General features: G+C 56.1%; 6 protein-coding genes, 1 long non-coding RNA gene, 1 other non-coding gene and 1 pseudogene across 11 annotated transcripts in view; 1 reads left to right on the forward strand and 8 right to left on the reverse strand.

The window, feature by feature from the left end:
- Positions 1 to 8303: 8303 nt before the first annotated feature.
- On the reverse strand, positions 8304 to 61571 carry TRIOBP (TRIO and F-actin binding protein). The gene is made up of 22 exons (XM_055329024.1): positions 61455 to 61571; positions 57411 to 57550; positions 55681 to 55876; positions 54516 to 54684; positions 47721 to 50367; positions 42208 to 42322; positions 40375 to 41520; positions 37587 to 37664; positions 35065 to 35202; positions 26043 to 26099; positions 23545 to 23613; positions 23343 to 23432; positions 22885 to 22994; positions 20885 to 21410; positions 20128 to 20238; positions 14536 to 14683; positions 12716 to 12818; positions 12007 to 12166; positions 11816 to 11929; positions 10718 to 10804; positions 9779 to 9942; positions 8304 to 9040 (listed from the first exon to the last, which is right to left on the reverse strand). The coding sequence occupies exons 1-21, from the start codon at positions 61566 to 61568 to the stop codon at positions 9781 to 9783; spliced, it is 6480 nt and encodes a 2159-aa protein (XP_055184999.1). The 5' UTR covers positions 61569 to 61571; the 3' UTR covers positions 8304 to 9040; positions 9779 to 9780.
- On the forward strand, positions 31500 to 32530 carry LOC129511901 (uncharacterized). The gene is made up of 2 exons (XR_008664931.1): positions 31500 to 31777; positions 32325 to 32530. It is a non-coding gene; the product is annotated as an uncharacterized LOC129511901 (long non-coding RNA).
- A 5882-nt stretch (positions 61572 to 67453) lies between the features above and the next one.
- On the reverse strand, positions 67454 to 67553 carry LOC129512256 (U5 spliceosomal RNA; annotated as a pseudogene).
- Positions 67554 to 73534: 5981 nt separating this feature from the next.
- NOL12 (nucleolar protein 12) lies at positions 73535 to 77722 on the reverse strand. Its single transcript, XM_055329025.1, has 6 exons — positions 77574 to 77722; positions 76519 to 76624; positions 76158 to 76206; positions 75485 to 75627; positions 74128 to 74225; positions 73535 to 73710 (listed from the first exon to the last, which is right to left on the reverse strand). Exons 1-6 carry the CDS (start codon positions 77654 to 77656, stop codon positions 73545 to 73547), a joined length of 645 nt encoding a protein of 214 aa, XP_055185000.1. The 5' UTR covers positions 77657 to 77722; the 3' UTR covers positions 73535 to 73544.
- Positions 74865 to 74999, reverse strand: LOC129512236 (small nucleolar RNA SNORA21). The gene has a single exon (XR_008664979.1). It is a non-coding gene; the product is annotated as a small nucleolar RNA SNORA21 (small nucleolar RNA).
- A 5667-nt stretch (positions 77723 to 83389) lies between the features above and the next one.
- LGALS1 (galectin 1) lies at positions 83390 to 86747 on the reverse strand. Its single transcript, XM_055328511.1, has 4 exons — positions 86638 to 86747; positions 85326 to 85405; positions 83835 to 84006; positions 83390 to 83586 (listed from the first exon to the last, which is right to left on the reverse strand). Exons 1-4 carry the CDS (start codon positions 86644 to 86646, stop codon positions 83440 to 83442), a joined length of 408 nt encoding a protein of 135 aa, XP_055184486.1. The 5' UTR covers positions 86647 to 86747; the 3' UTR covers positions 83390 to 83439.
- A 9749-nt stretch (positions 86748 to 96496) lies between these two features.
- PDXP (pyridoxal phosphatase) lies at positions 96497 to 102773 on the reverse strand. The gene is made up of 2 exons (XM_055327780.1): positions 102177 to 102773; positions 96497 to 97899 (listed from the first exon to the last, which is right to left on the reverse strand). The coding sequence occupies exons 1-2, from the start codon at positions 102754 to 102756 to the stop codon at positions 97583 to 97585; spliced, it is 897 nt and encodes a 298-aa protein (XP_055183755.1). The 5' UTR covers positions 102757 to 102773; the 3' UTR covers positions 96497 to 97582.
- A 1677-nt stretch (positions 102774 to 104450) lies between these two features.
- SH3BP1 (SH3 domain binding protein 1) lies at positions 104451 to 116941 on the reverse strand. Of its 4 annotated transcripts, none has more exons than XM_055329157.1 (18): positions 116584 to 116941; positions 115368 to 115410; positions 115029 to 115133; positions 113904 to 113980; positions 113486 to 113597; positions 113302 to 113378; positions 112658 to 112802; positions 112045 to 112113; positions 111794 to 111884; positions 111224 to 111369; positions 110546 to 110657; positions 110095 to 110176; positions 109928 to 110008; positions 109364 to 109480; positions 108546 to 108643; positions 107814 to 107985; positions 106678 to 106772; positions 104451 to 104735 (listed from the first exon to the last, which is right to left on the reverse strand). In XM_055329157.1, the coding sequence occupies exons 1-18, from the start codon at positions 116640 to 116642 to the stop codon at positions 104587 to 104589; spliced, it is 1830 nt and encodes a 609-aa protein (XP_055185132.1). In that variant the 5' UTR covers positions 116643 to 116941; the 3' UTR covers positions 104451 to 104586. The 4 variants fall into 4 exon arrangements, with proteins under 4 accessions (XP_055185132.1, XP_055185133.1, XP_055185130.1 ...); XM_055329158.1 differs by having other exon boundaries at positions 104603 to 104724; positions 116584 to 116940; XM_055329155.1 differs by having other exon boundaries at positions 104603 to 105368; positions 116584 to 116940.
- A 5988-nt stretch (positions 116942 to 122929) lies between these two features.
- GGA1 (golgi associated, gamma adaptin ear containing, ARF binding protein 1) overlaps positions 122930 to 136563 on the reverse strand; it is a 19070-nt gene continuing 5436 nt past the window's right edge. The window contains exons 4-17 of the mRNA XM_055328873.1: positions 135578 to 135676; positions 134143 to 134266; positions 133678 to 133778; positions 132911 to 132991; positions 131837 to 131977; positions 131648 to 131729; positions 130652 to 130759; positions 129759 to 129911; positions 126595 to 126659; positions 125979 to 126145; positions 125422 to 125615; positions 124400 to 124569; positions 124033 to 124143; positions 122930 to 123940 (exon numbers count right to left, since the gene is read on the reverse strand). Coding sequence (XP_055184848.1) covers positions 123830 to 123940; positions 124033 to 124143; positions 124400 to 124569; positions 125422 to 125615; positions 125979 to 126145; positions 126595 to 126659; positions 129759 to 129911; positions 130652 to 130759; positions 131648 to 131729; positions 131837 to 131977; positions 132911 to 132991; positions 133678 to 133778; positions 134143 to 134266; positions 135578 to 135676 — 1707 coding nt within the window. The 3' untranslated portion in view covers positions 122930 to 123829. The remainder of the gene's footprint in view (positions 123941 to 124032; positions 124144 to 124399; positions 124570 to 125421; positions 125616 to 125978; positions 126146 to 126594; positions 126660 to 129758; positions 129912 to 130651; positions 130760 to 131647; positions 131730 to 131836; positions 131978 to 132910; positions 132992 to 133677; positions 133779 to 134142; positions 134267 to 135577; positions 135677 to 136563) is intronic.

Here is a 136563-nt window from a genome sequence, read left to right on the forward strand (position 1 = left end):
CTGGAACCCCTGCAGGCAGGTGCGAGGGCCGAGCGGGTGGGCTGGGCGTGCACTCAGGTGCTCATGATCGATCGCCACCTACTACTCTGTGTGGTGCGGCTACAGTGTGTCCAGCCTGCCCCCCACCCCCGCCTTGAGCCGGGAGCGCCCTCCCTCCCCTCTGTCCCCGGATCCTGCCTGCCTGTCTCCAGAGCCTGGGCGCGGGTGTCACCTCTGCCGGCGGCCCACGCTGGCTTCTCCAGCTGGGTCAGGTGCGTCATCAGCCCTCCCCGGTGTTGTTGTCTTCCAGCAGGGTCAGGGCGTGTCCCTTCATGGCTGTGTCACCTGGGTGCGGGAACAGGCCTGACCGGGACATCCACAGTAACACCAGCCGCTGTGACTCAGTGGGCGCGGTGGCCGTGAGGCGTGTGCGGCAGTGGCGCCCTCCTCACCTCCTCAAAGCCCATTTATGATTTCATCCCAGGTGAGGCAGAAGAGGCCTCAGAGGGTCACTGACTGGAGCAGGGATGCTCAGAACCAGGCTCCGGCTCTGTCTTCCCCATACCATGCTCCCCTTGGGGCTAGTTCTTTTTTTTTTTTTTTGACATTTATTTATTTATTATTTTTAAAAATTTTATTTATTTGTAAGAGACACACACAGAGAGAGAGAGGCAGAGACACAGGCAGAGGGAGAAGCAGGCTCCCCGCGGGGACCCTGATATGGGACTTGATCCCTGCATGGGAATCATGCCCTGGGCCTAGGGCAGATGCTCAACCACTGGGCCACCCAGACATCCCAACCTTTATTTTTAAAAAAAGATTTATTGATTTGAGAGAGAGAGAGAGAGGGCAGCCCCGGTGGCGAAGCAGTTTAGCGCCGCCTGCAGCCCAGGGTGTGATCCTGGGTACCCGGGATCAAGTCCCACATCAGGCTCCTTGCATGGAGCCTGCTTCTCCCTCTGCCTGTGTCTCTGCCTCTCTCTCTCTCTCTCCCTGTCTCTCATGAATAAATAAATAAAATCTTAAAAAAAAAAGAGAGAGAGAGAGAAAACGAGATAGTGAAGGGGGGAGGGGCAAAGGGAGAGAGAGAAACTCAAGCAGACTCCCTGCTGAGCACAGAGCCCCATGTGGATCTTGATCCCATGACCCTGAGATCATGACCTGAGCCGAAATCAAGTCAGATGCTTTTTTTTTTTTTAATATTTTTTATTTATTTATTCATGAGAGACACACACACAGAGGGGGGGTGGGCAGAGACAACAGGCAGAGGGAGAAGCAGGCTCCATGTAGGGAGCCCGATGTGGGACTCGATCCCAGGTCTCCAGGATCACGCCCTGGGCCGAAGGCAGGCACTAAACCACTGAGCCACCCGGGCTGCCCCTCAAGTCAGATGCTTAACCGACTGAGCCACCCAGATGCCCCAACTTTAGCTTATTTTGGAATAGGTCCGTGTGCACCCGAGAAACAGTTCAGGCTCTATGGAAGCCTATAGTCTCGAAATAAGTGTCTCTCTACCTCTGTTCCCTGCCTTCCCGCCCCCTCCCTGAGGCAACCACTGTGCCAGCTTCTGTTATGTCTGGGGCCCCTTCCCACTGGGTTTTCTCACCCTGTGTGTGTGTAGATCCCTCCTCCCCCCGCCCCCGAAAGGTTTTAAACAAATATGAACACACATGTGCATCTGTGCCTCCCTGCTTCCCTCCCTGACCGCAATAATGCCACATCCCGCAGCTGGGCCCTTGGAGTCGGCTCCGGCCGACAGGGCTTCCTCTGCTGTAACCGCGGCCCTGAGGTGGCACTTCCTACTTCCGGGCTGCAGTGCGTGTTCTCGTGTAGACACCGACGGTCACTGAATGAAGGGTCAGTGGATGAATGAGGGAATCAGCCAGCCTGAGTCATGGGGACCCTGGCACGGGGCCGCGCTCCGGAGGCCAAGCCAGGCCTCGGTCCCAGGGACCAGCTCTGGGATGCAGGCCCCTCCCCTCACACTGGCAGAGGAGGGGGAGCCCCAGGGCCGCCCTGGCCTCAAGGAGCTGCAAGGGGCTTGCAGAAGGCAACCGGCTGCGGCCAGGCGGCCAGAGCAGGGCGGGCTGGCAGGGGCGGGAGGAAGCCCGGCGGGGACCTGGCACCCCCCATGACACATGGCGAGTCGGGAGCTACGGGACGGCGTGGGGACGAGGGCCAGCCCATGACATGGCAATGCCGGGACGGACTCCTGCCCCTGCGGGGCCTCCAGCCTTCCCGGCCCCCCAGGGGGACCCCCTCGCTCTAAGGGAGGCAGAAGTGCGGGGCTCATCGGGGTCAGGCCAGCAGAGGTGCCCCCAGACCTGTCCTCACGCCTACACCCGAGGCACCTGCTGTCCAGGCAGCCGCAGTGAGAAGACCTTGGTGGGCTCAGGAAGCTGCCTGCACAGTGGGACCCCCAGACCTGACCAGCTCTGTGCCTGGGGGACTCTGAGCCCCGGGCCCCCCAACTATAAAGTGGGGATAGTTGTGCGCCTCCCTCACTGGGCTGTTCGGGAAATTAAAAGACATGATGAGGGGCGCCTGGGTGGCTCAGGGGTGGAGCGTCTGCCTTCGGCTCAGGGCATGATCCCAGAGTCCTGTATCCGGCTCCCTTTGAGGAGCCTGCTTCTCCCTCTCCCTGTGTCTCTGCCTCTCTGTGTCTCTCATGAATAGAGAGATAAAATCTTTAAAAATAAATAAATAAAAGAGACCGTGAATGCACAATGTTTGTTACGGGGCCTGGCACACAGTGAGTGCTCAACGGAGGGCAGCTATTATTACCGTCAGGGCAGGTGGTGGGAGGGAGGAGGCTTGGGTGCCAGAGACAGATGTGCCAAGATGTCAGTCGTTGAATTATTGACCTGGGTGAGTCATGACCCCTTTCTGAGCCTCAGTTTCCTCTGTAAAATGGGGACAGCAACAGGTACTTCAAAGAGTTATTGTGAGCATCAACAGGGATGCGGTCCAGAATGTTTGCACGGCAGGAGCTGTCAAAGCCGGCCCCTCCCTGCCTGGGCTCCGAGCCTGCAGGGCCCTCATAAAGTCCAGAAGGGACGCTGGGATGACAGGGATGATTCGGGCTTCCACCCTGGCCTTTGAGGTACCAGAAGCTACCATCAGCTCCCAGGCCCCTAGGCTGGCTGCCAGGCTTCCCAGATGGTTTATGAGGAGACCCAGCCCATGGCAACTTGGGGTGCTGGAGGGGGCACTGAGGCTGTGGCTGCGCCCTGGCTAGAGGGCGCCTGGCTGCCTGCGTGGTCACCTGCTTCTGGTCAGTCGGTCAGCCAGTCAGTCAACACACACACACACACATCCAGCTGAGACTCCATGTGCTCTGCGCTGGGCCCTGGCCTCAGGGGTCTCAGTCTGGGAGAGCCGAACGGAAAGAACATGGCGAGCGGAGGAACTGTGGGAGCCAGAGCCGTCGTCCAGCCCCATCGGGGGCATCTGGGAGGGCTTCCCGGGGGTGGCAGATGATGACTGATCTGAGTACTGACTCTCCCAGGGAGGTGAGGGCAGGGGGCAGGTGTGTGTGGAGGAGAGCCGTGAGGACAGCGAGTGTGGCTGGGCACCCCGGGGAGATGTAGGCGGCCTCGCGGGGGCAGCCCGAGCCCAGGGAGCCCAGAGGGGCAGAGAAAGGTGCGGGCCGGCTGGGGGGCTCATGTGCCAACACCTGGGGGATCGGGTAGACCTTCATGAAGAGAAACAATGGCCAGCTCTGTTCTAGAAAGCCCACGCTGGGGGTGTGTGGATTGGATGGGAGGGGAAGAAGCCAGGCTGGGGACGGGGACAGGGAGGAGGCAGGACAAGGGGGGGCTCAGCTGGAGAAGCTGTCGTCCTCCTGACCGACCGGGTGCCGCACCTGCCAGCAGGTGAGATGCGCAGGGAGCTGCCGTGAGCTCCTTAAGTGGACCCTGCTGGAGGTGGATTCTGCCCCAAGGGTCTGGCCTTGAACCTGGCAACACATCCTGACTGAGAGAAAGGAAGTCTCAGGAAATCCTGAAAAGCGACAGGTGGGAACTGGCCAGAAGGGAAGGAAGAGGCCTGGATCCTGATGGGCCTTGGAATTGGGGTTTGGACCAAGTGTAACCAGACCTCCTGGGGAGGGCGGGGCAGGGGCGGGTGGGGGGCAGGGCAGGGGCAAGGGGAGGGGCAGGGGCACCCAGCTGACTCCTGACAAATAACCAGTAATAACAGCTACTGCTTCCCTAAGTGCCGTAGAACATGACATTCACCTGACCTGGAACACGCTCTCTGCCCTTCTAGCCTGGCTAGTTCCTGCTCAGCTCCAGCACCCCCTCCTCCAAGAAGCCTCCCCTGACTTCTCAGGCCAGGTCTGCTGCAGGCTCTGTGCTGACTGTGGCTCTTTGCAACTAACTGAAGAGCAGCAGGTTGGAGGGAAGACCAAGCCTTGACAGTGGCCTTGAGACTGAGGCCGCTCAGGTCTGGGGTTCCTGAGCAAGGTCTGGGCTGGAGACACACAAAAGCCAAACATGAGCAATCAAGGTTGTCACAGAACACATAGAAGGCTGGGCAGGACAGCTGGGGACAGACCCCAGGAAGCTCCAAAATTACAGGGCTGGTGGGAAGAACAGAACTGCACGATGGAGGCTGAGAAGCAGGAGCTGGAGAGAGATGGGAGAAGCAGGAGTGGGGAAGAAAGATGGCGCCCAATGAACCACTTCTAGCATTCAGGCCCTGGTGGTGTCCCCTTCCCTTGAATCAGGACTGACCCTGTGACTTGTTTCTGACTAATGTGATAGAAGTGATTCCACAGCACTTCCAAGCCTCAGTCATAAGAAGTGTGAAGACTGCACCTGGGTCTCTTGGAACTCTCCCTCAGGGAAGTCAATCACCATGGAAGAAGTCGGACTACAGACTCCCTGAGGCCGCCATGCTGCGAGGAAGCCCAAGCTAGCCACATGAAGTGGCCACGTGGAGAAAGGGAGAGAGCTGTCCAGTGCCCCCCACCCCCCGATGTCACAGCCACCCCAGCTGAGGCAACAGACATATGTGTAAAGAAGCCATCTTGGGGCAGCCCTGGTGGCGGAGCAGTTTACTGCTGCCTGTAGCCCGGGGTGTGATCCTGGAGACCCGGGATGGAGTCCCGCGTCAGGCTCCCTGCATGGAGCCTGCTTCTCCCTCTGCCTGTGTCTCTGACTCTCTCTATATATATCATGATTAAATAAATAAAATCTTAAAAAAAAAAAGAAGCCATCTTGGATGTCAACCCAACTGAGCCTTCAGATGACTCCCACCCAGTCACCACTTGACAGTGACTGCAAAAAAGACACCATGAGAACTGCCCAGTTGAGCCCAGTCCATCCACAGGACATGAGTGATAATTTAAAAAACTTGTTCTAGGCCATGAAGTCTGTAGTAATTGGTTATACCACATGGTTGTTGAAGCAGTTGGTAATTTAGAGCCCTCTGGGGTAGACATCGTCCCCATTTCACAGACGGGGAAATAGAGCCCAGAGAGGGATGTGACTCAGTGAGGGTTACGTAGCCAGCTGGAGGCAGCGGTTGGGCTTGGAACGCAGGCAGGTTTGTCTGGTAGCTCAACCCATGCTCTCTCCACAGCATGTGCCCGACTGCCTGACACCAGACCTCACAGCCCCATCACATGGTTTGGGCCAAATTCCCTGTGTGACAGGCCACTGGGCTTTCCCCAGGGCAGCTCACCTGGGCACCTGCTAGAACCCTAGGTTTTTTTTTTTTTTTGCTTTGTTTTCCATTGAGACATGATTCATACACAAATGCACAAATCGTAAAGTGTACAGTATGGGCCATTTTACATGTGTATACACCCCTGTGACCACTACCCAGATCAGATCTACAACATTGCCGGCACGCCAGAAACTCCCCTTGCTGCTCCCTGCTGGCCCATGTCCATCTCCCACCCCAGCCCAGAGGTCCTCCAGTTCCGATGAACTTCACCATAGCGAATGTTGCATCAATGGAATCGTACAGCCTGTGCTTTTGTGCCTGGCTTCTTTTGCACATTATCTGGAAGATTCCCCCATGTTTCTATGTGTGGCACAGGCATCCTGTCCTCTTACCATGTAGGATTCTGACATCTGAATCTACCACCAACTCATTCGTTGGGACGCTCGCATGGTTTCCATATCCCAGCTACATCGGAACATCACTGTGCTAGTCATTTCGTAGACTTCAGCGCTCATTTCTCTGGGGTGTATAAGAAGGAGCAGAAATGCTAGGTCACAGGGAGGATGTCCGCGTCACTCCACGGAGAGACTGCCAGCCTCCCACAGTGGTTGTATGAAGACCACTCCCCACCCTGCTTCTCCATATCCTAGGGGACATTTGGTATGGTCCCTTTAATTGGAGTCGTCCCAGTAGAGGAGAGTGCTAGGTCACTGTCTTTTAAGGTGTGCGGTGGAGCATCTTTGCCCTCATTGGCCTGATTTTTTCGCTTGTCCCAGCAGTTGAGGAGGAGGGGGTGGGTGGCACCCATCGCTGCCCAGGAGCTAGATGGGCGCCCCCTCCAAGGTGGGCTGAGTTAGTCCTGGAGGCAGAAGATGGAATCTAGCACGTCAGGAGGGCTGGTAGGAGGTAACAGAGCAGGTGCAGGTGGGCAGGGCTCTGAGGTCAACTGGGTGCCGGGGGCCAGTGGCAGACATCACTTCAGAGTGGCTCAGGGATGCTCCTGATCTCACTGAGACAAGAAGTCCTCAAACAAGGTGGTGCCAAGCCTGGAAGATTTGAAGTTTCAGGGTTCTGGTTCTTCCTCTTTCTACTTGGCCTTTTTTTTTTTTTTTTTTTAAGATTTATTTATTTACTAGAGAAAGGGAGAGTGTGGGAGAGGGAGAGACTCCTAAGCAGACTCCCCGCTAAGCACGGAGGCTGGCTGGGGGCTCCATCTCACGAACCTGAGATCATGACCTGAGGAGAGATCAAGAGTTGGACGCTCAACTGACCGAGCCCCGCAGGCGCCCCTCTACTTGGCCATTCTAGTATATTGACAAGGCAAAATGATGGCAACATGGGAACTTTACCTGACACTGTCTGAAGCCCAGGAGAGGACTCCCTCTTTTGTACCTCTTTTTTAAGAGCAAACACCTCCCAGATGGCCCCCTCCAGCTCTCCACCCCACTTCAAGACCCCTCGGCATCTCACCGACTGGAACTGCCTCCTAGGTGCATCCCTAAACCCATCACTAGCCAGGGAATGGGTATATTCTCCCCACAGCTGACACGGTTGCTCCCCTTGAGTCTTTCTCTGAACACATCAGGGATGTTTATAGGGCATTTGCTCATGCTGTTCCCTCACTTGAAAGGCCCTTCCTGATTCTTCCATGTAGAAAGATCTATTTCAAAATCACCTCCAAAAACCCTCTTCTACCTGCAGGTTGAGTAGGGGGGTCTTCTCTGGGACCCAACTTGTTTTTGTGGCCTCAGTTGGGGCAGGGCCAGCCCTTGATCACCTCACCCAGTACCCAGCCAGGATTGATTGGCAAAGCTGAGGGGAGGGGAGCACAAGGCCGGCTCACTTGTCACCTCATCTTGGCCATAGCCCTGCTGATTTGACAGCTGGGGCTGGGCTTGCACTAGCTCACATGGGGACTAGGGCTGAGGCCTCCAGCATGGATGTGTGGCCACATCCACCACCCCACCAACCTTGCCCAGGCTGGATGTGACCTCCGGGCACAGCCTCAGTATAGGATTGGGGCTGAAAGGTACCCATTTGACAGAGAAGCAAAATAAAGCTTAGAGGTGGGGCGTGGCTTGGCCGGTCAGCAGGGGCAGAGCCTCAGTTCCCACCCTTTCTGAGGGCTAGCCCTTCTCGGACTTGGAGAAGTCACTGGGGGTCCGAGTCACAGTGTAGATTCTGACTTAGTGGGTCAGAGTGGGACCTGGACTTGGTATTTCTTTTTCTTTTTCTTTTTTTTTAGGTCTTATTTATTTATTTTTTGAGAGAGAGAGAGAGAGAGAATGAGAATGAGGCAGAGACACAGGAGGAGGGAGAAGCAGGCTCCATGCCAGGAGCCTGACGTGGAACTCGATCCCGGGACTCCAGGATCACGCCCTGAGCCGAAGGCAGGCGCTAAACCGCTGAGCCACCCAGGGATCCCCTGGACTTGATATTTCTAACCTGCTCCCTGGTGATACGGCTGCAGCTGCTGGTCTGCAAACCCCACGAGGTGCTGCAAAGCTGTGGCCTGATGCACGAACTGGATTCTCGACTCTGCCCTCAGAACTCACTCACCTCCGTTCAGGAAGGGTGGAGAGCCGGGGGTGTGGGTGGTGAGGTCCCAGCCTTCATGACCCACCCTGCCCCAGCCATCCTGGACACCAGAGCTGTGGGAACATTTTATTAAGTTAAGAAGGCTCATGGGGCAGGAGAGAAACGCCTTCATGGGGCGGCTCCAGCGTTCCATGCCTAGCACCCCCTCGGAGGAGGAAGAGGAGGAGGAGGCAAGGCCTTAGGGACAGCTTCTGGCTCCCTCTGCCCATAGGTCCCTCTGTCCAGAGTCCCAAGGTGTGGGTCCCCTCAGGGCAGGAAGTAGTTAGTGGGAGGTAGGGTAGGAAGAGGGTGGCTGGCTCCCTGCCTCTCCCACCAGAGTCCACCCTGCCATGGCCGCTGCTGGGCCTCTGCTAGACCCCTCAGGTAGGGCCACGGGCCCAGAAGCCCGAGCAGGTGGCTAGAGACAGAGGGAGAGCAAGTGATGGAGGCACAAGGCCACCAGGAATTGCTTTTTTCAAAGTATAAAGTGTTCTGGGGGGAAAAAAAGGAAAAAATCTATATAAAAATCTCTTCACATATAAAATCCTGAAGAAGGTGCAAGGTAAGACCCAGTGCGAGGGGCGCGCTCAGATACGCAGAGTGTGTATGTGTGTGTGCATGTGCATGCGTGTGTGTGTGTGTGTGTGTGTGTGTGTGTGTGTGTGTGGTGGGTATGAGTGCATGTGCGGCCCACAGAGGGTGGGAAGAAAGCTTGGCTGGCTTCTGACTTCCATCCAGCAGGAAGGAGGGCAACGGACTGGTCCCCTCAGGCCAGGGTGGGGGGTCTGCCGCAGGGCCGGGCCACCAGGACCTGGAAGGCAAAAGTCGGGGAGCTGCAGGTGGAGGCCAGGCAAGGTGGCCCCAAAGGCTGGGCCAGACCTGCTGCTCCTCTGGGCTTCTCCCCAAATCGCCTGGCCCCTCCCAAGTGCCTCGGGAAGTCCGCAAGGATGGGTCAGAAAGCAGGAGCTCCAGGCTGGTGCAGCCTTAGGAGATGCCCCCTAGGAGTGCTGATGCGTGGTGAGTCCCCGACGGCCCGAGACTACGGCAGGGCGCCGAGCTCCACCCAGGATGTCAGAGGTGCACAGCTCAGTGGAAGGGATGCTGCTGCGGGTCAGTGATGGGTGCCACGCTGCCAGCTCTAGAGCGGGACCCAGGCTCCCTGGATTTGCTGGCCCAGCCGAGGCAGACCCACCAGGGCACTATTCAGTCCTGACAAGGTGGGTGGGTTCATGAGGCTGTGGTGGGGGGCGCGGGGTACAGCGCTAACAGGTGCCTGTGGTCCTGTGGGGGGATGCGGCAACCATCGGGCCCTGACCTGCACTGCTCCAACTCTGAAGAAACACACTCAGGTTTACAAACAGCCTCTGACTGAGTCTGACTGACCCACTGACACCCCCACGGCCCCATGTTGCAGGGGCCACGAGAAGGAAGCGTCCTGGGTCAGTGGCACAGTGAGTCAGGCGTGGATGAGCCCTGAGCTCACCTCTGTAGGCCCAGTGCCCCACCAGGCCCCCACCCCGCTCGGCCCTGCCCACCCCTTGGCACTCACCTCTATTCGGCCAGGCTGTTGCGCATCGATTCCTTCTCCTGCAGGGCAGCCATGGCAAGGCGTAGGTGTTCCTTCAGCTGCTCGATCTCCCGCTCTGACCGTGTCTTGATGTGGTTCAGTTCCACATACACATCCTGGTACTTCCCTGAAGTGAAGCGCTTGTCCTGGGAGGGCGCGGAAGGGGCCATGAGGGCATGAAGCCCTCTCTCGCTGGCCCTGCCCACCTGGCACATGCCTGCCAAGCTCCCTGCTGGCCACACGAAGCACCCAGGCCCGTCCCCTTGGCAGCCCCCAGGCCTGAGCACACCCTCCTAGCAGGATCCAGTGATGGCTTCCAGCATCATTTTCATCCCTTGAGATGGGAGTTGAGGCTCAGGGAAGTGAAGCTTTTGTCTAAGACCTCTTGGCAGCGAGTGGCCAGGGTGCGAACCAGGTCAGCCTGGCCCAGGGCTTGGGCCCCTTCCCACGAGTCTGACTCATATCCTCATGGAGCCACCAAAACACAGGGGTGTCAGAGACATGGGTACATGGCACCGGGCAGGCCTCAAACTCACAACACTAGGCCCAAATCGTGGCCCTCCCCACTGCCCGCCACACAGCTCATTCCTCACTGGAACGGGTGCTCTGCTGCACAGGGCTGCGGGTCTCTTCTGTCCACAGCTGGCCCCCAGCACCTAGCACAGTGCCCGGCACCTAGTGGGTGCTCAGTGAGTATTTGCTGACAGCACAAATGCAAGTGTGGCCATGGGCAAGTCACTCTCCCTCTCTTGGCCCCCATGTCTTTGTCTGTAAATAGGGACAAGGACATGTACGTGGGAGGTGCATGAGGAGAGTCAGGAATAAGGCAAGGAGTGGCTGGCATGGAGCAGGTGCTCATGGGGCGGGGCAGTCAGGTGGGCCCAGAGGTTCCCTCCCCAGCAGCGTCGAGTCAGACCCTACCTTCTGCAGCATCTGCAGCTCATCCCGGAGACACTGCACCTCCTTCTTCAGGTACTGGAGCTCATTCTCCTTCACTCGCAGCAACACCTAGGGTCACCGGTGCCAGGCTGACCCAGGGCCACAGGCCAGGGCGACCCTGGCCCACAGCACCATGTGGCCTGGCTTCTCTCTGCTTCAGACCCCTAGAATGTAGTTCCCAACCTGCCCCAAGACCACCACACCCCAGGGCCAGGCTCCTCCAGGAAGCCCTCTCTGATTTCTCCTTGCTCTCTCACCTCTCCATACCAGTGAGTGGCTATCTCATGGTCACCTCTCCTATTGTCCTGAACCAGCACCCAGCCCTCAACTTGAGGGCAAAGAAGATGACCATAGTGTTGCCCTCCAGTGAACCATGGAGGGTGGGCCCCCCTGTGAAATATCTCATTAACCCTTCCTCAAACCCTGGGGAGTAGGGGTTGCTCTTCTAACTTGACCAAGTAGGGGATGGGTTTGGCCAGGACTGGGGAGGCTTAAAAGCTGTGATCTGGAGGCAGACAGCCAGGTTCACATCCCAAGTCCTGCACTGACTAGCTGTGAGACCTGGGCAAGGCACCCTATGTCTCAGTGTCCCATCCATAAACAGGTATAGTAACTATATCTACCTTGTAGGACTGTCATGAAGATTCAATGAGTTAACAGACATGAAGGATTTATGGAAGTTCGAGACACAGCATACAGCCATATATATATATATGTTTTTGTAAAACAAAACAAAATAAAATAAAATAAAATAAAATACAGTACAAGGGGATCCTGGATCACACATTTTCTCACTCTAATGTCTCTCAGTAAGGGGGTGCTAGCCTCATTTTACAGATGAGCTATAGGGCTCAGAATAGTGGGGTGACCAACTATGGTCACCCAGCAGCTAGGTGGGACCCAGATGCGAGGGCTGGACTCTGGCTATAGGGCTTTGTCACAGGTGTTCGTCCCAGCTGTGCTGGCTTCTCCTCCCTGGGGGCCAGCCCAGCAGAGCCATGCCATTCTCTGCTGCAGGGCACACCTGGCCTGTCGGTGTGCTGAGAACCAGGCTGCCTGGCACAAGTGGTGGGCACTCACCTCCAGCTCACAGGAGCTCCGCTCGCTGCTGCGTCCACAGCTGTCACCCGTGCCCTGTGAGGCAATGAAGCCACGCAGCCGGTCAATCTCCTCTGAGAGGCGGGTGTGCAGCTCCTGGGAAGCACAGGATGATCAGCGCAGGGTCGATGGACTGCTGTACCCCAGTGCCCCCGACCTCAGGCCAGGCTCACCTGGTTGTGGCGCAGCAGCTCCTGGCCTTCCTGCTGGCAGCGCCGCAGCGTGTGCTCTCGCTCCTCGGCCTGCTGCATCAGGGCTCCGATCTCTAGGCACTTCTGCGAGTACTGCTCCGATAGCACCTGCAGCTCCCGCTTCAGCGCCGCCACGTCTGACCTGTCCCGGGCAGAGGAGGGCAAGGACAGGGTGGTACTTGGGTCAAGAAAAGACTCAGCAGCTCAAGACCCCAGGTACAGCTCTGATTTTGCCTTCAGCCCAATGTGGGGCTGTGAACTGGTGACAGCTTCTTTGGGCTGCAGGGGCCTCCTTTATGAGGGGATGGGTTGGGCCTCAAAGAGCCTACAGCCCTAACATTCCAGAACTGTCCTCTGTGTGGTAGGGAGGGACACCTACTGCCCGAGGGTAGTACTGCAGCCCAGCTCTAGGGGACACGAACCAGAAAAGGAGGTGGAGGCTGGGACCAGCCCCACAAGGAGAGGCCTAAGTACAATCTATGTGGACTGCCAGGGGGCTCTGGCTGAGGCCCTACTGATTCTGTCCCTTGTGCCAGGTGACTGGATTGGGAGTCTCAGCTGCGGGCAAAGTAATGTGTCCTCTGCCAAGGATCCTCAGCACAGGTTCCTGCCTCACCAATACCAGGGTGGGCAGCCCCTAGCTCAGAACAAGGCCCAGCCCAGAGACCCCAGGGTCCAGGTGCCATCTTACTGGTGCTGCTTGCGAAGGCCATCTGGGCCCTGCTGGAGACTCCGTGTCTTGCTCAGTTCCCGGCTCAACTCTTCCTGGTAGGCCTTCTTCATGGCTTCAATGGCTAGAAGCAGGGCAAAGAGGTGGGTGGAGTTTAGGGAGGGGTCAGCAGCAGTAAGCTCCACCTCCTCCAAGGCCCCACATGTATCACACAGACAGAAGTGAAGAGTACTGGGCCAGGCTGTATCAGGAGCTGAATGGCTTTAGGTTAAGTTGCTCGACCTCTCTGAGCCAATTAAGGGAGGATAACAATCCCTCTCTGATGGGATGGAACAGTGCTGGGGAGACACCTCAGTGTCTGACCACTGGTACCTCTTGTTAGTGATGTCTGGGTAAGACCCCAGAGAGCCAACTATCCCTGCAGAGCCTGGAAGATTCTTTCACCAGGCCAAGCTCCGTTGCCCACCCTGCTGATCTTGCCCGGTGCAGGGATTGCAGTTGGTACAAATCTGCACAACTGTATGCAGAGGACTTAACCCCTCTGGGCCTTGGGTCCCTTGTTGGAAAACAGGAATAACAAGAACACCTTTTCTTGTGGGTTATTGGAAGATGTGTGTAGAGCATGTAGAGCAATGCCTGGCCCAGAGAGCTCCCGCTGGCTTTTCAGACTGTGAGCAACCAAGGACCAAGTGTTTCCATACTCACACAGAGCTGCTGGGAGGATTAAACAGGCCCTTGCCCATAATCTTATCCATAATTCTAAAATCCAAAGGTTCTGAACACTGGAAGCTTTTCATCACTCTTTCGGTGGCAATCCCTGACCTGAACAGATGCCAGGCTCTCTGCAGCCATTCCTAGTGCATGTAAGCATAACACTGAGAAATTTCTCTGTGAAGCCTTATAGCACTAACCTTAGATGCCTAGGATGTGCCAGGCCCACATGGGAGGTGCGCAAGGAACACAGGGAAGGAGGGAGTTATCTAAAATCTTGGGTGTTCCTGTTTCTGGCTTGTGAGAGCAGAGGGTAGGGGCAGGGCCTGGCTGTGCAGTCAGGGTGCTCTGAGCAACCCCTGCTCCACCATCTCCAAGTTGTGCCATCTGGGACAAGTCGCTAACCTCTCTGGGCCCCAGTTTCCTCATCTGTGAAATGGGGTCTGTCAGGCATTGCAAAGAGCTAAGGGTGCTTGCGTGGGAAGCAGGGCTTGGAAATAGCTTACAGCTTTGCTCCTGCCCTCCCCAGGGTCTGGCCTCTCCCCCGGAAAGCCGGCAGTACGAGAAGGGTCTGTGGCTGCGCAGTCTCTATCCCAGCAAACAGTGTGCACCTGAGCATGGAGTTGGAGCTTAGGGTGTGCGTGTGGCTTGGGGTGGATCCCCAGGGTCTGCGGGCCCCTGAGAGACAAGAGTCACAACCGAGGAGAGGACATGGCGGGAGGAGGGGAGATGCTTTTATTGTCTCAGTTTCCCCTTCTCAAGTAGGAGCAGAGGCCAGGTCTGGGGGCTCCACCCCCTCCCAGTCCCTGTTCCCAAGTTTGGACTGAGATCCCCACCTCTTATTTAAAATCCTCCCCGGGCAGCCCCAGTGGCGCAGCGGTTTGGCACCGCCTGCAGCCTAGGGTGTGATCCTAGAGACCTGGGATCGAGTCCCACATCGGGCTCCCTGCATGGAGCCTGCTTCTCCCTCTGCCTGTGTCTCTGCCTCTCTCTCTGTGTCTATGAATAAATAAATAAAATCTAAAAATAAATAAAATAAAATAAAATAAAATAAAATAAAATAAAATAAAATCCTCCCCAATTTCATCGAGGAGCTGCAGTGGGGGGCTCATGGGGCCCGGGGTCCTCACCTGAGGCCGTGGCGGCCGTCTCCTCGGCCAGGAGCCACTCCTTCTCCTGCTGCAGCCGCTGCAGCTCACGCTCATGGTGCCGCTGCAGCTCCTCCATCACCTGCTGGTGCGACGACTCCATCTCGGCCAGGCTGCGCTCACACGCCTCCTGTGGGCGGGAGGCCAGCTAGGTCCCGGTGCTGCCCCCACTGCCCAGGGAAGGTGGCCTGTGCCCAGCCCCAGACGGTGAGCCTCAGGGGCAAGACTGCCCCAGTCCGGCTGTCTCCACCTCTCCTCCCTGGAGTCTGGCTCCACGGGCCACACCTGCCCCTGCTCCCCCAATACACAAACCTCACCATGTCACTCTCCTGCTTCCAACCCTTCATAGGCTCCTCTCCCACGGGCTCAGGTCCCTGCTCCTGTGTCTGACCCTTGTGGCCTCACGCCAGGCCCTTTCCCACCAAGGAACTCTAGTTATGAAGAATGACTCATGGCATGTTCACAGCTCTGAGCTTAAGCTAAGGCTAAGCCCCTCTGCCTGGAATGTTCTTCTGCAACTTTCTCTTCCAGGGTAATAGACTTGGCCTGCAGTCCAGCTTAATGTCTTCCCTGCTCTGTTTCTGGACAGCCTCTCACCTGCCTCTGAAGGCTCTGCCTCTACCAGACTGTAAGTTCTCCAAAGACAGGGAAGACTTGGGCAGCCCGGGTGGCTCAGCAGTTTAGCGCCGCCTTCAGCCCAGGGCATGATCCTGGAGACCCAGGATCGAGTCTTGCATCAGGCTTCCTCCATGGAGCCTGCTTCTCCCTCTGCCTGTGTCTCTGCCTCTCTCTCTCTCTCCCTCTCTCTCCCCGTGTCTCTCATGAATAAATAAATAAAATCTTAAAAAAAAAAAAAAAAAGACAGGGAAGACTTGATCCAGCTCGGAGTCCCTGGGGACCCAGACCAGGGCCTGACATGTGGCAGGTGCTAAGCAAGTAAGCTAAAATTGATGACCTCACAAGCCTGTAGACTAGACTGGCAAGTCTTATTAAAATATTGACAACACGCACTGTTTGGGAGGGTCAGCTGGGACAGATGCGTGGAGGGCACCTGGGTGGCATCATCACATTGTTAGTAACCCCCCCTCCCATGACGTAGCAGAAAGTCACATGTGTACGAAGGAATGACCCCACAGAAAGTCACAAACACTCTTGGACAAGGGTATGCCCTACGGTAAGGCTGGTAACAGAGGGAAACAGGAACAACACTGAACAGAAGAGCCCTTAAATAAATGATGGGATCAAGCCTTACAAAGGTTACCTGCCCTCCTCCCCTCCACCACTGGCTGCTGGTAAAGGACAGAGCTGCCCACGTGAACTGCCGTGGAAAAGTGTCCTGAAAGTGAGGTCACCCAAGCTGGTCTCTGACATGTATGGTGCGATCCCACTCATGGAAACAAAACACAGAGCCACGCATCTGAGTACATGCATGTCGAACACAGAAAAGCGTATGGGAGGACACTGTGGGAGGCAGAGTAGTGGTGCCCAGAGATGCCCCGTCCTACTCCCTAGAACCTCTGAATGTCACCTTACACGGCAGTGGGGAATTGAGACCGCTCATCAGCTGACCCTAAAACAGAGACTATCCTGGATTATCCCCTGGGCCCAGTGGTCACGGGGTCCTCGGATGTGGAAGAGAAGGCAGGAGGGTAGAGAGGGAGAAGTGACCACAGAAGGTCAGTGCCCGGGAGTGAAGTGGTCAGGTTCTCCACCACGGGCTTGGAAGATGAATGATGGGGCCAGCTCAGGGATGCAGGTGGCCACAAGCTGCTGGAAAAGGCAAGGAAACGGGTCCCACCCAGAGCCCGAGGAAACAATCTGAGCCCAGCGAGACCCTGGTTAGGCTGCTCCCCTCCAAATCCATGAGATGATACATTCGTGTTATTTAAGGTTGTGGTGATCTGTTCCAATAGCAACAGGAAAGTCTAGAGATATGCTCCGATGGTGACCAAGGGGACCCCTGGGAGTGGGGGGCAGGGGAAGGAGAGCTCATGTGTTTATGTCTAACCTTTTGATTGGTTGAATTATTTTTGAAAATATATTTTTTATGTAATTAAATTTAAGATCACTAAAAAGGAAAGGGGAAGAGCCCTTGAAGAAATCGATATGGATATTCCCCCGATGCCATAGGGTACCTCACGGTGTGTGTGGGACAGACCCCCACCTCTCCAGCAGCCGCACCAGGGGGCTACAAGGACCAGTCTGGAGAAAGGGCCAGGGCTCTCAGGTCCAGGTGCTCTGAGTGGGGGAGGTAACGCCTGTCCCTTTGCATATGTCCTCTGGTCCCTCCAGTCAGAACAACAGGACATAGCTTTGGAGTTCCACACATCAGGTCCTGATCCTCCCTGTACCAGAATGAACAAGCCCCTTCCCCACTCTGAGCCTCAGTGTCCTCTTCTATAAAACAGACCTATAAGGCCAACCCATGAGGGTCCCTACGATAGGCCTACCTATAGAGATAGGAGTAACATGGGGTGGGGACTGCTGTCCTTACAGGGCCAGATGAGGCAGGCACACCCTGCAGCTAATAGGGGGTCCAGAGGCAGGACCCCTGGCCCATGAGAAAGGAGGAGCTCCTAGAAAGCCAAGTGCTGCTCTGTGACTGATCTTCCTGAGGGCCCAAGGTGTCCAGCAGTCACCTCAGTCACGGATCCAAGTAACTAATGAAATGCCTGTTACTCCCAATAACCTGCGGGGAGGCCAGATGAGCAATGGAAGCCCCAACGGGTAAAGCCCAAGGCCCCCCAGCTGCTGTCCTATGTGGCAAGGCCCACAAGCTGAAAGAGAGACGCCCACTGGATGCAGACACCAGGTTGGGGAATCCCTCTCCAGCTGTCACCTCTCCAGCGTCCACTGAATCCCCAGCCACCTCCTCCTGGGCCAAAGGGAGACCCGGATGGCTCAGCTCCTCTTTCTGGCGCCCTCCACACCTGAGGCCCCTCCTCCACCCCATCTGTTTCCTTATCATTCCCTTCTCACCCCCGGCCTCCCCAATTCTGTCTCCACCCCTGCCCACCTCAGCCTAACAGGGTGAAATGCTGACAGCCCTTTGTGAGCCCAGTGGCCCCATGGGGACCAAGAAGCCTGGACTGCAGACACATGGCTGCCTCCAGCTGGGAGGTCTCACCTCCTCTCTGGGGCTCAGTTTCCCCACCCATAAGCTGAGCAATCAGAGCAGTGCTTTTCAAACTTCATTTTAGTGACAAATCTTTTCCCAAAGGGAATCTAATGCAGGTTCTAACAGTAAAATAGGTAAGTGAGGCTGCTGAGATACTGGATACTGATGGCTGTGAACGGAGCCGTCCAGGGGCTCAGAGAACATTGTACAGGCTTCTGGACAGGGGGGTTTCTGAGGGGTGTCCCAGCTGCCTCTGGCCCTGGTGCTGGGCCTCACCCAGCCTGAAGATGTCCCACCCACTCCTTCTTCTGGCCTCAGGGAGCCTTTGACACAACCCTGCTCCCTCCCCGCTGTTCCTGCTCCGCTCCCCTCCCCTCCCCATGTCTGGTGACCCCAAAGCTAGACCCCCTCCTCCCACCCAGGTCCCAAGTCCCCTTGGCCCTGGTGTCCCTTCAGCTGAATGGCCCAGCCACCACTCAGCCACAGAGGGTTCCCTGGCCTTGCACAGTGGCCAGCCTCAGGGCCCTTGTGGCTGCCCCCGTCTTCCTCGGGCCCAGTAGCCCAGTCCTAACCTCTCCTCTCTGCACCGCCCCCCTGCAGCCCTTCCCTCTCCAACCACTGTCTGAGCTCTTGACCCCACCCCTGCCCCTCCCAAGCCCCCTCTGCCCCAACACCACCTTCCTGATGTCACCATCAGACCCCAAGTCTCCTCCGGGCTGTGGAATGAGATCCCGATTCCTTGGCTTGCTGGAGGTCTCCACCTACAGGCTTGCCACCTCCTGCCCCACCCTGTGCCCCCACCCCAAAACCAGTGCCTTCCTGGGCATGCCCCGCACAGCCACCTCCAGCCCTGGAACTTCTAGAAGGAAGCCCCTGCCCAGAGCCTAGGATCCCAGCATTCTTTTCTACTTCAGGCTATATGACGTGCTGACTGGAGGCAACCAACTGTCATATTTTTTTGCAATTTTGTGACATGATTATTAAGTGCAGCCATTTTAGAAGTTAAATTATATAAACTTACAATTAACTACAGCGAAAACAAAGGTTGATACTCAAAATTCATCACTTCTTAATTATTTCACTGCATTTTATTATTGTCTATGCTTTTGAGCTTTTGTTGTTGTTGTTTTTTTAATAGATTTTATTTTATTTTTAGGTAAACTCTACACCCAATGTGGAGCTGGAACTCACGATCCCAAGATCAAGTCACACACTCCACCAACTAAACCAGCCAGGCGCCCCTATGCTCTTGAGTTTATTTACATCTTCTGTATCTTGTAAGGTGGAAACGCTCTAGAATCCTATACACATATATCTTCCGATTCGGCGTTTAGGGACATCAGCTATGGTGGGGGTATTTATTTATACCATGGAAATTGGTAAACATCACAGATCAGGGCTTGATTTATTGTTTTGTTGACTGGGCTTAAGCAAGGGATGAGAAAATGCTAATAATGCAGATTCAACTTCCAAGTCTGCCAGATTTACAACCATCACATTGTAACTAGAACACAGACTTGAGAAAATACTCTAAAGAGAATATTCTCAAAAGAAAACTATTATCCGATTTGGCCAAAAGTTACTTGTGACATTGATCAAGTAAAGTTTTGACATATGTCTTCTCATTTTACTCATTAACATAAACCAAACTGTCAACCAATGTTCATGTTAGAACAATCCTTGCTTGTCAGTTAGCAGAGGATACAAGTATTTGGAAAAACCAGTGAAAGTATTCTGAGAAAACTCAATTAGCTATATACGAATTCACAATGAGAGTTACGTATTTTGTATTTGTACACTGTGTCCTAAACATCCCTTATAGCGTTAAAATTGACAGTAAACATACATAAGCATGTATGTGCTTAACATACACGTGTATTTTTCTGTCAAACTGTTTCCAGACATGGCCAAATGTCCCTGGAGGAACAAAATCAGCCCTAGTTGAAAACCACTGTCCCAGGCTGACCGTGGGTCCCCTGGGGGCCACTGGAAGGTCCCACATCCCACAAACCACCTGCTGTAGGGCCTTGGCCTGGCAGGCATGGGTGGGATTTCTCTGTGCTGAGGCAGTGACCCTGGCGGTCTGCCCGTCGGGGATCCCACTCCCCACTGGCTCTCCTTCCCCAGGATGGTGTGGGCAAAGGGATCCAAGTGCAGAGTGTCACATGGGGGCTCACACACAGGCTCTGAAGTTAGCCGGAACCGAACTCAAATCCCACCTCTGACATCTGGAGCTCAGTTGACCTCGGGCAAGTCACATAACCTCTCATAGCTCAGTGGCTTGTCTGTAAAATGGGCACAGTGGTCATGTCTACCTGCGGGGTACATTCAATGAGATGATGCATGTCAAATGCTTCACACGGGTTCTGCGACACTCCCAGAACATCAGCTGTTCTCTGAAACCACGGCAACCAGAAACCTGCCCGCAGCCCCCACAAATAGCCCCTCAGCCTCACCTGCGAGATGTAGCCCGGGGGGATGTGGCTGTCCTCCTGGGACCTGTGCGCACCCTGAGGAACCTCTCCTTGGAGACGCCACGCCTCCAGCTGGGCACGAAGAGACTGGACCTACAAAGGAAAGGGGGGGCAGGGCCATCAGTGGGAACCAGGAAGCCAGGAAGGGGTTGGTGGAAGGCAGGGAGGAGCTTTGGGTTTGAGCCGGGGAAGCAGCCCGTGGTGGAAATGCAGGCAAAGGGCCGTTCCAGCTGTTTCCTGGGTGGCCAGGTCAGTGACCCAGGAGAACTTTGTCCCAGAGAAGACTAAACAGGGTTGGGAGCAGGACACTGTGGTCACAGACATTTATCACATTATGTAGGTGGTCTGTGAGCCTCAGTTTCCCAGAAATATAACTGTGACAAGGTCTATCCTCTGAGACCATGAGCCTGCTCTGAGGATTACATGAGCCAATATAGGTAAAGAAGGCCTAGGATGAATATACAGAAGATGCTTAATAAGTGATCTCTCCCTCCTCTTCCCTTTTCTGTGGTTGCTGAGGACAAAACTAAGAAGGGGGGGGGGAATGCCCCAAAATGAGAAACACCAAGGTTCAGGAAAGAAGATTCCAGTTTGTAAGAGTCTGAGGTATCAGACAGTGAACCAGGGGTGAGCTCCCCATCACTTTATGCATGCAAGATAAATGCTGCAGGGTAACTGCAGGGATCGGAGGGGCACTGGCGGGGTGAGGGGGCTCCCAGGGGCCAGCTGCAATGCCTACCTCCTTCTCCAGGGCCTCGTGGCTGTCACCGGGAGGCCCCCGGCGCTCCCCGCGGCTTTGGTTGAGCAGGGCAGTGAGAGGCACCCGCTTGTTCTCCCGCAGGGGCAGCTTCTCCAGCTCCTGCCACTTCTTCTCAATCTCCTCACTGAGGCGGCTCTGCTGGTCCTCAGTCAGGGGGGCCCCCAGGCCCCGGCGTGGCCCCTCACCAGCTGCGGTCTCCACAGGCCTGCTGTCCGTGGCCTCAAACCACTTGCGTCGCTCTTCAGAGCGCTGGGCCAGGTCCCGCTCCAGCTCCTCCTGCTTGGCCGGCCGGTCAAGAGTGCGGGCTGGGGTGCGGGCCCGCTGCGGGGAGCCCTGGATCAGCGGGGAGAGCTCTACGTAGTCCAGGGACTGCCGCTGCCCGTCCGTCTTCCGCGGGCTGCCCCGACTGATGACCTCAGAGCACCCCCGCTGCTCCCCTGCCTTCAGGGAGCCCTTCTGGGTGCTGTAGCCATGCAGCGTGTTCTCCTTATTGCAGTCTGAGAGCCTAAAGTGCCAACAGAGCCTTGTCAGGCAGGCCCCTGCGCTCAGCCCCCAAACCAGCACTTCTGGACTGCCACCCCTGGGCCAGGGCCTGGGGACAGACCCCCGTGGAGGAAGCACAACCCAATCTACAGGTTAGAACTAGAGCTTCATCACTAACCATCCCAGGGCTAACACTTAGCAGCGCAGGGGCCAGGACTGCTGGCTTCCCTCTTTGGCCCCTAGTGACCCCCCATCTGTAACACGGGCCAACAGTACCTCTCACAGGATGGATGTGAGGACTAGGTGAGGGGATGTGTGTAAAGCAGCCAAAAGCCCTTTGCCAATGGTGATCAAAGTGTTATTACCAGAAGTGTAGTTTAAGGCAAGGTCCTGGGTTCAAGAGACTCACAGTGGAGTAGGGGAGATGCCCACGGCCACTGCTGATGCAGTGAGTTGACCTCTGGGTATAGAGCACAAACTGTGGCAGTCCTCCCCTTCCTCTGTTAGTAACAGCTACGTACATAGTTGCCTGGCCAAAAATACCCGCCAGCACCCATCCCAGCGGTGAGGCCATGTGACAATACTCTGCCCAATGGTGTGACAGGTGGCACCCTATGAAGCACCAGCCATGCCCTAGCCTGGCTCCTGGAGAACAGAGCCAGAGACAAAGGTGTGAGCTGTGGGCCGCAGAGCTGCCCCACCAGGTCTGGATCACACACCTCTGGATTGTTCTGGAGAGAGAAAGAAAGTTCTCCCGTATTTATGCCACTGTGTTTGGGGCTTCTTTGTTACAGCAGCTGAGCCTATAGACTAAATAAAAGTCCAGCTGCATAGTGCTTCAGAGTCCACAGAGGGCTTCCGCATACATCCCTCCCAGGAGGCAGACGTCATGCTCAGCATGACAGATGAGGGATCTGAAACTCAGACAAGAAAGTCACTGGCCTGAGGCTGAGCAGCCAGGGTATGGCCCAGTGAGGGAGGGGGGGCTCATGCTTGGGCCCCCCATCACCACACCCTTTCCTGCTGTGCACCTGCTGCAATTCCCATGCCCCCGGATGGCTAGGGTTTATACCGTGAGGGCACTGCTACCAGCTCATTCAGTCCTCCTACCCTCTACTCAAGGCCACCTCCAGGGGATGAGTTCCCCATCCAGACTACCTGACTACACCTTCTCCCTAACACAGGCTTAGACACAGCTCCCTCGGCTCACAGACAATCAGCCACCTAGCGGGGGCCTTTCACTCACTGGCACCTTCTCTAGAGTCTAACCCCCTCCCCCCCTTTCAGGATTGGGGGGATGGCAGTCAAACCTCAAATCCTCCATGTATTTTCGAGTGAGTGCCCAGAATGCTCATTGCCCTCTCTCCATTTTGTTGATGGAGAAACTGAGGCCCAGGAGGTACAGCCTCAGAGCCCTCAGCTGGTGTGCCTGAACCCCACTCAGGGAAGCCGGGCTAAGTGCTTCCCTCAAGGTTCCAGTCCAGCTTGGCACATACTTGGTGACATCCGGGGCAGAGGTGGGTCGCACGGTCTTCCGCAAAGCCTCGATCCAGTTCCGCCGGATACCCGAGGTCATGGCCGACAAGGTGTAGACAGCATCCTTGGTCTGCAAGTCCACCCCATGGGCAGGTTGCCACGTGGCCAGTCCCCACCCGCCACCCTGTGTCCACTGTTCACCCTGGAAGGATGGCTCTTTCCCCCTGGGGAGGGAACCTAAGGTCCTGCCCCTAGGGATGAGCAGAGGGTAGAAAAGCTCCCCTCTGTCAGCTGGTTCCAAGATCTCCCCAACATCCCACCCGCCCCATGATATCTGTGGTCTCCCCAGATAGGCTAGGTGTTGGCAGCAGAGTGTCTGACTGGCTCTGAGGACAGGGCCTCCAGGTAAATGAGTGCTTGGAGCCAGTCACGAAGCCCATCACCCGGATGACGCCACCCCAGAGGCATGGAGGCTCACGTGGATCTGGAAGCCATAGTTGCGCTGCACTGCGTACTCAGTGACATCCGTACAGGAGCGCAGGTCGATCTCACCGTCCAGCTCATCGGCCTGCAGCAGGAAGGCCCATGATGATCCACGTCTTCCACTTCCCCCACCCCTGGCCCCCTGATCCCCTTCCAGGGCCCCCCAGCACCTGATGAGCCTTCCCACTCTGTCTCACCTCCTCAGCGGTAGAGTCCCTGTAGTATTTAAGGCTTGAATCTGTCAGCACAAACCAATGCTTCTTCCACTGTGAAGGAGAGGTGGCTGTGAGCAGGGGAGGGGGGCTGTGGGCAGGGCAGAATGAAAGGGCATGTGTGCAGGGGACAGAGCAGAGGTGGAACTCCAGATCTGAAGCCTGGCTCCTCCAGGGGCAGCATCTGTGAAATGACTTGACCACACCTTCCCTTTCCTTCTGGGAGCTTCTCTGATTTGGTGACAGTCCCATACCTCTCCTGACCCTCTCCATTGAGATTATCCCTCTGGTGCAGACCAGGAAGGGGTTGTGACCTGTGCAAGGTCATTTGCCTAGTAAGTCAGGGAACAGAACCTTGCACTTGTCTTTTTCCCCATGCCCCTCTGGACCACCTCAGTAGCCAAGGACAAGTCCCAGAGTAGGACTGGAAGGTGGCCTGGGGGAGGTGTCTGAGCACTGGTCCTACTCTGCTTCTTGAGCTGGGTGCTGCTTACACACGTGTCCAGCTTGTGAGAGTATGTTATCTGCACATTTATGATTTGGGCACCTTTCCACAGTGCCTCTCTGCTCCAGCTGGGGTTAGGTTGGCAGGCCACAGAGGGGAGGGGAAGGAATGGGAGGGGAGGGGACCAGAACAGCTTGATATTAAATATGCCAAGCTCAGCCCACCTCTGGGCTTCTGGCCATTCACTGGAATGCCAGTCAAGGTCCACCTACTCGCAGGGTCAGCACATGCCACCCAGTCCTCAGCCCTCCTGGGGCTCCCCTATCACCAAATTCTATCCACATTGTTATTTCAAATACTTAGTTTTCTTTTCTCAAGAAGATGGCAAGTTTTCAAGGATGCGCCAGGATGACACTTTTGAATTCTTTCCATATGGCCTCCCCTAAGAAATAGGGTTTAGCATCCAAGAGACCTGGTTATGATGATTTTATCCCTTGCTAGCTATGTTCCTTCAATCAAGTATCTCCACCTCTCTGAGCTTCACTCTTCTGACCTGTAGGGCTAATAAGAAGTCCCTAAGTCTTCTTGTGAGCTTAGAAGTATCTATCCCTCCCTCGTATGTCTCTTATGGCACTTAGCATAGGGCCAAGCACTAAGTTACTCGGGATTGTCCTAGGCATGGCCCGAGTTCCCACTCAGGACCTCAACTGTCCCTCTACAAAGCAGGGCAGGGTCTCTGGGCCACATGGTCTCTTTGGCCCTTTCAGCCTAATCTATGACTGAGATAGGAGCCAGTGAGTTCCACGGTCTTAGGCAGCCCAAGTTCTAGGCCTGGGACTACCACAGGGGCTACCAGCCCTGGAAAAGATGGAAGCTTTGTGGGCTTGTCCCCTGTCTGCACCAATGGGTTGGGCTGGCTGAGCTCCCAGGGCCCTTCCAGCTTGGACATTCCAAAACCCTGTGAAAGAAGATGAGTAGCGGCCAGTTCTGGGTGGGGCCCATAATCTCTGCCCTCCAGAGACCCTGGGTGGGGAGGTTGGGAAGGGTCACTGGCAGGGTGCCAGGCCTTGTGTGAGCCTGGAGCACAGCCACCAGAGGACCAGCGAGCAGGCAACAGGAACGGAAGGCTGTGGGCTGGAGGGAATAAAACATGTGGGTAGGAAACACAATGAGATTCCCTTTGGCTCGGAGCCCTCCCCGGCATGCGGGCTGCACACAGACCCGAGCCACGGGCGCATGCAGGACAGGGGCGGGGAGCCGTCCCCTCCCAGGCTGAGTGGGCAGGAAGCCAGCTCCAGCTCCCAGACTCCATCCAGCCTGGCAGCTGAAAGGGCAGAGCCAGCGAGAGGTCGATGCCCTTCCTGATTCTAAGGATGGATGCATCAGAGAAAGGGAAAGGTTATTAGCTGAGCTCTGGCAGGGATCCTATGCTGCTTGACCTCCCTGACCCTGTTGTCCACCCTGGAAAGAATCATTATCCATCATGCCCATTCCATAGATGTGGGTCCTAAGGCCAGAGGAAGCTGTGACCTGACCAGTGGAGCCCAGGTTGGTGAGACTCCAAAGCCTGTGCTCTGAGGCCCACTTCTGGGGGGAGGGAGAGGTGCCTGCATGGCTGAGTCTTTGAGAATCTGTAACGTCTCAGGCCAGTTGATCTCTCTGAGCCCTTCCACCCCACACCCTCAGAACCAGCCAGGGTTGTCAAAGGTGAGAGGGCCAAGGGACTCTTGGCGACAGGAGCAAATGGGGGACAGGGAGTGAGGGGCTAGGAGGCCTCTACTCCTGCTGCCCTTTACATCTGCAGACTGTCCCAGCAGCCTCTGCCTTCCCATCTCCATAGTCCAAGGCCCTCTCCAACTGCACAAAAAACACCCGCCCTCAGGGTGCCCACTCAGGCCCCTCCACCCATAGGCCAGGCTCTCTAGAAGCCTAGACAAGCCATGGAAGCAGCTAAGCCTGCTGGGCTGCCCCCAGGGACCTGCTGGAGGCACTGAAACTGCCTAGGCCGACCCCTCCCTTCTCATTGCAGCCCTCCTACCTCTCCAGGCTCGTCCAAGATCGACATCCATCCCTTCTTGAAGTTGAGCAGATCGGGCTGTGGGAAGATGAGGAGGCAGATGATTTAGGCCTGGTGGAGGACCAACCAGGGCTGGGGAGGAGGGAGTGTTGCATCCATTCTTCCCCTGAGTCCTGTGAGACTGAGGTCCTGGGAAACCAGGAGGGGGGCGCTGAGGGCCCAGGTAACCCCCAAATCCAGGTAGTTTCCCCGGCCAGGGAGGCAGCCTTGGCCCCTTTCCCCAACAACCTGAGAGCCAAGAGCGATGGTAGGCAGGATGACTGGCACATCCCCATCAATATCAGGCTCCCCTTCCCACCAGCCTACCTCCTCACTGAAGAGTAGGAGTGAGGGCCCAGAAGAACCCTGCCTATCAAGACCCCGAGAGCTCTAAGAACAGTCTGGACCAGCAGGGCTGAGCAAACTGTCCAGTTCCTCTCACTGACAAGGCCAGGAGACCCACCAGGAGAATATCTTAATGCCCTGCTCATCCCCCGCTCACTGATCTTCCTGTGTTCTGACAAGCTCTGCCCTTTTTGTGTCTCCTGCAGACCCTGAAAGATGGAGCCAGGCCCAGGCCAGCGTCAGGGATTCTCTGGTTCCCTCCAGATCTCTGGGAGGGCCAGGAAGATGGCACCTCAGTGTCATCAAGCCCTACCTGCTGGGTGCTGCCCAGTGGGACATGGCCAGGAGGTCTGGGGGCTCCCAGCTGCAGCATGGCCCACGGAGGCCTGTGAGCTAGATACCCCCACCTGGGCCTAGAGGAAGCAGCAGCTCAGCCAGGCATTTTCTCCGGCCGTGCCCATCCGGTGGGCTCCAACCACCACACCCTCCCAGCCCACTGACAAGACTTCTCTCTTGTCTAAGTGCTGCTCCCTTCAGTAGTGTCAGCTTCTGCCCACTGGCAGGGAGGAGAGTGGGGCGGGCCAGGCTATGGGCAGAGGAGGCAGCCACCTGTTGCCATGGCTCTGAGCCCACCTATCAGCACCAGCATCACAACCTCACCAGGCCAAGGTGTCTGGTTGCGTGGAAGGAGCCTGCAGCATGGCCCAGTGGGGTAGGCAGCAGAGACAGCAGCTGGAAATCGGAGCCACCTGACCTGGCCACCTCCCCTGACCCACCTGCCACCCCGTTCTCCTCTTCCTCAGGTAGAGGAAGTGGCTTAAGAGGGGCTTGGGCCAGCAGCCCCACCCTTGCGGGGCAGCCCCTCCTGCATACCTGTCTGAGGGAGAGGACAGGGCTCCATTCAGAGCTGGGAAACCCCCGGGGCTGTGTTTGCCCCGTGTCTCTCCATTCTCCCCTACCCTGCTCTCCACAAGTGCCAGAGGCTGCTTAGGGTGGTCTCAAGCTAAGACCAAAGACTGGCAGCTACACTCAGAGCCACCAAATCACCAGGGTGACCTCCATTCAGACCGGAACCTCCAGTGAGGAACCTAGAGCCCCGGAACCCCCCAGGGCCTGGCGCGCTGTGACTAGGCCTCGACAAAAACCTGCTGAATAAATATTACCCTCGTTTACCTTCCTGGTCTAAATTCCCATGCTCTGGGGGCAGTCGCCACCCCCCACTCCCCCGGCCTGGAGAAGCCAGGCTACCTGGGATGGCCCGCAGAGCTGGCATCAGGGGAAAGCTCCTGGGAAGGTACGAGCAGATGACCCAGAGCCCATCAGACTGGGCCGGGGCCGGGAGATCAGTGATCAGCCATAGGCTTCCAGGGGTGAGCGAGGGCTCCCTGGCTAGAATGGCAAGCAGGGACCCCCAAAGGCTGCCTGGGAAGCAGAGGGTGGGGAGGGGGCAGTGTGGGAGGGTGCATCACATCCCCTCCCTAAGCCCTGGCTGCCTAATGTGGCAAATGATGGGGGGACAGTCCTGCTCTCCCCCGAGCTTTGTGAGAGGACTGAATGAGCTCCACACGGAGAAGCTCAGTGACCTTCTGGAAGCTGGTACAAACATACCACACGCATGTTGGGTGCTAAATGGCCCAGACACCTTGTGGGGAGGAGGCTGCCAATGGGAGATTTCAAATCCGCTGGCAGGGAAGGTCCTATGGTACCCTGGGAACCCCTGTTTGGGGTCAAACGATCTGGAGCCTAAACCTCTCATGCTGTTCCTTCCCACATGGCCTCTTCGGGCCCAGGCACCCTTCCTCCATCTGAGGAAGCTCACATTCCCTGAGGAAGCTCCCACAACCTGCCCTCTCCTCCCTTTGGTCATGGCCACAGGTCAGTACTGCCTCCCACCTGCCTGGACCACTGACACGGCCGCCCCTAAGCACACTCTTGGCAGGTGGACCCCCTCAAAAAGGCCTAGTGTCACAAGTCTGCTTCAAACCTCCAGGGATGGCTCCAAGTGGCTTCTAAACAAGGTCCGGCTGCCTGATGGCACAAAAGCCTCAGCTCACCCTTCCAGCCTGGCCTCCCTCTTGCACAGAGAACCCCATTTTTATATCACCACATATGCTCTCTGATCCTCAACATATCAGGACCCCCGGCCTTCCACATGGGCTCATGTCTTCTGCTTAAATACCAGGCTTCCTCCTCCTTCGTGAACCAGGCAAATCCCTACTCATGCCCTAAGGCCCAATTGCCACCTCCGAGGCCCCTTTCCCAGTACACAGCACACGCCATGCCAGCTGCTCTCCCACAGCCTCTGCTGCATTTGTGATTATCTTAAAGCCATTCACTTATCCCTCACAGGATAGAGGAGAAGCAACTCGGAGTTAGAGACATGCGCTGACCCCCTCCAGGACCAGGGGCTAAGAGAATGTGTGCTGAAAAACAAATTTTTTTTTTTTTTAAAGCACCAGCCACTGCTTTAGGCCAGGAAATCAGCTGCAAACAGGAGATGTGGCCCCTGCCCTGGTGGAACTCAGGAAACAGACAATAAACAAGTGGACAGGTATATAATTTGATGCCAGGCAGTGGCTGGGGAAGGAGGCTCCAAGGGCAGGGCTGTGTGGGGCCACGGCAAAAGGAGGTGGGGCAGATTGGGACTCCAGGCCCGGCTTCCTGAAGCCTTCAGGCATTTACCTGTTCATGGCAACTTTACCACTTGCTCCCTGTAGATCTCTGAGCTCAGGGCTGGAGGCCAGGAGAGGGGAAAAGGATGTGGAGAAGGTACAGGAGGGACAGCAGGCTAGGGCAGGCTCAGGCATGAAGCAACCACGATGAACCCAGCAAACATTGTCATTGGTGACCATGAGCCTCTGCCCTGCTCCAAAACCTTTCTTGGCTCCCCAGTGCCCCTGACCAAAGCCCAAACTGCTTCTCCTGGCCTGCGAGGCCTTCCTTTCCAGGTCCCTTTTGTATGTTCTCAGCTTTCCCCAAACATGACCAGGATGTGTTTGTCTACAGTGTTCCCTCCCCAGTTCATTTCCACCTGACAAAGTCTGACAATCAATCACAGGAGGGTGTCTTCCTTTGGAAGCCCCCATCACCACCACAGGGATATGCTGTCCCTCCTCCAAGTGCTCCCACAGGCTTCCCGGAGCAGCCTCACCCCTGTTCACCACGGGCTTCCTCAAGAGAGGCAACAGTGTACATTTCTTATTTAGCCCCCGAGAGAAAAATCGGACAGATCTAGATCCAAATGCTGGCTCAGCCCTGGGGCCATGTTACTTCCTCTCTACACCTCAGTGTTCTCATCTGTTGGATGGGAAGCTATAATCATCCTTAAAGGATCAACTCTGCTAACGTGAAAGCACCCAGTTCGAGATCTGGCAGGCACCCAGTAGGCAATGCAACCACCCTCCCCCTGGGCTTGGGGGCCTGGGTGGGTGGCCAGGACACTGACTCAGCTCCTCCCCCAACATCCCTCTCCGCTCCCTGACCAAAGGGAGGCTGCTGACGACAGGAAGAGCCAGCAGGGAGGTGGCAGGATGTGCGGAGGCCGAGGAAGTCCAAGCAGCGGCCCGGTCATCACACTCACGGGGGCAGGGGCCCTTAGGGCCAACCAGGGGCAGCCCAGCCCACTTCTCCTCAGGGTCTCCACTAGCTGAGGGAAGGGACGTGCGCATGCGCAAACCCTCCCCGCTCAACTCCATCACACCCCCCCGCCCCCCCCCCCCCCCCGGGCTGTCAGAGCCTCCCCAAGGCACTCGCCAGAAACCAAAAGCAGCCCCGCCCCTCCTTTCCAGAACATCACGGTCAAGGGGCCAGACTGACCTGAAAAGAAGCTACTCCTTCCTCTACGCTCAGGGCAACCCCGGGCCACTCACCCCCGTCCCTCCCCAAGCCTCAGTTTATCCAGCTGTGAAATGGGAATAATGGTGACCTCAGCCGTGAGGCCCGATACGATCATTGAGGCACAGGTACCGACGTGACTTGGGGAGTGTCCATCCCCCAGAGCACGACAACGCTCTGCCCCTCTGTGCCCCACCTCACTCGCGGGCTTGCCCCCGCCGAGGCCCCAGCGCCGCCGCCAAGTGGCAAGCCCGGCGGGGCAGGGCATCGCGCCGCTCCAGAAGTCCCAGCGGGGCTCCCGGACAGGGCGGGGCGGCGGGGCGGGCGGGGCGGCCCCTCACCCCCCGGCCTCGGGCCGGCGCCCACGCGGGGAGGCAGCCGTCCCAGCGCTGGGTCTGCGCGCCCCTTCCGAGCCGGGACGGCGTCTCTGCGGCCCAGGCGCGACCCCACGCCGCGGCCGGGCCCGTCCTCGCTCCCGCACTGCCCGGAGCCCTGGGAGTCTGGCAGCGTCGGGTCAGGTCTTCCCCGGGGGGCTGAGGGCAGGTAGGAGGCGGCCGCCCGGAGTGTCCGCGACCCGTCCCGCAAAGGTGGCGGCGGAGCGGAGGGCTGCCGGGGCCCGGAGCCCGCTTTCCTCGGGGTCGCCCTGGCCCCCCGCCCGGGAAGGGGAGGGGAGGCTGCGGCCAGCGGAGGCAGGCCGGCCGGGGGCGCCGGGCTCGCCCCGTCTTCCGGCCGAGACCTCCTCCGCGCCCGCCTCCGCCTCCGCCTCCGCCTCCGCCTCCGCCTCCGGGAGGCGAGGGGTGCCCCGGCGGGAGCGGCCGGGCGGAGGGGCGGCCCGGCGGAGGGGCACTCACCGTCATGGCGGCGCCCCGGGGCGGCGGGAGCAGGACGCAGGAAGGTGGAAGGGGCTCTCGGGCCGGGCCCAGCAGCGCGGGAACCCCGCCGCCGCCGCCGCCGCCGCCGCCCCCGCTCGGCCGCCCGCCGCCGCTCCGGCCCTGCCCTTCCCCGGCGCTGCCCCGGCCCCTTCCATCCGCCCATAAAACTTTTTTTTTTTTTTCAAACTTCCTGGGAGGACCCGGGAGGGCCAATGGGCGGCGGGGAAGCCCGGACAAACAGCGGCGGGGGCGCGGGCGGACCAATGGGAGCACGGGCCGGGCCGGGGGGCGGGGCCTGCCGCGCCGGGACGGGCGCGAGGGCGGCGGGCGCGGGCGGCGGGCGCGGGGCGGCGGATGGGGCGGAGGGAGCCGCGCGGGGCCGCGGCCGCCGGCGCTGGCAGGAAGGCGGGGCCGGGCGTGCAGGGGACTCGTCCGGCCGCGGCGCGGGGCTGCACGGCGGGGGCAGCGGGGGCGGCGCCCAGTCGCCCTGCCTAGGGCTCCCGCGAGCCGCCGGACCGAGCCGGTGTCCTGCCTCCGCTCCACGGGGCCGTGGGCGACTCGCCGAGCCCCGCTCTTACCTGTGCAACCTGACTTCGGCCTCGCCACAGACCTGACCGGGAGGTGTCCCTGTCCCCATGTTACTGATGAGAAAACAGGCTCAGAGAGGTGAGCCGACTTGCCCAAAGTCACACAGTAAGAAGGGGCGGGGATTCCCAGCGGGGAATGCAAGCGCACGGTGAGCTCAGGGAAGGTAGGGCGTTCCCCAGGCGGCCCCTCCTCACAAGCGGGTCTTTCTGGGCCTAAGAACCCCTTTTTGGGTTCTTGGGGGTGGGCGTACACCTGATTCCCACATTCTCAGCACTTGGCAGTTTGTAAGAGGCCTCTTGCCTGCGGGAGCTCCTCTGAGCCTTGCAGCACAGAAGGGACCTTGATGGAATTTGTTGAAAATGTGGTGGAAGCTTGTGCGGCATTGTGGTTCAAACCCTGTTAACTTTAAGCACAGTGCTTAACCTTTCTGGGCCTCACCCTCTGTAAAAGGGGATCCTTCCTGCTCTTATCTCACGGTGTTCCTGTAAGGATTCAGTGTTAAGTGCCGTCCCTGGGTGGGGGGCAGGGGAGCTGGGAATAACTGCCACTCCAATTTTCTGTCATCTCAGTTTGGGGTTCAAATATTATTGCGGTCATAACCATAATGACTCCCCCCATTTCACAGACAAAGAAACAGAGGCCCAGGGACCTGAAGTTCTTTCCGGTGTTTCCCACTGGACCGCGTCTTCTCCACCCTGAGGAATGAGGCCAAGAACAAGCCTATCTTCCTTTAGACACTGGCCTTCCTGCCTTCGTGTGCCCTACCCCTGAACCTCACTCAGGCATTTGGTCCTTGATAGAGTGAGTGAATAAACAGAAGACCTCACCTACCACCAGTGCCCTGTCCCAGTGGCCCCTGACAGCACCAGCCTCCTTACTGCTTTCCTGGCCTCTGGGACTCAGCTAGTAATACCCTTAACCCAGGGATCAGATCACTCTCCTGCTCAAAGTTCAACACCTCCCCCGTGCTAATAGATCAGCTCTGCATTCTTGTTCCAGGCTGTCAGCATCCATCATAATCTGACCCCTGCCTGTTGTCCTCCATCACCACACACACACACACACACACACACACACACACACACACACACACATTTTATGTGCTAGGGATGCGTCACACTGAGCAACTGGGAATTCCCAGATTAAGCCAGGTCCTTTGTACCTGAAATGGGACTACACTTGTGGTTCTCTGAAACACTCCATTTCCTGTTCTTTGTGCCCCCCCACACACACACACTCCCTTCTGTCCCCCACCCCTTCCTCCCCTCTCTGCAAATGTTTGTTTTGCCTGGAAAATTTCACCTGGCTCTCCAGGTCTCTCAGTCCAAAAGGAGCCAAAGTGCCCCCAGCTCAGAGTGAGAATCTCCTCGCGCAGGGCTCCCTGCATCGGACATTCAGCCACTAAAGTGATGACCACACTGTGTTCTCATCAGTTACATGTCAGTGGCCTCACCAAATCGAGTTTCCTGTGGGCTGAGCCTGTATCTTGGAGGCCAGCCCAGGGCCCCAGTGCATAGTAGGTCCTCAGTAAACATCGGTCCAGGGAAGGCATGCACAAATGGAGGGATGGGTCCCTTACCACAGCTTGTCCCTAGTAGGGCGGAGCTAGTACAGACCCAGGAATCCAGGGCCACCAAACTCCGGGGTTATCCACGTCAAACTGCTACTCTATTGAGGAGAACACCATGAGGCTCAGAAAGGGTGACGATGGCCCAAAGCCATGCACATTGGTGACAGACAGGACTCAAGCCTAGGGTTCCTGACTCTTGACCTTGGACCAGTTTCACTCTCCAACGCAAGAGATGTTTGAAGCTGCTCTAAGTGTCTGGGAGGCCCCGCTGGCAGTTCCATTCCCAGCTCCTGAGTTTCCTCTCTCCCAGATGAGAGAGAAAACGGCTGCCAACTCAGCCTCCATGGCCACATTTGTCTAATGGGGAAAAATCTGTGGAGATTCTCTGCAAGCAGGGCTTGGAGCTCAGGATGCACAGAGGTGGGAGGGCTCCGCAGTCAGCCCAAGCAGGGTTCGAATCTCAGCTCTGCCCCTGGTGTGACCTAGAACAAGTGGCTTTTCTCCTCCCCGGGTTTCACTTTCTCATCTGTAAAATGGACAATACACACTGTACTTAGTATGCCTGGTGCTGAGGGTTAAATGAGCTCAGGCATGTCACTCACTGAACATGGAGCTGAGCAAAAGGAGATGCCCATTGGTTCTCATCACCAGCACCATTATCCCAGAGTCCTTCCCCCTGTTTCTGTGCCCTTCTCTCTGCCAGCGACTTACCTGCTCCCTCCTGCCAGACCTGCTGCACGTTGGCAACCTTTACTTAGTGTGATAAGGTAATTCCCGCCCAGGGTTTGAAGGTACCACCCTGCCCAGATAACCTTGTTTGTCTGATCACCCTAGTGCCTTAACCCCCAAAAGCAGCAGAGAGGAAATCATAAGGTGGCAGGGAAAGTTAGTGTTTAGATGCTCCCCCCACCCCCCCCGCCCACCCTTGCACCTCTGTGCATCCTGAGCAACCTGCTCTCTGCAGCCCTGAGAGTCACTATAGACTTTTCCCCATTACACAGATGTGGCCCTTGAGGCTTGGTGGGGCGGGGGTGGAGGGGTTAGCTGCAACCATTCTCCCATCTGGGAACCAGGAAAATCACAAGAGGCTAGCTCCTCTAAACCCCATCTGTGCAACTTGAACAAGTCAGCTCACCTCTCTGAGCCTCGGTCTTCTCATCCACAAAATGGGTTGTACTGTCCCTAATGTGCCCAGCCTAGTGCTGGACCCAGGCCCAAAGAGAGTGCAAGAGTCAGCCTGTCACTAAGAGAAGGGACCCTACGAGCCAGCCAGTGGCCCCTGGAGAGGCCAGGGCCCTTGCCTCTGCTGTGAAGGGGGCAGGAGGGAGAGAGTCATAGCTGCCTCCCTTCTCTGCCCTTGAGGAAACCCTGAACCAGAGGCCTGAGTGTTTACAGCCCTCACTGGGCAGGGAGTAGGTTACGTAATGCCAGATGTTTGTGAAACTGGCTCAGGCCCAGGTCTGAGACACACTGAGCCCCCCGCAGGCCATCTCTCTCTCCCTTCCCCCCAACCTGGCTCCCCTTGGCTTTTTGGGAGCCATGTAGATTATTCAGTCTCCCCCCTCACCCCAAAAACTGAAAACAGCCCCAGCCCTGTCCTGGGGGTGGGAAATCCCAGCCACTTGCAGAGACCATGGGGCCCTGAGGACCCTGCCTCTATCTCTCCTTTCTTGTATGGGAGCCCCAAATCCCCTCCCAGCCTCCACTCTCCCTCCTTTGAACTGACACCAACATCCTACCTCCCCTCCCCCTCTCTCCCACCCTTATCCCTCCCACCCTGCTGGAGCCAGCCTACCCTTTGCCACCTGAGGACCCCCAGAGACAGCAGGAACGGATTGAACAGCGTGGGACGGTCCCCGGGCATCCGCCATGAGGTCACCAGTCGGCCCTTGAGTGGGCTCCCAGCCTTGCCCTCCGCTGGCCTCTTGTCTGCCTGTCAAACAGGGTCCAGTGTTGGCCCCCACGTCCCTTTGGTGGGATGGGGGGGGCCTGACTACAGTCTCCCCTGCCTATTCTGTAATGCCCACCTCAGAGGCCCAGGGTTCCTACCTTTCTTGTCTCACAGAGCTGCCAAGAAAAGAGCTTGTTAACTCATTCACACTACGGGGTGTTTGGCTGATAGGGCTCTTGGGGCTCAGCACCTTTGGAGACATGCACCATCCTAAAGTCAAACTGCCAGTGGCCAGGAGGAGGGCCGTGCAGGCCCCAGACGTGTGTTCAGCCTGCATAGGGTTTTCAGATAATGTGCATTAGGTCCCAATGTTAGAGAATCAAGAGATTAGGGGCAGCCCAGGTGGCTCAGCGGTTTAGCGCCACCTTTGGCCCAGGTCGTGGTCCTGGAGACCTGGGATTGAGTCCCATGTCGGGCACCTTGCAATGGAGCCTGCTTCTCCCTCTGCCTGTATATCTACCTCAGTGTGTGTGTGTGTGTGTGTGTCTCTCATGAATAAATAAATGAAATTAAAAAAGAAAAAAGAATCAAGACATTAACATATAACTGCCTATTTCCAGTTTCTCATGAAATACCTAAAGATGTGGAAACTCTGAGTCCACTTCCCCATGGCAACAACCCGTCTGGCACCAAGGGGTCACATAAGTGCCCCCACCTGCCTTGCTCTCTCCCCTTAATGAAAGGAATGAATCACAGACCTCTGCGGTCACGCCTGGCAGAGCCCTCATATGCACCCCCTTTGCAGTCATCTTTGTTTGGGAGACAGGCCCCAGCAAAGCAGAGACATTTACCCAAAGTGCCATAAGCAGCTTACAGCCAGAGAGGTAGGACAGAGTTGCAGGGGTCCCCACTCTCCAGAATCCAGAGAGCATCTGGCAGTGGAACGGAAAGCGTCAAAGTATGGGTCCAGCAAGGCTTTGGGGGAAGGACTGCTCCCCACCCAGCCTCCACCTTCCCCAGCACAGCCCTGGCCACCGGACCAGGAGCCCCATGTGCTCCAATTTACTTCTGGCCCACACCCAGGCATACAGAAGGTTCTGACTAAGTATATGTGAATGAATGAATGAATGAATGAATGAATGAATGAATGAATGAATGAACGGACAAGCAAAAGAGGCAGTCATCAGCTCTGTCCAATCCAGGTTGCCTGGAAATGGATTGAGAGGTTTCGTGTTGGTGGGGATTAGAGGGGGACCCCCTATACTGCTCTTGCTTTTTGGTTCACAAAACTCTGGCCCCAGGAAGTATGAAGAAATAACCCAGAAAGAGGAAGAGCAAAGTTGCCAGAGTCCCTGTGAGAGCTGGAAGTGCCTTTAGTGGCCGGTCCTCTGTCCCCTCCCATTTCACAGACAGGAAGACAGGTCACCGAGCAGTGAGAGTCCTGCTGCCATTGTGGGAGGCTACGCATGGGAATTAGGACAGGGCCAGGAAGCCACGCCCAGGCTGCAGAGGGACCAGGGTCCAGAGCCCCAGGTCCTAGTTGGAGGTCAGCAGCTGCCTGGCGGTGTGATCTGGAATGACTCCCTTCCTCATCTGCATAGTGCCAGTCTGGGCAGAACCCACCCCCGGACCACCTCCGATTAGCAGCAGGGCCAGGCCGGGGGTTCCAGGCAGCCAGACAGATGTCCACCACCCCCCCAGCTTGACTTCTCAGGCGGCAGCACCGAAATAGCAGAACAAGAGCAGGACGAGGAAAGCACAGCCCCAAGCAGCCGGTCTCCTTCTCCTTGCCTCCCGCTGCCCGGGCTGTCAGCTCTGACCTCACCTCTCTGGAGGCCGAGGGTGATGAGAACAGTCTGTTTGGCAGGTTGTGGGGAGGGGCGGGGCCGGCAATGTGCTCCAGCTGCAGCCGGGCCTCCCAGCAGCCTCACTGGGTCCCACCCCCCACCCCTCCCGCACACATCTCTCCCGCCCAGGACCCTGGAGACCATCCAGGCTCAGCTGACAGCAGCACCTCCTCGGCAGTTCTCTGGCTCCAGCTCCTGGAATCTCTACCCCTTCTCCCTGCCTGGCCAGCCCTCCAGAACCAGAAGGACCTTGCCTCCAGACACCATCAGGGTCAAACTGCCATTTACCCAGAAAAGGGGAGTGAATTTTCAGGGCATCCTAACAAGTTAAAAGCAGAGCCCTGGGCTTTGGACCCCAGGATCATTTACCTACCCAGGTCCCCAAGCCAGAGGTGGCTCTGCTGCCCAGCTCCTCTGGAGGCCCTCCTCTCAAGGCCCTACCATGCACACAGATAGCCCCATGGCAGAGCCAACCCTGGTCTGGACGACCCTAGAGCTCATCAGAGGACCTCAGCCCACATCCAACCTGATTTCCCTTCCCTTCACCGCCCTATGTGCCCACACCCATGACCCAACTACCGAGTCTGCCTGCTTCTGGTCGGTCAGTGAGTCTTGGCCTTTGCTTGGTTCTGACTCCTCAGGCTCCTCTGATTGTAACTGGAGATAAGAAAGAACAGAGCTTAGCCCTTGGGTTATTCCCCGGGTTCCATTCATGTTTCCACCTTCTTAACCATCCGTTCATCATCCATCCATCCAACAACCATTTAGCATCCAACATCAAAAGATCCAAGTATTATCCATCCAACCAACCAATATCTGCCCTACATTATCCACTCACTAACCTACCCAATATCCATCATCTCACACATCCATTCTCTATTCATCATCTATCCATCCATCCAACATCCATGTAGCCTTTCTCAGTCCATCCAACATCCATTCATCCATCATCCTTCTACTCATCCTTCCAATATTCTTTCACCACCCATCATTCATAGTCCACATTTATCCTTCCACACACTAACAATCCATCCATATTCTAATCATATTCATCCATCCATCAGTTCATCACCCCATCTGGCATCTAAGCAACATCATCTATCTAACATCCATCATCTGTTCCACCATCATCCATCTGACTTTCCACCCAACTTTTTATCATTTATCATATTTATCTATTTATCTGGCCATCACCCACTAACACATCCAATGCCCATCATGCACCCGTCATCTACCCACTGACCCACCCATCCTCCATTTGTTTCTTGCATGCATTCAAGCATTCATAAATTCACTGTTCAATCATCTGTTGAGCTGAACCCCTCCTTTGTGTCACGCCCTGAGCCAGGAGCCAGAAGTGCAGAGATAAAGTAGGTGCAGCTCCTGCCCCCATGGAGCTCATCTTTCTTAGGGGAAAATGACAACTGAGTGTGGCCAGATGGAGGGTAGCAGAACCACCGAGCCTAGAAGGGAAATATTACCAAAGTAGGGGTGGGGTGAGTATTCAGGGAAGGTATCTCAGAACAGGGCACCTGGCCTAAGACTTGAACAATAAGTGGTGGGTGAAGAGGGAAGGGAGGAGCATCTTAAGCAATGGGAAAGGCACATGCAAAGGCTGGCAATGCGCCCACAGAACTCTGCAGCCAGCTCTGCAAAGTAGAGAGTAAATCTGGGTGGAAGGAAGTCCAGGAGGAAGCCATACCAAGGATTTGCATAGAGGGAACCCCAGCAGCACCTGGTGAATGCCTCTGTGGTCATTCATGAAATGCCGTTAAGCACCTGGTGCTCCTGCCCCTCCCTAGTGGCCATGGCTAGCTTCCCAGGGACTCCAGAGCTTCACCATGGTGTAGGTGAAGAACCTTTCCAGGCCAGGCTGCAGTGTCTCAGCATCCACTGGGACATAGTACCCCTCCTCCCTAAGCTGCCCATGTCCATCTGCCTCCCTGACAAGCCTGACAGCTTCTTGTGTGGGGGCTCCAAGTTCCCCAATCCCCCTTTGGACAGGAGGACAGGACCAAGCTGGTTCATCCCTGCATCTCTGGTGTCCGTGCATTGAGTTGATTGGAGAGTAAATAGATAAAAAGCCTCAGAGAAATACAGGGGAGGGGGGTCCCCAGTTGGGCCCTGGGCTCAGAGGCTTCACAACATGGCAGTTAAAAGTTCAGGCTTTGGAACTGAAACTTTGACCTAATTTCTCACAACTTCCACATGTGTGACCCCCGGCAAATGCTGGATGAGGTTGAGCCTTCTATCAGGCTGAGGCATACATGGCACATGTAAAGCACCAAGCTCAGAACCAGGCACACTGTAACCTCCCCGCCCCTGCTGTCATCCAGGAGGGAGGCAGCACCGGGCTGGACATAAGGAAATGAGGGGTTTGGATGAACGAGCACGAGCCTCCGTATCACCCCAGCGGTGCCTATCAGGGAAGCAGCTCGTCCCATTTCACAGGGTAAGACCAGGCAAGAAGGGCTGGGTGCCCCAAACCACGTTCCCAGTGAGCTGAAGCCAGGTTGCCTCCAGGACCCTCCCAACCCACCATCTTCAGGTAGATGCTCCAGGAAGCACCGGAGTACCAACAACTCTAGGACCCAGCCCCTGGGGCGAAGGGGGCAGGGAAGGGACCTCATGGGCCCTGATTACATGCCAGGCACTGGGCCTACCTTGCGCATGCATTCTCAGTCTGTCCTAGCAGCCTGCTTGACCCAGTGAGCATTTGTGCAACCTCTCCTCTGTGCCTAAGAGAAGCCATAGTGGCTAGAAAGGGGTAAGTGACGCCAACCCGGACTTTGAGGAACTTAGAATAGAGCAGGGGAGGGGACTTGACCACACTTGTTGGGTCCCAGCCAGGCCAGGTAGGAGCCAGCAGAGGCTTCACGAAGCAGAGCCTGAGCAGCTGGGAAGGGGGGAATGCCCTGGGCAGAGCACCTGGCCTGAAGCCCCAGGGTGGTCTGCACTGAGCCATCCTGTGGGCCATCCCTGCTCCAGCCTTTACTAGCTGTGTGATCTCAAGTAGCATAACCTCTCCGTGCTTCAGTTTCCTGCTCTGTAAATGCACAGTGCCTTTCTTACCAGGCTTCTATGCAGATTAAATGAGGAAAATAACCAGAAAACATTCAGACCAGGGTTTGGTTGGTAGTCAATGTTGGTCATAAAAAAAAAGTGTTAAAAAAATTAAAAATAAATTTAAAAAAATAAAAAGTGTTGGTCATTATCACTGCAGTCAGGTTGGGTGGTTGGCAAGTTTTGGTTCAGGAGAGATGATTAGGGCTGAGCCTTGGAGGGTATGCAGGAGCCGAAGGGAGGCCTTTCTAAGGATACCTGTCTGGGTGGGGCAGACTTTCAGGCTGAGGTGAGATGGACTTACCTCCCACTCTGGCAAGCTGGGATGCTCTGCAGGGTTCCTGCTCCCTAGCTGGCCCATCTCCTCCAGACCAGCCATAGTTGAGGTCTCTGGTCCACTTGTCACTTTGGTGTTTGGCCACTGGGTGGAGATGCTGGCAGGGCTGGGCTGCTGGGCGGAGCTCTGGGGCCACTGCCCAGCGCTTTGTCCATTGACTAGGGTGGCCTCCATCCAGCCGGCAGACTCGCCCTGTCGCTCCAGCTCCAGGGTGCCGTTTGTGCCTGAGGAACCCACCTCAGGCCCTGAAGCTGTGGCCAGGGCACCCCAGTGTCCAGCTGGGTCCTTGCGGGGCAGCTGGGCCTGCAGCAGTTCCAGGAGGCCTTCCCAGTGCAACCTGGGAAGGTGGGAGGCGAGCATTGACTCCTCTGTGTGGGCCCAGGCCCCGTCTCTGGGTGCCCCGAGAAGGCCCACCAGGTCCCTCCAGTCAAGCTCGGGTCGCCTCTCAGGGCTGTGCAGGTGTGGGCAAGTTCCCTCAGCCCCCCAGCCCGTGGTGGTGGGTGTCTCAGGCCTCTGGGATTTCAGAAACTCTGTTGGGCCTACCCTGGAGTCCTCTGGGTGGCTCTGAGGCTGGGGAGCACTGGGCAGCTCCTGCAGGTTGCCCCAGCCTCTCTGAGCTGGCCTGTCAGGGGCACCCCACAACCCATTACTGGAGGGCTCCTCCCAGGCCTCTGGCTGCCCTCTGCGGCCGGTGGGGCCACCTGGCTGCCCCCAGCTCTCCTCGGACTCCCTGAGAGGGCCCCTCCAGGTTCCCTCTGGGGCTATGGCAACCCCCCGGCTGGGCTCCCCAAGTCCTTGCCAGCCCCCTTGGCCAGGGCCCTCCCGCCGGCTGCCACACCCGCTCTCCAGAGGTCTGTGAGGGCCCTGCATTCCTGGAGGCTCCTCCTGACTCTGCCACCCCCCCAGAGGCTGTCTTGGGCCCTCCTGGCCACTTTCCAGAGATCTCTCTCTCCGCTGCTCCTTCTCAGGGATCCTGGCTGATGTCCTGGGGGGCAGCGAGGACCCCTGGAGCCGCCGGTCCCCTTCAGGCCGCCTCTCGGGGCTCCTGGGAGGAGGGGGCTCTGCTTGGGTCCGCCGGGCCGGTCCTGCCTGCTTCACAAGGGGCTTGGTTACCTGAGGGCGAGGTGAGGGGGTGGGTGAGGCTCCAGGACCCTGACTGTGCAGTCTCTCTCTAGGACAGAAACTGGCCTTCACCTGGCCAGGGAAGAGTCAGGCTGTGTCTTCACAGCAGCCCACAAAGCGTCCAGGGTCCCTGATTTCCCTCCCTTGGGGTGTCCACTCTTCCCTTTCACCCAGTCTCCTCCCTTTGAGACCGAGATCTTTAAAATGCTGCTTACTTTCCTGGCTCCCCACCCCCCACCCCAAGGTATTAATTCCAACCTGGGGTATCGGGTGCCGGAATTTCCACCACCAATACCCTGCTTCACTGGGGTCAGGCCCTGCTCTCTGAGTTTCTTTAAAAATACAAATCACCACCCTGGAAGAGGTAGCCCTTAAAGCCGGAATGACGCATCCGGGGTTTCCCTGAAAACTTTCCAAGGTAGCAGGTGCTACCTGAATGAAGGAAGGCAACAACATGGAAGGGCCATCTTCAAAGGACTAATCCGGGGGCCTTCTCAATGCTTCCAAGAGCTGCTGGCTCTTTGGGAGAGGGGGAATCTGAATGCCCAAGATTGGGACTCTGACCCTTTCATAAAGGACCTCCCTTCCCAAGCCCCCTGCCTGGCACTAGAGGGAGGGGAGAAGTCGTGGGCCACCTCTTGGGGCTGCAGGGGCCCAGGGCAGACTGGCAGTGCTCACCTCCCTACTGAGGGCAGGGCTGGACTGTCTTCGGAGAAGTTGGCTCTGACCTTGGCTGGGCCGCTGCGACCGCCCCTCGTCCCGGGCCTGGAAGGTCCCCGGTGCCTCGGACTTCCTATGAGCAAATGCAGCCGCCCCTCTGAGGGCCCTTGGGACTGTCCCACTCCCAGCATCCCGGCTCCTCTACTCCCGCCCCCAACGGGAGCCATGAGCTCGTTGAAGGGCCCTGAGTGAGGGATGATCCTCTCAGGTTCTCAATTTCCCGTTCTGAAAAATGAGGATGGTCAACTACTCTAATCTACCTACCTCGGGGGGGTGATGAAATGAGAAAAAGAGTAAGCACAAGTGGGAGGCTTAGCCTTGGCCTTGACTGTTTCCTGTCTCACTCGGTACTACCACCACCCCACCTGCAGCCCACCACTCACCCCTAGGCAATGGTTAGATTGGTCCTTGTGGGAATTAAGATTTATTGAGCACCTACTGTGTACCAGGCACTGTGCACACATGATCGTAACAGCAAACATTTATTGAGCACTTCCTGTGTTCCAGGTGCCAAGCACTTGCCCATCCCACTTTGTCTCACACAACCCATGAGGTGGGGAGGAGAGATGCAGTGTCATGTGCCCTCATATCCCATTCTTTCTACCCTTTTCCTGTCCACATGGGGAGTTTGGGATTTCCCAGGCCCGTCTTCCCTCCCCTTCCGTAACTAAGAGGGTTCTGGCACTTAACCTTACACACTTCAGGCCTACCTAGCTGTTGGTAAAAGAGCTCTTAGCAAGATCAGAGGGAGGAAAAACATCCTCTACAATTCCGAAAAGCCAACATAAACTGTCCACACCAATGTCACTTCTAAGACACCTGGACTTCAAGCATTGTTGCCACATCTAACAAAGATAACCTCTAAGCTATAAAAAGTCTCTAGTTCCAGTTCATTGTCTTGCTTTATAATGGGAAGTTGTGGTTGTTAATTAATATTTAATTCAATATCTCTGTTGAGAGGTAGGAACCAAACAGTATCTGGGCACGCCTCTCCCATCCTGTGTGTAACGGCATCAAAACCCAAGACCCAGGGACGCCTGGGTGGCTCAGCGGTTGAACATCTGCTTTTGGCTCAAGGCTCAGGGTGTGATCTGGGGTCCTGGGATCAAGTCCCACATCCAGATCCCCACAGGGAGCCTGCTTCTCCCTCTGCCTATGTCTCTGCCTCTCTCTCTGTGTCTCTCATGAATAAATAAATAAAATCTAAAAAACAACAAAACCTAAGACCCAATTACTCCACTGGATGTTTATTTCAACAAGTCTTGGAGAGTAAAAAAATTATGAGTTTGAGGTCTGTTGCTGTTGTTGTATAGCTTTTACCAATGTCATTAGAATCAGACCCGTGGGATGCCGAGGTGGCTCAGTCAGTTAAGTGTCTGCCTTCAGTTCAAGTCATGATCTTGAGGCCTTCGGATTGATCCCACGTCTGGCTGCCTACTGAGCAGACTCTCTCCCTCTGCCCCTCCCCCTGCTCATTTTCTCTCTCTCTCTCTCTCTCTCTCTCAAATAAATAAATTTTAAAAAATTGAACCCATAAAGTAAGTTGAGTTTTTAGCAATTCTGAGCAGTAGACTCACAGGAAACCAAAGTTCTCTACCCTGGGAGTTAGGGTTTCTGAGTTTGAGGGCTGCCCAATCAGCTTCCATTTTTAATCTATCTGAGACCATGGGGGGTTCCTTGCTCTGTGAGATCTGAGGCCTCAGAGTGAGTTTTCCCTAGAACCAAGTGTTGGAGGCACCATGAAGTGAAAGCCCCCAAATGTGACTAGATTGAGGAGGGTAACAGTGAAAAATACACGGTGCAGGGTGGACAGGAGAATGTGTGCTCTTTCTAATGGAAGCACTTCCCATATAAACTCCAGCTTGCCCAACAATCATCTCTTTTGAGAAGTTTCCCCCATGTGGAATCGAGAATAGGAGGAAAGGACTCAAGAAAATTCCAAGACACCAACAGAGACCCAGCCTTTGTGAGGCTGAACCAGCAGTGTCCCCTTGGGCCACCTGTTCCTCAGTGTTGGTGTGGCTGCACTAAAGAAGACAAAGGAAGCATTTTTCGTTTGGAAGCTTGGATGGGCTCTACTCTACTTCCAGAGAGTATTTAAGGACAAAAGCCATCAAGTCAGGGATGCCTGGGTGGCTCAGTGGTTGAGCGTCTGCCTTTGGCTCAGGGCATGATCCCAGGGTCCTGGGATCGAGTCCTGCATCGGGCTCATCATGGGGAGCCTGCTTCTCCCTCTGCCTGTGCCTTTGCCTCTCTCTGTGTCTCTCATTAACAAATAAAATCTTTTTTCTTTAAAGCCATCAATCCTAGCAAATTCCATGAAAGCTCTCTTCTAAATTCAAGAGATTGCAAAATGTCTATATGATGCTAAGATAAGGGATTCCCAAGGCATCTAGGAGAGAAATATGAACCTATCAAGCCAAAATGCCCAGTGCTTTAATGTGAAAGCCCTTTTAAGAGAAATTTCCCAGGCCCACATAGACAATGCTTGGAGAGAGTAGATGCTCAATAAATACAGGTTGAATGAATATATGGGAGAAAATAAAAGCATAGCCCTCTAGCCATCCACTGATAACTTTGTCTGTCCCCTTACAGATACTTAAATAGGTTTTAAAATTTCATCTTCAAAGGACAAGTGCTTTTCTATTAGGAAAAATGTCATACAAGAGAAAAAAAAAAACTCAAGTAATCAATAAAACCTTGATTAAAAAATAAGTAGTCTACTTTGCCAAAATGTATACATTAAATGTATGCAATTTTCTATCAGTTATCCTGCAATAAAGCTTTAAAAAGGTAAACAACTTCAAAGAGAGCAAAAGAAATGAATAGAAGTATCTGTGTAAAAATAATTAAATGGTTAATAAAAGTATAAACATATTCCTGATTTCTGTTACAAACCCTTTATCTCTCTCAAAGTTATCCCCGTAAGGAAAAACAAAAGAAGGAGGAGGAGGAGTGAGGGGAGGAGGAGGAGAAGAAGAAGAAGAAGGAGGAGGAGGAGGAGGAGGAGGAGAAGGAAGAAGGAAGAGAAGAAAAAGAAGAAGAAGGAGGAGGAGGAAGAGGAGAAACTGAAACTGGAACTCTGGTTTAAATTAGAGTCCCTGTGGAGTTATCATATAAAAATCAAAAGTCTGCAAATTGATACTCAAATAAAAATAGTAATCATAGAAAGGCCAAAGACAGGGGAGGGGACAGTTTAGGGCAGTTAAACAACTCTGCATGATATCATAACGGTGGTTACGTGCCATTATACATTTGTCCAAATTCATAGAATGTACACTGTCATAAGTGAACCTGATGTAAACCATGGACTGTGAGTGATAATGTCATGTCAGTGTAGGTTCATGATTCGTAACAGGTGCTCCACTCTGATGGGGGCTGTTGTAGTGGGTGGGCCGTGCAGGTGGGTAGGGGGACAAGGGCTGAATGGAAAATCTCCGTACTTCCCACTCAATTTTACTGTGAACCTAAAACTGCTCTAAAAAAACATGAAAATGCATGTGTGTGCGTTTTTTTTAAGGGCAAAAAAAAAAAAAAGAATTACACTAATGATGGAGACCACAGAGGTTGTCACCTGGGTAGTAAATGGATAAAACTTACTAGAGAAGGAAATGTGAAGAATAAGAGAGATAAGCTTTCTCAAGGAGATTCAAATCTCAGAGAAAATATTGCCTAAAGGAAAACAAAGAATTCTGGAATGCAAAATATTACCCGGTCCCGGGGTGATAGAAAGGCTCTAAAATTAGGTAGTCTCAGTAAATACACTGTAATGCATTGAATTGTACACTGCAAATTTTGAGACTTTCAGACCTACTTTTTTTTTCCTTGCTTCCCTTGACCTTAACTTATAGAATTCCAGCCCTGATCCTTGAAAATCCTGAGGCTGGCACTGCTGGAGAAAGAAATCTCAGACAGATTGGGAGGAAATGTTTTCCCTCCCCACAGCTGTGCCAAAGCAGATGCCCTGGTTCATAAACCACCTGCGCAGCACTGCTTGAACACCAAGGGGACTCGCAAAATATGTGGATTTTGGGCATTGTCGCCCTATCCCAGGAAAGTGACACTTAACCTCTAAAAAATTTGTAATTTGGGCAGCCCCGGTGGCTCAGCAGTTTAGTGCTGCCTTCAGCCCAGGGCGTGATCCTGGGGACCTGGGATCGAGTCCCATGTCAGGCTCCCTGCATGGAGCCTACTTCTCCCTCTGCCTGTGTCTCTGCCTCTCTCTTTCTCTGTGTCTCTCATGAATAAAGAAATGAAATCTTTAAAAAAAATAAATAAAATAAATAAATACAATTGTAATTCTGTGAGTTCTTATTTAAAATATGTGGCTTTGGGATCCCTGGGTGGCGCAGTGGTTTGGCGCCTGCCTTTGGCCCAGGGCGCGATCCTGGAGACCCGGGATCGAATCCCACATCGGGCTTCCGGTGCATGGAGCCTGCTTCTCCCTCTGCCTGTGTCTCTGCCTCTCTCTCTGTGACTATCATAAATAAATTAAAAAAAATTAAAAAAATAAAATAAAAATAAAATATGTGGCTTTAGCCATTCATTTTAAACTGACATCTCTGGGGGCACCTGGGTGGCTCAGTGGTTGAGCATCTGCCTTTGGCTCAGGTCGTGAGCTCGGGGTCCCGGGATGGAGTCCCACATCGGGCTCCCCACAGGGAGCTTGCTTCTCCCTCTGCTTGGGTCTCTGTCTCTCATGAATAAGTAAATAAAATTCTTTAAAAAAAAATATAGGGACGTCTGGGCGGCTCAGCAGTTGAGCGTCTGTCTTCAGCTCAGGGTGTGATCCTGGGATCCTGGGATCAAGTCCCACATCTGGCTCCCTGCATGGAGCCTGCTTCTCCCTCTGCCTATGTTTCTGCCTCTCTTTCTCTGCGTCTCTCATAAATAAATAAAATCTTTTTAAAGATCTTTTAAAAAATTAATAAATTGACATCTCTGTTTTCTGAAATGCATGGGGACCCATGAGTTTCCTTTGTTAAAGCAGACAAGAACCATGGGTATTTTCTTTTCTCAAAGGAAAAAAAAACAAAATAAACCTGTGATTCTGGATCACACAAAGGGTTTGAGAGTTTGATCTTATTTGAATTAATGTACTAACGTTCTCCCCATTTTATGGATGAGGAAACTGAGACTCAATAGGTTAAATCACTATATCAGGTCATGTAGGTTAGGGACTGGATTTGACCCAAGATTTGAACCCAGCCCACCTGACCCTGGTCTTTGCTCTTAATCGCTAGACTATGCACAGTATCACTTGGTAGTCAAAACAAAACAAAACAAAACAAAACCTCCTAAAATGTGGAAAGAGAGATGAAGTGACTTGCCCAAGGTCACACAACCAGTCAGTGGCAGGGTGGGGGTCTCTGAACACTTTCCATCTGCCAACCCGAACCTGTGAACCTTCCACGTGCTCTGCTGCCAAGCCTCCTCCCCAGCCCACCTGGCTGACCCCACCCTGAGCTCACCTGCGCTCTTGCCCGAAGAGGCGCTCCACCTCTGCACGGCCAGGGCTGTGGGTGCGGCCCCCGTTGCTGCACTGGGGCCCTGGCTCCCTCTGTGCCAGCCTCCTGGGTGGGGGCAGGTCAGCCAGCACGGTGTACTCCTCCCTCTCCAAGTTGTGCCTGGTCTCCCCAGGGGGTGCTGAGCTCCGGGAGCCCCCCGAGCTGCCTGGTGGAGGTGAGGGTGCCAGGAACGCTAGGTCACTGGGGGGGTGGCGGGGTGGGGAGGTGGCTCGAGGTGCATCCCGGTATCCGATGCACACTTGAGGGAGCAGCACTGGGGAGCCATGCAGAGAGTCAGTGGAGGGGGCCAGGCTCTCCATACTAGTCCCTGGGGGATCCTGAAAGAAGAGGGAGGGCTCAGGGGCCTGGCGTGGTGGGGACGAGAAGGAGGGTGCATCACGGTGCCCAATGCACACGGGGGTGGGGATGTGGGGGAGCTCATGTAATGAGTCTGTGGAGGGGACAAGGCTCTCAGTGCTGGGGAGATCCTGGAATAACAGGGAGGGCTCTGGGGGCTGGCGTGGTGGGGAGGAAGCCCGGGGTGCATCACGGTACCCAATACACACTGGTGGGGGGAACTGAGGAGGGTCATGCTGGGGGGACTGAGTCTCAGCATCTGATGTGTCTGGGAGGAAGGGGAAGGGGTCAAACTGGGTGTGGCGGGGGGGTGAAGAAGCCCGGGGAGCATCGCGATGACCAATGCACACAGCTGGAGGTATATAAGGGGGGGTGTGGTGGGGCAATTCACTCTCAGATGCATGGGGGTCTGGGAAGAAGGGGAAGGGGTCATGTTGCAAATAGCGAGGAGGTGAAGAAGCTCGAGGGGCATCCCGATGCCCAATACACACAGAACATGCAGGCTGGGAGGGTTCAGAAGAGGTCTGGAGTACTCCGTGGGTAGCCGGGTACAGAGGTGAAGAAGTCCGGGAGGCACTGTGGTGGCCCGGGTTATGGGATGAGGAAGTGGCCCGGGATGATGAGTTATGCTGGGTAGATCCAGAGGAGGAGAGAGGTGGGTCACGCTGAGCTGGCCTAGTGGGAGATGAGGTCTGAGGCTTGTCACCTTGGGTTGGCCGAAGGGTGATGGAAGCCCAGGGAACCTCACTTTGTTTAGAGCGAGATGGGGAAGAGGTTCGGGGACCTTCACTCTGGGTTGGGCGGAGGGGAAAGGAGGCCCAGGGAATGTCTTTGTTGGTACGATGGGGAGAAGAATTCCTGGGATTGTTCCGCTGAGTGGAACGATGGGGAGACGATGGGCCAGGATTGTCCTGTTGTGTGCAGCATCGTGGGGAGGAAGTTCCAGGGTTGTCCCGCCGAGAGGAAGATTGTGGATTGTCTCGTTGAGTGTAAGAGGTTCTAGGGTTATTCCACTGCGTACAAGAGGTTTTAGGGTTGTCTCGTTGGGTAGAAGGAGTTCTGGGGATGTTCTGTTGAATACAAGATGTTCTGGGATTTTCCCGTTGAGTGGTTCTGTTGGGAGAGGAGGCTCTGGGATTGTCCCGATGGGCACAAGATGTTCTAGGGTTGTCCCGCTGGGTGGTTCTGCTGGGAGAGGAGGCTCTGGGATTGTCCTGCTGGGCACAAGATGTTCTAGGGTTGTCCCGCTGGGTGGTTCTGTTGGGAGAGGGGGCTCTGGGTTTGTCCTGCTGGGCACAAGATGTTCTGGGGTTGTCCTGCTGGGTGGTTCTGTTGGGAGAGGAGGCTCTGGGATTGTCCTGCTGGGTGCAGAATGTTCTAGGGTTGTTCCGCTGGGTTGTTCTGTTGGGAGAGGAGGCTCTGAGATTGTCCCACTGGGTGCAGAATGTTCTAGGGTTGTCCCGCTGGGTGGTTCTGTTGGGAGAGGAGCCTCTGGGCTTGTCCTGCTGGGTGCAGGATGTTCTAGGCTTGTCCCGCTGGGTGATTCTGTTGGGAGAGGAGGCTCTGGGATTGTCCCGCTGGGTGCAGGATGTTCTAGGGTTGTCCCGCTGGGCGGTTCTGTTGGGAGAGGATGATCTAGGGTTGTCCCGCTGGGTGGTTCTGTTGGGAGAGGAGGCTCTGGGATTGTCCCGCTGGGTGGAGGATGTTCTAGGGTTGTCCCGCTGGGCAGTTCTGTTGGGAGAGGATGTTCTGGGGTTGTCCCTCTGGGGAGTACAAGTGGAAAAAGAAGTCTGAGGGTTGTCCTGTTGGATAGAAGAGGTTCTGGAGTTGTCTTGTTGGATGGCTCTAGTCGGAGAAGAAACTCGAGGATTGTTTCGTTGGATGGAGGAAGTTCTGGGGTTATCCCGTTGGGCAACTCTTGAGGGAGAGGATGCTCTGGGGGTGTTGCGCTGTGTGAAAGAGGTCCTGGGGATGTCTTGTTGGATGGAGGAGGTTCTGGGCTTGTCCCGTTGGGCGATTTGTGTGGGAGAGGAGGTTCGGGGGGTATTGAACTGTGCGGAAGCAGTCTGGGCAGCGTCCCTTTGGGCAGAATGATGAAAAGAGGAAGCCTGGGGGGTGGCACTTCGAGGTCCGCTATGCGGTGTCACACAGGAAGCCTGGGTTAGCGCCGACCGGTGCCGCTCCAAGAAGTGCCCACTTTCTCCCCGGAGTTTCGCCCAGTGCTGTCCAGCACTTCGGCTCCCACTGCAGGTGTCTGGAGAGAGGAGAGGCTGGTTCAAGGTAAGAGGAGGGGTCTCACACACTACCTCTCTTTGTCCCCTGGGACAGATAATTAAGGCAGAGCCCACAGCCCCTTCTCAGAGGACCCACTGTCCACACCAAATGACTCCACCCCTCGGAAGGAGTTTGATTGGAGGAGGCTTAAAGGCCTCTCTCAAGCTGAGGCTGGGAATTTGATATTGAAACCCCACCTGACTCAGTCACTGGGAGGTAGTTTTCTGAGCCTGAAGGGACTGGGAGTCCCCGGACAAATTCGTAGAGAGCAATTTTGACAATAGCCCATGGGACCCGAGAAGAGGAGAGGCGAGTCTAGCAGCAGCTATCTAGCAACTTCCCTTTCTCTATTCTACTTCCTGCAGATGGGTTCTGAGAAATTCCCCCATCTCTTCTAATGAGGCTCTTTCATGTGTGATAGCTCTAGAAAGCTCCCATTCCTGACTCCCAGAGAGGCTCCTGCCCCAGCAGTGCCCGTTGGAGCTGCCATGAGCATGGAATAGGCTTTTGTGAACCTGCAGCATAGGCCTCACCTGGGAGTTTGCTAGAAATGCAGATTCTCGGGCCACCACCCCACCACCCCCACATCGAATCTACATTTTAATAAGATTCCTGGGTGACTTGCATGCACGTTACTGTCTAAGCAGCCCTGGTCTGGGAGATTAATGTAACTGCCCGAAACAGGGACCCCCTTCACAACTCCCATCCCTGTGAAGGGGCCGCCGTGGCCTCAGTGTCACCCTCCAGCCCCTGCAGGCCCTGGTCATCCAGCATGTGGTAGCCCCCAGCTGTGTGAGTGTCCCTGGGCCAGTGCTTCAGGAGAGGACTGAAGGGGAAGGTGGCCTCATCTGGAAGGAGCCATGGCTGCTTTCATTAAAGGCCACGCTTAAGACACACCCCCACCCCCTTGTGCTGGGAAAGCTCTGCCTCCTCCAAGCTTTCTGAGCTGCTGTCCCAGAAGTCGGAATTTCCCGCACCTAGCAAGGAACTAGAACCAAGCACACAGCAGATTTTAATTTTTTTTTTTTTTTTTTACGATAGTCACAGAGAGAGAGAGAGGCAGAGACACAGGCAGAGGGAGAAGCAGGCTCCATGTACCGGGAGCCCGACGTGGGATTCGATCCCGGGTCTCCAGGATCGCGCCCCGGGCCAAAGGCAGGCGCCAAACCGCTGCGCCACCCAGGGATCCCAGATTTTAAATTTTTTGTTGCTGTTGCCGGATGAACTGACGCCCCATGACCTTCCAAACCCCGGGCCAGGTTCTCTCATCTGCCTCCTCTCACCCCCCACCCCTCCCTCCCCCATCAGCCAAGTGAATCCCATGCCTTGGATGGTTGCACTAGCCCTCAACATGTGTGCTGTGGGCCCCAGATCATCATCCCATTCAGGAAGATCTTTCCAAAAGCAAACCTGGATAGTTCACCCCTGCTTACAGGGAGGGTCCAAAGAGCTATAGACTGGAGAAGACTGGGAGACATGGCGTCTACATGCCATGTGGGTCCTGGTTAGGAGCATAGGACCACAAAGGGACATCAATGGAAAAACCCGGGAGAACCCAAATAAAGTCTATAATCTAGATAGTGGTGGCATAAAAATGTTAATTTTTTTAAAAAAGATTTTATTTATTTATTCATGAGAGACGCAGAGAGAGAGAGGCAGAGACATAGGCAGAGGGAGAAGCAGGCTGCATACAGGGAGCCCAATGTGGGACTCGATCCCGGACTCCAGGATCACGCCCTGAGCCATAGGCAGATGCTCAACCTTGGAGCTACCCAGGCATCCCAAATGCCTATCAAAATTAAGAAATTAATATTGGGGGCACTGAGGGCATGGAGCCTGCTTCTTCCTCTGCCTATGTCTCTGCCTCTCTCTCTGCATCTCTCATGAATAAATAAATAAAATCTTAAAAAAAAAGAGGTCAACATTAGGGGAATGGGGCAAAGGATACAAGGAAATGCTCTGTACTCTTTGCAACTCTGCTATCAATCTGACATTATTTCAAAATAAAAGATTTCAAAAACATCAGGAGCTCCGAACTGCATTTGGAAGAAAACCCAAGGATTTCCCATGGCTGGTGAGGCTCTGACTACCCCCCGCACCGGCCTCCCCGCTCCATCTGGGGAGGGGCCCCACCTTCTAGTTTTCTACTGTGCCTCCTGGGCTGAGTGAAGAAAGTGCCCAGCACACCGAAAGGGCTCAGTAATGCTGTGCCCCAGCATCCAGCTCTGAGCTCTCTCTTACCCTTTGAGCAGGGGTGCTGGCTGAGATGGCGTTCACCACCACTCCCGGGACCTCACAGCTGGGTCAGTGCCCCCAGCCCAGGCTTCTTCCTTGCCCTCCCATCGTGAGCATCTCTTTCAGCCTGGCCCACTCAGGATCTGACTTCACTCCAGCAGCCCCACTACTGCACACACAGGACAAACTCTACAGATGTCCTGGGGCACCGGGTCCTGTCCCTTCAGCCAGCTGGACTCTGCACAGCCCACCGCATAGAGTGTACTTTGCAAACTAGGAGGGGCCCAGAGAGGAATGTCAAGGAGTTCCTAGCATCTCATCTTGGAGTTGGCAAATTCCTCCTGGGCCCTGGCCCCCTGCCTATGATTTGGGAGCCTGCCATCAGGTGGACAGTAATGACAAACAGGTCACACATAGTGAGGGTTTCCCACTCCACTGCCCTGTGTTAGAAGCAAGAAAGCAGGTGTTTAGTACAAAATCCCACCTGTTTATTAGGCCACTCTTGCTCCAGGGAGGTATTTGGCTCCCTGTGTTCTGTGATATTACTTCTTCCTACAGACCCTCTCTCCAGGGCCTGATAGGGCAAGGCAGTGGGGGTAAGGTGGTGATAAAATCTGAGTCATGGAGGGTTTTTTGTTTGACTTTTTAGAAACAGAGAGAGAGAGCATGTGAGCAAGGGGAGGGGCAGAGGGAGAGAGAATCTCAAGCAGACTCCAAGCTTAGCACAGAGCCCCACACAGGGCTTGAGATCATGACCTGAGCCAAAATCAAGAGTTGGACACATAACCAACTGAGCCCTCCAGGAACCCCTCATATTTTTAAAGGTGTCTCCAGCTGCTGTGGGGAACGGACTGAGAGGCTGGGCAGAGACCAGAGGCTTGGAGGGGGCTCTGGGGACAATCTCAGTGAGGGGCAGCGGTGGCTTGGCCAGGGAGTACTTATACAGATGGCAAGAAAGGGACAGACTTGAGGTATGTTTTGCAGGTGGTGCTAACCAGAACTGCTGTTGAATATAAAGGGTGAAGAAATAAATCAGGAAAACACCAGATTTGGGGTCTAAGCTGTTAGCATAGTGGTGACATGGAGCAGACTGCAGGAAAACAGGTTTGGAGGGAGGGTCAGGTGGTGGGTGGCCCTCCACAGCAGCCTCCTCTCCCCTCCCTTCCCTGACTCCTATGCTCCACATGCTCCCATCACCCATACTGGGCTCACATGTCGAGATGCTAACCAGTGTCACGAGCATCCGGGCGCTTGGCCTGTGCAGTGGCCTTTCCCTTTCTCTGCAAACAATCCTCCTGATTTCCCGTGGGCAATCTCCTCCCCCGGTCGCAGGCCATGAGGCATGCACAGAGGCCTGACTCCATCCCTGATCACCAGGTTGGGCACGTGACCCATGCTGGGTCCCAAGGAGAACCATATTGAGAAGACTGTGCCCTCTTCCCTAGGAGCTGATACACAGGTAGGAGACAGCCAGGTCCTGCTGCTGCTCATCATGCTATGACCGGGGCAAGGTCTGGCTGAGAACAAAGCCAATGCAGGAGAAAACTTAGCAGAGACCAGATGTCCGATACTATTTGAACATCTGGATCCAGCCATGCCTGAAGTCACAACCGCCTGAACTTTTTACTTAGTGTGAGTCATTCCGTTTCTGTTCAGTCGGTTTCCATCAATTGTAACCTGATCCTAACCAACCAGTTGTGAGATGATGTTCTTAAAGCTGGTCGCATGGCACACCAAGGCCGCTCCGTAATTATGTGGGAACTGTACTGTTATTACTCAGGCCACCAAAGTAAGATGTGCTGGGGGACCCAGATGGCCAGTGAGATCTGGCCAGGCCCCGGGCTGTCACCACACCTGTAGTCACAGAGACCAACCTGGCCTAGCAGGACTCACCTTCTTTTCTCTGGCCTGCGGTATCACCTCCCACGGGGGAACGGGTAAGGAGAGATGGAGCCCTTCGGGCACTGTCGGCTCTTGGCCCTTCCTGGGGTTTCCTCGGGATCATCGCGGTGAGCTCGTCCCAGCTGGGAGCCTCCTCCTGCCTCGTAACAATATCCCAGTCCTGCCAGGGAAGGGAAAGAGAGAAAACATGTTCGGAACCTCTAGGACCTGTGCTCCCAGCATGAGATGGGGAGAAGGAAGGGAAAGGCACTGACACGGAAAGAGCACCTACTGTATACTCGGCACTGCCCTGGGCTCTTTGCAGACGTTAACCTAGATTAGCTAATCAACCCTTGAGGTGGGCGTGACTGCACCCAAAATCAGGCAGCTGGGAAATGGTTTAGGTGGGAGGGGACTTAAACCCAGGGCAATTGGACTCCATGTGGTGGGAAGGCCCTGGCCTAGCAGCCCCCGGTCCCCAGAGACATCCCCAGAGGTCCAGGGAGAAGTGAGTTCAAAGCCTTGCCCCTCCACTTCCCAGATACGTGGCATCAGGTAAGTTGCTTTGCTGCTCTCAGCCTGTTTCCTTGCCCCCAAAATGGGGCCATAAAAGTCTCTACATTTCCTGAGCCCACACTTGCGGTCCTATACTTTCCCTTGGAGGTCTCACAAATAGCCTGCCTCTCCAGCCCTCTGAGGGGTGAATATCCTGGGAAGTTTCAGAATCTTCTCTTCTCCCAGCCAAATGGCCCCCAGCCCTTGCCCAGGCTCCTTAGCCTACTCCCTCCCCTCTGTCCCTTTATACCAGGAAATCTGTACCAGGGCCAGTCATGGAGCTCAGTTGTGTGTGACCGGGCCCAGGACCAGTCCCGTCCCTGCTCTGGACAGCATGCCCAATATCCGGGCCCTCTGTGACCTGAGAGTATTTGGCAGCCCGACCCTGTTGGTGATTTACCTGCTACTCCCTGTCAACTGAAACTCCTGTCTTTTCATGGTCAGCCCCCAGTTCCCTGGGCTGGCTGGGCAGAGACCCCTGCCCCTCCCAGGTGGTTGGTCCCGGCAGCCAGAGATGCTGGCTAAGTCTCCAGAGGACCTTGGCCCAGTTCTCTGTGTGGGTGGGACCCCAGGGCTGGCACAGAGGGGTGATCTGGCCCCTGGCCTTCCATCCCCAGCTCACCACGGACGACAAGTCGCTGGTATCATCAGGGGTGTCACAGTCAGGGCTGGAGCTGGTGCCAGAGTCAGGACCTTCGTCGAAGCTGCCACTCTGAGAGGAGGCCAGACCCTCCAGATAGGGCACTGCTTCTGGTTCCTGGCTTCTGCTCTTGGGAGCAACTGTGGGGACCTCTGTGGAGGATCCTGCTGATGGGCCCCTGGGAGAAGACACAGACCTATGACCACAGACCTATTTCTTCCCCAAAAAGTCATAGAAATTAGAGAGTAATACCCCCACCCAGGTCTGCACACACCTCATATTAGAGCAAAGGAGGGAGGTAACACCAAGGCCTTCACACAGACTGCCTCATTCAGCTACAACAGTCTCCCTTTGAAATGTAATGATTCCCATTTTACAGACAAGACACCAAGGCTCAGAGAGATCAAGGGACTGGCCAGGGTCACAGAGCAAGGAAGGGGGTACAGCTGCATTGTGAACCATGCCTGTGGCCCTAGCATCAATCCTCTGTCACTGGAGCAGGAGTGGGATCCTCAAGCTCAGTACAACTAACAGGACAGAATTGTACTGGGGTGAAGGGGGCTTCAAAAGGTAGCAGGGCTCCAGGTGGTGACAGGGTCACCAGTCTGGATGCCATGGAGGGGGTAGCAGAGAAAGCCCTGCTTTAGAGAAGCCAGTCGGGATAGCCACAGGTCCAAGGAGGCTTATAGATGACAGTATCCCCAAAGAGTGACCCACAGATCGACCTACAAGATGGAAAGAGATGATAGCCCTGAAAAAGAGGTCTGTGGCCAAGTGAGTTTGGGACATATCACACACTTCTACCTCCTTACCTAAAAGCACAAGGCCTGCTAGCAAACTAAAGGTTCTGACAAATCTTGCAAGGAAGATATTCAAATCTGTTTATCCCAGACTTTCTGAAACATACTTGGTGGCAAAGCTGGATTTTTTAAGTAATACCTACCTGGGAAGAATACAAGTTCCCAAAGCAAAGCTGATTTGGTTCAATTCCTCTTATTTTTTAAACAAGGAGGGGCACCTGGGTGGCTCAGTGGTTGAGCATCTGCCTTCAGCTCAGTTCGTGGGCCCAGGGTCCTGGGATCGAGTCCTACATCGGGCTCCCTGCAGGGAGCCTGCTTCTCCCTCTGCCTGTGTCTTTGACTCTCTCTGTGTCTCTCATGAATAAATAAACAAAATCTTTAAAAAATAATGATAATAAACAAGGAAACTGAGGCATAAAGGAGGGAATAATGTTCCCTTAGTTCATCAGGAATGGAGCTGAGGCTAGAACCCAGGTTTCTGGACCCTTAGCCAGGCCCTTCCAAGGCACCATGTCCTCAGAGAGGGACTTCAGTTCAGCTTAGGCCTGGAAGTGGAGGGAATCCCAAAGCCAGAGCAGTGCACGGTCAGGTAGGTGGGTGGTTAACAGGCACCCTGGTTGCTGAGACTCTTTAATTTTTCAAAGCTGTGCCAAGGGAACCAAGAAATGTGAGCGGGATGGGGGCCATGCACCCTGCAGGGTGGGTGCACAGCTGCTCCATACCCCAGAGCAGACGGAGCTAGAGCCCGAGGAACATGCCCACTGCCAGCCTATACCCAAGGCTGTGTGAACTGACCATGTGACCCATGCCCACAGCCAGCACAGACACTCCTGCTATCGTGAAGGGGTGTGGGAGGGGGTGAGGGCATCCTTCCCTAGGGAACCCTCCCCCAAGCCCTGGGGCTCTACCCACCTCTCAGGCCCTGGCTCAAGGCCCAAGCCCACCACGGACTGGCAGCTGGAGGTTGAGGGGCTGACAGGGTCCTCAGAGGCAGGTGGGCGGCGTGGTAGGTCGCAGTAAGGCACCTCAGCACTTGGAGGGCTCCCCGGCTCCTGGGGCAGGGTTGGAGAGAGGAGGCAGCTCCTGGCCCACGTGGGGGTTCCCCACCCTCTGCGCAGCCCCTCCCCCCACCAGGCAGTGTGGAAGAGTGTCCAGGCATCTCCTGGGGGTTCTCATGCTTCTCAAGGAGAGCTGTCCATCAGGCTGGAAGCGCCTCTTGGGACCCAGGCTGGGGACTGGCAAAGGCACAGGGTGTGTGCACCTGCACACGTGTGTGTACAGGTATGTGTGTGTATATAGGCCCATGGGTGTGCAGGTGTGCACACATGCATGCGTCTGCAAGTCCGGGGGATACACTAGTGCGTACGTTCGCATCAATGCATGTGAGTATATTGCTACAAGTGTGTGTGCTGGAGGATGTGAAGTCAACGGAAGGGCCCAAGCGGGTGTTCTGGAGCTGGAAAGCCAGGTGGAGGAGGGAGGGGAAGGAGGAAGGACCAAGCCCACCTGGAGTGAAGGCAATGGTCCAGGGAGAAAGAGGAAGTCTGAGGAGCCAGGAAGCGGGGACTGGGGGATCTGCCCTGCTACAGGGGTGGGGGCAGGGGGCCGGGAGCCTGGAGGGTCCAGGCTCCAGTGGGGGTGGGGCCCCAGCCGCCAGCCCTTCTCTCCCACCCGCCCTCGGCCAGGCCACACCTGGGCGTGCGAAGGCTGGTGCTGGGCTCACCCGGGGGGAACGGCGGCGGCTGGCCTCCGGGAAGGCCCCCCCATCCCTCCCCACCTCCCCGGAGCCGCGGGCCGCGGCACCCTGCACCCCGCCTCCTCTCGGGTTACCTGGGCGGCGGGCTCCCGCGCGGCGGCGGCTGGCGGCTGTCAGCACCCTCGTCCCCGGGGGGCTCCGGCTCAGGCCCCCGCGCTGCCGCCCTCCCAGGCCCCGACTCTGGGCCACGGTGGCAGCGGCCGAGGCAGCGGAAACCTTAGAGGGGCCGGCTGCGAGCAGGGGCCCCTCATTACTCTTTCATAAGCCGGGGCCCAGCCAAGAACAATGCGGGACATGAAACCGCAGGAACCTGATCCCTGCGCTCACCTGAGAGCTGGGCAGGGCGGAGGGGTAGCGGGGCTGGGCGCGGGCTCCCCGGGGACCCCGGGGCTCAGCGCTCAGTGCTGAGGCCACCGCTGGGCCCCAGGGCAGGGTGGGCACGGGGACCCCGGATTCCAAGTCGCCTGGCAGCGGCCAGGGGCAGTGCCAAGGAGCAGGGCCAGGGCGCCCACTGTGCATCCAAGCCAGAGCACGGCCATGTGGGTTGGGTTTCGCCCCCTGCCCTGGAGCCAGATTCTGATCAGAACTCGACAGCGGGAGGTGTCAGATCCGCAGCCCAGCCTGGCGCCTTGGCCGCCCTGGGGACCTTGCCACGTGAATGAGGAGGGAGTAGCTGGTTGGGTACCACCAGGGGTCCAGCTCAGCTGGGCCCAAGCAGGACCCACAGCCTGTCACGACACAGCCTCTATGCTTTCACCCCCAGCCCCCATCACTGCCCACTGCCCATTGGAGCAGGCCCAGTAGCCAGTCCTTGGCTCTGATTTCCTGCCTGGCGGGTCAGCACGGGCTCTGGCCTCAGACATCAGGACCAATCCTGGCACCTCCACTTCCCAGCTGAGTGACCTCAGCTTGGTGGCTTCCCTCTCTGAGCCTGGTTTTCTCATCTATAATACTGAGGATGATAAGAACACCCATCTCCCAGGGAACTTGGGAGAATTAAATGGGTTAATATTTGTAAAGGGCTTAGAACAGTGCCTGGTCTACACATCTGCAATATAATAAATAATGTAAAAACATTAAATAGAATTTTATTAGTGTTAAATCAATAGAATGTTAAATACAGTGAAGAATAAATATATTGAAAGGGAGCCTAAGTGGTTCAGTCAGTTGAGTGTCCAACTCTTGGTTTCAGCTCAGGTCATGATCTCAGGGTCCTGGGATCAAACCCTGAGAAAAGCTCCATGACAAGCCCTGCCTTGGGCTCCATGCTCAGTGGGGGAGTCTGCTTAGGATTCTCTCTCTCCCTCTCCCTCAGTCCCTTCCCAGAGTGTGCACACATGTGTATGCTCTTTCTTACTGTCAAATGAATAAATAAAATCTTTAAAACAAAATAAAGATAGATTTATTCATTTGACAGAGAGCACAAGCAGGGGGAGTGGCAGGCAGAGGGAGAGAGAGCAGACTCCCCACTGAGCAGGGAGCCCCACATGGGGCTTGATCCCAAGACCCCAGGATCATAACCCAAGCTAAAGGCACATGCTTAACCAACTGAGTCACCCAGATGCCCATCAGTGTTTTTTGTTTTTTTTTTTTTTAAGATTTATTTATTGAGAGTAGAGCAGGGATGCATCCAGCACCCAGGCTCCTAAGGGAGCCAGAGTAAACTTTCAGGGTGAGGGCTGCCCAGGCACCTAGGATCACTTCTGCATATTCCCGGGTAGCAATAATGCCTGACACATTTTAGGCACCTGTTCGTGTGTGAATATGTGAGCTGGCCTCGGTGTGGCCAGACTGACACTAGAACTCAGACCTGTCTGGATCCAAGTTTCTCCTCCCGTTTCATGCTTGCCATCTCTCCACTCACTGCAGGAGGGCATGTGCATCAGGACTGACTAGAGGGGCTTTCAGGAATGTTTCCTGAACTTGGGGCTTGAGGGTAGAGAGCTGTTATTGGAGGTATCAAGACATGCAGAAAAGAATCTCCCAGGTTTACTTTCCTCCCAGGAGGAAGAGAGGAAATAACATGTATTGAATTAGCCACATGTGCCTTGGACTAAATGGTGCCAGATGCCCTGAGTGAGAAGGCTGATGCCCTACTTTCCGCATTAGGAGAGTGAAGCCAGAGAGGGTAAGTAACCACAGGTCACGCGGCAGGTAAATGGTAAACCTAGGACTGGGACTCTGGCTTGCCTGGCTCCGAAGCTGAAGGGCTAACTCCCTCCTAAAGGCCACCCCGTGGAGCCTAACACCCTGCCCTGAGTGGAGCTGGCTGCCAGGCTCAAGAAGAGCCTCAGGACCCTCTGGGGATGCAAGACCCATGGGGTGGGGGTGGGGGTCAAGGCTGGAAGGGTCCTTGGAGATTCACAGCCCTGCGCTTCTCGTTGCTTGTGTACCAGGCGCTCTGGGTTTACGCGTCGCAGGGCTTGGCCTAAGACCATGAGGATTGCAAAGTGAGAAAACCCCCTCCCCTTTCACTCCTTCAATACCTCCAAGGAGAAAGTCTCCAGTGAGTGCTGTGGTACCTTTTATGCCTCCATAACACCTGCCAATCTCTTTTTTTAACAGAAGAACAAGACTCAGGCCCAGAGCTTTCAGGAGACATTCTCTAGTTAGAATTTAATGACATTTCTGATTCTTTTCTTTATCTTTCTTCCATTTTAACCTTCTATGTAAAGGATATGATTCTAGTTTCTTATTTGTAGTGATGATATAAAGTTTTGTTTTAGTGTAAGTTTTAAAAAGGGGTTTTATTTATTTGAGATAGAGCGAGGGAGAGAGAGCGCATGAGCAGCAGGGAGGCGCAGAGGGAGAGGGAGAGAGAGAAGCAACTCCTCACCAAGCAGAGAGCCCAATGCTGGGCTGGGGGGCTCAATCCCAGACCCAGGGATCATGATCTCAGCCAAAAGCAGACACTCACCAACTGAGCCCCCCAGGTGCCCCAAAAGTGTTTATTTAAAGGACAATAAAATAAGTTCTGGATTACATGAGGCTATGGCAAAAAATCATAAAGCAGGAGAATGACTTGCATTTGGAAAACATGACATGGTCCCACCGGCTCATGGTACAGATGGCAGAACCGCAGCTGCGCCCAGGAGGAAGGCCAGTATCTGAGTTTGGCCACAAGTTAGTGGCCCAGCTGGTGCAGCCCTTCATGAACACCCCCATCCCAAACCACCACCACAACTACCCAGGAAACCTACCTGGTGCCTTGCTCTGTGAGCCTCCCCAGAGTGGAAACGGTTTTGACAGCAGCTCTGGGCAAGCAGGTTGGCCTCCAAGCACTCACAGGGGGCATTCCCAGCCACCCCCTCCATATTGGTCGAGTCAAGCCAAAGTAGCTCCTGTGATCCGATGGTAGGGCCTGGGAAGAATGGTGGGGAGCAAGGACCAGGTAATTGGCTGGCAGCCCACCCAGAACCCAGCCTTAGCTGCCCCTAGACAGATAAGGGCTAAGGAAACAAAGTTATCCATCCATTCATTCATCTGCTCATGTATGTTCACTCAGTAAACACTCATTAAGCACCTACTAAACACCAGGCACTCTGCCAAGCATTTGGCATGTGACTTCTAGTCATTACTGCTGTGTTGCTTGAAGTGTGTTCCAAGGATGCTGCATTAGACTCAGCTGAGCTGCTCATAGAATGCATGTTCTGGGGCACCTGGGTAGCTCAGTCGGTTAAGCACTAAATGTCTACGTTGGGCTCAGATCTTGATCCTAGGAGCCTGCCTTGCATCTGGCTTCCTGCTCAATGGTGAGTCTGTTGCTCCATCTGCCTCTCCCCCTGCTCATGCTCCCTCTCCCTCTTTCTCCCTCAAATAAATAAATAAAATTTTCAATAAAATAAAATGCATGTTCTTGGAGCACCTGGCTGACTCAGTCAGTGGAGCATGTGACTCCAGATTTCAGGGTTGTGACTTAGAGCCCCACGTTGGGCATTGAGATTACTTTATAAACAAATAAACATATTCCCAGTTCCCTGCCCAGATCCACCCAGTGAGAATCTCTTGGAGGTGAGGCCTGGGGTTGTGCATTTTCAACAAGTATCCTAGGTGATTCAATGCACTCCAAAGGTTGACTGCGCTTGACTCACAGTTATCCTACATTGTAGATAAAGTCAATGCCAATTTCAGAGGAGGCATCTGAAACCAAGGCTCACCAAGGATTCACACCTTGCTCTAGGTCCCTTGCTCTAGGCTGAACTGGATTCAAACCCAGGTCTGTGTCCCTCCCCACCCTCTTGGAGGTGGAAGTGAGGGGCACTGCATCATACCGCCAATTCACACAGGTTCCTTGGGGAACACTGGGGAGCAAAAGACCAGTAGGTGTTTTCAGAGTTGAGGACAAAGTTATGGGCAAAGGCGGACACCCTAAGGCCCCACAGTAAGTATGCAGCACAGTTTAGCCAAAAAAAAGCTCTGGTGCTCTGACTTGAACACAGAGCTCTCCCATCTGGGTGAGGCCACTGACAGCCCCAGCACCATGCCCTGGGACAGAGGCAAGGGAAGATGCCCCAACAAAAGTGACCTGAAGATGCCTTCCTCGCTCACACTGAACCCCAGGAGGAGAGTGGGGTGGAAGAGGAATCTGTATCCCCAAAGCCCACGGACCTTGCGGTGCCCCAGGTCACCCGCCCATGCACCACCCTCATCTGGTGAGTTTCCAGACATACCAAGACATAAGGCCTTTATGGCCAATGTCAGCTGATGGGGAATTTCACATCCTGGGGCGGGGGCAGCCAGGGCGGAGGTTCCTGGCTTCTTCACGTCAGACCTGGGGAGGCGGCAGGGCCTGGGTGTGTGTGTGTGAGGGGGGTACCCACCGGCCCTTCCACCCTCCCTGGGCCGTGGTCCCCCCCAACGACCCCTGCCCCAGTAGTGGGGGTGGGGGGTGCGACACGCACTGGTCCCGCCCAGCTTGGGCGGTTCTTTCCTGGTCTGGCCACATAAAGGAGCATCGCCTGAGACAGAGAAGACTGCTCCTTTCCCCGGGGGCGGATGGGGGCCCTATCCCACGTGCCCCTCACTGCTCCCGCTCCCCCCTCCTCCTTACCCTCAACCAGTCGGCAGGATCCTCTAAAATGCACATTAGGTGTGGCTGCAACAGAGAGAAACCTTGGGCGGACCCCCATGCCCCACCCGGGGAGTGGGCTCCTGGACCTCTCCAGCGGGTCAGCCAGTCCCTCTCCGTACGCCTCGCCCCTCTACCTGACCCCACTCAGCGTCGTCTCCCCGCCCCCCCGCCCCCTTTCCGCTGCGCGCTACTACTGACCTGGCTCGGGTTTCCGCGCACAGGGAGTGCCGGGGTGGGATGCGGGGGTCACAGCTTCTATTTTAACAATGAATCAGAACGTTGCCCGGGAGGTGGACGAAGACCACGCCCCTGCCGCTCGGGTATAGGCTCGTTCCAGGCGCTTATTTACATACAGGCTGCGGGATTGGACAACCCGAGGGCAAGGGGCGGGGCGGAGGCGGGCGGCGCCCAGATGCCTGTGAGCGCGGGACCCGCCGCACGTCTAGCCTGAGCCGCCGGGTCTGGGTTCCCAGGAGGCCCCTGAGAGGGCTGGCACTGCCGGGCTGGCTCCCTCTGATCTCTTTCCTGCCGGTGCATTCTTGCTACAGTGCCCCAGGCTGGCCTTAGCCCAGATGTTGGGCTACAGACTTAGATTCTCTGTGCCTCAGTTTTCTTCTCTGTAAAATGGGAAGAGTAGTAGTACCTGCCGGGAAGAAATGAAATACCCAGGGGTTTTCAGCCTCCATGTGCTCGCTTCCACTGAAGCAGAGCTCACTCACAAAATGCACAGCACTCCTTTTTTTGTTTTGTTTGTTTAAATCTCCCTCCCTCCCCCCCCTTTTAAAAATATTTTATTTATTCATTCACAGGAGACAGAGAGAGGCAGAGACACAGAGGGAGAAGCAGACTCCCTGAAGGGAGCCTGACGTGGGACTTGATCCTGGATCCTGGACATCCTGAGCCTAAGGCAGATGCTCAACTGCTGAGCCACCCAGGCGTCCCTCTGTCTCCACTATTTTTTTTTAAGATTTTTTTTATTCATTTATTCATCACACACACACACACACACACACACACACACACACACACAGAGGCAGAGATACAGGCGGAGGGAGAAGCAGGCTCCATGCAAGGAGCCCAAACGCGGGACTGGATCCCAAGTCTCCAGGATCAGGCCTTGGGCTGAAGGCAGCGCTAAACTGCTGAGCCACGCGGGCTGCCCTCTGTCTCCACTTTTAAGCTGACATTTATTCTACCCTATGTGCCAACTCCTATTCCAAAATCTTTACATTCATTAGGATACTGTAACCGAAAGGGTTAAGTACAGAGATCCTCATTTCACAGCAACTAAGGACAATTAACTTGCCAGTGTCACACAGCTAGTAAAAGGCAGAGCCAAGACTAAAAACCTGGGGTGTCTGACTCCACTAGCACCACAGAGCATCTTCATTCCCTAATTCACTCAGACTTTTACTGTATCTGTGCTGGGCACTGGGGAATGGTAAAATGAATAAAATGTGCCTCCTTCAGAGATGAGAAGCACATTGACCAGTGGAGGAGATAGTCACTGAACATGTCATCCTGGCCCAGGATGGAACAGGTGGAGACACAGTTTAGGAACAAGGATAATGAGTTTTCAGCATGATCCCAATTACTGTGAACAAAACAGGAAGTAGTGAGACTGAGGTTCAACATACAGCTCTAGCGCCTCTTGGCTGTGTGATCTTGAGAAAGTTACTTGACCTTTCTGAGCGTGGTGTGGATTAAACAATTGGTTTGCGTTTGAAGGCCAGGACATGGGATCCCTGGGTGGCGCAGCGGTTTAGCGCCTGCCTTTGGCCCGGGGCGTGATCCTGGAGAGCCGGGATCGAGTCCCACGTTGGGCTCCCGGTGCATGGAGCCTGCTTCTCCCTCTGCCTGTGTCTCTGCCTCTCTCTCTCTCACTGTGTGCCTATCATAAATAAATAAATAAATAAATAAATAAATAAATAAATAATAAATAATAATAAAAAAAGTCAGGACATGGCTGGGGTCCTTTAGCCACCCACCCCTACGAATCAGTAAAACCTGGAGCTAACTCTGGGTGACCCTCCTGACAACTCAATTCATTGAATATTTAAGAAACCCCTACTTAGTGAGTTGTGTATGCTGAGAATACTTAGCAAACAAAAGATTGAATCTCCTGCTTCCTTGGTGCTTCCATTCTAGTGGAGACAGACCCCAAACAAGATAAAGATTTATTTATTAGAGGGATCCCTGGGTGGCGCAGTGGTTTGGCGCCTGCCTTTGGCCCAGGGCACGATCCTGGAGACCCGGGATCGAATCCCATATCGGGCTCCCGGTGCGTGGAGCCTGCTTCTCCCTCTGCCTGTGTCTCTGCCTCTCTCTCTCTCTCTCTGTGACTATCATAAAAAAAAAAAATTAAGATTTATTTATTAGAGAGAGGGATGGGGAGCAGGGGTTGATGGAGAGAGAGAATCCCAAGCAGACTCCTTGCTAAGCAAGGAGCCCAATGCCATGGGGGACTCTTCTTGGGGCTCCATCCCATGATCCTGAGATCAAGGCCTAAGCAGAAATCAAGAGTCAAACACTCAACTCACTGAGCCACCCAGGAGGCCTGAAGCCAAACAAGATAAATAAGCAGTAAATGGAGTAAGCAGGCTGGTGAGAGGTGCTAAGATGAAAAATGAAGCCAGGGGATCCCTGGGTGGCGCAGCGGTTTGGCGCCTGCCTTTGGCTCAGGGCGCGATCCTGGAGACCTGGGATCGAATCCCATATCGGGCTCCCGGTGCATGGAGCCTGCTTCTCCCTCTGCCTATGTCTCTGCCTCTGCCTCTCTCTCTCTCTCTCCTCTCTCTCTCCTCTGTGACTATCATAAATAAATAAATTTTTAAAAAAATTTAAAAAAAAAAAGAAAAATGAAGCCAGGAAGGAGGGTGGAAGTGATTGGTATGGGAAGGACATTACATTTGATATAAAGTGATCAGGGAAGGCCTCACTGAGATGGTGACATCTAAGCAAAGCCCTGGAGGAGAGGGAGTGAGCCTACAGGGCCTGGGGAAGAATGGGGCAGAGGGGACCGAGCAGTGAGGTTGGAGGAGAGGAGGGAAGAGGGGAAGAGTTCGGAGAAAGGATGAGGATTGTCCTGAGCACACTCCCTAGCTCTGGAGCTGTTTGGCTGGGCCCCTGGAGGGCAGGAGAGGATGGCAGACAGGTGGGCAGCAGCCAGTGTGCTGAACAAGAGATGACTGCAAGGAGGCAGGAGGAGGAGGCCAGGGAGCTCCGGGGACTGTTGGAAGAGGCCCCTCTCTTGGTAGGGCAACAGTGGCTGTAAGACTGGTTGAGGCCTGGGATCCCTGGGTGGTGCAGCGGTTTAGCACCTGCCTTTGGCCCAGGGCGCGATCCTGGAGACCGGGGATTGAATCCCACATTGGGCTCCCGGTGCATGGAGCCTGCTTCTCCCTCTGCCTATGTCTCTGCCTCTCTCTCTCTCTCTGTGTGTGTGTGTGTGTGTGTGTGTGTGTGTGTGTGACTATCATAAATAAATAAAAATTAAAAAGAAGGAAAAAAAAAAGACTGGTTGAGGCCCAAAGAGGGGCCTTCAGTCATCTAAGTAATAACAGCCCCTCCTTTTCCCGTGGGGGCAAAGCTGGCCTCTCTGCAGACACAGTCGGGTTTCTCCCAATACCTCCCTGTGATGAGAAAGGCAGCCATCACCATGTCACCATTCCTGTTGCATAGAAGTGAAACTCAAGGCCAAAGCAAGTTGCCCAAAGCCACTCAGTTACTTGATGACAGAGCCTGGTCTTAAAAAACACACTCCCAGAGTCCTGCAGGATTGCTCAGATGGCTCAGGGGTAAGGGCGCAGTGGCAGCCAGGGCAGCGCACACCACCACTGTCACCATTTATTCTCAGCTTCACTCCTTTCCCTGTGGAGTCTCTGCAGGGAGTCACCTCTATCTTTGCTCATGCTGTTCCCTGAGGCCAGAATAGGCAAGGTAGAGATGGAAGGGGCCGTGGCCCCACCGAGCATCTCTAATAGGGTCACAGAGCTGACTCCAGCCCACGGCGACCCTAGGAAGCGGCAGTCCAGTGCAGCCAGGCTTAACTTCTACTGAAGAAGTCAGAAACTTCTTGACGTGTGAAAATATGGCTAAGTTGAATTATTTTGGTTTTGGTTTTGGTTGGGTTTTTGCCTCAAAAAACTGGGTAAACACTCAGAATTGTTCCACTCCACGGAATTCTTTAGTAAAGGGCAAAAAACGATCTGAAGAAAAACCAGAGAAGTCAGATTATTATTATTATCACTATAGTCAAATTGTTGGGAGGGGATTTGGGTTTTGTTTTAAAGATTTATTCGGGGATCCCTGGGTGGCGCAGCGGTTTGGCACCTGCCTTTGGCCCAGGGCGCGATCCTGGAGATCCGGGATCAAATCCCACATCGGGCTCCCGGTGCATGGAGCCTGCTTCTCCCTCTGCCTGTGTCTCTGCCTCTCTCTCTCTCTCTGTGACTATCATAAATAAATAAAAAAAATTAAAAAAAAATAAAGATTTATTTGTTTTAGGTGGGGGGCAGAGGGAGAGACTCTCAAGCAGACTCCCCACTGAGTGCAGAGCCCGACTCTTGGGGCTCCACCCTACAACCCTGAAATTATGACTTGAGCAGAAATCAAGAGTTGGATGCTCAACCGACTGAACTACCCAAGCACCCCTGGTCAAATTGTTTTTAAATACTCTGTGAGTCAAACTAAACTAATGTTCAGGCCTTCTGTCCTCTGCTGTGTCTCTGAAAACGTAAATCACAGACAGATTTTTCATTCCCTTAGTGATAGCTTAAATGGCACCCTCTCCAGGAAGCCCTCCCTGGCTTCCCCAGTCTTTAGTCACGGCTCACTGTACTGTGCTGAGATCCTGTGCGGGACTCACACAGCTCCTGGGGCGTCCCTCACCTTGTAGACCTGTGAGTGCGCCTCTTTGCAGGTAAGACTTGGCTTGTTCAGCCAGTCGGGCAGTATAATGTATCTAGAGTGGGACTTGCTTCCTGAGGGGGCCACCTCAGTGTACCTCAACTGCAAAATGGGCTTAATGGAGTTGCCTAGACTGTGGGGTTACTGGGAGGACTCAGTGAGTTAAACCATGTAAAGAGGAGCTGGTATATAGTAAGTGCTCAATAAATGCTACTATTCTCAGCACCTCTCCAGTGTTCTCCACTCCATCCCCATGGCTACAGCTCATGAAATGTAAGTCACTAGAGGGCAAGAACCACCCTCTCTTGCTCACCAACGTATCCCCAGTGACTGGGACTTCATAGGTGCACAATAAATGGTTGGTGAGAGAGTGAATGGGTGCCTGCATGGGAGGAGGGCCTCCTTGCCTCTCCCGGAGTAACTACAACAGGGTCTTGGAGCCTCTAGTACTCTCAGTGCAGCCTCTATGCTGCCACCAGGGAGATCTCTCTAAAAACAATCACTGACTCCAACTTTCCCCTGGCAACTTCCCAACCCCACCTCAGGGGCTCCCACTGCCCACAGGGTAAGGGTCCAGATCCTTAGCTCAGTATTTGAGGCCCTTTAGGGTCTGTGCCCGTGGGCCTCTACAACTGCCACGGTAGTCCCCTCTGGCCACTCCCCACCTTTGCTCACCCAGGCCCACTGTCTGCCTGCCCATCCTCTCCCCCAGATGCCTGGCCAACCCAAGTCATCTTTCAAGATTCACATCAAGGATCACCTCCTCTCAGAAGCCTTCTTGGATGCCCTCCTCTCTGCCCTCTGGGCCTGTAAGGATGTCTGCCCTCTTAACATTTTGTTGAACCCCTGACTTTCCAAGGGACTTCCATGTGTCTGCCCCCTCCATGGAATGCAAGGACCATGTCCTACTAGCCATGACAGGTAACTTCTGACAATTATGTAACCAGTGACTCAGTCTATTCGCCTGTCAAATGGAGCTAATACCCACTTTGCGATGCTGCTGTGAGTTAATAATGTGACTCACACACGAGAAGTGCTCAATAAATTATTTTCCTATCCTTTTTCTTTTCTTTTGGTTGTTATTTGGCAATCGTGCTGAATAGGGTGGAAGGGAGAGAGGGCAAAGTTCACTGGATGGGGAAAGATTTCAGCAGGGGCCCAGGAGCGATGGATGTGGTGAAGGGAAGGAGAAAACAAAACAGATTCAGAAACTTGCAGACAAACAAACAGGGCACTGCTACCAAGAAAATTCTAGAACAGATTTCAAGGGTCACTGGGAACACCTGTGGAGAGGGGGATTGGGTGTAAATCCAATCCGTGTAATCTAGCCAGGACTGGCTGCGAACTGTGCCCACAGCAGAAACACAGCAGTTACTGATACAACTTCTCACTCAGAAGGCTCATGGTCAGCTAGTGGAGACAGACAGAACCAGGTTACAATGTGTTCAGTGTTTATAAGAAGGAAACACAAAGTGTCACTGGAGCCCATGTGAGGGGAGGGTGAAGGATCAATTCCCAGGGCTGGAGGACACTGCTCAGAGCAACAAAGGCCATGAACAGCCTGTGAACATCTAAAGAGCACCTCCCACATCTGGAAGATGTCAGCTCGAAACCTGGAGGACTCTAGTCATGCTGGGCCCACCCACAACAGAAATGGCTGTGAGGTCTCTATCTCAGGACAAACTGGGGAACTCCCTGCCAGAGCCACTGACACCACAGCTCAAACCTGGGGGCTTCAAGCCTCTGAGGTCCAGGGCACCTTGGAGAGGATGAAAGCTTCAGCCTCCCTGGCACAGAAACATCTCCTCTTCAGCTCCTACCCTCATCCCCTGGGGAGGGCTCAGTAACCCCCAAACACATCCTACCGTCTTTCCTGAGTTGAGAGGCCTCGTTCCTTCTGCTAGCACAGGGCCTGACCCATCAGGAAAGTTCAGTGCAGTAACCCAGGAACAGAAAAAGAGTCTGCTGTGGCTGTAGTTCCACACAGTTGGATACCCCCCCTGGCAGCCTTTTCCTTATATATCTGGCTTCTGCGGGAGACTCTGTAGCTTGTACCCTAATACTAACTCTCCCTTCAGTTAGCAACACAGTCCTCAATTCTTACATGGGCACAGGGTTCTCCAGAATGGGCCACAATCATAGCCCTATCTGCAGCTGGAGCTGCTTCTCTGTCCGGCCCGTCTTCACCTTCTGCCCAAATGATGGCACATGACAATTGTCAAATGTTCTAAAAAGGAGGAACAAGTTCTTCAATCCTTTCTCCTTCCTGCTAGCTGAAAGGCACATGATGGCTGAAGCTCAAATGGCCATCTTGGACCGTGAGGTGAACGCTGTGTGTTGAAAATGGCCCAAAACAAAAAGCTCAAAGCCTGTCACCCCAGCCCCCCAGCTCCAGGCTAGTTACCTCCCTGTTAACCTCCTCTTATATAAACTGCTAAATTCTGTTGTACATTATATGCAGCTAAATCTAATCCTTCTTTATAAAGCCCCTAGAAGCCCCAAGCCAAGGAGGCCCACAAGACAGAGAGAGTCAAGAGGAAAAGATCCAGGTTCTGGGGAGAAAAGGCAAGTTCTCTATAGGGTTCTGATTCCACCACTTCTGATTTCAAGATTGGCAAAATCGCTCACTCAGTTTCCCTGCTCAAAGATGCAGATGGCACATATAGAAGAGAGTGGAGGAGAATTTAATACTTGTAAATGTCACAAACTGTAGATGGAAGTGGTAATGACCCCGTGTCACTGGGAGCGGGAGAAGAGACCTGGGTCAGATGTTGCAGCGGACAGCAGTGGCCGTGAGCATACACTGCAGGTGCACCCTGGGAACGTCAGGTGCTGTGGGAGGTGGTTCACGCATACGGGCTCATTTCAGCCTTGGGGCACCCCTAGGACATAGGTGTCTTCTCATCTTACACACAGGGATACACCCAGAGAGGTCAGCACAGCAAAGCGCTCACACAGACACCAAGTGGTGGAGTTGGGACTCAAGTCAGGACTCAAACCCTGCTGCATGCACTAACCCCTCGGGCCCAGGATGGGTTCTGCTCCCTGGGGCCATGAAGGGCAAGGCTCACACTCACTGCCCCAGGTTGAGGATGAGAACCACCTGGGGAGCTTGCTGGCAGGCCCCCCCACTGTGCAGGACAGGGGCAGCCCAGCAGAGCGAGTCACTACACCCCAATAACAGGAAGGCAGCAGGAAGAGCAGTGGAAGGAGCTAAAGAGCCAGGTCACAGCACCTTCCCAGCCATATGCCCTGAGCTGCCAGTGGCTAAGTCCAGGGGTGGCCTTCAGAGAGGCACCAGATGGTGGGTCTCGATGGTGATATGGGGCACGCCAGTCACCCCCAGACACAGCTTAACGGAGCCTCTGTTCCTGAGCCTGCCCAATGGCAGCTCTCCGTGGGCTGAGCCAAAGCAAGACCTGCTTGGGACTTCAGCTCCCTCCCGCCAGATCCTCCAACACCCCGGGGCCAGCTGGAACTTGCACCTGTGCTCGTCACTGCTCCTGTCACTGCATTCCCCCGTCACCTTGTCCACCTCTCACTGATCCTGAGCTCTGCTGGGGTTCTGCTGGGGCTGAAGGCACATCTACTCCCCTTGCAGTACTAGTGTTAGGGCACAACATGGTCTCCTAACCAGGGCACTGCCCGGATTCCTGTGCTCTGACTCAGTCACAGGAAGCAGTAAGTGGCAAGGGCTGGTGGTGTCTGACAATGTCCCCTAACAGGTGCCCTGGCTGTCCCCGCCGGTGCATCTACCTGCTGCACTCAGGATTCTACCCTGCTCGCTCAGGTGACAGTGGGGCGTGTCAGGTGGGTCACTCACAAGCTGGGACAAGGAAGGGTAAAGACTGGTTTTCTGAAGCCACATCTGAAGAGCATGAAAAACCAGCAACCTTGCAGAACATCACCTGGCCTCTTGCAGAGTCTGCTTGGAAAGGGTCATACTCTTCAGGTGAGTTGAGATACATTTTCTTTCTTTTTTTTTTTTTTTAAGACTTTATGTATTTATTCATGAGAGACAGAGAAAGAGGCAGAGACACAGGCAGAGGGAGAAACAGGCTCCATGCAGGGAGCCCAACGCGGGACTTGATCCCAGGTCTCCAGGATCATGCCCTGGGCCGAAGGTGGCACTAAACCACTGAGCCACCCAGGGATCCCCCTACATTTTCTTTATTTTTTTTTTTTTTTAAGATATTCTTTTTTTTTTTTTTTTTTTTTTAAGATTTTTTTTTAATTTTTTATTTATTTATGATAGTCACACAGAGAGAGAGAGAGAGGCAGAGACACAGGCAGAGGGAGAAGCAGGCTCCATGCACCGGGAGCCCGATGTGGGATTTGATCCAGGGTCTCCAGGATCACGCCCTGGGCCAAAGGCAGGCGCCAAACCGCTGCGCCACCCAGGGATCCCCTACATTTTCTTTAAGAAGGGTTGATCACTCCTTTTTTGGTCTCTTTCCAGGAGCTACTAGAAACCTAGGGAAGAGGCCCAAGTTCGGGGGGTGGGGAATGCTCTGGAACTCATCTGCTTCCACCACTTCAATTTCAGCTGAGAAGACCAATGAGGCCAAGAAGGGACAGACCCAAAGTCTCAGCCAGTAAAGAGCAGAGCCTGGCACTGCTCACCCACCTGCCCCAGCAGCCTGCTCTTTTTTTTTTTTTTTTTTTATGATAGTCAGAGAGAGAGAGAGAGAGAGAGAGAGAGGGAGGGAGGGGCAGAGACATAGGCAGAGGGAGAAGCAGGCTCCATGCACTGGGAGCCCGACGTGGGATTCGATTCCGCGTCTCCAGGATCGTGCCCTGGGCCAAAGGCAGGCACTAAACCGCTGCGCCACCCAGGGATCCCAGCCTGCTCGAGTAGTGAGAGGACTCTGGTTCCTACCAGTGTACCCAACAGGTCATGTTGATCTGTAACCTGGGAAAGGGGGCCCAGACCTAATACTTTCATACCCACTGCTGGAGAGTGAGGATGGACCCATTTCCCTAATAGTTTCTACTGTCTCAGAAGCCTGCCCTTGGCACATGGCAGCAGGGTCAGGGACAAACAGACCACTCAGTTTCACAAATCTGATGATGGCTCGGTGAGGCAGACATTTAGGTAGATGCCCCAGATTTGGCTCTAAAGGCTCCTCCTGGGGGGAGCCAGCTCTCACCTGTCTGCCCCTTCCAGGGCCCAAGCTCTGGACCAGAGAGGTGCTAGCATCCCAGTCCTGGGCCATAGAGTCACCACCTCGGTACTGGGTTATGGGGACAGCCCGGCTGAGACAGGACAGGACCTTAGGGCCCAGGCTGGGGCATGGCTGGTTCTCAGGGCTCACTCTCCACTGTGCCGGGCTTTGCCTGTCAGCCGGCGGCGCTGGGTCTTGCTCGTACGAGTGGCACTCGGGGGCTTCTTGGTGGAGTCTTGGGCCCGTCGGGGATGTTTCCTCTTGGTCTTCTTGCGACTATGTGCGTGCAGTGATGCTGTGAGAGCAGAGATCCTGTAGGGGGATGGAAGGCTGGTCAGGCCGGGGCCTCATTTACTCTGGAAAGCAGGACATGAGTGGAAGATTGGGTTTGGGGGTGAGTGCCTGGCTCCCGGAGGAAGTCAGGACAGGCCTCGAATGCTAGGGAGTACCAAATCCATGCCAAAGACAGCTTGCTCTGACCCCAGAGGGCCTGCCAGTCCTCAGCTCATAAAAAAGCCCTGACCCCAGGCACTCTGGGCACCCAGGGCTGGCCATTCTCAGGGAAAGGGAGTAAGGACAGTGAGGAGGGACACTTGGTAGGCAGAGTAACTGCACCAGGCCCAACACCTGCTCCATGCCACCAGCCAGTGAGAGGTGGCTCCACAGGGCTCATTACCACAGTCAGCTGGGAGGGAGAAGTGCCAGAGAGAGGGACAGGCCAGGGCTCACCGCTGGGACAGGAGGGGATCTCTGGACTTCCTGGGTAAGGCTCTGGTCAGCTTCTCCATGGAGGACGCCTCTTCCTCGGACCTGTGTCCAGCCCCTTGCTAAAGAAACACAGGACAAGGACTGTCACACAGTGTGGTAGATTGGGAGGCCTGACACCAGCAGTCATGGCTCTGTCAAGTGGGGGTGTGGCCTGCTGCCTTGAGGATTGGCTCAGGGCTCGGAGAAGGCCACTGGGGGACAAGCTGGGCACAACTTCGAAGCGGGAATCACACAGGGAAAAGCTGTGTCTCAAAGCCTTGTCCCCATCTTCTTTCAGTTGTGAGTGTCTGCACGTCCACTGCAAGCTGAGGCCGTGGAGGATTTACAGAAGAATAAGCACAAAAGAGAAAGGAGTATGAGGTCAGGAAGGACATGATAAAGCAGTGGCTCAGGGCTTAAAGACGCTTTCACCCATGACAGGAAATGTGCTTCACCTTGTGACGCTGTTTATGTACAGGCATATTTAAATTATGTATTTAAGCGCATCCAACCCAAACACAGCTTTGAAACATTTTGTCAAATGGTACTTACCTGTGAGCCTTTTTGATATTTTCAAAGACATTCTATTTCTTTCCTTACTTTTTGTTTTTAATATTTTTATTTAATTTTTCAGAGTTTATTAGGCAGCTCTGTCCATATGACATTGCCCCCGTCACCTCGAACCTCTCTCCCCCCTCGTACCCCACCAAGGTGGAACACCCTGTCATATCACTGATTGAAGCAAAACAACACAACATGCTGCTGCTTCACCCAAAAGCAGTGTTTTTCCTCTGCCCTTTCTTGACGGCTCAGTGGGTCATGAGTCAGGGCCCACTGAGTGCTTTTAAAAGGGGAATCCTTTTTTTTTTTTTTTTAATCTTTTTAAAATATTGGTTACAATCTGCGAGTACCTCCCCACTCACAGCTTGAAAACGGTCAGTGCACATGGATGGGCTGTGTTGTTGCTGTTACCACGCAGTGTTGTGATCACCACAAACTGGTATCTGAGGTGCGTCTCTTGAATTAACCGCTTTTATACTCACAGCAATCCCAAGAAACAGGTGCTATCATCAATTACCTCACTCTCCCTCAACTTACTGGCGAAAGGAAAGTTGGCAAGGCAGACACTTGCCCATGTTCCCACAGTCACTGAGTCACAGAACCAGCTTCTCCAAGCCCCACGGATTTTGTGCAGGCCCTGAAGAATGCCCAGGAGGGAAAGAGCCCCTCGCACTGGAATCTGCCCAACAGGGACCAGCACTCAGCATCCCCAACAAGCCAGTTTGCACCTAGGGCTGCACTGGGGCCCATCTTCCCTAGGGCTGGAAGTTACACTCACCTCAGGTGGAGGCAGTCCAAGCAGCCGGGCCCCTGAGAGGTCCAGGTCGCTGATGGTGGTCACGGTGACTGTGTGATTGGGGTGGTCATACTGCACTGACTCTGTCTTTGCTGTCACCAGCCTCTCCAGTTCATCTGCCTCCTCTATGCAAGGTGGGCACAGAACCAGGTCTCAGCCTCAGAGCGCAAGTAACCAGACTCCAACCCCCTGCCCAGCCCTGGAGTGCAATGGCCCCCTCTACTCTGGGAGAGTGTCCAGGAAGTCACCAGCTCCAGAGCCTGGTCTGCAGACAAATGTAAGTGATTCAACTCCTTCCGATACTCTGGGGAGACCTCAGACCATCTGGTTCTCATTTAGGACAGACCCGCTGTGACCCCAGCAGCTGCTACTACCCATTCCCCTCTACCCCCAGTCCCTCCAGGCTTCAGAAACTGGGCTTTCTGCTCAGGATCACTTTACCAAGAGGTTGGTCTTTCCTGTCTCTGATCCACCCACATTTATAGAGGGTCCTGAACACCAGCCCTGGCCAGTGGCCCACGTCACCACCAAGACCCCTGGAGCTAGGAAGTTAGCTTCTGTGCAGCCCCCACACCCCTCCCCTTCCATCCACCAAGGGATAAGTAAGTCTAGGTCTGCTGGCTTTTCTTCAGCTCAGGGCAAAGATGTGACTTACCCAGAGCCTCCTCTCTCTCTGCCAGCATCTTTAAGTATTCCTGATGGCGCTGAAACCAAAAGGGAAGGGAACACTGAGGATGGCCTCTCCAGCCGATCCCAGGCAGGAGCTCATAGTGAAACACCAGGAGATTCCATACTACACCTTCCCCAGACCCGAGCCCACCATGATTCTACTGTACACACTGCTCCCCGGGCCTGCCCACACCTCCCCTCATTTCTGCAGATGCCCCTGTTAAGGTCACCCAAGGATGCGAATCCCTTGGGAATCAGATATAGATATATAGATATAGATACACACACGCACAAGCACACTTTCTCTCTCTCCCTAGCCCCTTCCCCCCCAGCCTTCCCCTCTGTACTTCCTCCCGGAGCTTCTTCTGCTCCAACTTGAGCCGATGCTTGATCTCCTCAATGGCTGCCTTCTTCCGTTCCACCTTGCGCTTATGGAAGCCAGTCAGGTACTCCCTACGAGAAAGAGTCGAGGGAGAGTCAGGAGGACACACAGGAAAGAAAGGTTCACTCCAGGAAGAGAAAAACCACTACTGTACCCACTCTAAAAATGCACACGTGTTAACTTACCTATTCCTCACAACAGCTTGTGTGGTCGGTACCAATGCCCATTTTACAGACAGGGACACTGAGGCAGAGAGAGGCTAGGCTATTTGCCAAAGGTCATAGGGAGTGTAAGGTCAGGAAGAAGAGCGAGATGCTCCTTCCACCCCGTCCCTCCAGGGCTCAGCTTCAACAGGGCCAGGCAGGTGGGCCTACGAGCCTAGGACACGTGGGGGCCCCTCCTACATTGCCAAATCCCATGACCCAGCGAATTAAGCCACTTCCAGCAGGGTTTTTCAGGCCACCCTCACGGAGACACCCGCACACTTTCCACTGGAGTGCACCCCATTTCCCCAGGACACCTGCTCCTGGACCCATCTGCAGGGCCCCTGGACGGCACCTGCCCTCCCCTCCTCTATGTGATCTTGGCTCCTTCTCTCGGGAGCTGGCCGCACCATTCCCAAATGTTGGGGGGTCCGGGGAGCAGCACTAGGCTTTTCGCCGACCCACTACCACGCGGCAAAGTGGCGCTCTGGGCGGGGAACATCCGACGGACTTGACGCAGAGGCCTGGGGGCCCCCTAGCCACCGCCCCCTACCCCCACCCCCAGCCGCGCGCACTGCGGAACTCGGGGCGCTGAGCGGGGGAAGGGGGGCGGGGCGGGCGATTCCACCCCCCAGGCCGGGGGGGACTGCGGGCGCGTCCATCCCGCGGGGGGCGTCGGGGGGAGCCGCGGGCCGCGCAAAGAGGGCGGGACCGGAAGGGACCTCTGCGTGAGCGCAGCCGCTCGGCCCGGGTTCGGGTTCTGGCCCCGGCCCCGGACGGCAGCCCGAGGCAGATCCGCTCCAGCCTCCGCACTCACCGCCGCTTCTCTTCGTCGAAGCTGAGGACGAGCCGCGGCCGCCGGTCGTCGCCATCTCGCTTCTTTTTCTTGTTGCGGCCCATAGCGGCGCGGCCTCCGGCGGCGCGGCTCCCGCACGCCTAAGACACTTCCGGGTGTAGCGGTTTTTAGCTTCCCGGGGGCGCCTCGCACTCCCGCTGCGCAGTTCCGCTCCTCAGGCTCCGCCTTTTAAAGGGGCCGCGGAGCCCGCCTCCCCAGCCCCATGATTCCTAACCCCGGCCCATTCCTAGGCTAGCGGCCGTGAAAGCGAGTCCCGGAGCTCAGCACGTTACGGCTGTGGTTCCGGACCAATTGCCCTCGCTTTGCCGCAGTTACCCATTTGTAAAATGGGGATGATTATAGTGATTTTATGATTGCGAAGCAGTGGTTTTTTTTTTTTTTGAAGATTTTATTTATTTATTCATGAGACAGACAGAGAGGCAGAGACACAGGAGGAGGCAGAAGCAGGCTCCATGCAGGGAGCCCGACGTGGGGCTCGATCCCAGGACCCCAGGACCATGCCCTGGGCCAAAGGCAGGCGCCAAACCACCGAGCCACCCAGGGATCCCCTGGAAGTGGTTTTCAAACTTTGACGTTCTTCGGAATCCCCTGCACGGCTTGCGGAAACCCAGATCTCCTGGCCCCGCCCTAGAGTTTCTGATTCAGCGGGTCAGGAGTGAGCCCCATAATCTGCAATTCTGACTCGTTCTGGGGGTGTGTGTGTGCGTGTGTGTGTGCTGATACTGCTGGTCCACGGACCATACTTTGAGAACCATGAGGAGGAGGAGGAGGAACCGTGAGTTACGTAACGCTTCGTATAAGTAATACCTGCCACACACGTGCTTGCTACACAAGTCATCTCCCCTGTCTGTGCCTCAGTTTCCCCAGGTGTGGCATTGGGGTGTAATAATAACACATTCTCGGGACTCCTAGGTGGCTCTGCGGTTGAGCATCTGCCTTTAGCTCAGGGCGTGATCCTGGGGTCCTGGGATCAAGTCCTGCATCCCACTCCCTGCGTGGAGCCTGCTTCTCCCTCTGCCTGTGTCTCTGCCTCTCTCTGTGTCTCTCATGAATAAATAAATAAAATCTTTAGAAAAAAAAAATAACATATACTCCACTGAAGACGAGGGCGTGCATTCAGTAAAATACTGCCTGATGGGGACTTTTGGTAACTGGGATCACACGCCTGAATCCCCCGTTCTTAAGTCACACCTGCTGGGTGCTGCACACAAGCTGCTGCCCTTGCTTTTAAAGGACGGCCCTAGTGGCGAGGTTGGCGATCATTACAGTGCAGGAGATGGTACCTCTGTAGTGAGAGGCACGGGGGGGGGGGGGGGCTGCGGAGCTCACTGTTGGCTCCCCCACTGCAGAGGGCTTCCCAGAGGAGGTGACCCCAAAACTGGCTGAGAGTGGGGATTATCAGAAGAGTAATATGCCCTTAAGACCTGCTCCCCACTTCTCATTGGACAAGTGACTGGAGCCCAGAGAGCAAGTGTGCACCTGTGTATCGAGTGCCTACTGTGTGCCAGGCACCCTGAGAAGGGACCTGTTTGCTCAGAGAATGGAAGATATTTGTCCAGATTTACAGGGCTGTTCTGTGTCCAAGCTGGAACTTGAACCTGAGTCTGTGGCCTCATGGCCCAGCTCCCTAGGCCACTGGCTGGAGGAATCACTCCTGGTAGCCAGCATGCCCCCCACCCTGGAGGACAAGATGCGGACTTTGTGAGCTTAGGAAGGAGCGAGACAGGGGGCACCTGGGGGGCTCAATGGTTGAGTGTCTCCCTTGGGCTCAGGCATGATCCTGGAGTCCTGGGTTCGAGTCCCACACTGGGTTCCCTACAGGGAGCCTGCTTCTCCCTCTGCCCATGTCTCTGCCTCTCCCTCTCTGTGCTTCTCATGAACAAATAACGTCTTTTTAAAACTGAAGATTTTAGGGCAGCCCAGGTGGCTCAGCGGTTTAGCACCGTCTTCAACCCAGTGTGTGATCCTGGAGACCCAGGATCAAGTCCCACGTCGGGCTCCCTGCATGGAGCCTGCTTCTGTCTCTGCCTCTGTGTGTGTGTGTGTCTCATGGATCAATAAATAAAATCTTTTTAAAAATGGGGATCTCTGGGTGGCACAGCGGTTTGGCACCTACCTTTGGCACAGGGCACGATCCTGGAGACCTGGGATCGAATCCCACGTCGGGCTCCCGGTGCATGGAGCCTGCGTCTCCCTCTGCCTGTGTCTCTGCCTCTCTCTCTCTGTGTGTGACTATCATAAATAAATAAATAAATTTTAAAAATCTTTTTAAAAATGAAGATTTTATTTTTTTAAGTAATCTCTACACCCAACAAGAGGCTCGAACTTGCAACCCTGAGATCAAGAGTGTCATGCTTCACGGAGTCAACCAGGTGTCCTGGTTGGTGCTACTTTCATCCCTATTTTTTAAAAGATTTGTATTTATTTATTTATGAGAGAGAGAGAGAGGCAGAGACACAGGCAGAGGGAGAAGCAGGCTCCATCCAGGGAACCTGACATGGGAGTCAGTCCCGGGTCTCCAGGATCACGCCCTGGGCTGAAGGCGGCGCTAAACTGGTGAGCCACCCAGGCTGCCCACTTTCATCCCTATTATACAGGTGAGGAAACAGAGGTTCAGGCAGGGGAAGTGCCTTGACCAAAGTCAGCCAGTTAGTAAGTGGGAGCCATTCCCTGACTGCCACCCTCCCTGAACTTCCAGTCTGGCACAGAGACAGGGACTGAGTAAAGGAAAAGCCGCACCTGCAGGACCTTGTGTTGGGGGGTACTGGGTGGTTGACCCTTGCAGCCCACCCAGCCCCCACTTTCTGCCTGCCCACAGGGTTGGGGCTCAGGGAGACCTCATGTGCAAAAGCCCCCAATGCAGAGAGTGAAGCCTGTCACCTCAGGCAGGTGCTGTTGCTCCACACTTCCCGGAGGGTTCCAGGTCCCCTTGCCCCAGGAGAGGAGACGAGGGACCGAGACCCCACCCAGACTCTGAAACTTCACTGCAGTTCATGGTCTAAAACACCCACCACTCTTTGGGGACGCCGGAGTGGATTGATCACCAAGTGTCTGACTCTGGGTTTTGGCTCAGGTCATGATTTCATGGGTCTTGATGTCAGGGTCGTGAGATCATGAGACCCTGGGTCAGGCTCCCTGCTCAGCAGAGCATCTGCTTCTCTCCCTCTGCCCCTCCCCGCACTTGCATTCTCTAAAATAAATCAATACATCTTGAAAAAAGTTAAGAGAAAATAATAACCCACCTGCCTCTTTGGATTGGTTTCTCCTTGAAATCATTTTTAGGTTTATTGAGCACCTCCTGTGTGTCAGGCACCAGGCATTTCTCTACATTACCTCAGCTAATCCTCGCAACAACTGCCCAGGGTAGATACAAGTGTTCATGCACTTTGATGATGAGGGAATTGAGGTTCAGAGAGGACTAGTAACTGGTCCCGGGGCACACAGTGATGGAGCTGAGGTTTGAACACCGAGCCCAGTTTCCTTCCTGCAGACCCGGGGGTCTCATTCCCTGTCTGCCCCAGGGCTTTCCTTTGCCGCCTAGTCGTCCCTCCCGCCCCCATGTAGGGAGAATCCGTGGGGCTGAACCCTGAGGACCAGAGAAAGACCGTCCCAGAGACACTTCCTCCGATGTCCAGCAGGGGGCGGCCCGCCACAGCCGGACTTCCAAAGCTGTTTCTCTTGCGGGGCCACTTGGGTACCCTAGGAGAGCCTGGAGATTGGGTGTGGCTCATGGCAGGCCCAGCATGTACACTCTATCCTCCTGGGCCCTCTTTTTTTTTTTTTTTTTTTTTAAGATTTTATCTATTTATTTGACACACAGAGAGAGCACAAGCAGGGGGGGCTGCAGGCAGAGGGAGAGGGAGAAGCAAGGACCCGGATTCAGGACTCAATCCCAGGACCCTGGGATCATGACCTGAGCCAAAGGCAGACACTTAACAGATGCCCCACCTCCTGAGCCCTCTTATAGACATGTACTCCCCAGGGGACCCACTGAGTTGGGACTCAGCCACCCCAAAGGCCCAGGTGCAAATAATGACTCCCATTTTACAGATGAGAAAACTAAGTGTGAGGGTGGAAAAGCACCACCACCCTGGGTCCCACAACTAGTGCTGCTTCTCCTAGAGAATGAAATTGGCCGGTCTTCCCACCACCATCACCACACCTCAAGAGACAGTGCCCTCACACAGGCAAAGCCTATGGAGGTTCTGATGCTAAGTCATCCTGAACATTGGCTCAGTTCTAGGGGCTGTTTCCCGGGGAAGTGGGGTCCCTGCAGCAGGGAGCAGAAAGGAAAAGGTGCTGAGGGGATCCCTGGGTGGCGCAGCGGTTTGGCGCCTGCCTTTGGCCCAGGGCGCGATCCTGGAGACCCGGGATCGAGTCCCACGTCGGGCTCCTGGTGCATGGAGCCTGTTTCTCCCTCTGCCTGTGTCTCTGCCTCTCTCTCTAGCTCTCTCTCTGTGTGACTATCGTAAATAAATTAAAAAAAATTAAAAAAAAAAAAAGAAAAGGTGCTGAGGAATGGTCAGTCTGCAGGGTCGCCCAGCCATCAGCTCAGGCCCCATCACTTAGGACTAGTGAGTGTGGTGGGCTGGGTTAAACACGGCCCTCTGAGGTAGAGCCTGCTGGGTCTCGGGATACGTGTGCTCTTTGGAAGCCGAGAGGAGAGGCGCATGGAGACCTCATCTCAGTCCCACAGAGTTTCCTGAACTCCTCTGCTCTGCAGGAAAGAAGCTGTGTGCACCCGGCCTCTGGGAGCCTGGAGGCTGCCTACCTCCAGTCGGTTCCCTGTGGTGGGGCTGGCGTGGCCCCCTCAACACCCCAGACCCTCCTATACAGAACCGGGCCAGCAGGATCTTGGGGTCATGAGTTTGAGCCCCAAGTTGGATGTAGTTATTGTAAATAAATAAATAAACAAGGGGAAAAAGGAAAAAGAAACGAGCCAGCAGTTGTGCCAAGACCATTGCTTGAGCCCATCTCCCCTGGGATGAGGGTCCTGTCCAGGGCCACAGAACCAGCAGTTTCCAGCCCAGTGTCCTGGTGGCCCTTAGGCTCCAGCACTGGGGTACGTGGCTTGGAGGCCCCAAGCTGGGCTGCCCCACAGGACTCAGCAGGGCCTGATACAGACCAGGGAGTCGAGTCATCGCGCAGGACTGTTTTCCTCCCTGTGCGGACTGGGGTGAGGACATCTCCCGTGGTAGTTCAGCTGGGACAGAAGCCACCTGCCAGGCATTGAACTTGTCCTGCTTCTCACATCTCACGTGATCTTCATGACAACCCTGATATACAACGCGCTATCAGCACCTCCCCTTGTATCTAGGTGCATAAAGCAAGGCTCAAGAGGTCAGTTAACAGGTCACACAGCTCGTGACCCCACACTGAACCAGATTTCTTTCTGGCTCATGAGAGCAAAGGAGCGGAGCCGCAGAGATTCTTCGCTGCACCTCCCTCTGTGCTGCTGGACATGGGGCCTGAACTGGTCCCTCCTGGCCTCTTTCCCCCTGGTTTCATTGACTTGTCATGTTTTGAGCACCTGCTGTATGCTGGGGCTCCCCAGGTTGGGAGCTGATTGAGGGCTTTGACTGGGTTTATCAATCACCAGTCCCCTCCCATGTACTGAGCACCCTGTTGGGCCCTGGGGAGCCAGGGGAAGATGTCCCTGGCCCTTAGGAGGCATGCACTGAGGAAGCAAATGGAAGTGAAGGAAGATGGAGCCTAGGGGAGTTGGTGGCAACCTCCTCTTCCACTGCCCCCACCCAAACACACACAGGAGGCAGGGAGAGGGGGAGCAGAGGCAGCTGCCTTTATTAGGGGCCACGGGCCGGCGCCTTTAGTCAAAGGCCAGGCACTTGATCTTCATGTCACCATCAGCTGCCAGGTAGCTGATGGCCTCCAGGTTGAGGCGGTTGGGGAACTTGAAGGTGTATCCATCTGGCAGCTTGATGGTCAAGTCGGCCTGGTCGAAGGAGATGCACACCTAGGGGGCAAGGACAGCAAGTAGCTCAGACCCTGAAGCAGGAGCCTACGCTCTGCACTCACAGAGCGGGCCCTGGGGGGAGAGGGCTGGTGCTCACTGGCCTCCCTGGCCTGGGGACAGCAGGGGAGGGGAGGGAGAGGACAGGGAGGGGAACGGAGGGAGGGTGGGGAGGGGCACCTAGGACTCTAGCCACTAATAACCCAGCTCTGCCCCAGCTCAGCACCCCAGCACCCTGGGTCCCAGCCCACCTCTGTGACAGTCCCGGGCTGGAAGGGGAAGGCGGACTCTCGATGCTCCTCGCCCCAGGCCCCGCCATCCTTGCTGTTACACACAATGGTGTTGACATCGCCGTGGGCTTCAAAGCGAGGGTTGAAGTGCAGGCACAGGTTGTCCCCGTCTTTGCCCAGGTTCAGCACGAAGCTGGGAGGAGCAGGGGGGTACTGAGGCCTCCTCAGCCAGCTGCAGCCCCCCCCCCAGACCACCCAGCCGGGGCCACCCAGAGTGCACCATGACCTCGCCAGTTGGGGTACTCAGTGCGGAGGTAAGAGACCAGACCGGAGCTCTAGTTCTGGCCTAGCTGCCTCCTTGCTGTGTGACCTCAAGCAAGTCCCCGCCCTTCTCTGGGCCTCAGTCTCCTCATCAGCACAGTGGGGGCTGCATGAGAGTGATCTCTAAGGGTCTTGCTGTGCTGACAGCCAAGACTCTTGAAGACATTAGTTGGTGTCACTTTGGGCAAGGACGGAGACTCCCCTACAAGGTGACCTTTGGGAGGGCTAGGGTCCTCGTATATATATCTCTGTACTCCTAGTGCCCAGCATGACGATACACAGTACGTGCTCAGTAAACACCATGATCATCGTCATCATCAAAAAGAGCATCCAGGACACCTGGGTGGCTCAGCAGTTGAGCGTCTGCCTTGGGCTCAGGGCCCGTGATTCTGGGGTCCTGGGATGGAGTCCTGCATTGGGCTCCCTGCAGGGAGCCTGCTTCTCTCTCTGTGTGTTTCTCATGAATAAATAAATAAAATCTTAAAAAAAAATAAAAGACAATCATACATTTGCTGAGTGGAGAGCAGAGCAGCAGTACGTACCTCGGAAGGTTTGGTAAACATGATAAGGATAGTGCACATGAAGTGTGCGGCTCTTTCTAATGTCAGCTGGTCATCATCATGGTCACTGAGAGATCCAGCATCTCACTTCCTCCACACAACCACCTCCCCCCTCGGTGAAGTGATAACAGACTGAACAAAGCTCAGGGCCGTGGCTTGACTGGTCCAAGGTCACCATGGCTGCTGAGGACCTAGGCACCCTGCTGAGTGAATGATGAGTGAAGAAGGCCCAGAAGGGATGAAAGGCTGAGTGAGTGAAGAGCGCAGGACCCAGGGTCCAGGGACCTCCGCGGGCCGGCAGCGGGGTGCCCCCCATTCCCTCTCCCGGGCCCCCCGCGGCCTGGGCTCCCGCCTACAGTGGGGGCAGGGCCAGCCAAGGTAGATGAGGAGGCCGCAGCTGGTTTAGTTTAGGAGGCTCCAGCAGGGAGGGATGGGGGGCGACTCTAGTGGGGGCGTCCAGACCCGGCAGAGGAAGTGACTCACCCCAAGACGCCATGGCCGTTAACCCCCTCGCCGCCAGAGGGGAGGCGGGGGCCTGGCCAGCCACGCCCCTGCCCGACGCGGATCGGACCCCGGGGCTCGGAACCCCGCGCCCCTGCCGCCCGCCGCCTCCCCACCTTCACCCCCTTACCTCTTGGCTTCGGGGACCACCTCGCATTGCACTCTGAGGCACTGCCCAGGTTTGAGACTCAGATTGCTGGCGATCAGACCCTGCAGAGACGGGACCGCAGCCAGCCGGGTTAGGGGACGCGGTGGCGGGGGTGGGGGGGGGGTGGGGCCGGGGGGTCGTCCCCGCCCCGGACCCTCTGACCCCGCCCGCTAGAAGCCAGGGGAACCCGGCCCAAGTTCTAGACTCCCTCTGGGTGGTCCTGGGCAGGTCGCTGCTCCCAACCGGGTCCACTTCCCATCTGTAACAGCGCTGAGATTGTAGAAACCAAGACCTGCACGTTTCTGCGATTCAGCTCGGGGATTTTGGATTCAGAGGGGCCTGGGAGGTGGGAGGTGGGAGGTTATGCTCTATCCCTTCATTTGATAGATGGAAAGAAGCAGAGTGACACTGCGACTTAGGTGGCAAAGGAAGGTGCATGGGAGGGTCTGCCCTTCTGCTGGAGAGGAAGGGGCGGGGGGCTGTGCAGAGGGGCGCAGGGGCTGGGGAGGAGACCCCAAGGGGCACGGAAGGGACAGTGAGTGGGCGGCCAAGGGCCCGAGTCAGCAGCCTGGCTGGCTGGGCAAGAGCATGATTGAGCGCAGAGCAAAACTGGTGTGAGTGGTTCCTTCTGCCAGAAACTTGAACCGTTTCCCTCAGGGCCTGCGGAAGATTCTTGCCTCCTCTCCTCCTTAGCACTCACAGCATCTCCCCGCAGGGGGAATGTGCGCGTGGGGGGAGGGGAGTACCCAGCCCCCACCTAGCTCGCTGGACGGAACCACCCTCCGCCCACTAACCCAGGCAAGCGCCCTCCCAGGCGGCCTGTCTCAGATCCTGGCGACTTTTCAGAGCTCTCTAGAGCAGAGATGACTCTGCCCTGGCCCAGTGACTGGGGACAGCTGCAGGGGGGAGGGGACGGGAGGCTCTCTGGGGTGAAGCGGGTGTGGGGGGGGAGGAAAGTGGCCTGAGTGTCATCAGAGTGCTTCCCCACCCCACCAGTCGGCCACACCCTTGTCACTCCCGCTCATCAGAGGGCTGCAAAACGTCAAACTTTGACAGAAAAAACTGCTGTTAGATCCTGGAGGAATTCAGATAATCCTTGAGCCAGAGACGGCCTTGGGGGGCCACGGCGCCCACCCCCATTTTACAGACGCGGCCACTGAGGCCCAGAAAGAAGGAACTTGTTCGAAGCCACGCCCCGGGAACTGGAACCCAGACCCTCATCTGCCCCCACTCTGCCCCTGGCTGTCTGTCCCCACGCCATCCCTGGGCTTCGGGGCGGGGTCCCCACACTCACACAAGCCATGATTGAGGACCGGAGGATGTTCCCGCGGGGTGGAGCACCAGCTGTCTCAAGACTCTTCGCGAGAGGTGGGCCTCCGGGCCGCTCCCACCCTTTTAACGGGACCTGACTCCGCTGGGTCCCGCCCTCCCCGGAAGCCCAACCAATTGTAAGTCAGCACAGGGCTGGGGGCCCTCTAGGGGCGGGGTCAACGGGTTGGTGAAGCGGCTCTGGAGCAGAGGTGACCAATCAGAGGAGCAAAGCCCCTTCTTAACCCTGCCCCCCGCCCGGGGCCAGGCTCCGCCTCCCATTCTCCTTCATCCCTCCCCACCCCCCACCAAAAAATTCTGCTGTGGCAGGGCCTGGGGGGAGCCAGTGGAAAATAGTTTGAGGATGAGTTAGGCACAAGAATTGGCGGGAAGGGGGCCTGGGGCCAGCAGGCCGAGCTCAGGGGTACCCAGAGAAGATGACTGAGGGCTGAGGGGACACAGGGACCTTCAGGGGATTAGAACTGGGGTTTGGCAGGCTGCTCCCTGCAGGGGCCAGGGCGTGGCTTGAGCTGCAGGCCTCTGCGGAGTGCCCAGGACCATTAACCACAAGGCCCTGGCCCCACCCGGGCCTCCCCCGGAAGCAGGGATTGTCGCTGCTGCTCACTCCTCACTAGCCCTAAAGAAAGACTGGGCCAGGTGCCAGGCCTGAGGCTGCCAATGGGGCTCAGGCCTCAGGCTCAGGCCCCATGCCTCAGGCCTGCTGAGGGGCCTGCTGGGGATCTTCCCAGAGCCCCTGCCTGAAAGCCTCTGGCCTGAGCAAGTCAGGCCTGAGCGGGGCCCAGTGGGGGTTGGGGGCCCCACTCAGTGTCCCCCTCCCTTCCACTCTCTGCACATGTCTCTCTCCAAGACTATGGACAGCCTTTCCTTTTCCTGCTGGTTAGCAGATATTTTACTGAGCATCTACTATGTGCCTGTCCTGAGCTAGCCTGTGAGGATTCAGAGAGGACCCCATCGAGTCCCTGCTCTCAGTAGCCCACTGCTGGGCCAGGACCTGACTAATTAGCACGATCCAGGTTCTAAGGGAAGTCATGAACAAGCACTGTGGTGCTATGGAGACTGTCCAGAATGAGGACTTTTTTTCTTAAGATCTTATTTATTTGAGAGAGAGGATGAGTCTGGGGAGGGGCAGAAGGAGAGGGTGAAGCAGATTCCCTGCTGAGCAGTGAGCCAGACATGGGGCTTGATCCCAGGACCCTGGGATTATGACCGGAGCCGAAGTCAGATGTTCAACCGACTGAGCCATCCAGGTGTCCCAGTAGGTGGGTCTTGCAGAATGCGTGAAGAAGGAGGGCCTGGCACTCCAGCATGAGCAAAGGCTCAGATGTGAGAAAGCACAGGTCTGGGCAACAGTGAACATCTTGGCATGGCTGGAGTTTCAGGTATGTTGGAGAAAGATGGGGCATGAGACTGGAAAGCCAACAGTATCTGGATCAGGAAGGGCCTCATTAAGGGGCGGGAGCCATAGAAGGTTATAGGGAAGGTGAGTATTGAGGACAGACACGGACTGCAGGGAAGATCACTGTAGCAAGAGTTGAGGGTGGGTTAGAGGGGTGCTCACTTCATACAAAGGAAGTAGGAGGAGACGGGGTGTGGGGAGCACCGGCCAAGGTGGGGCACGTACTAGGAGAGTTACCGGCACCTCCTCCACGCTATCGTCTCCCTTCTGAAATTATCGGCACTGAAGGGGGAGGAAGACTGGACCAGGAGTGACTCACATCTGGAGGCCAGGTCCTCCACGGGCCCCCCACCCCACCTTCCTCCAGATGACTGGAGCCCACCCTGGCACAGGAGGAGTGGCCAGGAGTGCCTGGGCCTGCCTCCAGGAGGCTGGGCTGCCCCATCTCTGAGCCCCTCATCCCTTCCTCCAAGACCAAGCCTCAGAAACCAACCGCAGCTGCTTCATTTTTTCCTCTAGGGCCTCCCCTAGGAGGGGTGGGTGGAGCCGTCCCACTGCCTTTCCTTTGTGCCTCCCCTCCAAGCACCACCGACACCCTCTGCCTGGTCCAGGAGTGGGGGCATTTGAAGAGTCCTGCCTGAGGAGCATGGGTGCTTTAGGCACGGTCCTTTGCCTGCTGGCATCATGTGGGTCCAGCTGGCCGTCCCAGCCCAGCAGTCGGGCTCTTGGGGCCTGGAGAGCTGCTCCTTCCTGCTTCCCCCCCGGCCTGGAAGACAGGCCCAGCATAAGGACTTGTATGCTGTTGACCAGGGGCTGCATTCTCCAGGGTCTGGCCCCCTGAGGGCTGGTAGGGAGGTGGCCTGAGTGGTGAACAGGCCTCCAGAGAGGCCCCTTTGGGAGTCCAGGGAGTTGGATTCCATCAGCCCTGCCACGCCGTCTCCAAGTCGGTCTCCCCATCTGTTCAGCTCCCCATCGGGGAGCTGAAGGCTTGCTCCCCTAGGCTAGTACAGGGTGGAATTCACGTCTGTTGTACTAAATAGATGACTATTTTTTCCCCAACCTCAGAAGGCTTGGGCTTCCCTCTTGTGTCATTTCCTAGGTTGAGCTTACCTTCCTGGGGTCCACGCTGCCCCGGGGGCGGGGGTTCTTCCTCTCACCCCTACCTACCTCATCCCCACCAGGCCCCTCCTGCCTGCGCTGGGGCAGGAGGTCTCTCCAGCTTCCAGCGTCCACTGGAACAGGGACTGTGGATGTCCGGGGTGGCGGCAGGGACAAGGTGCCCTATGTGTACCCCACCCCCTTTCAGTCCTCAGGGCCTCCTAGGCCACTTATCTGTCAGGCCCTGTGCCTGTAGCCTTTGCTTTCACACATTATCTCATTCCATCTACACTTCTCCTGGCCTCATGGAATGCACGGCAGAGAAGCTGCTCTGGGCACTGAAAGGAACCTGATGTTAGAATCTGGAGGGGAGGCAAGTCCGAATTTGGGGTCTGCCTGGCTGTAACTGTGGCCAAGGTCCTTGACCTCTCTGAACCTGTTCCCAGGCCTGGAATATTACCATTCACTTACGGTTGGAGGATTCCAGAAGGGATTGGGGTGGGGGGTGCTCTCAGCATCGGTTCTCTCATGTGCACCCCGAAGACCAGGCCTCCCCAGCCCCACCCTGAGACTATCCTCCTCCATCATTGCCCTGCAGCAGAGGCAGCAGGCTCCCTGGAACTCCTCCATCCTACAGGCTGGACATTGTCTGCTGTGGTAAGAAATGAGCTCAGCACCTCTGGAGAGGGGATCCAGGCCCTTCCCAGCCTGCCCGCTCCTGCCCTGTCCTGCCCACGGGAAGGCTGTGCCTCCTCCAGCTGGCAGTGGCTGGGAAGGCTGCTGAGCCCCCTGAAACACCATCCACATCCCTCAGCCAAGCTGGCTGGCCCAGCTGGGGACAATGGGGAGTGATCAGGGCCAGCTCCAAGTGTCCTACACGTCAGAGCAGCAAAGGACCTCAGAAATTCTGCAACGGACCTGCTCCCTCATCTAGTGATGCAGAAACTACCCAAAGGGGCTGGCCCTTGGCCAAGGTCACACAGGGAGCAAGGGCTGGCGAGCCTTCTATCTGCTGAGCCAAGGAAAGAATACCATGGTCCTGGGATACCTGGACTTCAGAAAAACCAATCTTTTCCTCCCACTCCATGAAGGGTAGAAAGGACTGGGGTGGGGGGAATGCCCCCCTCAACCTCAGGCACTCTGCCAACCCCCACTTACCTTGCACATCTGTTTTTACCTCCCTGCCTTTGCTGTGCTGTTCCATCTGTGCGGATAGCCACGTCCCCAAACACATGGACTTCCTACCTGGTGTCTGTCCGTCTTCTGATTACAGGCATAACTCACCTTTGGGGAGCTACCCCTTCTCTCATAGAAGGTCTGGGTTACCTCCAGGCTCTGCCATTCATTAGCCCATTAGGGCTCAGGTGCAAGTCTTTTAATTTTTGTAATGTGTGTGGGTTTTTTTTGAAAAAATTTTTTAAGATTTTATTTATTTATTTATTCATGAGAGACACAGAGAGGGAGAGGCAGAGACACAGGCAGAGGGAGAAGCAGGCTCCTCACAGGAAGTTCGATCTGGGACTCGATTTTGGAACTCTGCCCTGGGCCGAAGGCGGCACCAAACTGCTGAGCCACCTGAGCTACCCGGGCTGCCCTAATGTGTGTGTATGTTTTTTTTTTTCTTGTAAATGACATAGAATTACTTTTTAAATCATTTTTTAAAAGATTTTATTTATTTATTCATGAGAGACACAGAGAGAGGCAGAGGGAGAAGCAGGCCCCGTGCAGGGAGCCCGACATGGGACTTGATCATGGGACTCCAGGATCATGCCCTGAGCCGAAGTGGGGTGCTAAACCGCTGAGCCACTCAGGAATCCCCTGTTTTTTGTTTTTTGGGACTTTTTTTTTTTAATTCAATTTGCCAACATGCAGTATAACACCCAGTGCTCATCCCCTCAAGTGCCCTCCTTAGTGCTCGTCACCCAGTCACCCCATCCCCCAACCCTCTTTCATGGCTTGTCTTCCTCTGTATTTTTCCTCCACTCAGTTTCCCTTCTAGAAGCTGAGAGCTTTTTAAGAGCTTATAAAGTATTTGAGGTCTGAAGCAAAAAATATATTGGCTCCAAAATGCCAGAACTGCAAAGCTGAAATTAATCAGCCTTTACTCTACTCAGGGTTTTTTTTTTTTAATTTACTTATGATAGTCACAGAGAGAGAGAGAGGCAGAGACACAGGCAGAGGGAGAAGCAGGCTCCATGCACCGGGAGCCCGATGAGGGACTCGATCCCGGGTCCCCAGGATCGTGCCCCGGGCCAAAGACAGGCGCCAAACCACTGCGCCACCCAGGGATCCCTCTACTCAGGTTTAAAGCCTGGTAGTCATAAAAGTGGAAACATTTGAAAACAATTTTCTAGGGTTGCATTCTCTTATTTCAAAAGGGTGTCCAAGTCTTCCAAGTAGTTAGTCACTCCTACCTTAGAGCCCCAGAGCCACATGATGTCTCAAACAAACATACAGGGGCTGCTGGGTGGCTCAGCCCGTTAAGCATCAGAGTCCTGATCTCAGCTCAGGTCTTGATCTCAGGTCGTGAGTTCAAGCCCCAAGTTGGGCTCCTCATGGGGCATGGGCCCTACTTGAAAAAAAATAAAATAAAAAATAAAACAAATGCATAAAAATACTCTGAAAATGTATAGCAAAAAAGCCCACATATATTTAATGTGGGACTTCCGGGAAGTGGGTGCATTTGAATGTTTTCTATAAGGTGCCTGGGCCTATATATCAGGAGAAGTTTTTGTTTTTTTGTTTTTTTTTTATACTTATCAGGAGAGGTTTTGATGGTAACAGAAAACTCAAAGCAAACTGCTTTATTTATTTTGTAAAGATTTTATTTATTTATTCATGAGAGGGAAGCAGAGACATAGGCAGAGGGAGAAACAGGCTCCATGCAAGGAGCCCGACATGAGACTCGATCCTGGGACTCCAGGATCATGCCCTGGGCTGAAGGCAGCACTACACCGCTGAGCCACCCGGGCTGCCTGCAAACTGCTTTAGAATTAAGGGAAACTTTCACATAACAAGTCTGGAACGAGGAGATTTCCATGGCCATTAATTCAGTGGCTCAATTAAATTATCAAAGGCCTGGGTTCTTGTATGATTGTGGAGTATGGCCATGGAGACAGTCCTTGTTCTTCCACGTGGCCATAATCCATGATTAATCCTTACTCCTAGGAGAGACGAGCTAAAGGATTTCTGGTGAACGGTCTTGACATCTGCAAAGTACTCTCGAATGAGTCAGTGACAAAATGCAAATATTTATAAAGGTTAATAAGAGAATTGGATGACTGGGAATCCAGGTGCATGGCATATGGGTGTTCATTACACCATTCCTGCAGCTTTTCTGTGGTTTGAAACTTTTCTAAACTAACAGTTGGAGAGTGTGAGATAAGAAATGTATACCTGGCCTCTGCCCCCTGTTCCTAGCATCTTTTGTCCTAATATTTGGTCTTTTTTTTTTTAAGATTTTATTCATTTATTCATGAGAGACACAGAAAGAGAGTGAGAGAGAGAGAGAGGGAGAGGCAGAGACAGAGGCTGAGGGAGAAGCAGGCTCCATGCAGGGAGCCCGACGTGGGATTCAAATCTCAGGACTCCAGGATCATGCCCTGGGCCAAAGGCAGGCGCCAAACCACTGAGCCACCCAGGGATCCCCTAATATTTGGTCTTTGACTCAACCTGACACAAGATATCCTAAATCCCTTGGAAGTTCCTGGGTTATGGGTGAGCCCCTGGATAGCTTCTGGGTGGGAGCTGGTCACCAGAAAGATCAAGCGCTGGTTAGAAGCTTGAACTTTCAGCCCTACCCCTCATTCTCCAATGAGGGAATGGGCTGAAGATTGAGTTATGATTGATCATGTATATGTGATGAAGTCTCAGAAAAAAAAAAATAACCCTAAACTTATAGGGTATGGAGTTTCTGGGTTGGTGAACACATGTACACGCTGGGAGGGTGACACCCTAACTTCATGGGGACAGAAGCTCCTGACTTGGGATCCTTCTGGCCTTGCCCTATGCATTTCTTCATTCAGCTGTTCATCTCTATCCTTACATATCATTTATTATATAAAAAACCAGTAAATATAAATGTTTCCCTGAGTTTTGTGAGCTGTTACAGGAAATGATGGAGTCTGAGAAGGGGGCTTTGGGAACCTCCAACTTATAGCCAGTTGGTCAGAAGCACAGGTGGTGACACCTGGGACTTGCGAGTGGCATCTGAAGGGGGATGGGCAGGGAGTCTTGTGGGGCTGAGCCCTTAACCCTGTGGGGCCTGCACTAACTCTAGGTAGTGCCAGATTTGAGTTATAGGACACTCAGTTGGTGTCTGCATAAAGCTACAGACTTGCTTGGTGCAGAAAACCCACACATTTGGTGTCAGAAGTGTTCTGTGGGCTGAGGAAACAAGTTTTCCCTTTTAGTTGGTGTCAGAGAAGTGGGATTTGCTGGAACTGCCCAGGCTCATGGAAACATGTGGTTTGGGAAGAGAAAGGAAAGGGCAGAGAAGAGGAACCTTTGATGCTCGGGTGACCACGTCACCACGTGGCAGCTGTGCTGTACTCAGTTAACTAATGGTAGCAGTGATGTTATTTAGAGATGGCTCCAGCTCCTGGGGACTTACTTTACTGGATACATAAGGCCACAGATACCCTCCCCTGGTTATGGTTATCTGTAATAGCTAAAATGAAATCAAGAGAGTGCTGGGTGGGCCTTAGTGCCAGAGAAAGCTCAGATTTCAAGGAGTCTGAGCTGTAGCCACCAGCCTCAAAGCCACCTCCATAGGAAAAAATGATGTTGAGTCAAAAGAAAGTCCCTCTAAGGCCTCTGGTCACCAAGAGTGGAATCAGGGGGCGGGGGGACAGGGGAGACAAAACCAGGAAACTATCGAAAACCAGGGAGTAGAGTGGGACGGAGTTGTTTCATTTTACAGATTGGTGTCATCAGCTTCCCAAAACATTAACTGGGAATCCAGGTGAAGGACATAGGGGTGTTTATTGTGCTGCTCTTGAACATTTTCTGCCAGTTTTAAACTTTTCTGAATTAAAAGTTGGGGAAGGGGCACCTGGCTGGCTCAGTTGGTAGAGCATGGGAATCTTGACCTTGGGTTTGTGAGTTTGAGTCCCACTTTGGAAAGTGTAGAGATTCCTTAAAAATACGATCTTAAAAAAAAGTTATTTTTTAAAGTTTGAGGAAACAGCCCCAAGTTCTTCCCATGCTCTGCCACCTGAAGCAGTCATGAAGTGAAGTATATTGGGTCAGCCTCAGGATCACAGAATGGCTGCAATGCAGCTTCCACACCCAAAGCCCAGAAGAATGCTTCCCTCCTCCATTCACGGCCTTTAAAAATGAGGCAAACCTTCCCAGAATCTCTCCCAACAGACCTCTCCAGGTGTCTTGTTTTTTTTTTTTTTTTTTTTTTTTTTTTTTTTTTTTTTTTTTTTTAGTTATTTGAGAGAGAAGAGAGAACACAAGTGGGGTGGGCTGGGAGGGAGAAGCAGGCTCCCCACTGAGCAGGGAGCCCAACCCAGGGCTCTATCCTAGGACCCCGGCACCATGACCTGAGCAGAAGGCAGACACCTGACTGAGCCACTCAGGCACCCCTCTCACCACATGGTCAGAAGCATATCGCAAGACTATGGCTAAACCAATCACTAGACTGGGAAATCAAATAACCTTGTTTGGTTTAGACTCAAGCTTTAAACCAATCAAGAGGGACTGAGATGCCTCCCCCTTCTGATTCACATGCCACCAGGTGCTACTTCTCTTAGGGAAATCTGGTTTCAGTCCACAAGTTAGGTGGGGAGTGGCTTCTAGGACCAGAGTGAGGCCAGGGAGGAGGGCACTCACTCCTCCACGGAGCACATGACCCAGGGTGGCCAAGAGCCCTGCTCTATCCCCTTGGGCACAGGTTCTGAGATGGGCTTGTGACCTAGGCCGGGCCCACCAGAGTCAGCCTCGCAGTGTGGGTCTGATGAGGCAGCGCCAGCAAGAGGGATACACCTGGAGATGGCTGGACCAGCTCACAGAGTGAGGGGACAGGAGCAGCCAATGAACTAAATCCCTCGTGCCTTTGCCAGGCTGAGCAGAGTTCCTATCACAGCCAGAAATTTCTAAGAGTGAAAATATGACTTCATGAAGCAGCCAGGCTCAGTCAAGCATTCCCTCTTGGCAGGAGGAAGCACACTGGAGAGCATCTCCCAGACCTCAGTCCCACCCCTCATCTGACATGGGAGGAAAGAGGTTGAGCAGGAAGGCCTGGTGCAAACTCCTGCCCAGTAAATCAGTGACAGGCCTGGAACAGCCATGGCATCTCCCCAGGGGGCCACCCTCAGCCAGCTCACAGAAGGGCAGCTGGTCACAACTGCATCCCGGGTGTGAGGGGTGCCCAAAAGGGGGCTGGGGGGCCTCAGCATCTCACCTGAGCTCCAGGAGAGCCAGGACCTATTTCCCCTTCAGTCTTGACAGAGTGAGGGTTGCAGGCTCCTAGAATCAGCCAACACAAGTTCAAATCCTGCCTCAGGAGATCATGCTTTGTGGATGCCCACCATTGTGTAAGTGCACACTGCATTTCTGGAGTATCATTTCTCTTTTTTTTCTTTTTTAAATAGCGGGGCTTGGACTCATGACCCTGAGATCAAGACCAGAGCCGAGATCAAGACCTAAGGAGAGATCAAGACTAGATGAGAGATCAAGACCCATGGAAAGATGAAGACCGGAGCCGAGATCAGGACTGGAGGAAAGATCAAGACCGTAGCTGAGATCCAATCAAATCTTAACCGAGCCCCCCAGGTGCACCCTAACACTGCATTTCTTTTTTTTTTTTATCTTTCTTTTTTTTAAATTTTTATTTATTTATGATAGTCACACACACACAGAGAGAGAGAGAGAGAGAGAGAGAGAGAGAGAGAGAGAGTCAGAGACACAGGCAGAGGGAGAAGCAGGCTCCATGCACCGGGAGCCCGACGTGGGATTCGATCCCGGGTCTCCAGGATTGCGCCCCGGGCCAAAGGCAGGCGCCAAACTGATGTGCCACCCAGGGATCCCTAACACTGCATTTCTGATCCTCATTCCCCAAGTGGTAAAATGGGGCAAGTAATATAAGCTTGCTGTTTTCTGAAGGACTGGAACAAACTGGCATCTAAAGACTCAGCAAGGCATTAGCTGCCATCGGGTTAAGGTAGTACCACACACAAAGTGCTCTGGAACCGGGGTGGGTCATTCCAGGTGGGGGAAGTGTGCAGTGGGCCAGTTCTGTGGAGACCAGGCTTAGGCAGGGGGTCCTCCTCCCACCCCACCGCCCACACAGACTTGGACCCACACAGACTTGGACCCACACAGACACACTCCACTCGCACTTTATTAAGCACGGGAGGGATGATTACAACAGAGGTGGAGGTGGTGGGAAGGCCCAGCCCCCGCCCCCACCGTCACTGGCACACCATAAGAAACAAATAAATAAATAAATAGCTGGGGTGGGCATGGGGGACAGGTGGCACAGCAATCACTTGACAGCACAGGGAGGGACACAAAGCCCCGCCCTCCCGAGCTGCGGCCACCATTAACACTGGCCGGGTACCAGGATCAGGGAAGGGTGGGGTTCTTAACTACAGAAGCCCCCGGAGCCACCGCGTGGCCCCCCTAGATCACAATCTTTATGGAGGAGGGGTGTCTTCAGCACTTGAATCCTTACTTATTGACAGGCATCAGGACCCCTAGCTGCTCTGGTCAGATCCAGACTGTCCAGAGGCCACCGTCTCTCAGGCTTCTGGATTGTTCTCTTTAGGATCTAAGAGTCCAATGAGTCCTTATTACCTGGTGTCCTGATTAGGTCTCCTCAGGACCCAGAACATGAAAGTGTCATTTTCACATAGCCTTCTGATTGGCCCACTTTGGCTCCAGAACCTCAAAGGGTCATTATCACTTTAGGTTCCCAGTGAGACCCCTTTGGACAGACCCATCAATGAGTCATCTCTCACTTAGCCTTCTGATTGGTCCATTCAGGGTTGGTGGTTACCTAGGCCTCTGATTGGCCAACGGGAGGCCAAGGCCAGGGCTCCAGGAGCAAGTATAACTCTAGAGACCCCGCCCCCTCCAGGGATCGGGTAAGAGATTAAGTGTTCAGGGTTGGGGGAAATCTTCATGGGCAGCAAAGCCCAGACTTCAAGGAGGTCACAGGGCAGGAAATAAGGCCACCTGGGCTGGATCAGGCCAGGGCGAACTGGTGGGGGAAGGGGACAGCTTCTGGAAGAGCAGAGTGCCCAGCCACCACTGGGAGGGAATGTGAGGGCCCTAAAACCTTCTGTGGGTCCCAACCCCACCAGGCTGCAGAAAATGGGCCCAGGGAGCTGGCTGCTCTTGGCCCATCGCCTCCATCTACGGGATCAGGGGTGGGGAGGGGTGGGGCTGCAGTGCCGGTCAGGTGGGCTCAGTCCTCCAACCCCTCCATCAAGTCCGCGATGCTCTCCACATAGTAATGGGGCACGAGGTCGTGCTGGCCAGACGCCAGGTAGGCCTGGGCCTCCTCCAGGCAGGAGACACCCGTGAGCGTGAGCAGCGTGGTCATGCCACAGCGGTGGCCGAAGAGGATGTCGGTCTCCAGGCGGTCACCCACCATGAGCGTGCGGGCAGGGTCCACGCTGAAGTGCTCGGTGATACACTCGAACATGTAAGGGCTGGGCTTGCCCACCACCAGGGCCTGGCGGCCCGAGGCTGTCTCCACTGCAGCAGCCAGGCTCCCGGTGCCTGCAGGGAGATGGGAGACGCGGTCAGTGCCGAGTGGCAGCAGGGGAGATAGCCAGGCTCAGACACTGACTTCCAGGGAGGCAGCTTGGCATGGGGGTTAGATTAGGCACTGAAATGAGTCAAAAGTCTTCCAGGGCTTAGGTGTAGTGCTCGAGTACAGACTCTGCAGCCAGATGCAGATTCAGACTCCATCATCTCTACCCTTCTTATGCTGGCCATTTCAGCTCTCTGTACCTCAGTTTCCCCATCTCTAACATGGCAGGGTGGGGGCTGAATGAGCCACGCTGGGTGTAACTGAGCCTGGCTCAGTCAGTCCTGCCTGAGGTTTACTATTTTACCCTGGCAGCTGTGTGCCCTCGGGCAAGCTGCTTGACCTCTCTGTTTCCTTGGACTCACTGGAAAAGGCGGATCCGGGTAATGCCTACCTTCAAAGAGGTGCTGTGGGCACCGCAGGGGCAAGTGCTTTGGAAACAGACTTAATAGACAGCAATTGTGGTTACTGCTGCAAGCATGTGGGCTCCGGCAGCTGAAAGTGGCACAGCCCTCTCAGAATACAGCAGGGCACAGAAATGTTCGCGCCTTGGCCCCAGTCAGCCTCGGCCGGCAAAGTGATCACAGGGAGAGAATTCAAGCTGGAGACAAAAAGCTACATGCTTAAAGATGTCCGTGGCCGCTGAAACTATAATAAGCAAAAGTGGGACCGCACCCAAGTATTTAATAATAGGAAGGCTTTTTAGAAAAGGACAGTCCTGACTCTCAGCCCAGTACCATCCTGCCGCACACAATGAGTCCACTGTGTCCGAGCCACAGGCATGTCTTTGTGTCGCAAGGTTCCGCCTTCACATTAATGTCTCTGAACAAATGATGATGATAATCACAATTTACTAAGCACATTCTAAAGTGCCAGGGGCTGTGCTGGATGCTCACGGAAGCCCATTTGACAGATGAAAAAGCTGATGCTCAGTGACATTAAGTAACTTATCCAGGGCTGCACAGCTTAACAATGGCAGATAAAGGTATGCGTTTGGGTGGATCTGACCCAGTCGCGTGCGGGGACAGTTTATACTGGCTTGGGAGTGCTGAATGTTTCATTTTCAGGAATTTTGTGAGCTCGTTGTTAAAGCCACTATGAAAGGTCGACCCATATAAACTTATGGTCACAATATGTTTAAAACAAAGGTAATACATTCTCAAGACTCATTACTTCCTAATTATTTTACCATTATCTATGTTCTGGAGATTATTTACATCTATAATGATGGAAATACTATAAAATGGTGTGCACACATCTTCCCAACTCTGCAGTGACTTAATGTTGGAATGCCTGAAACTGGCCATGGTGGGAGTATTTACACCACGGAGACTGGAAAATGGTATAAATCAAGCCCCCCCCCCCCAAATGTATAAACATTTGTCAATACACCACCGGGCAGATCCCCAAATGCTCTGGGCCTTGTCTTCCTTCACAGCGGAGGACCGAGTAGTTAAGCCAAAGTTAAAGGACAATAAAGCGGGCACAGACAGCAAGAATCCTCAGGCCAGCCCGCCCCCAGGCGAGGAGGAACTTGCCCAGCGTCACGGGATCAGGGCCCAGCTGACCCAGAACAACACCACTGGGAAGTTCTCTGACACCTGACCTAGAGCTTGCTTGCTTGTTTTCTTGATAACTGGGTTGGGAAGGAAAGCTATTTGCCTTGTTGGTTAGAAATTCTTTCCAGGATGGGAAGAGCTCAACTGAGTCAGCCCAAAGTATTTTCTCCCCTCAAGAATGGTCTCAGCTGTGTCAGCAATTTCCTCTCCCACCAGGAGAGCCGATCACCCTCAGCCCCCCAGGTCCCACTTTATCCACTCAGCTAGTATTTGCTGAGGCCCAACTACATACCAGGCGCTCTGCTAGACCCTGGGCACAGAGCAGTAATGGCAACAAGGACCCCTACCCCAGCGGAGTGAGCATCCTAGTCCGGGCGTCTATGAACATAGCTCTGTCCTCAGACCACCACTAGGCCACTTCATTTAACATCCTGTAATCCAAGGCTGTCCCACAATTTGGTGGTGACATATTCCTAAGACAGCAGGCATTCAGATTTGCCAGTTCAAGCGGCTGCCATGTGGCAAGATGGTAAACACACAGTTTAGGAGGCCCACAGAGGAAGGGGAAGGAGAAACTGGGGGGAGAGACTTGCATTATTTCAGATTTTTATGCATATTGGGGCCTTTATTAATATTGTTATACCGCTGTTTCAAAGCCACATGATTCAGTTGTGTACAAGCATGACAGCCGTGTTGTAGCTAAGCCTCTGCCTCCCCCTCCAGGTTGTGAGAAAGATCGACAGGGTCCTCGCGACACAGCCAGGTGGGGCCCGGAGATGGAAGTGGCAGGCACAGGCAGGACACAGCTTCTCCCCAGCTCCTCCAACCACCCTTCCTGAGTTCTAGGGGGCCTTTATTATTATTATTTTTTAAAGATTTTATTTATTCATTGATGAGAGACACAGAGAGAGGCAGAGACAGAGGCAGAGGGAGAAGCAGGCTCCCTGTGGGAAGCCTGATGCAGGACTTGATCCCAAGACCCCGGGGTCACAACCTGAGCCGAAGGCAGACACTCAACCACTGAGCCACCCAGGTGCCCCCCTAGGGGGCCTTTAACCCACAGCCCGAACCTGAACTTTGAAGCCTCCAGGACGAAACTCACTTTTCATAGCATGGCCCAGGACAGGCAGGAGCTGCCATAGCAGGAAGCCCTGACCAGAGCCCTCATTGCGGATTTATGGGAAAACTGAAACACGCAGCAAGTAGGTCTACAACAAAGCATGAACAGAACAGCCTAGAACTGTAGATTCCCCACCTGGAATTGGTTCTGCCGTGGCCCACACCCTCTTCCACAGTTCATCCCCTACTGTTCTGTCCTGCAGGATGCCTCCTCCAGGAAGCCTTCCCAGATCCCTTCGGCTCTAGGCACTCCCTGCCACTCCATTACAATACTGCCTATTCCTCAATCGATATCACCCCCCCCCCCATTTGGTATCAATGACAGTCTAAATCAGTGGCTGCAAGGAGGGAATGATGGATCTGTCTCCGCCCTCAGCCTACTGACTAGGGTCCTGATTTGTCCACACACACAGTTCGCTACTGCCACCATCTGCTCTTGACTAACTCATACCCTCCAAGATGTAGGAGCCTCCACCTGCCCCTGCCTCCCCTGAGGGCCCGGATACCCACATGACAGCAGTAAGGGTGCCCTGGATGTGGTTGGGGGCGGCCACAAGAGCCAAGTGCAGGTGCTCCTGCTCTCGGGCAATTCAACTCCCTTCTCTTAGCCTCAGTTTCTTTAACTGAGAAATGGGACAGCTCCAGAGTAACTTAGAAACTAAGTAAGGGGCAGCCCGGTGGCTCAGTGGTTTAGTGCCGCCTTTGGCCCAGGGCCTGATCCTGGAGACCCGGGATCGAGTCCCATGTTGGGCTTCCTGCGTGGAGCCTGCTTCTCCCTCTGCCTGTGTCTCTGCCTCTCCCTCTGTGTCTCTCATGAATAAATAAATAAAATCTTAAAAAAAAAAAAGAAACTAAGTAAGAACAAATAGCAGGGCACTTCATAAAGCTCTGTAATAACACGAGAGGGCTCTGGATACAGCCCGCACCAGTCGAGCACCCACTGTGTGCCAGGCAGTCACTCCGATCATTCTTCCCTGGGAGGACCTGGCATGGTGAGCCTTCCCATTTTACAAGCAGGGGACAGTGATGCTCTGCCGTTATGTAACTTAAAGATAATGGAGCCCTGGAGCTGGAACTGGAACTCAGGTCAAACTCCATCCGCCTCCTATGCTCCCGGCACACCTGCCTGCCACCGGCGGCTGCCAGCGGCGTCCCAACCGCCCAACAGGGGGGACGATCCTTCCAGGCGGTGTTTCCAACCCTCGGACCTCACCCCTGATTGGCAAATGGGACGAAACGGCAGGAGTCCCCGAGGCGGGTTCGGGAAGGCCAGGGCTGGGTGTCCGCCTGCAACCCTCGGGACCACAAGGGGCCTCAGTTCCCTCCTCTGTCAGACGGGGACCCTACTACTGCCCCTCACGCGGTGGCAGTTTCAAGAATTACCAGACGTGGCCGTGAAGAGCTCGCCGGGGCTCCTGCAGGGCGGGCCCCGCCCTCGCATCTCCCCGGGTGCCCCCCGTCACCCCGAGACACCCCTTCCTCGCCCTCTGCCCGGGGCGGGGCGGGGCGGGGCGGGGCGAGCGCGGGTCGCCACCCCACCTCGTTTCCCCCGCCAGCCCCGCGCTCACCGGGGGTCCGGCTGCCGTCGCTGAGCGGGTGCCACGGGTCGCGGTCGGTGGCCACGAGCAGGCAGTCGGGGTCGCGCAGGTGCGCGCACGCCTCGCTCAGCTTGGCGAAGGAGAAGTGCTCGTCGTAGCCCACGAGCACGGCGCGCACGCGCGGGGCCGCGCCCGGGTCCTCGCCGGGGTCCCCCGCCAGGCGCAGCCCCGCGGCGCGCAGCTCGGCGCGCAGCCCCTCTCCGCCCAGCACGAACACGGCGCCCGGCGCCCGCGCGCCCGGCGGCCGGAGCAGGCGCTGGCGCAGCAGGCGCGCGGCGCACAGCGCGGAGCTGAAGACCTGCTCGGCGCGCAGGCCCCCGAAGCCGAGGCGCGCGAAGCGGAGGGCCAGCTCGGGCCGCGCGCGCCGGCTGTTGTTGCTCACGAACAGCGCCGCCTTGCCGGCCCGCGCCAGCCGCTCCAGCAGCTCCGGGGCGCCCGGCACGGCGCGCTCGCCGTTCCAGAGCACCCCGTCGCAGTCGAACAGGACCCCCTGCGTCCGGCCCAGCACGTCGCGCAGGGCCGCGCCGCGCAGCCGCTCGCAGCGCGCCATGCAGCCGGCCGGCCGCCCGCACGCCCGCAGCCCGCGCCGCGGCGCCCTCCCTCGGCGGGCACGGCGCGCTCGCCCGCAGCCCGCCCTGTTCCCCGCAGCGGCCAATCGGCGCGCAGGAGGGGCCAGGGGGCGGGGCCACGGCCGGCCCGCGGGCCAATGGGAGCAAGAACCTCGGGGAGCGGCGCGGCCTCGAGCTAACCGAGCCGGGGGAAGAGGGTGAATCGCGGCGGCCGCCGAGGGGAGGGGACCAATGATCTAGCCTGGCCCTGCACCGCTGCCCTAGCCCTGCGGAGCTTCAACCCGACTAGCCAATGAGAGGACGGACTGACGTTCTTCTCGGCCAGGAAAGAGTTACGGAGAGAAAATCTGGAGCGAATAGCAGCCTTGCGTTCCGCAGCCAATCAGAAGCTGAGGAGGGCCGGTTGCTAGGAGGAAAACAGATGCTCAGGGACTTGCCGCCTTTGGGTCAAACCTCGTTGCCCTCTGAACCGGGGACGCTCCAGTTCCGAGCAGAGTCCTGAGAAGCGCGTCGGTTTGATAGCGGAGCCGCACATGGTGTCTCCTCGAGCGCCGGGGCCCCTGGCCTAGACCAGTCCTTCTCCACGCGGGCTTGGAGAGTCCCCTGGGGAACTTACGTTTTGAGATTTGATTTACATACCAGGAGGATGCGCAGATCTTGAATGTACGGCTCGATGACTTTGACAAATGCTTTTTAAAAATACCAAAGCGTGGCTGCACCCCAGAGATTCTGATTTAATACTTTGGGGGCAGGGCTGACATATTTCGGGTTTTTGTTTTTTAATTACACAAGGCCAGGGTGGAGAGGCACTGGGGCACAGAGGCCAGAGGCAGCCTGCACTCAAGCACCCTGGGGAGGGAAGGAGCCGCAGCAGCAGTAGCCAGTTGCCCAGGGCAGCCATGGGGTGACTTGGCTGCCTAGGTCCCCGCCTGGGGAGGCACGTGTCACAATTCCAAGTTGTCTGCGAACCTCTGAGAAGGCATTGAAGAGTTGACCTCCAGCAGCAACTAGAGCTCCAAAGACCTGGGAAAAGCCAAAAGCCACCCTGTCTCCCCTCTCTGAGGCTCAAATAATTTGTTCCCCAATGCCCTGGCCTTTTGCTCCAGTCTCAGGTGGTCTCCTTAGCCTGGGATGATCTTCCTTCTTCCCTTTTTCACCTGGTCAACTCCTAAAAGACTCCTCTCTGAGTCCCCTCTTCCACGAGGAGGTTCAGCACGGGGCAGCCTCAGCGGTTGGCAGACAGAGCCAGCCCTGCTCCCCGAGGGGGCCTTGCCAGCATAGTCTGCGGACAGCAGGAGTTAGGGGAACTGGCAGCCACAGCAGCCAATGCTGATAGGGCACTTCTGTGTGCAAGGGTGGCGCAGTGGCCTTTACAGAAATGTGTCGTGTAGTCCTCAGAACACTTCTGGGGTGGAAATCACTGTGCCGTTTCCTGGCTGAGGAGGCTAGCATACTAGAAGTTAATAGCTCAGGCTGTGGGCAGCAGGCCTAGGCTCTGGAGTTCGTTAGACCTGGGTCCTGATTCCATGTCCCCGCCTCCCTTGCCGTGTGTCTGTTTGGCGGGTCTCTTTCTGAGCCTTGGTCTCCTCAACCTGTGAAAGGTAACGGGATTTACTTCCCAGGGAGAAGGTTCTATGGAAACCATACATGGAAAAGCACAGTGGATAGCACAGAGTAAGCACTAAAAACGCTGGCTCTTTTTATTTCAGACAGGAAGAAAGAAAGGAGGCAAAAAATAGGAAGTATCTTCCCTTTCGTCCAAGTGGCTTCTTTATTTTGAGGGCAGAAAGAAAAAAAAAAAACCCCAACTGTCACTTGGGCAGCTGCTCCAGTTTTGTCCAAAATAATTTATTTACCAGCCTTACAAAACAATATGTTGGCAAGAGAAAAATAACAGTCCCGTAGGTACAGGCAAGCCCCTCCTGCCTTCTGGTGGCTCCCCGGGGACCCTGCCAGGGAGCTGGAAGTCGGGTGAGGGGTCCCCAAGCCCAGGGTGGCTGCAGGAGGAAAAGATCTGGAAGTGGAGGACTGTCCTGAGTCCTCCTTGCCGTGGGGCCGACCCAGCGGGCACCGAGGCACTTGTAGGCAAAGGCTGGGGGACCCCACCCCTGGGAAGGGCAGGGCTGTGTCCAGGCGGACAGATGGGAGGGACAGGATGCTGGGGGCTGTCGCAGCCCCACTCAGTCGGTCTCTGAGGCAAGGCTCCTGGGTCGGGGTTGAGGGGGGATGGCTGGGGGCGTGGAGGTCCTGCCTACGGCCTCGGGGGCCCCTCCATTCTCTGTGGCTGCTTCCAGGTCCCCCTGCACAGGTGTGCTCAGAGAGAACGGGCTGGGTGAGGCTGGCCCCGGGGAGGCTGGGCTGGGCGAAGCTGGTGAACGCCGGCTCTGGCGCCGGGTGGGCTGGGGAGGATTGGGGGGCAAGGGGGGTGGCACTGTGGGGGCCCGGAGGTTGCTGCCAACCAGACGGCGGGGCAGAGCCTGGGGGGCCACAGGGCTGCTAGAGCCAGGGGGTGTGAGGGGGGCTGGAGGGGAGGAGCGCATGCTGGAGACCTGGGGGGGCGGCATGGTGGGCCGGGCTGGTGCTGGGCGCTTGGCTGTGGAGGAAGGACAGGGGCAGTTAGGCATCCACCCTGTGACCAAGTTACCAAGCTCCATGCTGCCTCAGGACCTTTGCATGTGCCATTGCTTCTGCCAGGAACACCCTTTCCGCGGCTGGCTCCTCATCACTTGGGCTGCTCACCTGTGCTAGAATACACTCCTTCCGCTGCCCTGCTCTAGTCCTATTTTCCTGTTATATTTTCTTCATAGAACTTACTGCCCTCTGAAATGCGCTCGACTCCCTGACTAGAGGGGAAACTATGTGAGGCCACACCTACGTGGGCTTGGCTGGCACTGTTGGGGGTGCGGAGTGGGTGTTCACTACGTGTTTGTTGAATAAAGAACTGCTGGCTGTTTGCCCTGACTCCTGGGTCTCACTCACCTCTCAGGAGCCCATCAGAAACACCCCACCCCAGTTTCTAACCTCATGAGGTGGCTGAGGGCCCAGGAGGCCTGCACTCTGGTCCTCACCCTGCCTCCACCCACTGGGGGTTTTTGGGCAAATCACGTGCCCCCTTGGGGCCTCAGTTTCCTCACTGGTAAGATGGGATGAAAGCCTAGACCTCCCCGGGCTGACACGAGGACTTTGGGGCAGTTGAGGGGCTGTGCTCCAGTGAGCACATATCCCTAGATGCCCCTTCCTGCCAGAAGGTCCCTCTGTGAAGTCACAGTCCTATCCTGCTGGGCCAGAGCTCCAGCTACCCCTTGGCTCTACGCTGTACCCCAGGTGCAGACTCCAGTGCCTCTGGGGCTGGCTGGGCCCTCTCATGTGTCCTGGTCCCCAGCAGTGACTCCCCATCTGAACCCTGGGCCTTCTCACCAGCTTGGCTTTAGGACAAGTCAACAGGTGAGCGCACCACAGGGGCTCATAGGAGCCTGAATTTCTGCTCACCGCCACCACTTCCCCACCTTGTTGCCCTGTGAAGCCTCCACCCCATCTTCTCTCCTCTTCACTCCGCTCTCTGGACCCCTTCAGGGACTGGACACCATGCCCCCAACTGCCACGATGGCTAAGCTTTAGCAAGCATTAACTATGCGCCAGGTATGAGTCAGGCAGCACTATACCATAAACAGCCCTACAAGGTAGGTGTGGTTACTGTTCTATTTCCACAGAGGAGGAGGGGCAGATATGGTGAAGTCACCTGTCCAAGGTCACAGGGCTGGAATCTGAACCCAGAGCGCCAGGCAGCAAACCTGGGCTTGTGGCCTCCCAGATTTCTGGCCTCCCCAGCTGTCTGAAAACATGAGATGGTCTGGATTGCTGGCCCCCCTTCCCTGCCCACCTTCTACCCCCTGCCAACTTACTCCTCCGAGCCATGTCCTCCGCTGGAGTGGCTGCCTCTGAGGGAGTCCTACTGACCTTGGGGGAGGCTGGTCTGGGGGGCGCCTCGGACTCTGTCCTGTGGAGGAAGGAAAGGGTCAGGGTCAGGTCTGGCCACCTCCCAGAAGTCTCCCGAAATCTTGGGGAGACTCCCAGTTGACAGGCCTCGTTTGAGTTCTTCTAGGATTTGTCCTGGGCCACCTTGTGGTGGGGCCTGGGATCTGTCCCTGGATAGTCCCCCTGCCCTGCCCCCACTGGGGCCACAAGAAGATGCTTCTGGCCTTGGTCAGAGTTTGTGTCCATTGGACCCCCGGCTTCTGTGTGAGGCTGCAACAGTGTCCATGGATCCCCGTGGGCCAGCAGGGCCTCAGCTCTAAGCCTCCCTGTGGTCTTCCCTGGCTGTTCTAGCCACTAGAAGCCAGAGAGCAGCCGAGAAGCGGGAGGGGAGGCCATGGCTCATTCCTGGCTTCCTCCAGCTAGCTCTCTGCTCAGTTGCCTTCTCCTCGAGGAGGCCTTTCCTGATGCGCGCCCTAAAGCAGCTGCCCACTCCAGCCTCCTAACCTGCTGTCTTCTCTTTAGGGACATGTCTCACTGCCTGGCACAACAGTATCTGTTTATGGGAGTGCTTGTTGACTCCCTCTGCCCCAGGAAAACAAGGTCTCAGGGCAGCGTCTGTCTGTCTTGCTTATCTGAGGAAAGTCATGGTTTGGGCCCTGGCAGTGTGATAACAGAACCATGCCTACTTGGTAGGGAGGCAACATGGTACCATGGAGCCCTTCTAGATTTAAAGGATCAAAGAGAAGACTGGAAGGTATTTACAAATTCCAGCTGCCCAGCCCCTTTGTTCCCTAAATCCCCGGGGCCTGAAACAGTGCCTGGCACACAGGAGGTGCTCAGCAAACTGCTGTATACTGAATGCGGGAACACATCACAGGCCGAGAGGAATACGGCTTCTGAGTCTCCACCCCACCCCCTCCAAATGGGGAAACCTGGTATTTGGGTATGAAAACACAATAATCACCTTTCCTAAAATGCTGCTGGAAGTCCTGAGAGGGTGCCTCAGGCCGATGTCTTGGGGCAAAGACATTCATGGGGGTCATTCATATCCATCGGTCCTTACCTTTCCTTGGGGGCCAGTGAGGCTGGGGTCAGGGCTGGGGCTGGGGTGGGGGCCGGGACCGGGGCTGGGGCGGCTGCCACCATCGTTGGAAGCTCCTCAGCAGCTGGCCTGTTGCTGACCTTGTCCTGGGGGCCAGGGGCTGAGAATAGGCTTGACACGTTGAAGTTGATGTCTGCAGACAGAAGGAAGCAGGTCTGAACTTGCAGAACCTCTGCCAGCTGCCCTTAAAACCTAGGCCACAGTCAGGACCGTTGTCCCTTTCCCCTGACAGTATGTGGATGGACCCTGTTTCACCTTCCCGCTCCCATGTGAGCCTTACAACAATCCCACACGGTAAGCAGGATCATCCCCATTTTACAGATGAGACACTGAGGCTCAGAACAGGGAAGCAATGAGCTCCAGGCCTCGTGGTGAGTTCGTGGGGCTGCCAGAGACTGAAGCGGAGTCTGAGGGACACCGAGCTGGGCAGATGAGGGCACAAAGGGATAGGTTCACAAAGGCAGGCACTTCGGGGTGCCTGGGTGGCTCAGTCAGTTAAGTGTCTGCCTTCGGCTCAGGTCACGATCCCGGGACCCTGGGGATCAAGTTCTGCTTTGGGCTCACCGCTCAGCAGGAGTCTGCTTCTCCCTCTCCCTCTGCCCTCCACCCCTGCCCTGCTTGTGCTCTCTCTCACAAAATAAAAAAAAAAAAAAAAAAAACAAAAAAACCCAAACACAAAGGCAGGAGCTTCACCTCCAGGGAAGAGGGTGTCTGCGTTCTGTATCAGAGCCTCCACCACGCCCACCACCTGGATGGACGACACTGAGGCGGCGTCCAGCTGGGCCTGGTCCCTGGGGCAAAAGGGAACAGAAGTAAGCCGTCCATTTCCTAACTGTCTTTGTGACCCCAAGTCTCTTTCTGGCCCAATCACATCAAGTGCCTGTTCTCAGAAAGCTTGCAGACGGCCAGCAGATGGCCAGCATGTTGCTCACATGCCCGACGTTCCCCCTCCTTCACCCACGACAGGTGTCACTAGTCAGAATGGTTTTTCCCCCACAGTTCGTGGATCAAGGGAGCCTCTACCAAGTAATCATCCTCAGCAGATGAATGAAATCTTTTTGCCATTCAGTGACCAGGTGCATTATAACGACCCTTCACATACCCCACACTGCACTTTATAGCTTATAAACCATTTCTCCATTCGTTATCTCATCTAATTCCCAAAGCAAAAATCCTCAATGTTTGTAGTTTCTCTCCAATTTACAGATGAAGAAATGGAGGTCCAGAGAGTGCCTTCCTGAGGCATTTCTGGAAGGGTGAGGGGTGGGGCTAGAACCAGATCTCTGGGCTCCCAGCCCTCCAAGCACCCCCCTACCATGATCACCCAACGCCTAGCTCCAAAGCCATGTGGGGTCCATGTTCCCTTTGGGCTGCTCCTCATGGTAATTTCTTGAGAATAGGAGCCGCTCAACCCACTCCAAGGATGGGGAAACTGAGGCCCAGGGAAAACATAAGCAGGAGATGGTTGGAGTGGGGGACTGCCACCTTCCTCCCAACCTGTGGCCCCTCACCCTTCTTTCTCAGGGGGCCACAGCAGGTTGGGCCCCAGGACGATGGCAATGTTGCTGGGCGTCATCTTATTCACCTCCTGCTCCTCAGCCAGTCGTGCCAGGAACTTCATCAGGTACCTGGGGAGGCAGAAGGTGGGCTTGGCCAGGGACAGGGGCAAACTCTGGCCACGAACACCACAGATGCTCCTGAGGCCTCAGAATTCCTCAGCCTGGGGTTTCCAAAGAGAGGCAAAGGTCCCCCTCAGGATGGCTTAACATTTTTTAACAGTTAAATTAGCTGATCTGCTGAGTGCCACATGTGTGTCAGGAGCTGGGCTAAGCTGCGAAACCCCCAGCCACCCTGCGGGGTAGGGACTGCCGTGCTGTTTTCCAGGTGAGGGCACTGAGGCACAGAGAGGTCAGATCACCTGGCCAGGGCCACACAGCCGCAGAGGTGGGAATTTCAAGCCAGGTGATGTACCTTCAGAGGTTTAGTTCAATGTCTAGTATAAAACACATGACTAGCACATCTTAGCTGTGTTTTCGGAAATACTGTTGAGGCCAAGGGGGCAGGCTCGGGCTCACCTGAGGTTGTTGAGGCTCTCCGAGGGCAGTCGGCTGCACACCTCCTGGAGGGCCTCCAGCCGGGCCCCTGGCTCCTTCAGGCTGGGGACAGGGAGAGACCTGGTGAGCCAGTCTAGGGCCCCAGGGCCCCACCCCTGCAGCCCTGCCTTCCCCAGCCCCCACCTCACCTGGCTGCCCTCATCCAATCGTCATAGAGGTCAAAGGTCATCAGAGGCTCTGGAAGCTCCCGCAGATAGGACTTGAGGGCACCTGAAATGGTGGTGGGGGTGTTGGACACAGTGCCCGAAGCCCCCACCTCCACCCCAGTGCCTAGCTCTCTCCATCTGTTAGGAACTAGGCCCTCATTCACACTAACATGTGCAGGTCTGATCATTTCTTTGGGCCGTGGGTCTTCTGGAGAAAATGATGAAGTCCAGTGGACTTGTTCCCAGGAGAATGTACATGTACTGCAGGGGGTTCATCACGGGCCCCCCCCCCCACACCGCCTTTATGAACCCGCCTCCTGAGGGCTCGATTATCAGGCCTTCAGCCAAACCATCACGGGAGCATTTCTGGCAGCTGTGGGGAAGGGATCTGGGGAGAAGGCCCCCTCCTCCCCGGGCTCCTGGGAGCAGGCACCTGCCACGGCATGGGGGTCGGAGCAGAACTCCTGCAGGCTGTTGGGGTCCGAGGCCATGGTCTGCTTGAGGCGCTTCAGCACTGAGGCTCCAGCGGCCAGACGGAAGAGGCCCTGGGGTATGAGAGGGAACGGGCAGGGGGGTCACGGAGGGGTGGGCAGGGACGGACACCCTGGTGGGAGACAGGTGTCTGGATAGGAATGGAAGGGAGAGAGGAGGCTGGCAGCACTGTCAAGACGTCTAAGTTGGTCTCTGAGTAGAGTTTGGCCTCCTCAGGGTCTGTCCTCAGGAAAGGAGCTGAGGACGAGCTACAGCCATACAGCCAGGTGCCTGGGACAGATGAGGGCCTGTGCAGTCGTGACTGCACCATGGGGGGTGCCCAGCTTCACTGCCACCCCCTCGTGTGCCACTGGGCATGTTTTCCTCTTGGCCTCCGTCTCCGCCTTGGAAAGTGGAGCCAGTGAAGGGTTGTGGGGATAACTAAGTGTCAAGGCCTTAATAGCACACTGGCTGCCTCAGGAGCATCACTGAGTGGGAGGCAGTGTCAGTTTGACCTCTGGAGGCTGTGGCCTCACAGGCACCTGGGCTCTACGGTGGGATGACAACCACAGCTGGAGCAATATGTGGAGCGGTGGCACAGAACCAGGTGCCCCTCCCTGACCTGCCCCCTGGGCCCCACCTCTTCCTTCATGCCCTCGGAAAGCAGCATCCTGACGCAGGCCTCAATGGGCAGCGCGATGTCCCGGCCCAGCTCTTGCAGATGGGTTCCCAGTGACACCCCATACACCCTGAAGAAGGGGGCGGCCATCATCGAGGGGGAGGGGTCTGCAGGGACGAGACAGATCAGCGGCCCAGGGTCCTCCCATTCCTGGCAGCCAGGCCAGTACAGCCAGGGCACCCCCCCCCCATCCTCGAGGGCTACTTCCTGGGCCAGTGGTACTACCTCCCACCCAACCCTCCAGGCCACATATCTGGAAATCAACCAGCATCTCTCTGGAATCCACCCACCTCCACTATTTCCGCCCTGCTCCAGGGCCCCTCCCTTCTTCCTAAAGGATTCCTGTCTTGCCCCCTTCACTCCATCCTCACACAGCAGACTACCTCTCCACCACAAATCGAATCAGAACTAATCTTCCCCGAACTCATCCATGGCTCCCTATGGCCTTTCAGGATGGAGCGCAAGCTTCTAAGCATGCCCTGAGCGGGGCTGGGTCGGGGATGTGGGGCCCGGCCCGGCCTGTGTCCCTACCTGCTTGGCTGTGGTTCTCCCTCAGCTCAGCCAGGGCTGTGTCCAGAGAGCTCAGAGACTTGCGATGGTAATCTGCTTGAATCTCCATAAGCTGCAGAGACAAGGCCGGGACCCCCGGGGGAGTGAAGGAAGCTGTGCCTCCCTGGAGTCAGTGAGAACACACCCCTCCCTTCCACATCCTGAAGGATGTCCCAGTGGCCCCTGATGTCCACCCTTGAGTTCCAGCGGCTGGAGCCCAGGCTTGAACTCACATGGATGAAGTAGTTGGCATATGTGTCCTCCTTGGTGGCAAAGTGGTATAGGTCGGCCAAGTACTCATCCTTGGAGAGAGAAAGGGGAGGGCTCACCAGTGAGGCTGGGGCCCAGGGGGCAAGCTGAGACCCTGAGGCACAGAGAGGGGTTAGTGACTTGTCCAAGCCATACGTGGAAGGCCCTGGCCAGTTCTCTCTCTGCTACGGTTTGCATTTGGGGACACGGGAACCCGTTGAACTCTTGAAGGGCTTTTACAGCCTCTAGCCCTCATCTCTGTGCCTCACACCTTAGCACAGTGGTTTGCGTTATTCACCATTCATTCCTTGACTCACTCAACAAACACGCCAAGACCATGGCAAACACACCAAGTCCCTGCCTCCCAGGAATCATGTGTGCGGTGTAGACAGAAGAGGCCATGAGCTGGTGGCTGAGCACAGAGCTTGGGGGCTGACTGCCTGGACTCAAATCCTGGCTCTGCTGTTTCCCAGCTGTGTGGCCTTGGGTGGGCACATCACCTCTCTGGGCTTCAGCTTCCTCTTCTGTGAAATGGGGAAGGGACCCGCCCGCCCTTGCCTCCCGCTCACAGCCGGGGAGCTCCAGGCGCCCACTCACCTTGCACTGCTCCACCTTCCTCTTCAGCTCCTCCTCCTCTTCCTTCAGTGTCTCCACCTTGGTGGCCGTGGCCGTATGGCTGTAACTTCCAGGGCCACTGCCCAGGCCCTGACCGCTGCCTGAGTTCTTAGCTGCCTGAGTGAGCCTGGCAATGATCCCCAAGTGGGGTGGTCAGTGTCCCCCTGCAGCACGTCCAGATCCAAGTGTCCCCTCCATATGCCTGCCCACCCAGGATTCTAGGGTTTAGGGATGAACATCCCAGAGCTCCGCTGGCCCTGGGCCTCACCCACGCCTGAGTCGCGAGTGCTCAGGGCCTCCCCCTGGTGGTGGGCTTGGTGATTATGGCCACCCAGCTCCAGAGTGGAGGGTGGGGGCCTCCTGCAGGCCAGGGATCTTGGAGGATCATTCCTGGCTATCCCAGGCTCTGGGGTCACGGGCAGCTGGCAAGAGCGCGGGCACACACATGTTCACAGAGGCACTCTTACAGGTGCCCTCACCACATGCGTTCCTAAACGCTAGATGTGTACACAAGTACTCACACTAACTCTACCCAGTGGTCCCTACTGCATCCTCCTAGTGTGGCTTCTGGCCACCTCTGTAGGCTGACCTAGGTGCGGACCCCACCCAGGGCCTATGGCTCCCACCTGCTCTTAAGGGTGTTCCAGTCGGAGACCAGCTTCTGCAGGCTTTTCTTGTGCTTGAGGATGGCTGGCAGCTCCTCCTGGGGGTAGGCACGGAGAGGGAGGGGGTCAGCGAGGAGGTAGGAGTTGAGGCTGGGGGAGCGGAGGGCTGGGGATGGGGTGAGGATGGGGAAGTGGGGAGGGTCACCTCACTCAGCCTGCTGAGTGGCTGCAGAACATCCCTCTCCAGGGTCATCTCAAACTCGGCCAGAATGCGGGCCAGCTGGTTCTGAATAGCACAGCTCATCTCTAGGGCTTTCCTGTGGACACAACACCAGTGGGCCCAGCGCTCCCGCAGCTCCTCACCCCCATCTGGAAACACTTGGCGGGGCCTCCTCCCTCCCCATCACCTCCTGCCCCTTCTATCTCTCCTACATCTTCTCTGAGCCAAACACCCTCCCAGACCTGGCCGCCCTCTCTGACCTGGACACTGCCCCCCGGCACAGACATGACCCTCAGCCTGGTCATCCTCCCGTTGTGGACGCCCTTCCACACCTGGACCCCCTCCCAGCTCAGATCCCCCTTTGGCATCTCTGGGTGAGGGACGGGGCCCTGTCTGTGCTCACCCCATGCTTGAATCGGGGTCCAGCTCCTTGAAGCTCTCGGCCATCGTGGTGGACAGAGCCATGAGGGGGAGCTTCTTCTGCAGGAAGGGCAGGCCTGGCTGTGAGCACCTGCTGGGTCTCCCTCCACCCCACCCAAGCACGTGGAGAGTTCCTCGGGGATGGAGCCCCACTGAGGCACTGAGTATGGACAGGGGAGCAGGGAAGCCAAGATGGCCACAGTCTTAGGTGGGAGTGGAGACAGGATGATGACCAGGCATGGCTGAGCGACATCTCCCTGTGACCATGTTCCCCACCCCGTCCCATCTGGGGTGCCCTTTTCGCCTCCCAGAAACGAATCCACTGAGCACGAAGGGATGACCAAGTACCCTCCCACACCAGAAAACTAAGAAGAGGGGGCATGGAGCTTGCCCGAGTTCACACAGCTGGAAGGAGGACGGAGGCTCTAGGAGCTCCCTGGGAGTGGGGCTGTTCCCCTGCCCCAGGGGAATCTGTGGCTTGGCCTTAGTCACTGCTGAACTCAAAACCCTCCCACCTACGAGTTACGAAGAGCACCCGCTTGGGTCAGAAAAGACCAGGGATTAAATCTCAGTTCTGCCACTTATTAGTCGTGTGACCTTGAGACTTCACCTCCCCGTGTCCATTTCCTTATCTGTACAAAGTGCTAATGAGGGCAGCCTCCTCCTAGGGGTGTCGTCAGCAGTAAGTGAGGCAACACGTTGACACAGCTGAGCAACAGACTAGCAGTCACCGGTCTACAAATGCTCGCTGTGGATTGATACCGGTGAGTATTAATATCAGCCCAAATGCCACTTCCTTCAGGAAGCCCTCCCACACGGCCTCAGTTCAGAGGCCTGCTCTGGTCCGCTCTGGGGCTGACCAGACAGAGAAGTTCAGGTGCTGTGGGAGGCCTGGCTCTGCCTCAGGGGAGTCCGAGCAGACGAGACCAGGGTCAAGAAGGGGGTGGGGAAGAGATACAGGCGTGCCTGAAGGGTCTTGGGACAATGCAGGCCCCACCCCTTCAGAGCCAGAGACTCAGTTGGGCAGGGAGACCCCAGCCCTGCCCTCACTCCTCAGTTGGGCAGAGGTGTCCTGTCCAGGCCCCAACTCCCTGGGACCCCCACTCACCACCCGCTTGTCCATGTCCGCCCCGCTCTGGCCCTGCAGACAGGCCTGCAGCCGTTTGTGGACATTGTGGGCTGCTCGCTTGGCCGGCTCCAGGCGCTGCTCTACCTGGAGGGGGGGGTCGGGGTTTATGGATCATAGGAAGTGGTTGTCCCCTGCCCCCCACTGCCCCATTCTTTCCCCGAGCAGGAGCCACTTTTCTCTTCCCTCCTCCTGGAGACCCCATGGCCAACAGCTTGGGGGATGACTCAACCGGGTCCCCCAAATGGCGTCCTCGCACGGCCCTCTGCTGACAGCTTGCACAGGCCTGCCTTGCCACCCGCTGCCGGCCCAGGCATGTACCTGCTGCAGGTCCTCCCCAAGGAACTCAGCCGTCTCTGGGGTGCTGTGGGGGAGGGAGGAGCTTCTGCTGAGGCCGCCCAGGTTAGGAAACCCCCTCCCTCCCCCTGCCCCCTCAGCAGGGCACCTGGACCCCTGTTGCTTCCAGGGCCCCTCCTCTAGGGGCCCCCCCGCTCTGGGTGGCCTGCCTGTCTGCCTCATCCCAGTCGGAGCACATTCCATGGGGGCGGGAATAGGATACACGGCTTTTTCCTCCTCCACCCAGGGCTGTGTCCTGAGAGAGGGCGGATGAAACCCAAGGCGGTGAGGTTGGGAAGCCACCCCAGCCTCTTCTGCTGACCCTGGGGAGAGGAGGCCAGGCAGGCCCCAAGAACGGGAAGTGTGCGAGCTCAGACTCCTGGGCTGTCAGTCACGCAGGAGTCAGGACTGCAGTGGTGTGCAAGCCCTGAACCCCTGTTCAGGGACACTTGGGGACACTGAGGCCCAGAGCAAGGGCGCCTGACTGCCTAGGCTCACATAGGCATCCATGCGGTGGGAGACTAGAGCCAGGCCTCTGGACTCTCAGTCCCCTCCCCTGGGCCCAGAGAATGGGAAACTCCCAACACAGAGGGAAGAGGAGAGACGACAGGCCTTGGGAGCTCCCCAAACTTCTGGCCTCCACTCCACCGGCTCTGGGGTCCAGCCGGTGAGAACAGAGACCTGGGGATGTTTCCACCTGAGGCTGGGAAAAGCAGAAGCAAGATAGAGAAGCTGGAGGCCTCTGGGCTGGGGGTGGGGTGGAGGGGGAGAGGCACAAAGCAGGACAAGAGGCCCCTCCTCCCACCACAGGGACCTAGTCTCCTCTCCTCCCCCAAGGTTTGGGGCCCGATCGCCCCCACTCCAGGCGACCAGAGATGGTTAGCTGTCCCCATTGTACAGAGGGGACAAGTGAGGCCAGGAAGGACCGTTCGCTCAAGAGGCTCATGGAGGCCGAGAAAACCCAGCATCCCTGATCCTCCCTGCACGCAGAGGGCTGGGGGTGCCCCCTTCCCCAAAGGGCCTTGCCCCTCCCGCTCTGGCCGGGTCGTGGGGGTGGCTCTCGGAGGCGGGGGAGCGACGGCAGGGCTCTGGCCGGTCCGAGGGTGTCTGTCCCGCCGTCCCCAGCCTCCCCGCCCCTCGACGGCCGCTAGGGTCCGGCGGGGGTGAGTGTGGGGCGGGGAGGGAGAGGGTTGACACTCACCGTCCCAAGCTGCCCGTCTGGGCCAGCTGCCGCATGCGATGCAGCTGCCTCTTCATCATCTTGGGCGCGGGCGGGGGCTGCGGGGTCACGGTGGGGGGCGAGGGCCCGGCAGCCCCCGGCCCAGCCTGCCTGCGCCCGCAGCGCCGCGCTCGCCCCGGATGGGTGGGCGGCGCTCTCCGCTTCCTGGGCCGGCGGCGCTCGGGCGGCCGCTCGCTCCCGCCCCCTCCGCGGCGACTCCGCCCCCGGCCCCCAGGTCACTCCTCTCTCCAAGTTTGTTTGCTCGCTCGCCCCCGGTTTCCGGGTCCCCCGCGGTCCCCGGCCGGTCCCCGCGACTCGTCGGGCCGGCGGCCGCCGGGCGGTCCACAGGTTGGTGGCGGCCCCGCCCCCGGCCCCGCCCCGCCCGGTGGCGGGAAGCAGGTAAGCCGGCTCCTGCCACCTCGCGGCGGGACTCTGGGCTCCGCCCCACGCCAGCCCCGGGCCCGGGGTTTAGGTCCCGCACCCCTCTTAAAGGTAAAGAGGGCTGCACGCGCGCAGGCCGAGGGCCCCGCAGGCCTCTCCAGCCCGCGCCGGCGCACCCGGGCCTGCCGAAGGGTGCTGCCCTGGGCTCCTCTCCGAAGGACCTCTTGGCCACCTCGAGCTAGAGATGACCCCTGCCTGTTCCCCTACTGGAGACTTTGGAGACTGGCCAGGACTTCGGCTTCCTGGGGCCACCGTGTTGCTTTGTGCCCTTGGACAAGGCACTAGAACTCTGGACTTGCTCTTTAATGGTCTGATGGGCCAACTGAACTGCCCATCCTGGAGAGCGGACAAGATAACCTTGCCTGTTCCCGTTGTCCCTTTAAGGGGGGGGGTGCCCCACCCTCCAGAGCAGCTCCCTGACATCCAGCTCCTTCCCAGCCCCAGCACAGTTCTCTCCCCGGTCCTTAAAGCCTCTCCTTCCAGCAGACTTTGTGAATCCTTGCCCTTCCTCTTGTAAGACAGTGAGGTGAGTGCTGCTCTGAGCCCCCAGACTCAGTGGTAGTGATTCTTTGGCCCTCCACCCAAAACACAGTTGGGCATACACTAGGTGCTTCATAACTGTTAGTTAATACAAAATGAGGGACTTTAGGGGAGCACCTGGATGACTCAGTGGTTGAATGTCTGCCTTCAGCTCAGGGCATGATCCCAGGGTCCTGGGATCCAGTTCCGCATCCGGCTCCCTGCACAGAGCCTGCTTCTCTCTCTGCCTGTGTCTCTGCCCCTCTCTCTGTCTCTCATGAATAAATTAAATCTGCCAAAAAAAAAAAGACCTTAGGAAACAGTAGGGTCTCCTTACTCTGAACCCCTGGACCCCTTCGGCATCAGGGACCCCAGGGAGAGTGGTAAGGGGAGAGACAGCGGTATGGTCCTGCCACTCCCCCTGCACTTTGCTTTGTTGGGAGTTTTAACTCAGTTTGAGGTTTACTTGAGCGCCTACTGGGTGTGGGTGGGCAGACTGGGTACTTCATGGGGGCAGGACCTTGGCCTCAGACAGGGGCCCTGCCACAGGGCGAGCACCCACTGGGTACTGGCTGCTTGCTCCTCCAGTCCCCAGAAGGGAGAGCCAGACCGGCCCAGCAGGAGTGGGGAGGAGGTGAGAAGGGAACCCTCTAGCTGCTGCTGCTGCTGAGTCAGAGCCTCACAGCCCCGCAGCCCCGGAGCCCACCTGAGTGTGGAATCCACTGGATCCAAGGCTCAAGCTGGCATAAGGAGATCCCAGACAAGGTTTCCTAGCCCACCTCCCTTTCACCAACTGGAAGGCCTCTGGAGGAAATTCTAGAAAAGGGGCAGGGCTTGAGGAATGCCTTGATGGTGGGAGAAATCAGAGTCCAGTCTAGACCTGGCTTCTTCAGATGCGGGGTTAGGGTTTACAAGGTTTGGGTTCCAGTCCTGGCCTTTCCCAATTCCTCACTGGCCAGATCCCAGAACATCAGGGTGGTTCAAGTCTCTCCCCATTTCTGCAATGGGCATAGCCTACTGTGTGCACAAGTAGGAAGCTGAAAACTCCTAAGCCAGCAGCTTGACACCAGGTGCCACTGTCTTGCTGTCTCAGAAATCTGTGGGTTACAGGGTGTCCCCACCCTGTTTCAGCCTGCCTCCAGCCTGGAACACACTGGGCTGGGTTTGTCCACTTCTTCAGCTCCTCTCAAGGTCCCTGAGGGCAAGGTCTGGCTTCTACCTTTGTCCTCTCTAGGCTCACCCAGGCCTGGGCCCCAGCTTGGGTCCACAGGGGGTCAGGACACTTGGGCCATAGCAATAGCCGCTGAAAACAACCAGGGTCGTCTAATCAGCCCGGTGGAGCTCTGCACCTCTCACCCAGGCTCCCCTTCAGTCTGGCCCAAGAGCTCTTCTCTGTCTGGTCTGGGTGGGGCTGCTGTGCCTCTGGATTGGGTGAGGGGTATGTTTTAGGGTATATTTAAGCTTGAGCACACTTGGATGCTGAATCATAAAGGTTTGGAAGCCCCAAAGGTTGGATCATTGGCTGTTCCTTCGAAGGATGTTGTAATCAGAGACTTTTGGACACTGGAAATTATATCAGTGAATGTTGAGATCGTAGTTTTAGAAGTGCAGATGCATGGGCGGGGTGGGGGGGCGCACTTCAGAGGTCACCAACCAACACCATCTCCAATCACAAGAGCTTTTCACACTGCTTTGTGAGGGCTTGTCGACTTGGCTGGCTTTCCTCTGCTCGTGCTCGTGCCGAATCCTGCGTGGCCTAGCAATGTGCCATGGTCCCAGGAGCTCAATAGACCGGGCTGACTTGAATGCAAGTGAAGGCATTGCATCAATGGACACTTATTTCCAACCCAGAGACAGCAAGAACAGAGCTCAAGTGTGTGTGGATGAAACCGGCCAGCTGGGCTCAGCCTCAAACTAGCTGGGTGACTTTGGGTGAGGTAGTCCACCTGTCTGAGCTCAGTGTCCTGGGTAAAATAAGAACAATAGTGGGTACCTGACAGATTCTTTTGAGGACTAAAGGAGTTCCTACATAAAATGCTTATAACAGGCCCTGCTCCTTGTTATCCAGTCTGCAAAGTCTGGAATGAAAAGACTTTTGCCTCCATTTCTGCCTAGTTGCCCCCTAAATGTGTCCTGCTGCCTTCTTGGGACAATAGCACTTTTTTTTTTTTAAAGATTTTATTTATTCATGAGAGACACAGAGACAGAGAGGCAGAGACACAGGCAGAGGGAGAAGCAGGCTCCATGCAGGGCGCCTGATGTGGGACCACCCAGGTGTCCCATAATAGCACATTTTTTTCACATACTTGCATACATCTCCCAGTGAGGCTGGCATCATAATCCCCATTACCCCCTACTGATAAGTAGGCCAAGGCTCTGGGGCACCACGTCCCTTCCCAGGTCCCTCACGGTTATGTGGTACAGGCCAAGTTAGAAAGCTGACCTTAGGGACACCTGGGTGGCTCAGTGGTTGCGCGTCTGCCTTTGGCTCAGGTGGTGATCCTGGGATCCTGGGATCGAGTCCCATATCAGGCTCCCTGCATGGAGCCTGCTTCTCCCTCTGCCTGTGTCTCTGCCTCTCTCTCTGTGTCTCTCATGGATAAATAAAATCTTAAAAGAGGAAAAAAAAAATCAAGCTGACCCGACAGGCTCCCAAGCCCTCACATGCCACATGCCAGATGCCACTGCTTGGAGGCTCCCGAAATGCTGCCCCCTGCCCCCTCCATCCCCACGGCTGCCTCCCGGGGGCAAGCCTGGGACAGCCTGGGAAGTGTCAGCGGGTGAAGCTCAAGCAGAACATGCACAGGGAGGCCAGTGGCTGGCGCGGAGGTGACGGTAGCAGGGTCGGCTGCGGGGCCCCTGGACTGAGCAGAAACGTCGCGTTACGGACACTTGAGCAGATCGCTTGTTTGTGGTCCTACCAGGGCCGGGCTCTGAGTGGAAGCTTCTGCCCAGGGTGGCCAGGCCTGCGGGGCGATTTCTGGGGCTCTGATAACTTGCCTGCCTCCTTCCCAAGCCAGAAGCACTTTACCAGAAGGAAACCCTAGGAGGGGCAAAGGCAAGAGGACTTCCCAATCCTGACAGCCCTCCAGAGTCTGTGCCCTGATAACCCTGGCTTCAGGGTACAGCGGCCCACGGAGGGCTGGGGAGAGAGGGCTCCTCGGGAGACCAGGGTGTGGGGCGGGGGTGGGGTGGGGGGTGGACTCAAGTGCTGCCGGAGGGCACCTCACCTGACAGCTGGTTGGACTCGCCCTAATGTGTGCCCTCAGGCATTTACAAGCTCTGCGAGCCTCGATTTTCTTGTCAACTCTTGTCACTGCAGGCAGTTCTGAGGACGAGTGCCAAGCCAGGCCTCGGGCTGGCTCCTGTGCCCTCCTCCTGTGCAGATCAGGGCAGAGACGGGCTCTCAGGCGGGTGGCGGCCCCTCGGGTCCTGGTGGCTGCCACAAACAGATGAGCAGTGTGCTGTAGTTGCCAAAAAAAAACCCCAAACTAGCTGCTTTCTCCAGCCGCATGAATGGAAGTGGAAGTGTGGCTTCGGGGTCTGGGAAGTCCCACTGCTCCTGGCGTGGGGGTGGGGGTGACCCTTCAAGGCAAGAGAACCCCCCTTCCCTGTTCCACCACGAGGACTCCAGAGGCTCTGGGTCTCCTGAGCGGTGCTCCAGACCTCTGGCTGAATCCACACACGTTATTTGGGGAGTGATTCCTCCAGGGAGTGGAGCCAGCGGAGGGTCACCTTCCATCATCAGACTCCACCCCCAGCCCTGCAGACAGATGCGGGTCCCTCCCAGCTCTCATGTGACATGCTGAGCTCCTGGCTCACAGGTTCCATGCCAGCATGCAGGCGGCTCAGAGGCACCTGCAGGACGGCAGATGGTTGGGATAGATTGACTAGGGAAAAGGGATAGCCCTGTCCCTGCAACATCTGGTCACCCCATTCCAACACTTTGGTGACCAGTTTGCTCAGGGACTCTTCAGAAGGCCTCAGAGAGGCCTTACAGCTCCCCAGGTCCCTTCCCACAATCAAAGAGGAACCCAAGGGCCAGAGAAGGAAGCATCTCCCTCAAAGTCACACAGCAAGCCCGGGACCCCACTGGGAGCAGGTGGAGACTCCCAGCCCGAAGCTGCACCCAGTCCCATCCCACCCTGCAGCACTTCCACAGTTAGGACAAGATGGTACTGCAAATGGTGCTTCTGGGACTTAAGGGCAGCATCACAGGGAATAGGGTTTCGTTTCATTTAGAAGAACCTTCCTACTACAGACTCTTTCAGGGACATCACAAGTGTCCAGGTGGAGTCTGGCCCAGCAGAGAAGGGAACAGGAATCAGGCCATGTGGCTGGGGGTATGCAGGGGTCGGGGTGTGTGGAAGCCCCACTGCAGGAGGGCTGAGTCTGGTGAGGGGGGTTCCCGCGGTGATGTGAGGTGCATCCAGTGAGACCTGGCATGGAGAAACCCCCCTCATTTGCTGAATGGAAAGGAGTGCCCAGGCTGAGGAGTGAACATGCTGGGCTCTGGGAAGACCAGCGGACTGGGCTGTTCTCCAGCACCTCCCAATAGTATCTGTGGAAAGGGGTTCAGCCTGGGAAACACTGGGTTAGGCAAAGTGAAACAGTTTTTTAAACGCAGGACTTCTCATTGGCTACTAGGGAAGAGAGATGGCCGGCAGCCTTGTCCAGACCTATCTCAACGGGAACCCCCTCCTGCAGAGCAGCACGGAGGTCTGACTCCACACCACACCAGGCCGTGCCCTGGACTAACTCCCCCTAACGCTGGCTTGCTCTCAGCTTCCTGGCAGAGCCATTCCCCAGGGACTGGACCGAGTCTCCTAGTGAAAACTCTGGTAACACCAGGGGGTTAAGTGTGCCCCAGCTGGGACTGGCAGGGGGCCCAGTGCAGCATCCCCAGGCCTCTCTAGAAACAATCTGCTGCAATTAGCACCCTGCTTCCTGGGAGCAGCCTCTGGGGAAAGCGAGAAGAGAGAAGCCGAGGCAGGGCCCTCAGGGGTGTGCAGGCTGCAGTTGTGTTTGGAGGGCTGAGAGCAGCAGGCGGAAGTTGTGAGCAACAGGGGGCCTCCCACTCAGCGTCTGCAGCAGCTGGGGCTCCTGGCAGGCAGGCCTGAGCGGCCACTCGCTTCCAGCTGGGACGGCTCTGGGCCTGCCACAGCCCTGGGCCCTCTCTGGTGACTCAGCACCGCCACGGGCCCCCAAGCAGGGCCTCTTCCTGTGAAGGGCTCGGGGGTGATGAGGAGGAAAACCCTGGCTGGATCGCCAAAGACAGGGCTGGGGAGGCCTGCAGGGCAGCCCCGGGACCCTCCCACTCCTGGACCCTCGTCTCCCTCCATCTCAGAAGGGCCAGGAGGGCAGCTGGTCCAGGAAAAAGGACGTTTTATTTCCATAAATATTCCTGCTCTCACTCACACACAGACCCCACTCCGCCCACAGACAGATGGATAGGCAGAGGTGGGCCACCCACAGGAGGCAGAGGTCAGGGGCCCAAGGAGACGTCCTGAGGATTCCAATGCGGGACCTCCCTTGGCCAGGGGCCCTGGAGCTCCCAGCTGGGGCCCCAGGTCTGCCATTACCTCTGGGCTGGCAGTCACAGCCCCCACAGTCCCTCAGGAGGCCTGACGGCAAAAGGGGGCAGGTGGGTAGAGTGAAGCCCCCACGAGGAGTGGGGGACAGGTGGGGCTCCCCCAACTGGGCCCCCTGAGACGATGACCACAGGGCCACCGAGAAAGAAGAGCAAAGAGTGTCAAACCACACACCAGAGAGTGCAAAGAGCTGGGGGTGCAGGCGTCACCCCCCCCAGTCACCCAGTTCCTATGGAGGAGGCCTGAGCTGGTTCCTGCTCCAGCATGGCCCCCGAGTTATGGCTGGGCCTTCCCATAAGGCATAAGAGACAGGTGGGGATGACCCCACCCCAGGCTGGGGTTGGGGCTGGGCCTGAGGTCCTGGCCCCTGCCTGACAGCCCTGCTTCTCCCCTACGACCCCAAGTCCTTCCAGGGCCAGGCAGCTGTTCCCCTGCTCCAGGCTCCCCCCTGTGGCAAAGGTCCCCAGCAGTGCAAACCCAGGCCCAGCCTCCTGCTGGGTTCAGCTCCGCAGGGGAGGGGGCAATTAAGGAGAGGCCCACAGGGGTATGGAGAGAAGCACCAGGCCAGGGGTGGATGGCCATGGGAACGAAGGGCGTCCTAGGCCACCATGGCCTCCCACCCAGGCCAGACAGCGCCCAGTCCTGCTGCCCCCTCCTCTCCCCAGCCCCTCCCTGTTCTAGAGGCTCCCCCAGGTCTCGGGTGGGGGGAACTGGTCCACGTCCCCCATCTCATTGTAGGTCTGGTCGCCCATGGTGAAGAGAAGCTTGTAGCGAAGACGAACCTTCTCCTGCGGCAGAGAGGGTGAAGGCAGAGAGTCAGAGGGAGAAAAAAGGCTGCCCCCACCCCATAGCGGGGCGCTGTCATGGCCTGGCCCCTCACCTTCTGGGGGTTGGCGAGGAGCAGGACCTGGGTGATGGCGGAGGGGTGGACAATGGGGTTAAATGCTGGCAGTTCCGTGCCTGAGGGCGGCTGCAGCTTCACTTTCATGACCTGCAGACAGGAGGGCAGGATGGGGCCCAGCTAGCCCTGGCTTCCTGTCCCCATCCTGAGGGACCAGGCCCAGTCCACCTGCCAGCTCTTCCTTGGAGGGTCCTGAAGCTCTTGTCCCTTGGTTCCCTTCTACCCCCTGATCCCCAGGGGACCCTGCCCCCTTCCCCCCGCCCCCTTCCCCCCGCCCCCTGACAGCTGGCTCCCTTCCAGCCCCAGATCACCGTGCCTGGAAAGGAGGGAGGCAGGCTTGTGTCACCTTGGGGACAGCTGACTGGAAAACGATGTTGCGAATGGGCTGGGGGGCGGTGCTCAGCATAGAAACCACCACCACCAGCACGTCGGAGCGCCCCGGCAGCGGGTCTCGGGCAAAGTGGAAGAGGACCCGGAAGCCATGCTGGTCATACACTGTTACTGGCAAGATGCTGCCTGGCAGAGGGAAGGAGAGAGGGTGATGGGTGGTGCCAGGCCCAAGCCCATGGGCGTCCAACCAGCTCCCCCGACCCAGCTCACATCAGGCACTTGTGGCTCTGCTGGGAACGAGTGAACGAGTCCACACGCTCAGGTCCCTGCCTTGACCCTGGGCAGTAGTATGGCCAGGGGTACAGACCGGCCCCCAGGTGGGGCAGGCAGACTTCCACCGTGTTGGTGGAGGCAAGATGCCACCATGGACGGAGTCACCACTGTGGCTCCCCCAGCACTGCTCCCTGGAGAGCTGGGGTGAAGGCCTGGCTGGGGGCTGGGGTCCTGCTCTCCCCGTGTGACCCTGGTACGGTCACTCTGCTGTCCAGGATCCTCCCTACTGGTAAGAGAGGGGCACCACTACCCACTCCTTGGGGACACTGAGGGGGTGATGCTCTTGGTCACAGGGCAGTCACAGGATGGACAAGGCCGAGAATACTAGTCAGGCTTTACCTGTCTGCTCACAGCCTGGGCTATGAGTGGCCTCCCTTTTGCTCCCGGGCAGGAGAGGCTCAGGCTTGGACCTACATCTTTACCCTGGTCTGGTTTCATGATCTCGGAGAGACCCGGAACCTCTAGGTCCTCGCCCTGACTTCCTGGGAAGGCAGCACTCAGCAGCCAGCGTACGAAGTCCTCCTGCCTATGGAACCCTGGACTCTGTAGAGCACTCTGCCTTCGCTCTGGGATGGATGAAAAAGTGGAATCCTGGGAAGGGCAGGGGTCTCACCCAGAGCTCCCAAAAGGGCAGTGAGGGGGTGCTGCTGGATGGCGTGCTGACCCAGTCCAGCCTGTAGCTGCCTGCGCCCCTGGCCCACTCACTGGGTTTGATGGACTCCAGGGGCACAGTGATGGTAGCCAGCGAGAGCTCAGTCGTAGTCGGCTGCTGTGGAGGCCCAGGGGGCTCGGGAGATGCGGTATGAAGGAGGCCAGCGGCACTGGAGCTGGGCGAGCTGCAGTTGCTCTTGTTCTGCAGGTCCCGGAGTGTGAGCCGGGGGGCAGGTTGCTGCTTCTCCCTTGTTGGGGGAGGTGGCATTGGGGGGTGAATCTTTGGTGGCCGAGAGATCAGGGTCACAGGACAGGCTGGGCTTCCTGGCTGTCCCCAATGACCAGCTGAGATGCCTCCCTGCCTCTCTGGCCTTGGTCTCCTCCCCTTGGAATAGGCAGCTCTTGCTCCCCCACCTGCCACCCTTGCCCTGTAGAGTACAGTTCCCCTTTCTCTTATAACCTCTCTGTTCCACGGAACGGGCCCTGCACCTGCCTCGGGCCCTGTTGCCTCCCACAAGCCCAGCACAGAGCTCAGCACATAGCAGTCCTCTAGGTGGGGAGGAGCGAGGGGGAGGGACTCCCACCCCATTCCAGCCAGGGGGTGCCCTCACCACCGCACTTGTTGGGACTCCGGGGGCAGTGACTGCTGCAGGAGGGTCTTCCCCAGGAGGTCCAGGTCATCCAGACCACTGCTTGCTGGCAGGGATGTCTGCGCTGAGAGCTGGCTGTCTGTGCTGGGGACCCGAGGCAGGGCTGGGGGTTCTGCGCCATCGGAGGACTGTTGGGCACACAAAGCATGCAGATGGGTAGGGTGGTGCTGAAAAGGGGCAGAGTCACCTGGTGCTACCCTGAAGCCCCTTCCCCTCCTTGCAGGTGACATCTGGGGAAGCAGCACAGAAGAGGACGTTCTTGCTGGCCCACTCCCCTCTTGTGGGCTGGCCTGGTCTGGGGTTCTACTCTAGAAACCATCACATTCCAGGGTCCTTAAAGTCACCCCCCAAAAAAGAACAGAGAACCCCGTCTCAACCCAATGTGGAGACTCGCAGGGAGAGCATGTGGAGGTGAGAATGCCTGCCTTCCCCCAACCGCAGACCCCCTTGGGGACAGGTGCCTCAGCGCCAGGGCCCCTGCCACCCCAGGGTCCCCTCTCCTCACTGCCTCCTGGGGGCTGCCTGTCCCAGCTGCCCTCCCCCTGGGACAGGTCAGGCGGGTTCCTGGCCCTCCTACCTGGAAGTTGTTCCATCCAGCACAGTCCAAGCTGGGGCCTGGAGGGGGTGTGGGGTCGCTGAGGCCTGAGAGGAAGCGAGACAGAGATAAAGGAGCTGGATTCCTGAGAGTAAACAGAGGGGCTGGGGGCTGTGTGCTGGCTTGGGGGTCACCGGCTCCTGCCCTCCCTCTACATCCCCTCGAGAGGCTTAGTTCAATGGGGAAATCCCACTTTTAGAGGGAACGAGCAGCAGAGCAGAAGCAGAAACCAAAGATCCTGAAGGCCCATTCCCTGCACCCACTGGTGTTCCTCTCCTGCCACTCTGAAGCCACCTCCATCACTGGACATCAGGACTTTTGTCTTCAGAGTCAACGGGCAGCTGGGAGTCCGAGTGGGTAGAGAGGTAGGATTCAGTGGGAGACACCAGGTGAGGATCCATGGACAGGGGGTGGCCCACCCAACAGTGGCCTCTGGACATCAGAGCGCAGGCGGTGCCCCAGACTGAACAGCCAGGCTGGCTGGGCTGCAGTGCCTGCACGTGCACAGTGGCAGGCGTGAGCTGGGGCAGACTCCTGAGGCCTTCTCTGCCCTGGCCTGTGCCCACAGGGTGGGCTGGCTGGGGCCAAGGAGAGATGGGGGCCCTCTGGATGGCTCTGCTTAGTGGCCTGCCGATAAGCAGAAGGCAGTCCAGGTCACCAACCAGTCTGACCTCTGCCCGCCCTGAGGTACACTCGAGACCAAGTTCACCACGGGTTTTACCTAGAGAAGACAAGTTATCCTGTTTCTAGCAAATCCTGAAGAAGTGAGCTGCAGCCTGAAGTGCCGCAGGCAAAGGCAAGGCACAGGCAGCCCAGATGGCTGGGTCTCCTCTCTGGGCACAGCACCCTGAGAGCAGGGATGACACGGGGGTGGCTGCTAAGGTTTCCCACACACCCCTGACGTGTCAGGCTCCTCAGCCGTGGGACTCACTGAATCCTCAAACTACCCTGTTCACCCCAAGGGCGGTACAGTAACCTGCCCCAGGCCACACACCCAGCAAGTGGCGGCATCTGGGCCCGGCTGGAGCAGGGCCTCATTCCTGGAGTTCAAACATGGCTCTGCCACTTGGCTGTGTAACCTCAGGCTGGTGACAACTTCCCTGTGCCTTGTCTGTAAAACTGAGCCAACAGCCGTCTGTACGAGGGGACCGCGGTACACTAGAGCAACGGGAGGAAGTGCCTGCACTGTGCAGGGCACCCTCCTCAGCAGACGGGAAGTCTGCGTTGCTTACCCCGCCCCCTCCTTCACCCTTCCTGCGGTGAAGAACCGTTTAGGACAGGCCCCCTCTGTGGTCCCCAGGCTTCCTCTATTCCCCCCGAGCTGGGCGGGTGCTGCCCTGGCACTTCTGGTTCCTGTTCCCACATTTTCTCTGCTTCTGAGTAGAAACCAATGGGAGCTGGAGGCTCAGAGCTCTGCGGCAGTGGCCCAGGGACAGGAAGTACGAAGCACACCTCACTTCTCCTAAAAAGGTGGCTTTGCCCCAGGTGGGTAGTTGTTGCCTGGCACAGGCTCTGCTAGGGCAGATGAGCCGGGGGCAGGGGGGGCGGTTCTGTCACTTGACCATCCTGTCCCTTTCTGTAGCTCAGAATGAAGAGGGGGCAGGTGGATGGGAGGCAGAAGCAGACCCACAGACACCCTGTGGTCAGACCCTTTTAGGTAGGGTGCCAGCTGCTGGGCCTAGACAGGAGCCCGTCCTGGTCCACTGTCCAAGCTCTTGTGTCCCTTTCCTGGCTGATTAGCTGAGTCAGAGCCACAGAGAGGTTCAGAGAGAGACTCAGGATTGAGTGCCTCATCCTAACCTGCGTGCCCCCTTTGGCAAGGCACCCCCCCACCTGCCTGAGGCTTGGTTCTGCATCTGTACAGCAGGGATGTTGGTGGCACCTGCTCCTGTGGTGGGTGGAGAGTGGTGGTCTGTGATACGACAGTCTGGTAGCCGTGGTTAGGGAAGCCACCTGCCCAGGACCCTGGCTCGTGAGTGCTTCTTCCGGTCCATTAGGTTTGGTTTTTACCTCAGAATTGGCTCGAGAGAACACACTGACTCTTGGCATCGAAGTCAGTTCCTGCAACTAAACCTTTGAGGTTCCTCTGACAGAGCTCAAGCTCTTTTTATTTCTTTTTTAATAACTTCAGGGCTGAGATGGAGAGGCCACCACCATGATCTCCTGCTTCTAAAGCCTCAGATGGGGCTGCTGCATCAGAAAGCTGGACTCCTAACAACTGTCTGGCCAGCTGGCTGCCCCCTGCATCTTCCCCAGGCATGTGCCTGGTCCCTGTGGGCTCTTGAGCCCTTCCGCTGGCCCATAGTCCAGGACCAGCCTGGGAGTGCTTGGGGCTCTGGAAGCAGCTTCCCCGGAGCTTCCGGTATTGCAGGGCCATGGCTCTGTCCCTGTGCCTCTCTCCCTCTTTTTTTAAAGATTTATGTACGTATGTATGTATGTATGTATTTATTTATTCATGAGAGACGCAGACAGAGAGACAGAGACACAGAAAGATGGAGAAGCAGGCTCCTCACAGGGACCTTCCCCTGACCCCAGGGTCACACTCTGAGCCTAAGGCAGATGCTCAACTGCTGAGCCACCCAGGCGTCCCATGCCTCTCTCCCTCTAGATGGGTGGGAAAACCACAGCTCTCTCATGGGAGGCTCCCAATTCTTGGCTCTAACCTGCTGTGGGGAAGTCCCACCATTTCCCCACCAGCCACTGGAGCCTAGGTATGGGCGGCTCACCAGAGCTCGCTTTATTTTTTTTTTTTTTTTTTAAATTTTTTTTTTATTTATGATAATCATACAGAGAGAGAGAGAGAGAGAGGCAGAGACACAGGCAGAGGGAGAAGCAGGCTCCATGCACCGGGAGCCTGACGTGGGATTCGATCCGGGGTCTCCAGGATGCGCCCTGGGCCAAAGGCAGGCGCCAAACTGCTGCGCCACCCAGGGATCCCACCAGAGCTCGCTTTAGAGACTGGCCAGTCTCACCCTTTGGCTAATGACCCAGTAAGAACTCCTTAACATTCCTGAGCCTCAGCCTCCTCAGCTGTGAAATGGGCCTAACCCCACAGGACCCACCGGATGCAGGATGCCTCACGCACTGTGGGCATCCCCTCCACCTGCAGCCAGCCCACCCTCCTCTGGGCCCTAGCCCTTCCTCACCCAGAGACATGAGCTCATCATCAAGCAGGGAAACTGAGGTGCTAGGCTGCTCGGAGCTGGCTGGGTCAGCAGGGCGGGTGGGCATGCCTGGGTAGGTGGTGCCCGTAGGAGGGAGATCCAGGCCGGAGAGGTCCAGCAGGGCCGAGGTGCTCCCTGCGGGGAAAGGAGAGTCAGGCACGCCCTGGGTGGAGGATAGTCAGGCTGTTGGAGGCCAAGGTGCTGGGCGGGGGGGGGGGGGGGGGGGACTGGGGAGCAGGAAGCTGTCCCCCTACCCCCACAGCCCTCCTGCTTCCTTTGCCCTCCTTGGCCATACTGTCCTGGCCCCCAAATCTGACACCAGGCCCTTTGTCTAGCACACGGTGTTCCTTCTGTCCAGAACCTATTTTCTCCTTCTCTCTACTTGGCCAGCTGCCCCCCATCCTTCGAGATGTCATTTAAATTCAGCTGCTTCTGTGTAACCCCTGCCCCTGCAGTCCCCCAACAGGGTCCCTTCTAACCTCTGTGGGCCCCCATGGCTGTCACTTCACCCTGACTGGAGCCGAGCCTACAACGTCTGTGTGCTAAACTCTCCCTCCCACCTTCTGATGAGTAAACCAAGCCTGGAGGGTGCCTTCCAGCCCCACATGACAGGTGCCAGATCTATCAAATGAAAGAAAGGCCTTCCTTCTTCTGCCCGTCCTTGCCAAACCCTGGCTCCCTTTCCCTCCTCCTCATGTCCAGACTTCCTTCCCCACAGCTGCAGCCTTGGCCCAGACTTCCCCCCCTGCTCTCTCCTTAGGGGCCTTCCCTATTTAAGGGGCCAGGGTCACCCTGGCAGTCACAGCCCCCAGCTCTGGAACCAGCGCTCCACCAGCCTGGTAGGGCCCTCCCCAGCTCCCCTGCCACACACTTACCAGGAATGGAGCCGGCTGCAGCATCACCGTTGACCTCCTCGCCCCTCACCAGCTGCTTGTACAGGTTGATCACCTGGGTGAGGTTGTCGTTGGCCTGCAGGATCTCGGCTGGAACAGGCAAGAGAGGAGAGACTAGGCTGAGGGAAGGTGGGGGCCTCTGGGGGGAGATGAACACCTGCATCCATTCCAGCCCTTGGGTGAGGGGGTGGGGTGGGGGCATCCCGTTTGCTCTACTCAGGCCCCCTGCCACTTCCCCTTGTCCAGTGTCTCCACTTGACCACCACCTGGAAAACCATCACTGCTCACGTCCTTGCTTACTGTCTGTCTCCTCTCCATAGGCTGCACGCCCCACTGAGGAATCATATCCCCAGGGACTAGAACAGTGCCGGCCACAAACTAGGCCCTTACCAACATCACCCCCTCAGGGGCTGGGGCTTAGAGGGGTCTGGGCAGCAAGCAAGTCTCTTGGGCAGGGACTAGGTTCCTGGCACACAGAAGGCACTCAGTGAGCTTCCACTGAATCAGGTGCTGAGATGGCACCCAGATTGCTGCCCAGAGACCCTGGATGCCAGAGAATAAGGACAAGAACCTGATAATGTGGCCCTGGCAGGGGTCACAGGGCCCCGCTCTGGACTGCTCAAGCCTGCGGGACTTGTCCTCAGTTTCCAGCCCTTACCTACCAGGAGGCAGTGTCTGGTGAGAGCCCCTGGCCTACCCTGGCTCTGTCACTGTTATGCTCTGTGGTCTGGGCAAGTTCCTTCTCCCCATTTCAGCTTGTTCAGCTTGTGGGCAGTAAATGAACTGCCCAAGCAGGGGCTTGGCCCATAGCATCTCATAACCACATCTGCTCCTGCTCTCTGCTTCCTCAATGAGGAGGAATCCGAGGTCCTGGAGAAGGGGGCCCCCTGGTGGCAGCTCCTGTCAACTGCAGATACTTAGCAAGGCCTGAGAGAGGCAGCGGAGGAAAAGTCTTAGGTGACTCTGCTGGGGGCTCACCTAAGGCCTCATCGTTGTCCTCAGTGTCACTGGCCAGTCGGAAGAGTGTTGGCCGCATCCGCTCACAGCGCTGGTACAGCTCCTGGGGGCAGCAGGGTGGGAGGGTCAGGCCGGTGGGGGCCAGGTGAGGGTGGAGGCTGGGCAGAGGAGGCCGGTGAACCCAGACTGAACCCGGACCAGTACCCATACCTTCATGAGGTCCTCGCTGCTGCAGGCTGAGGCTCCGCCCTGGCTGTGGCTCATCACCATCTCTGTCAGCAGCTTCACATTGTTGTTTACCTCCTCAATGGCACTCACCCGCTTTGAGATCTTCTCCATCCGCTTCTGGTCCTGGGGAGGCAGCAGCCCGGGAGAGTCCAGGTCATGCCTGCTCTGAGCCAGGCACTGTCCACAGCACTCTAGTTTCCACTGGCTTGGTGTGACCCCCCACAAGGTGCTCGTGCCCAGCACAGGGCATTTGAGTCCAAGAAGCCCTCTGCCAACCACGTGCTCACTTCCTCTCCTCTACTGTCCTGATGCCCCCTGGGCCCAGGCCTCTGCAGGAGCCAGTCAGAACCTCCAAGGCCCTCAGACACAATCTCCAGGGTGGCTTGGGAATCTGGGCTGGGTGGTTCTGGAGGACCAGAGCTACATACCCACGCCTGTGGTTTTATACGACCCTAGCTCTCCTTGTGTTTGACCCTTGAAAGGAGGTGCCTGCACTTGAGAGCCAAAGGGAGCCTTCGTGGTCACTGAGCACAACTCAACACTAGGACAGAGACCCTCCCATCCCATGCCCACCGTGCTTACTATGGACATTCCTCCCGGGTGGAACAAAAGGTGGGCTTGTGCTGTGCCCTCTAGCATAGTCACCCTCCTTGAGAGGGGCCACCCCGGACTTTCTCTACACTGTCAAGGCACACCCAGCTTGCCGAGGACAGCCTGGGACTTCTGCCCTGAGTGTCTCCAGACTGTAGGCTTTGATGGCCTGCCTCCATCGATAAAAGAAGTCTCAGCGTGTGCCCACAACATCCATATGCTTGCTTAGAAGTTAAACACGTACTCTTCTCTTTCTTTGCAAGACATACACATATGTGAGTCCCTTAAATATAATGAACGATCCCTAACTGATTTGTTTCTCGTGGAAGAGGGAGCTGGCCTCACAGAAGGCCCTTTACCTGGGTCACTGCAGGGTTCCTCATATGCACACACACAACCCCACCTCGGTGGCCCAGCTCAGATCCCCACTCTGCCTCCTCCCTGCACCACGGGCTTGGCCATCACCTCTTGCACCATCTCCTTGATGAGTTTGTTGGCTGCTCGAAGGTCCTCGGGGTGGGAGCTCTTCAGTAAGCGGGCCAGCATCTGCAGGGATGGAGGGGCACAGCTGTGACACCAGGACTGGGCCTGGGGTCATATCCTGGCTCCCCGTTTCCTCACTGGGGGGACACAGGGCGTGTATTAAGCTCTTTGAGAAATGGTGAGACTCTACCGACACTTGATGGAGGAGGCCATAGGACGCCTGAAACACTGCACATGAATACTCCCCAAAGAAGTTCTCAACAAATGGTACAAAATGTTATATGACTATCGCGAGAGGATCTTTTTGGGTGTACTAGAAAGGTACAGAAAGCATGTACCAGAAACTCAATAGTGCTTAACCTCTGGGGCTGGGACTAGGTAGACCTTTTATTTTGTATCTTAGCTCCTCTGTGCTGTTTAATTTCTTGCCCATGAGCACAAGCTTCTTCAACACAAAGTTAATGAAATTATCATTGAAAGGATCAAAGACAAAACTGCTGCTCAACCTATGAAATGCCCTCAAAGTAATCCCAGGGATACCAAACATGCTCTTGCGCTAAATGCAGGGGTTCTGGATGAGAAGTACTCAGTACACAGAAGTGCTTTATAAACTGTGCCTGTCACCCACTACGGTGACTGTGCCCCCCGTGAGCCTCTGCTTCAGGTCAGGGCAGCCAGGGCCTGGAATTCAGACCAAGTGGGCCCTGAAGCTCCTCATCTACCCCTCCTACCTCTCCCTGGAACCTCACCTTGGATTTCTCCTCGTCCTCAAAGATCACATTCTTGGGTCGTGGAGGAGGAAGGGGAAAGGTGGCATCATCTGGAAGTTTGGGGTCGGACTTCACAATCCCTGGAGCAGACAGTTGTGAGAAGGCTGTCAACAGGACCTAGGGCCAGGGGTGGGATGGGAAGGGGCGGGGGGCAGGCGAGGGTAGGATGGAGGCTGGGGGACAGCCTTTCTCCAGCATACTGGCTTTGGACTCTGGTGGGCCAGAGTCAGCTCCTGAACTAGGATGCCAAACTGAGTGGTGGAGTTTAGGCACCCATATTTTAAGGCCACTCTGTGGAGCCCATAAACAGGCCCCCCTCGCTATAGGTTCTTGGAAAGTTAAAGGGCAGCTCCATGACCACGTTGCCAGAAGCTGCCCTGAAGTGGCCAAAAGCCCCAGCTCAAGGAGGAGGCACTGCTCACACCCCACCATCTGGTGCCTCACCCTGTTTCTTCAGCATCTGGTAGGCCTCTGCGATTTTCACCTCCTCAGGCAGGCCGACCGTCCAGCTGTAGAGGAGCTCCAGGATCTTGTTCTTCACCTTCTCTGATGTCCGTGAGCCCAGGTACTTCAGACACCAAGGGGAGAGGAGGCTTTTGCAGTTGTCTGGCCCCACTCACTGCAGCCCAGCCCCTGCCCCAACCTGGCTGCTCCCCAGGGCTCCAGGGAAATCTCAGCTTGCGGGGCCCTCATGTCCCACCTGGCTGGACTGGTGCAGACTGAGCTCACCTCCTAGCTCTGCTGCTCACTAGCTGTGCCAGCCCTGAAGGTCTGTTGGCCCCACCTGTTAAGTAGGGATGATAGCAGTGACACCATGGTGAGGATGCAGAGCTGACACGGGGAAGGTGCAGAGCCTAGCGCCTGCTTTCAGCCAGCTCAACTCTGGCTTAACTCAGTGACCTCAGGAAGGAGGAGCCAGCTGGCTTGGGGCTGGCCAGGGTTGGGGCAGGTGTGGAATTGCTTGGCCCTGGGTCCCACTCACAGTCTCTGAGCAGCAGACTAGGCTGAGGCAACTGGCTCTCACACCAGTCACCTCCTGGGAAGAGAATGGGGGCCGGCTGGAACATTCAGCTGCTACTGGTCAAGAGAGGGGTATGAATGAAGGAGGGGCAAAGGGGGCGGGCTCTCACCCAAGGGGCATTAAGCATGTGCACGCTAGGGATGCCTGGGTGGCTCAGTGGTTGAGGGTCTGCCTTTGGCTCAGGGCATGATCCCGGGGTCCTGGGATTGAGTCCCGCATCGAGCTCCCTGCAGGGAGCCTGCTTCTCCCTCTGCCTGTGTCTCTGTGTATCTCATGAATGAATAAATAAAATCTTAAAAAAGAAAAAGCATGTGCATGCCCTACGGGAGGACCCCCTCACCCCCCGCCCAAGGCCAAGGCTAGGGCTTGACCCATCAGCGGGCTCAGCCATTCAGGTTTGGGGCCTCAGCATCCAAGGTCTCGTGGAGGCTACTCTTGTGAGGTGGGGACAGGGAGACCCTACACTAGAACCCCAGGAGCGTGGGGAGACATCAGAGACAGAGTGGCCTACTGGGGAGGCTGATCAGCAGCTGCGTACATGCCCTGCGCTCATTCCTCACTAAGCCTGAGCCACCCCATCCTTGAGCAGCTCCAGAGCAGCCAGCTACCTGGTGACCTGGAAGCCCTCCTCCTGGACCTCCCACCATCCCAGACTCAGCTGTGAATGACCTCAAGGAAGGCTCTGTGTTTGTGCCAGAGTTCTAATGGGAGCCTGAGCAGCAGATGTGGGAACCCCAATGTGAGTTTCTGGGAGGACAGCAGTCAGGTGCCTCCCACAGAGGGTCCTCCTTCCTCAACACCACCCCCCCCCTCGCCCCCATGACTGCACAGGCCTAAACTGGGGCTGGGAGCACTCACCTTGGGAGACACGACCTTGATGAGCTCGTTGAGAAAGCGGAACTTGCCCACCTCGTCGTGGAACCTTTTGCCACAGCTCTTCATACATGTTTCCAGCACCTAGTGTGGGGGGAACCCAAGGAGAGAGGTCAGAAGAGACAGTCTCTCCTCCCACACCTTGGCCAGGGCCCGGAAGCCCAGGGATGGGCATTCAGAGGGTGGAGGGTGGGGGGAATGACTCCTGAGGACAAGTGGATTCTGAGGGTCTGAGGCCCCTGAGCCTGATCACCACCCTCTGAGGTGGGGTGGGTGCCCTTGAGGGCCAGCAATGTCTAACTGGCAGCGCCGAGGGAGCCCCTCCATGGCCTGGCCACATTTGAGCACCACTTGTAAATGAATTCCCTATTCTTTTTCTGCGAAGGTTTTTTAAACTTCAACAGGCACCATGCACCTCGCCTTATCCCATTTATCTGTGCACTCATAGGACTAGCAAGTTTGAGAAAATCCTATCAAAACAAATACATAACTATGAAAAGAAAACCTGCTTGTCTGCCACCTAAGGTCAGCCTCAGTCTATGGTGAGTTGCTAAGGGGCCCTTCCCTGGGGGCCACAGACCGTGCATCCCCCAGTCATCTGCTGACATCGCTTCAAAAGTTCTGGCCCAAGCCCAGCGCCAACACTTGAACCCCCAAGGGAAGGACGGTACTGTCTCGGTCGGGAGACCACTGATGGGCTGAGCTGGTTCCATAATGCACCTGGGAGCTTTATAAATGTGCAGGTTCCCGGGAGCAGATCCTGAAGGAACTTGGGTTCAGTGGGCCAGGGGTGGGCCTTCATTCAGTATGTAACCGGCCTCCTGGAGATCTGACACCCGGCTGGAGCAGGGAACCTAGGCCAGACAGTCCTAGAGGGCTTCCTCCCCACAAGAAGCCTAATGGTGCAGGGGCTGGGACGGGAGGTTCTGGGCCCCCAGGGGCTGGCCCAAACTCCTGATGGAGGTCATTCT

This window comes from Nyctereutes procyonoides, unplaced genomic scaffold (assembly GCF_905146905.1).
Source record: "Nyctereutes procyonoides isolate TBG_1078 unplaced genomic scaffold, NYPRO_anot_genome, whole genome shotgun sequence".
NCBI lineage: Eukaryota > Metazoa > Chordata > Mammalia > Carnivora > Canidae > Nyctereutes > Nyctereutes procyonoides.

Excerpts from the sequence above, each read along its gene's own strand:
- TRIOBP (XM_055329024.1), bottom strand. The coding sequence starts at position 61,568 with ATGGAGGGGGTGGCTGGGAATGCCCCCTGTGAGTGCTTGGAGGCCAAC. Across the intron at positions 14,684-20,127 it reads CCCCGGGCTACATCTCGCAG|GAGGCGTGTGAGCGCAGCCT; the intron begins GTGAGGCTGAGG and ends TCCCGCCCACAG. Across the intron at positions 10,805-11,815 it reads GGAGCTCCTGTGAGCTGGAG|GTGTTGCTGCGAGTGAAGGA; the intron begins GTGAGTGCCCAC and ends CGGTGACCCTAG.
- NOL12 (XM_055329025.1), bottom strand. The coding sequence starts at position 77,656 with ATGGGCCGCAACAAGAAAAAGAAGCGAGATGGCGACGACCGGCGGCCG. Across the intron at positions 76,625-77,573 it reads TTCGACGAAGAGAAGCGGCG|GGAGTACCTGACTGGCTTCC; the intron begins GTGAGTGCGGAG and ends TCTTTCTCGTAG. Across the intron at positions 75,628-76,157 it reads AGAGAGAGAGGAGGCTCTGG|AGGAGGCAGATGAACTGGAG; the intron begins GTAAGTCACATC and ends CACCTTGCATAG.
- LGALS1 (XM_055328511.1), bottom strand. Across the intron at positions 84,007-85,325 it reads GTGGTCCCCGAAGCCAAGAG|CTTCGTGCTGAACCTGGGCA; the intron begins GTAAGGGGGTGA and ends TGCTCCTCCCAG. Across the intron at positions 83,587-83,834 it reads AGCCCGGGACTGTCACAGAG|GTGTGCATCTCCTTCGACCA; the intron begins GTGGGCTGGGAC and ends CTTGCCCCCTAG.
- PDXP (XM_055327780.1), bottom strand. The coding sequence starts at position 102,756 with ATGGCGCGCTGCGAGCGGCTGCGCGGCGCGGCCCTGCGCGACGTGCTG. Across the intron at positions 97,900-102,176 it reads CGACGGCAGCCGGACCCCCG|GCACCGGGAGCCTGGCTGCT; the intron begins GTGAGCGCGGGG and ends ATCTCCCTGCAG.
- SH3BP1 (XM_055329155.1), bottom strand. The coding sequence starts at position 116,642 with ATGATGAAGAGGCAGCTGCATCGCATGCGGCAGCTGGCCCAGACGGGC. Across the intron at positions 113,598-113,903 it reads GACCCCGATTCAAGCATGGG|GAAAGCCCTAGAGATGAGCT; the intron begins GTGAGCACAGAC and ends TTGTGTCCACAG. Across the intron at positions 110,658-111,223 it reads CCGAGGGCATGAAGGAAGAG|GGCCTCTTCCGTCTGGCCGC; the intron begins GTGGGGCCCAGG and ends CTCATACCCCAG.